At 39.4% G+C, this 129280-nt stretch overlaps 9 protein-coding genes across 16 annotated transcripts; 5 read left to right on the plus strand and 4 right to left on the minus strand.

Moving 5' to 3' along the window:
• Nucleotides 1–238: 238 nt before the first annotated feature.
• abhd17b (abhydrolase domain containing 17B, depalmitoylase) lies at nt 239–14903 on the minus strand. Its single transcript, XM_042421279.1, has 4 exons — nt 14332–14903; nt 11753–12229; nt 2371–2550; nt 239–1955 (listed from the first exon to the last, which is right to left on the minus strand). Exons 2-4 carry the CDS (start codon nt 12217–12219, stop codon nt 1736–1738), a joined length of 867 nt encoding a protein of 288 aa, XP_042277213.1. The 5' UTR covers nt 12220–12229; nt 14332–14903; the 3' UTR covers nt 239–1735.
• Nucleotides 14904–15184: 281 nt separating this feature from the next.
• c9h9orf85 (chromosome 9 C9orf85 homolog) lies at nt 15185–18913 on the plus strand. Its single transcript, XM_042421280.1, has 4 exons — nt 15185–15448; nt 15644–15750; nt 17600–17713; nt 18286–18913. The coding sequence occupies exons 1-4, from the start codon at nt 15347–15349 to the stop codon at nt 18524–18526; spliced, it is 564 nt and encodes a 187-aa protein (XP_042277214.1). The 5' UTR covers nt 15185–15346; the 3' UTR covers nt 18527–18913.
• A 2075-nt stretch (nt 18914–20988) lies between these two features.
• Nucleotides 20989–32048, plus strand: gda (guanine deaminase). Of its 3 annotated transcripts, none has more exons than XM_042422358.1 (15): nt 20989–21191; nt 21830–22078; nt 22785–22873; nt 23119–23290; nt 23555–23642; nt 27572–27677; nt 28292–28319; nt 28442–28549; nt 28834–28941; nt 29026–29123; nt 29324–29391; nt 29646–29792; nt 30065–30183; nt 30293–30320; nt 30417–32048. In XM_042422358.1, the coding sequence occupies exons 2-15, from the start codon at nt 21950–21952 to the stop codon at nt 30491–30493; spliced, it is 1365 nt and encodes a 454-aa protein (XP_042278292.1). In that variant the 5' UTR covers nt 20989–21191; nt 21830–21949; the 3' UTR covers nt 30494–32048. The 3 variants fall into 3 exon arrangements, with proteins under 3 accessions (XP_042278292.1, XP_042278293.1, XP_042278291.1); XM_042422359.1 differs by having other exon boundaries at nt 20989–21172; XM_042422357.1 differs by lacking the exon at nt 20989–21191 and having other exon boundaries at nt 21249–22078.
• A 1707-nt stretch (nt 32049–33755) lies between these two features.
• Nucleotides 33756–38576, plus strand: si:ch211-214j8.12 (uncharacterized protein LOC100000539 homolog). Of its 4 annotated transcripts, none has more exons than XM_042421520.1 (5): nt 33756–33820; nt 35084–35402; nt 35791–35957; nt 36213–37441; nt 37604–38576. In XM_042421520.1, the coding sequence occupies exons 2-5, from the start codon at nt 35156–35158 to the stop codon at nt 37977–37979; spliced, it is 2019 nt and encodes a 672-aa protein (XP_042277454.1). In that variant the 5' UTR covers nt 33756–33820; nt 35084–35155; the 3' UTR covers nt 37980–38576. The 4 variants fall into 4 exon arrangements, with proteins under 4 accessions (XP_042277454.1, XP_042277453.1, XP_042277452.1 ...); XM_042421519.1 differs by having other exon boundaries at nt 33775–33820; nt 35081–35402; XM_042421518.1 differs by lacking the exon at nt 33756–33820 and adding an exon at nt 34194–34396 and having other exon boundaries at nt 35081–35402.
• A 430-nt stretch (nt 38577–39006) lies between these two features.
• entpd4 (ectonucleoside triphosphate diphosphohydrolase 4) lies at nt 39007–46865 on the plus strand. Of its 2 annotated transcripts, none has more exons than XM_042422321.1 (13): nt 39007–39164; nt 39561–39688; nt 39797–39994; nt 40084–40289; nt 40476–40626; nt 40802–40905; nt 41170–41229; nt 41420–41574; nt 42165–42331; nt 42443–42767; nt 43162–43247; nt 43355–43516; nt 45559–46865. In XM_042422321.1, the coding sequence occupies exons 2-13, from the start codon at nt 39681–39683 to the stop codon at nt 45791–45793; spliced, it is 1857 nt and encodes a 618-aa protein (XP_042278255.1). In that variant the 5' UTR covers nt 39007–39164; nt 39561–39680; the 3' UTR covers nt 45794–46865. The 2 variants fall into 2 exon arrangements, with proteins under 2 accessions (XP_042278255.1, XP_042278256.1); XM_042422322.1 differs by having other exon boundaries at nt 41420–41550.
• Nucleotides 46866–49762: 2897 nt separating this feature from the next.
• slc25a37 (solute carrier family 25 member 37) lies at nt 49763–57876 on the plus strand. The gene is made up of 4 exons (XM_042422356.1): nt 49763–50073; nt 53649–53877; nt 54216–54272; nt 54778–57876. The coding sequence occupies exons 1-4, from the start codon at nt 49915–49917 to the stop codon at nt 55305–55307; spliced, it is 975 nt and encodes a 324-aa protein (XP_042278290.1). The 5' UTR covers nt 49763–49914; the 3' UTR covers nt 55308–57876.
• Nucleotides 57877–66146: 8270 nt separating this feature from the next.
• nkx3-1 (NK3 homeobox 1) lies at nt 66147–67005 on the minus strand. Its single transcript, XM_042422272.1, has 2 exons — nt 66813–67005; nt 66147–66547 (listed from the first exon to the last, which is right to left on the minus strand). Exons 1-2 carry the CDS (start codon nt 67003–67005, stop codon nt 66147–66149), a joined length of 594 nt encoding a protein of 197 aa, XP_042278206.1.
• Nucleotides 67006–73358: 6353 nt separating this feature from the next.
• nkx2.7 (NK2 transcription factor related 7) lies at nt 73359–74966 on the minus strand. Its single transcript, XM_042422231.1, has 2 exons — nt 74726–74966; nt 73359–73905 (listed from the first exon to the last, which is right to left on the minus strand). The coding sequence occupies exons 1-2, from the start codon at nt 74964–74966 to the stop codon at nt 73370–73372; spliced, it is 777 nt and encodes a 258-aa protein (XP_042278165.1). The 3' UTR covers nt 73359–73369.
• Nucleotides 74967–88672: 13706 nt separating this feature from the next.
• On the minus strand, nt 88673–94493 carry stc1 (stanniocalcin 1). Of its 2 annotated transcripts, none has more exons than XM_042421787.1 (4): nt 94191–94493; nt 92211–92350; nt 91862–92073; nt 88673–91159 (listed from the first exon to the last, which is right to left on the minus strand). In XM_042421787.1, exons 1-4 carry the CDS (start codon nt 94369–94371, stop codon nt 90859–90861), a joined length of 834 nt encoding a protein of 277 aa, XP_042277721.1. In that variant the 5' UTR covers nt 94372–94493; the 3' UTR covers nt 88673–90858. The 2 variants fall into 2 exon arrangements, with proteins under 2 accessions (XP_042277721.1, XP_042277720.1); XM_042421786.1 differs by having other exon boundaries at nt 92211–92353.
• Between the last annotated feature and the right edge of the window lie 34787 nt (nt 94494–129280).

Genomic DNA, 129280 nt, shown 5'->3' on the forward strand with positions numbered 1-129280 from the left:
TGCCTCACTCAGCATTTAAAGGGCAAATCAACAAAACAACAACGGATCCAGAAATACCATGCAGACAGAAAGATCAAGTTAAGACAAAAACAAAAGAAAAACACTCAGCCAGGGATGGAGGCCTTAAAATGCTGAGCAATGTATGCTGACACAACCCGTTGTCCCTGTACACATGTTGTGAGTGGTGTCTGTTCATTCTCAGCTCAAATATACTAAAGAAAACAAAACTGCTTTTAAATAACTCAAAAACAAAACATTTTTATTTTTATTTTTTCAACTCACTGAACTGAAAACATATTAACACGGACCGCGTTAATCATGTTCACCGTTCAGTCCTGATTGGCATTAGTGGTATAAGTCTTGATCAGAGCACAAACAGTAGTTACATTTTCATCATATAAAAAGATACATCAAGAAAGATCTGATCCAAGTACATAAGCAAGATCTGTAATAATAACTATATTAGATTATTTAACTCAATATCTTCAGACCCAAAAGACAGAAATAACACTGTCAAAACTGGGCTTCAGAACAGTTACTATATCAAGGCGAATACTTGTTATTTTCAGAGAGGGGTCTGATATTGTGTCCATAAAACCGTCCAGCATTTATGGTAGTTTGCCTGAAAACATCAAGTTCATCATCATAAACAGCTTAGTGATACTGATCTTAAAGTAACCACAGTTGAAGGTAAACTCAGAAGTAAGAACTGTGGAAATGTTTTATGTGGCAACGACACCCTCACGTAATTTCTCAACGGTATAAAGCTTCAGCCCTTCAACTGGCTACATGAGCCGCTGACTGAGCTCCATCTTGCATCATAATCTTGCGGATTGTAACATCAAATTGTAAGACTAAACAAAGAAGTAAAGAGCGGATACAGCTGTCAGAGGTTCGGAGATGTTTCTGGGTCTTATTTGTACAAAGTACACTTCTTTGTGAGTCTAAGTCTCTGTAATATATTATACTAAACATTTGGCAACACTGGCACAGCTAGATAATAAGTCAGTTTGTCTCGAGTTCTTCAGTGACAGCTGATACGTGCAAATATCATGTATAATATATAAAAATATAATAAACAAACAAACAAAAATAAACTCATGGTGACTGCAGTGTGGAGGACCAAACCTGACCTCAAAGTCAGATGGAGTTCAGCTGGGTTGGAGAGAGAGTCTGGTCCACTTTGGTCCAGTCCAGTTTAAAGCAAGGCTGTTTCTCTGAACCTCAAAAGCTTCGAGGGCCGCTCAGAGGTCCCCCTTAAGAACAGTGGACCACGTCCTTCTCAAAAGGCAGCAAAAATATGACACACATACTCACACACGCTCTCTCATACACAGGTTGTACATAGTATGTTGCCTACTTTCTCTTGCATTCACACACTGAAGCACTGTGCAACGTGATAAAAAAAAAAAGAAAATCTAATAGCAAAAACAAAACAATGGGTTTCCAAAAGATGGGTGTATTTTTTTTTTAATAAGTTCACAGCTGCAGCATGTGGAGTGGACGGTACTGACAGGCTCTCGTCCTGGGCGAACTGGAGCTCCAAGGAGAGGGGGGAGAGAGGTGATAATGAGAGAATCCTGCCACCAAAACTTCAGTACTACACAGACAAACACCACCTGCATCACTTCATGAAAAAAAAAGAAAACTGCACCCCCTGTCCATTATCCAGCCTCTCCTGACAAACCAATGCTTTCTTCTCTTCCTCCCTCTCCACCCCTTCCCCCCAGCTCCTCTACAAGTTGACCAGCTCATGTGCGACGAACTGTTTGAGTCTCTCCAGGTACTGTCCATAGAGCTCCACGTCATTGTGTCCGGCCCCCTCCACCCAGAGCGGCTCCACGGGGCGCTGGCAACGTTCGTACAGCGCCAGGCCGTGGGAGAAGTCGATGACCTCGTCCTCTGTACCGTGGATCACCAGCACCGGTGACGTCACCTTCGAAATCTTGTCGATGCTTTGGAGGAGAGAAGGAAACCACAGGTTATGTAGGGAAACACGTGAAGATAAAAGAGGAAAAATAAATGAGTGCTGTGATTATAAACCCCATCAATTAAAATTCACCAAGAACTAGTTCGCCAACTCCCACCAGAGGGAGCTACTGAGTCTTTTTTTTTTAAGGCTGTGACTCAAGAAAAAAAAAACACTTGGAATTGATTTGACATCTAAATTTATGGACCATTTTTACAAGCTTTGTGTGTGTGTGTTTTTTTTCCTTGATACAAGTTCATTCATACAGTGCTGTATTTTAAAAGCATGTGTACTCTGTTTATTTGAATAACAGGGGAGGCTGTGTGCCTTTCAGCGAATGCAATATGTGATACATTTAGCCTGGCCTTCACACATGCCATCTGTCTGTACAGTGCACTCACTTTGGGAAGGCGTCAAAGCAGTAGGTCTTCTTGGTGTCAGGGAAGGCCACTCTCATGCCAGAGGTGAGCGGGGAGTGGAGGACGACTGCGGCGCTCTCATAGCGAGAAGCCAGGTCCACCGAGGGCACGGTGCCAATGCTCTGACCGTACACGATCACGTTCTCTGGCCGAATGCCATACCTGCGAGAGAGAGACACAGAATGTGTGAATATCACATTTTCGGTGATCAGGAACAAGATGTTTACACTACTAGTATCCACCCATATTTAGATAATCTGTTTGCTCTACCAGACGCTGGCAGGCGTCCAGGTTGGCCTTTTTGATAATGATAAAGAGCAGCTTGGCTGGCAAAATTGAAAGAGGAAAGGCTGAAATGTGATTTTCATAGTAAAAGGACAAACCGGCTGCTCGCTTTAATCACGATGGTCCAGTTCTGCTTTTTACCCATCACATAGTACATTCACACTGTTAATTAGTGTCCAGTCATTCTCTCATTTCCCCTACACACTGCTCTATAAGCAAACACAAACCTGTGTGCTCACTGAGACTTACTCATTCTCTATTATCGGATGAAACATCCTGCCTGACTCAGTGATTGTACGGCCTCCTGAAACAAGCACAAAGATGCGATACGGGCGAGGTTCTCACTTTTCAAAGCAGTCTAATAGAAGACCCCCCACTGAAGTACCGTGACTCCAAAAGGGGAGGAGGGGAACGAGAGCAAAATGAGCAGAAAGAGAGCGAAAGAGACACTGATACTAGATTGAGAGTGAGGGAGAAACGGAGAGAGAGAGGAATAAAAAGGGAAGACATTCCACAGCTGATTATAGAGAACGTGACCCACTCTAGCAAGCAGCTAGTCAGCTGACGACCTGAAACCTAGTCTGAGAACACTGCATCACTGTCTCTACCACTGTACTGCTGGATAGTGTATAGTAAACAGCTACAACCAGCCTGACAAAACCTCTGTACACTATTATTAAAATTAGGAACACTAACATTACAGGCCTAACATTAAAGCCTCTGCCGCTGCAGTCTTATAATACACAGTGATGAACAATACATGAGCACCTGAAGTCTGACACATCCAACTGAGATGGATTATTATAATTTGGAACTATACATACACACAACCTTTGCAGAAGTACTCTGCAGTAATGTAGGCCTGCTACTATAAAGTGCCAGAAGACTTAACATAAGCACAGGCGCATCGACTTCAGACGGAGTATGGAAATGTACACACGCAGGCGCAGTCTCGCTCACAGATGTCATTAGCAGGAATATAGGACTTGTTTACCGTTGGTGTGTCAGTTGGCCTTCACAGAGTATAAATAGGGGTGAAAATACTGGCATGGCATGGGAAAGTGTTACCGCAGACGTTTGGGTGATGCTGTGTTAACAGCACCATTAACTCTCAAGGTTGACTGAATATAATACACACAGCTTTCATGGGCTGAAAGCTTATCTCTCATTAAACAAAATAATGTAGCTGTTCGAGGGAGGTGAAGAATAGAGGGGGTGAGGCCAAAATCTCAAGTCTTTTTACAAACTGTTTCAAAAGTGACACCTTTGTCCTTTCTGATGTGGCCCAACAGCTTTGAAAAAAAACTCCCGAAAAACTGATTCAAACATTTTATTTGCAGATAAATATACTATATACTGTGAAATTTCAAAAGGTGCCATAGAAAAAAAGCCTAATTGATGTGAATGCAGAATTCATTTGTAGAGCTTCAAAAGTGTCTAGAAAACAGGCAGAGAGAGGCAGAAACCCTTCATCCCAACAATAATCCACTTCCTTAATGATGAGCAGATAATTTCAATCCTACTTTTATATGTTTTTGTGTTAATTTGATTGCTAAGCCTCTTTGGCTTAGCAAGTTTTAGTCTGAATAACAAGGTTTAGGCTCAGCTAAAAGACAGCGACAGGTAAGTTAGGTGCTAACTCAGCTTAAGAACAGGGGACGTTCGATAAAATCCATCTCACTTCCTGCTGTTGGGAGCGGTGAACTCTGCTGAGAGGTAGACAGACAAAGACCAGAACAAGTAAAGCAGTCTGAGAGATGACTGCCATTTTGCTGGTTTAGGCATAGATGTTTCAATATGAACTCCTCCCAGGAGAGATGACAGTAAATTGCTTGGTTAGGGGGCTGTTTGGTTGTTTACTTTCCTTTTACTGCTCACAGGCAGCATTCGATCATTATACATTCAGAGTGTTTAATTTGCTCAACAGAGCACTGTAACGCTCCTGGCTGTCACCTGTTAACAAGAGTCACAGATTGGAGCTCTCGTCACTACAGATTATCACTTGTTTACTGTTATGAATATTTTTATCAGTGTAATGTTATCTGTTATCACCTTTAACTTATGCTTATCTAGTCAATGTTCTTCACTATATCAGGCCACTAAAGCCTGACCAATCCGAAGACACATAAACACCTCACCACATGGATGTCACAACAATATGAGGCTTATGCAGGGAGGGTAAATTGAAACCATTTGACAGGCTGATCCATCAGGTGACATGACATGATTTCCCCAAACATACATTGGCGTGGTTGTCTTATAGCACACAACCGATGTTATTATCCAGAGCAACCGGGCAAGTGGGAGTGTTCAGCTTGAGGACACACATAGAAACTCGATGAATATGACAAGGTCACTCTAAGCACTTTCCCACTGTGTTCTCTTGGCACTGTTGGAAGATCATTGTGGCTTTTTCCTCTCACACATCCAGAGAAGGCCATGCAAAGGAGGAAGACAACTGCAGCACAGATCTACAGCTGCACTCATGTTTAAACGGCACTACGACCAACCCCCCCCCCCCCCCCCTGGACCGGCTACCACAAGCCTACAATTTGCTCCTTTGCATTTCAGCTTGAATAGACCTCGCCGAGCCATTGCCAGCCATGCTCCATGGTTACACCCCTCCCCCCAAACCTTCATCAATTTAGTCTCCTGACACAAATCCAATCTATTATGCATCACATCCTCCCTCCTTCCCCTATTCTGTCTCTCGCTCCCTCTTGGCTGCCCACCTCTTGCTCCCCGAAGACCAAAAATATTCTCATCCCATAGCACTCACTATGACTAATAGATATTTGAAGATATCCTGAACATATGTACAGGCATTTTGCACAGATTAGTGTACCATCTGCACTACAGCGGGGGATCCTTCGCTGAAGCCTTCAATGATCTGTTATTTTGTTTAGCGCCTATTACTCATTTCTCTCCATTCTATGTTTGTCCATTAAGATTTGTCTTAAGAGTGTATTTGTTACTCGATGCTTACACACATTAAAAAAGCGAGTAAGAGTGAATTTAATATTAAGATATGAAGACAGTACATGATCTGCAAATGCTACTAAGCTCTGTTCCTGTTGTTCTGTGCTAAAGAGGGCAATCAGGTGAGCGATGGCGCTCCACCCAACAGACACTGCAGCCTTTGTCTACAGATATTTCGAGTCGAGTAAAGTACACAATTCATATACATGATGGATTGTCCATGTTTGAGAGAAGTTCTCTTCATCATTGAACACCTGAGGTGAAGGACGGCGTTCTGATTTGGATCAATATGACGATTGACCAGGAAGTGAGTATTTTGTTTTTATTGGCTGCAGTGTGGGAAGACCTTGGTCTGAAAGCTCATTGGAAATCGGTTGCTAGGCTACCACTCAATATTAGACTTGCAGGATTGACTGCTGGCCCGCCTCCATCGCAGAGGGCAAAGAAAATGATACAGTGAAACTCTGTCCAAGACACACACACACACACAGACACACACACACACACAGACACGCACACCTGACACATCCCCCCTGTCAGTATGTGTAATCCATGGTATGCTGACTCACATTAAGTGAATCATATGACCCACTCCCTGCTCAGGTGAAGGGAGTGCCTCATCCACCGTGCCTCAACAAAAGAACGCGGGAGGAGCGTGTGTGTGTGTCTGCGTGCCAGGCTGAGCAGCTCTGGATAGACAGTAGTCAAACAGGTGGTTGCCTGCTGTCATATGACTATGGAATAAAGTGAAAGCATCCTACGCAAGTGTGTCAACACTCAAGAGAGGGTGAACTTTCTATCAGCTGAATCATAAGGGGAAAAAAGAGATTGAAAAACAGCAACAGAAGCAGAAAAAAAAAAAAAAAACAAGATCTGGTGTGCTCAAAATGTCAAATAATCAGAAAAAAAAAATACAGAGAGACACAGACAGCACTACAAGCAGAGAGAGAGAGTGAGAGAGAGATGCGAGGGCCTCTCTCTTCTTCAGGCTGTGCGTCTGATCTAACATGAGAGACTTGCACGAGGGGATGTAGGCTGCCGACTAATGCGAGGCCGTGCAGGGAGACCTTTTGATGTGATAAACACAATCTAGTTGATTCATGTTCAGCAAGGTCAAAAGACTGCTCCCTCTATCACACAATTATGAATTTGGTACAGACAGCTGAGTCAAAAAGGCAGATAATACATGATACAAGGGCCCTTATTTTTTTTTACTAAGCTGTGTAAGTTCTGAATTAAAAGATTAACCACATACAAAAAGAGGCCAAGTGTGGAAGGAAACTAAATATTCAAAGAACAGTTAATGAGGTTACTTTCACATTTTCTGTTAATAAATCCCTCTGAGCTTGTTATTTTGCGTCCATGAATGAGCCATGAGTCTCTTTTTTTTTTAAATTTTGACAATTATCCCTGAATGGTTGATGAAACATCCTTAATTTCATTCTCTCTGTGTTGAGCTGATACTATGTCAGGTGTTTGGAGACTTTAGCAGAGTATCACCAACTAAAAAAAAAAAAAGTTTGATGAGTGGCAAACATAAGAAGCTAGTGTTGATAATTCTGACAGCGGGGACATTGATATAGTATATAACTGGAGAGACAGAGCTCTCATGGAAAGATAAAGTGGCACGGACGTGGCAACAAAGGAAAAAGAGACTGTTACTGGTGATTGATGTATACCAGCCACAAACTTTACATTTATCATTTGGTTAGACCAAAACAAGTATGCAAAATGGACTTTGAGAACAAACTTGTGGTCTTATCTTTATCATTTTCTATTTCTGGGTATGAGTAGGATAAATAAAATGTCCAGAGCAAGATATCCCTGTGCCTGGCCCCATCTCCAAAGTGCCTTGTGTGCCATAAAAGCAGCCATATCAACTCATTACATAATATTGCTGAAAGTCCTTTTTGAACCCTGTGATACTCTGTCAGTTCAATTTATTGCAAGTGTCTGTATTGTGGTGTCTCCAATTGCCTGGATTTCTGTCGAGGTACAGTCTAACATCAAGCAGTTTTCTTTTGAGATCTCCGATCACCATCATTCTGACATTTATTCTTCTGAGCTCTCTTACTAAGGACTGAGTGGGATGAGGTTCCCGAAAGTAAACGTCACCACAGGTTGAGATTCAGACTCGGATCAGACATTCACAAATAAGTTGACTTTGCTAAGATGAATCATCTAAAGAAACAAAATCCTAAAACCTCGCATTGCCTCGGTATCTCCTGACCTGATCCTGGACAGTGACATTAAGACTGATAGACGCCTGTATAATTACAACTGTGTAAACACATAACAAGGCATTGCGAACGAGGAACAACGTCTTTACTGTGACAGCCGGAGGGAACTCAGTCTAACTTCGCTGAGGGGCTGATAACCATGAGACCACAAGGCACGGGACATACAGCATGCACACATGTTGAGGCTTCTTCAATATCAAGTTATTTCCCCCGTTCCTGGAAGCCTCTCGTTTGATTCTGAAGAGGTATCCCCTGAGATTAACCTAGAAAAGGCATGGATACACAGTCTGAGACTGATGTAGGGCCGATACCTGCTCTGCATCTTTTGATAAACAGAAGCAGAAGTGCGTGTTATAGCTATTACGAACGCAGAGGCTTCAGTTTCACCCCTGATCTAAGTGTAAAGGTTATGCTGGCCTGAGCAAATTAGGTAGTGCCGTATGGAGCTGGACTATGATCTTAGTGCTGTTATTCAAATTTCACTTACCCAGACAAACAAGACATGAGTCAGGGGAACTTGTCTCAAACATGCACATGCAAAAAATTTTTTATCAAAACTATATGCCTAAGCTAACATTAAAAGAGCTAACAGTAAGGTTTTGCATTTGCTGTTACCAATGACCTGGCCCGCACACAAATCACCAAGCATAATTTGATAAAGCGGATGTTCTGCACAGCTCAGATTAAATGAGATTTCTAAACTAATATTCTACACTGGTGGTCACGACTATGTGGGTGCAGGAGATTCCTTGGTGTATCCAAAAAAAAAAAAAAAAAAAAGTAAGCTGGAAAAGTAGAATAAAATGAGAAAAAACAAGAGCAGAACACAGTAGCCAAACACACACTGCAGTCCATTTGCATTTGAGAAGTGTGGTGACGTTATGGAAAGAAAAAAAAAAAAAAGGAGAAGGGTTTCATGCTGTCCTGAAGGCCTGTCATATGCTTTGGTCTGCTGTCCTTTCAGATCCAACAACTAACTTGAAGCTTTGACAAAACTGTTTGTGTGGCAGCATGGCGATGAAGCATTAAAACACAAGATGCATTAAGGTTTAAAATGCTGAAGCGAAGGAATGTCCTGGATCCTGCATACAAATGCACGTAGACAATGTCTGATCCCAAGAAAAGCTGGTTCTTCTTCACAGCAGTGGCCTATTTCCTGTATGCAGTACCTTTATGATCAAGAGTTTCCTGTTTAACTTGCCAGCTTCCTTATTTAAAAAGAAGACCAACTGGTATATTCTATAAACTGGAAATAGTGCTGACACAGGAACATTAACATTTTGTTACCGATTATCGATGTTCTCTATCACCACTTTTACATTTCTGCAGTGCAACACTTGCATTTACCACAGAGAGAGTTTACACCCACGTCAGCACTGACACAGGAGGAGCACTCCACACTACGAGCCTACTTCTCCTTGTGATTGATTCACAGTACTTTGGCTCTTCTTGTCCAGCCTTTTTAATTTGCCTTGAGCTGATATTACCCCCTCTCTCCTCCTCCTCCTAGTCATTTGTTTGTCTTCCAGCAGGAAGTATACAAAAACAACCAGGCCTACTGGATGAACTTTTATTTTCCCCTCATCTACATAAACAAAAGGGCACAAACATGATGGACACATTATTTTCTCTCTCTCTCTCTCTCTCTCTCTCTCACACACACACACACACACACACACACACACACACACACACACACACACAGACACACCTTCCACTCCCCCTCCAAATCCTGTCCTGTCAGAATAGGTGTGTAGCGTATGTGTCTTGCATACATACAGTACTGTGCAAATGTTTTAGGCACTAAAACCGAGTATGTTTTCAAACATAATGCAATGAATAGTTTTTATTTATCATTTAACTTCATAGGAAGTGTAATAAACTGAAAAAACCTTTGTCAAGATACTTGGCAGACAGGTTGTCTCTGTTGCTTTTCATGTAATCTCAGACTGACTTGATGGTGTTGAGATTAGGACTCTGTATTCTTCTTGTCACTGCAGAAGTTCTTTATGAGTCTGGCTGTATGTTTGGGGTTGATGTCATGCTGCAGAATTTAAACATCTAAAAGTGCCTTAAATGTCAGCACAGTACTGTATGTGAATGTATTACGGGTTTGCGGGACCCCCGATATAGATGCCCCTCTAGCAACCAGCTCAGAAGACAAATAAAAATACAAATAGAAAGAGGCAAGTAACAAAGGACAATAGAAGGAGATGACGAGAGTGTGGAAGTCGATACAGCAAAGGTTCTGATACATGTATGGAAGGAAGTGAGGGAGATGGTGTTGGACAGACTGGTGAACTTTGCTGATCCTGTGGTCCTTCCCCCTTATATGGGAGAAAGGACTAAGGGATTTTTCAAAGACACAACATCTATCCACCCATACTGTCTTTTTTGTTGTCATTTCTTTTAATTTTATAGATTTTGGTATATCATGGAGGTAGAATAAGAACATATGTTTTCTATGAGTTTACTCTAAATCCATTTTTTCAACAACATGAATTAAAATGCTGTAGAAATATTCCTTTAGACAGTTGGTATCAGTGGTTAGACGGCAATGTTTAACCACTGATAAGCCCAGGTATCGACTTATTTCATTGTCATTACAGCCCTATAAAAACAGGTTACTTAATGCAGACACCACCAAATTGAAGTACTTAATAGCTGTTCACTACAAAACTAAATACATAACTACAGTAATCTGAAGGTGTGTCAGCTCAAAAATCACAGATACTGATAACCAATCAGCGGAAGACGATAAATGTATCAGTGAACTGATTTTTAGTCTATTCATAGCCTACAGAGCAATAAGATGCAGCGGAGCACCCACTCACACCTACACATGGTCGGCCAGCATAGTCTTAGAAACCACGCTCCCTCGTTATCGCCCACAGGAGCATCATGTCTTGCCTACTAAACTACCATTCTTCGTCATCTCCACCCATGATTTTATCAGGTCCGATCTATTCATCCATCCGCCCGGCTCCTTCTGTAGACTCTTCGCTTCATCTTCTCACTCTCACTTTTCCTGTTTCTCTATGTTTCTGATTTAGTTCATCTACCTTGCTATCATTTCTCAATTCTAACGATCGAATCAGCGTGGTTTCTTCTGATTTTGTATCACATCTGCTTTTATTTTAATTTGGCACCGAGTGAAACGTCTTCGTAGCTGTGGACGTGCACAGCTTGAAAAAACAAGAACACTGGCCCATTGTTTTTATTCATAACATCGTCTCTTGCTACCGATGCAAAGCTGTCAACTAGAATGACATGAACGGGGAGCTGCTATTAATATGAATCTTTTCTCACTGTTTACACAGCTGACAGTTTAATTTATGGCTTATAAGATGTGGAGGAAAAATTACGACAGGCCTGAGTTAACCTGCTACACTATAAAGCCACTGAAATTATTGTAACACATTGTCCGGGAAGGTTTACACAATTTTTATTTTCACCTATTTACATCTGTGTTGAGTTACTTCCTCTTCCCCAATTTTAACAAACTTGATTACATAAAAACTACAATTATGCAATGTATTTGATAACCTTAACTCAGTTAACGAAGCTTGGTGGTTGTCAAGCCTGATCTTCATCACCATTTACGTTTTATTTGACTTCAAGTATTCCTGCTGTCACTGAGTGCCTCACACAGAGGAGCTACACTTGAGAGGCTCATATCTCCACACCAAAGTAAATCAATATCAGGGTCTATGTGCTTTTCGGTTACTCTAATTTCAGCGCATTTATCTCTACAGATCAATCGCTCTACAGGCTTTGCCAACATCTATGTACAAGTTCTCTCATCTCTCCTCCATCCATCCATCCATATCATCATCATCATCATCATCATCTCTTCTTACCGTGACCGGAGTGCCTGCCAGGCGGCGTCGACATCAGCGTACAAGTTCTTCTCTGAGGGCTTCCCAGAACTGGCCCCGTAACCCGAGTAGTCGTAGGAGAAAACGTTGCAGTTGATCCGTGAACCCAGGCCGATGTAGAAGCTACTCATCTGGCCCAAGTCCACTGCGTTTCCGTGGGAGAATAGTAGTGTGTAACGGGCGTTGGGTGAGCAGCGGACAAACATGCAGGCAATCCGGTTCCCTCTCGAGGTGCGCGTCATGAAACACTCGATGGCGTCCTTCTCGCGGGCCGAGTACTGCCAGTCAGCACGCTCTGAGAGGTGAAGCGTCCATCGGCTGCCGCTCTCGTCGCACATGAGGCTGTAAGTGGGCTCTGGTGGCAGGAAGGCCAGCTTTGAGGCTATCTTGCTGGGGCACGGTGGACAGCAGAACAGGCAACATAGCTCGCTGAGGGATAAGTGGTTCATCCTTAAAACACTGCGATAAGAGAGTGAGAATGGTTAAAATAGAGACATAAATCCATGTCACAACTGTAGATATTGCTTTTGAGAGCTGAGAGTGAGCGAGAGAACAGAAATAACCTCCTCAAAAGAGCATCTGGGCTCTCTAAAACAAGTGAAACACAAATTTGCCACACTAGCAGATTCATCACACGGAAAACACCACAAGAGCAGATGCATGCCACAGCACTCTTGAATGATGTTCTCTCTAAGCATTCACTTGTCTTTTGTAAAGTGAAAAAGCAGGGGTTTTCCGGGACTGTGGACAAAAGCTAGGCTGCTGCCTTTTTTAAAAAACACTATCAATTCCCCTCTCCGGAACGCATGGCCCTCTCCAACCGGGATAATAAAAAAGATATAGCCCTGACCCTGATGAGTGTTTGTTCCCCGCCTGCCTCGAGGCTCCACAACCACTCAGACAGTATTGACTTAAAAGGGTTTCCCTCTTCTACCCTGCAGCTGGACCCCCACCCAAGGCAAACCTTTAGATATTCCAGGTGTCTTTGAATTGCAGCAGCCAGTACTGGAGATGTCAACAGAGCATCTTTTTGGTGACACCAAAACTGGTTGGTCAAGATGATAAAATGTCCTCCAGGAATGCAACGATTTATTCTCATTCATCATATTTCTTTAGCAACCACTTTGTAATTTGACCTGGCATAACTACACAAGCCTTTTTGAGTGGGGAGAAATGGATCATTATGTCATATTATGACAATGTGCTGTGGATTATATTTCCCACCATCACACATCCATACAAAGCACCTTTTCTCCATATTTTAGTCACTAAACTGCTAAAGCTCTTACAAGTTTCATGGGAACTGTGAGTAAACAGCTCATTTTAAATCCTGCCACAGATTCTTGATTAGATTGAGGGCTGGATGTGGCCACTCCAGGACTGTTAAAAGGCATTGCTGTGCAGGTTTGGTTTAATATTAGGAATTGCTGTCCCAAAATTGCTATTCTTTTGCTATAACTGCATTTTGCTACTTTCATTATACCCCCTACAAGCTTCCCAGGTGAAGCTGCAGAAGAGCATCCAAACAGCATGGTGTGTCCACTCAAAGGGGGAATAGTGTGTTTCTGCTAATGTGGGATGTTTGGCCTATACCTGCAAGCGAAATTTCTGGTCTCATTGGACTATAGAGCTGTTTTCCACTTTATTTTAGAGTCTTCCACATGCATTCTGGCAAACACTAGTCCAACCATCATGTGAGTTTTTTTTCCCAACACTGGCTTTCCCCTTTAAGACTATGAATGATTACTGTTGCCTGGTTCTGATCTCATCTATGAAAGTGGTAACTCTAAAGGAGGCACAGGGTTGCCACAGAACTCTTGGTGGCCTCCCTCACCAGTAGTCATGAACATACACTTTTTTAAACTACCTTTAGCAGACTTACAGCTGTTTCCATCTTTCGTAATTGCCAATACTTTAAGAGATATTCAAAGCCTTGAAAATGTTGTGTATCATCCCTGTGAGTGGTATTTTTCAACAACTTCATAATGCATGTTTTTCAATGGAATGATCCATTGCTTTATGATAAGTGAAAGAAAACTGGCTAACCAGCTTTTAGACCCTCCAGGTACAGGTATATTAAGACTTGTCACATCTCGAGTACACACAGGTGACGTTAATTCAGCTTAATTACCTGCCACTTATGTAAACAACTGGGTGTACCTGAGATAATTTAGAGTGACTGCTTTTTATAGCCACTTGTAATCTATGAATACTACTTCTGCAGGGTGCTGTCACAACCCTAAAGGAGCATACAGCAGTAAAATACATACATTTGCTTCCCATATTTCCCAAAATAGTCCATAATCTCCCAGCCATGGAGACAGAATGGTGCCACGCATCGATTTACTATAAAATGGTGGTGAAGGCAGCAGTGTATTTAAGGAGATCACATTGATTCCAAGCTGGTTTGTTAAGGTTGGATACAGTTTATTTCCAAGTGTGATGAGCCAATAAGTCAGCAATACTAAACATGCAAGTGTGCCTGTCTGTCTGTGTGTGTGTGTGTGTGTGTGTGTGTGTGTTTTACGAAAACAGAGCAGAAAACTGATCGGTAACATTACCTGGACGGTGGCTGGACGTTTGTTTTGTTTTTCTATCTATTCTGAGCTGACAGTATTGGCAAACGTCGCCGTAGTCAGGTGTTATCTTCGCACCAAGCCAACTAATATATCTCCTTCTCGACGCCAGGAGATTCACAAGGTTATCCTCGGCCAGATTATCCTCTGTTCCGTGTGCTATGCGTTGGCGATGTCACTTGGAGTGTGTGTATCCCTGTTGGCAGCACAGTTGTAAGTTACTATAAGGCTAACTGCTTCGTCCTCCAGGTCCAGACAGCCTCTCAAACTGTCGTTTCTTTTCCTCCGCTCGGTTTTCTCAACATATGGTCCTGAATGATAACGAGGTCGACTCATTCAAAACGTTAACATCTATATAGCTGTACAGCGACATGGATACATTCAATAAAGGTCTAGAAGAAACTAAATTCTTGTCTCACGTCCGTGGTGGCTTGCCAAAACTGTTCACAGCGGTATCTCTTTGCCTCTGAAACATCACCGCTTTCGTTGTGAAAATATCACTCAGCTTGTTATCTTGGCTTCTGCGGAAGGAGAGGCGGTGATTGGCTGCTTTACGGACCAATAGCGAAGAAGTTGCTGAAACGAGTCGACCAATCGTAAAACGTGTGGATATTTATGGGCGGCCCCTGTCAACTAGCGAATTGAACTAATGATTTTGATTGACGTTTAGGAAAACCAATCAGAGATTACTATTTCGGGACAACGTCCCAATCAGCACCGATCAAGGCGTTTCAATCAGTAACCGGTGACGTCATTGACATAATAACAATTTTATTTACGGTATTTGTTCATGCAAAAGCAGTGTGCGCAATACGTGTATTTTTTACTCTAATGAATTGTTTTTTATTTTTATTTATTTTAACCATCTTTGAGAAAAAGTGGAGGGTTCGTGTTTTGACCTCAATGACGTTTCATCTCTTTCCGGGTTAGCGCTTCTTCTGGCATGGTTGTTCGAGTCTTCTACCTATGTACCATGTGTAACTAGAAATCAGAAAATAGGATGAGTTCTCAGAAAGGTAATGCATCTCGGTCGCGAGCCCAGAAGCATCAAAACACCGTCGCCTTCAAAAACGACAAATACGGAGCGACTGTGCAAGTAAAGGTGCGTGAACTGCCTCGATGTGATGTGTAGTCAGTCTGCTGAGGCACACGGCTCAACTACGTGACAGCAGTTTTGAAATTAAAGTTACATTGTATATTTCACACAGTTAATAAAGAGCTATTTTTTGTCAGTAGCCATGCTGCCACAACCTGTTGTTTTATCATCATGTTTCTGCTCATGTGATCTCAATTATAGAAAGCAAAATCGAAAATCCACGATGGGCTCTGCCAACACTGTAAAGATATTCTTGAGTGGAAAGTCAAGTACAACAAATACAAGACACTAACACAACCCCGAAAATGGTGAGTACACCTGGGTTTACACCCATTAATTAATTGCAGCTGCACTCCCATTTCTGTTCATGAATATCCCCACTAGGGCTGGGCTATATATTGATATTATATCAATATCGTGATATGAGACGATATATGGTGTTAGATTTTGGATATTGTGATATGTGATATAATATAAGTGTAGTCTTTTCCTGGTTTTGAAACTATAATACGTAACTATTCTGCATTGAAATGTCTAAAAACAACTAGACGTATGTTATGTATTTTGTTGAGTTGTGTGCTTACATTATCTCAAATGTTTCCAACAATTTTCAAACCCAGAGAAATCAGTAATATTAGGCTAATCAATTGTTCCATTTGATCGCCTGCCAATGGCGTCATACCCCCTCTACCAAAGAGCATACCTGCACAAGATAATACGTCGGTATTATGGTTGCCCACCAGAAGCATAAATAAATTGACATAAATGAACTTTTATTCAGTTTCAAGCCACATTTTTATGATAAACCTTTTAAATCTTGGTAATTTTTAACTGTATCTTTTAACCTGATAAAGGATTTTAGTCATTGGACGTCTGGATCTTAAATTATCAGTGAAACAAGCTGAGAAAACGTTAGCAGCAGCTCGGCTAGCAGCCCGAGTTGTTTTTACCAGTTTTATTCCCAGTGTACGTTTGTTTTGGAGAGGATGAGACCTCTGCGGATTATTCGGCCCACGGTAAAAACCTGCTGAACATCTGTATCTTAAGTTATCAGAGAAGCAAGCTAAGCAAACGTTTACAGCAGCTCGGCTCGCAGCCCCTACCGGACGTCCTGTGTCCACGGAACAGCGTCGGAGATCACTGATTTTTAATGTGAAACTGCTTCATTCAGTGTTTTTACCTGTTTTAATCACCGGACCTGTTTGTTTTGGAGAGGAGGAGACCTCTGCAGATAATTTGGCTCCCGGTAAAAACATCCTGAATGATGGACACTGAAGTAATCCTGGGTAAACTGGTTGTTCAACAATAAAGACAACAACTCCCATGATCCCACGCTACTTCACACCGTCATCACGCTCCGCCTTTTGTTATTGTTTTGATTGAGAGACTCCTAGCGGCAGAAATGACATATTGTGCGTTTAAAGGCTGCATTACAGTAAAGTGATGTAATTTTCTGAACTGATTACTAATGATTATTTATCAAAAATCTCGTTGTGTAAATATTTTGTGAAAGCACAAATAGTCATCCCTACAAGATTGATATCAAGGTATTTAGTCAAAAAATATTGTGATATTTGATTTTATCCATATCACCCAGCCCCAGCTCCCCACTCATTTGATCTGTCACAGTAAAGAAGAAAGTAATTGCTGCTGAACTGATTAATCATCAAAGCAACTTCAACATGGAGTATAATTATGCTAATAAACTAGTTAATGCATTCATTCATTTAAGCAAGTTACAGGTTCACAACAGCCAAGATTTGCAACTTTTCCCGGATTCATACCATCATAAATTATTACATGAAGCTACTGGTCAGGTATAAGACATAAGAAATGTTACAGTATACTTTGAACTCCCAACAAAGAGGCAGACTTTGATTAAAAGACGCCACTGTAAATTTAAACCAGACTCATGCATGAATTTCCCTGCGACATACAGTACAGGTCAGAAGTTTGGACACACTTTCTCATTCAACTGAGGTGCCCGAACAATATGTTTAGGTGTGTCCATCAGTTGTGTACGTGCAGTGAAGTGTTGCTTCTTGGATTTGTTATTTCTGTTTTTATTTTGTGGGAAACAAACAACAGAGAGCTGCCTGTTTGTAGTTTGTCTCTGGTATGCAAATTGATGTGTGCTTGCATATTTTCATATTTCAGTGTCAAGTGTTCTCAGAAGAGTGTGAAGGATGCGTATCACATCATCTGTAAGCCCTGTTCCCTTCAGCTCGACATCTGCTGCAAGTGTGGAAAGAAAGAGGACATTGTTATTCCGTAAGCGCTGCTGTATTATTAAAAATATGTGTGTGCAAATGAATGTTAAGTCATTTTGTATTGTGACTTGCACACATTTTCACCTTTTCTGCTTACTGTTGAGGAAATCTTTCTCTGCTTAGTGTGGCCACGCTGGTCTTCTAATCGTATATGAATTAAATGATTCACAATGGTACATGTGTTCATTTTCTATAGGCTGGGTGGAAATATTATTATTTTTATTATGAAGTAAAAAGAAAAAAAGATTGTAATTTTCCTGACTGACTAGCACAAACAGTTAATTTTATTGCAAGTCTGCCATCTTGTGGACATGAGACACATTACAACATTTTTTATTTATTTATTTATTTTTTTTAAATTGACTTTGGACTGATTGACAGCATTTTACCTTCAGTCTTTACATCTTCATTTAATTCCCCTCTCACATATTGTATGCATTTATTCTCATTATTTATTTATCTGCCTGATGACAAGATAACAGAACATAAATGTTTTTTTTCTTGTCTCTTGTAAGAGCACAAAAAAAGATAGCAGTTGACACCACCTCGTGTTGTTTTTATGTCACTTTGCAGAGTTAACTCACACCTTGACAACACAGAGAAGGAAGAAGATGGAGAACAGAAAAGGAAAGGACGTGGGCAAGGAAAGAAGGACGCGGATAACTTGGACAGTGATGATGATTATGATGATGATGATTTTGGTGACCTTGGAGATGATGATGAAGACTTTGACAGTGACTCAGGACCAAAGAAAACACAGAAGAACAAGTCTGCTGTACTTCCAGATGTGTCCCAAGTTAAGATTAAAGACTAAAGACAAAGAAAGGCTAATGTGCCAAGTGGACTTTTTCTGTTGTTTTTACATACAGTGTATACAAAAGAAGTTTGTGGTTCGTGATGTGACCATTCTCAAATGAACTAAAGCAAATTAACAACATTGCTGGATGATAAGTTAATGTCAACAACAGCTGAGCAAACAGAAGCTCCCAGATGATTCAGAAAGCTTTTGAATGATTGTACATCCTTTTTTTTATTTGAGTTGGTCTCCATCGAAAGCCTGTCAAGTGATGAATGGGCTGTATAATGTACTGTACATTCTCCAGTCCGTTCACAAGCAATACCAGTTAAATATATATATTCAGTATTTGAATGTACTGTAATAAAAACCTGCACGCTGTGTACATTCATTTAGATACATTTACCCAAGCTATTTATTCTTTTGACAATAATTGAAGCAACAGAAGTCTTAAAGTCTTTTTTTAATTCTGATAAAGACAGTCATTTCAAAATGTTAGTCTGTTTGCACTGTTAATGGCTGCAGATCAATTAATCTACTCCGGTCTTTTCTCTCTAATGTTTGCTGTCCCTGATCTGAGAAGCACCTGCATATTACTGGAAGATACGGGGAGAACCCCTTTTAACTTAGAAGCAATCAAGTATCAGTGTCACTAAAAGGAAGAAGTGGAGGATTTGTAAAGAGTAGAAGTGAAGAAGAAGAAGGAAGGAACAAGTGAAGACATTAGAACTGACAGTGAAATATTGACCACACAACCAGCAGCTCTACAGCAGTGTATTTATTGTGGTAGATGAGATTTTCTGACATATGAAGTTTTTGGATCAACTAAATGTTGCAAAATATCACTGTTTTAGGCCTGTCCCCCACCCCTTTTCCCTTTTGTCATTGCCTCTACACTAAACAAAACTAAATTCAGTAAAAATATCAACTGATTTTCCTCAGAATAACTCATAAAGCTAATAACTGCATTTTTGAAGTAGGCTATATCTTGAATTCCTTCCTTAATATTAAAACTGGTGTGTAAAGCTGATACGTAATTTCCAGACAATGTACATCAAATATGGGCACAGTTCTGATTGTTGACTGTTGGTGTAGAAGTCTTTGAAAGTTCATTAAAAATCTGCTATATTTGTTCAAATTTCACCAAAATTTCTGCACACCATCTGTAACCTACACATGTATTGTTTTCTCATCCCATCTGCACACTACTGCATGGCTGAGAGATTTTTCTGTTTGGTGCTGGAACAGTGTGTAATCCCAAATCTTTAAGGAAACCTTTTTGGCAGGAAGTTATCTTTGGACATGTGTAAGTTCTCGTTTTTCTTCATCCTCAGCCACCCTTGACACTTCCTGTCACTTGATAAGTTATTCACAGAAATGAGTCTTACATGTGTGCTGGTGTCAACCAAGATGAGTATGTGCTGTCATTCATCACATGGTTGATAAATTTAAAAGAATGTGACAATATTTCAGTCCGTACTTCCTCATATGTGGCATCAGGACATATGAATGGATTAATTTTTGAGTTCAGTGCCTGGTGTGATCCTCACATGTCTCCGCTCTCCTTTTACACTCATGACTTAACGCCGACCTGATATTGACCTGGTTTTGGAAATCCCCTGAGTTTTTTCCAAGCAACAAGTTTACTTAAGTATCTGTTATTTTGAGTCAAATTATCCAGATACCCATTCAACCTGCAGTCTGGAACAGACCCAATGAGTAATAACAAAACTAAAAGCCCAGTGGTGTTTGCTACATTAATGACACACCAACAATAAACTTACATCCTGTTACCAATGTTGATATAGTATCTAGCTTAGGTCCTATATAACAGTACTGCAATATATCTTACATTCATGAAGGTTATAGTGCTCAGTTTGTGTTGAAACTGTTTTAGTGAGGTGTGAACTTGGTTGGGTTCATTACAGAATGCTAAATATGGAAAAATATTTGACATGTAAAAAATCATCAGTGAAAAAATACAATATAAAAAGAGAAATTAAGGATAAATTTGGTGGTTTTGCATTTTCCAGTCCTAATTTGTGGTTAGCAAACAGTTTTCAAGGTGAATTAGAGCATTTAAAGTAATATTATGAACATGACAAAAGACAATGATGGAATGATATGGGAAGAGAAATTTCATCTGTGGTTTGTGAAGGTATTATGTTAAATGTTTTCTAACCCCACTATACTGTGTGTTTTATTACTATACGGTGTCACTGCTGTGTCCTGCCCGTTGTTACCTTAAGATATAATATAAATCTAACCCAAACATTGAGAAGATATTCTCAGTGTTATTACCAATATAATACTTACCGCTGCACTTACCCCTATTATTACACTGTTCCCTCCTTGATTACTGTGTTATTATGAAGAAGTAAGGTGCCAGTTATGTCTAATGGGAAAGTCCCGGAACTATGACAACATTTCCCAAACGTGAAGTGACGCACGTGAGAAACTGACTAAAAGGAACACATAACAAACCAAAGAGAAACCCAGAAGAGACGTGCGTGTGCTGCCTGCCACGTATCCTTAAATGGCTCAGACTTCTAGCGGCGTTTGCGTCACAAAGTAATTTCAAAATTCAAGTTCATTCACAAGAGGAAGTGCTCATATGCGCATGTTTCGACGTTAACCTGCCGTTGGCACTCCGAAAGACAGATGGTACATATTGTGCTTTAAGGTAATTTATTCATAGCCTATGCTGCTTAAATGCATTTTGAGGGCTAAAAGAATTAAATAAATATAATAAGTTGCTGCACAGTAAAGAAGTCGCAGATCCACTTGAACTTGAACCTTCTCTAAACTACTTATGAAATGATAGATGAGCTCTTTGATTAATTTTGGAGACACCACGGTTTTCTCTGCCCTCATTTTATCTGAGATTTAAGCAAGAGTGATGCGGAGTCACACTTTATTTATTTAATCTACAAAAAAGGAACGTTTGAAACATTTGCGCGTTTGGTGTCTCTGCACCTGGCCTGATGTTATTTCCCACCAAATAGCAACAGCTATTAAGTTTCTTGGTGCCCGAGGGGCAGCACCTTGACTGACACGTAATTTATGCTAATTGGTCACTATGATTGATTATTAAACCGACACAGTTCAAAGGCGCACACAGTTCTCAACTGCCCAGCTGATACATCCGCATTTGAACACAAGCTGTAAGACAAAAGCAAAACCTTGACACGTTTCCAAGTACACCGCTGACGTGCGTTGATACAGGGAGAAGGCTACTTATCTTCTTAACCGATCCTGCAAAACCCTTACACACACCCCATATTTCTGCGCGCTCCCATTGGCTGTTGATTGTCATTTCAGTCAAGTGGATCATTGCGTCCCCCTGTGTCGTGGTGATCACAGTTCCCAGAAAACAAAACCCCGGTACGCTGTTGCTGCGACAGGTCTAACAGCCCGACTCCGACCTGATCTGGTGAAGGGATGGCAAACTCTAACAGACCCTCCACGACTACTGCGCACATCTTCAGAGGAACATTTATCCACGCGACCCAGCAAACAGCGGTGCAGATCCTGGAAGATGCGCTCCTGGGAGTGGATACGGAGGGAAAGGTTTGACTCTAAAATATCTAAAAACAAATCTAATAACAGGTTTTGGTATGATTGAGAAGTTGGATGTTTAAAAAAAACGTGGGCTCATCTACATATGCCTTTGGCTATAGTTTGATAAACATGTATAGATCTAGTTATTCCAAACGTTGCGCACTAACAATTTGGTATAAAAGACGTCAGAGTTGATCAAATGTGTGAATCAGTTACATAATAGCCTCTCTCCAACAGCTGTTGCTTTCACATTTTGGCCAACACTACGCCCTTAAACACAAACCTATCATTACGATCTTAAGTAGCCTCTTAAAATACAACAAGGGGGATTAAAATTCATAAAAACGTCGTTAAGCCATCCAAAGAAAAATTGTATTGGCTCCATACTCATACACAAGGAAGTCATAGACTGGTTATTAATGAATTAATTAATTATGTAGTGGATAGAGATATGAAAAGAACTGTGCATCAACACCCTCAGAGACATGCACACAAAAAGGTTTTATAACATTACATAATGAAGACACTCAACTTGCTACAGAAGTTGTTCGTTTAGATAAAAATTAGATACAAGTACACATGTATGATGTTTTCAGCTCTCACAGCTTATTCTTTTTTTTTTTTTTTTTTTTTACATCCAAACACTCATCCACACACTGTAGTTGTAGTTTATTCATACAGCCTAACCATTAATTGATTTCCTTTCTGCCATTAGATTGCTTTCATTCGGAAAGGCGAAGAGCTAGACAAAGTGTCTCAGGCTTTTGGATTCAGCCCATCTAAAGTCACTCAACTGACACAACAGTAAGTAGAATGTATAAATTATTTACTGGATATAATTTTCATTTACAGGGCTTGATACTTGTTGACTTCAGTAAGTCAAAGACCTGTATTTTCTGCATCAACAATGATATTATATCTGTTACTCTACTATAAAATATCAGCATGCATCACTTTTTTAATTTTTTTTTTTACAGTGGATCATTTAGAACAATTTAGGACATAAAAACAATATATTTTAACCATTTTCATGGCTTGCTGCACTGCAGTGAGTTCTTCATGCCAGGGATGGTGGACACTCACATCCATGCACCCCAGTACAGCTACATTGGCACAGCCCTGGACATGCCGTTACTGGAGTGGCTCAATACATACACCTTTCCGATGGAGTCACGCTTCAAGGACATGGACTTTGCCAGAAAAGTTTACAATCAAGTAGTGGTGAGTTTGCCAGCATTATGCCTTTTGAATTAAATACATACAGTTAGCCAAAACGGAGTCCTGTGGCACACTGCGAGAGGTTTGCTATGTTTATGATGGTAAACTATAGCTGATGGCATTACAAGCTGCCTCAGGAACAACTGGGAAAGTGAAAAATTCAATGACACAGCCTGTGATTTGAGAACAATTCAGTGTCTTAACAACACATAGAGAAGAGAAAAAAATGTTGTCTTAATCCTGTAAAATGATCCCTGTGCTTTACAGAGAAGGACGCTGAGAAACGGAACAACCACTGCATGTTACTTTGCTACCATACATACAGATGCTTCTCTCCTGCTGGGCGACATTGCACGTAAGAAGTCCCACAATCAAAACACACACACACACACACATTTTGATCCAATCATTTATATTGTTATTATTATTATTATTAGTGTATATTACAATGAACAGTGGATTGTTTTGAAGTTGCCAGTTTGTATTAGTAACTAGTAAAAAGTGGGAGCTGCTCCTATGATAAACAGAAGAAAATACTAGTAATATAAGTGTGTTCTGTAAATGTTATCTTTGTCAATAGAAACAGAGAGAGAGTCCTCAGTCAGCACTTGTGCCTTGTCTGTATACTCATTATTATAATCAAATCAGCAGCTCAATATGTGATTCATGGGTCCATTTACTTTGTTTGACTGTGGTGCAGAATTTCCTGTAGGCTACTAACAGCGCTCCAATCAGCTGATATGTTTTTCTACCCTCTGTGGCTGTTTCCCTTTGCAGCTGGGTCAGAAACAGTCTTATTTTGTTCACCTTTATGCCTCGTCCTCATCACCTTGGTGTCATGTTACATATTACTGAGCACTCACATAAATACGTAACAATACAACCACACTGAATTGCACACTGGCTTTGGAAGCTTTACGCAGTCTTTTTGTGTGTTTAGGGTCATTGAACCTTCACCTTCATCCTGTTCTGAGCGGCTGTTTCATTTTGCTGAAAATCGTGGTTTTTCAGTGTGTGTGTTTGTGTGTGCGCATGGGTACATGTTAACTTTTTATTGTAAAAGACATCACAGTGAGACGTAGAGAAACCTAGAAGAAGGCTGGTTTTCTGTAGTTCTAGTTCTAGCTCTAATACATGTATTTAAAATTTTCTCATGCAACAATCTTGTAAGGTCCAAAGTCTAAGGTCCTGGAGAAGTCTGATTTAAACGCACATGTTCTGCTGTACTTGACTGGAACTGTTTAATGACCTGCTGATCATGTTCAATATCTGTAACACCATACTGGTTGCAGCAGAACGCTATATATAGTACATAACTCACCATTCGTTTCATGGAGTTATGTTATAACTGGTGGACGTCACCCTCACATGCTCCCCCTACCAAGCAAAATCTGACATGAAATTCATATAAATATGACCAATGTATAGAATTAATGATAACTAGAAAAGGCTACATTTTCTGAATAACATTTAAGTGAACTCTTATGGGCTCTGCTGAAAAGCCCCAAAACACTTAAAATAGTTGAAATACCAAAACAGTTGAAGTCATAGTTCAAGTGGTATTCAAAATAGCAACACTGAAAGAAGCTGAAATAGCAGAGAAAATGTAAGACCTACAAAAGTTGAAGTCTAGTTGAAGTGTATGAAATTGAAGTGTTCATGTGCTCATGTATTATTAACCACCAAATCAGATATATTGGAGGCTTCAGAAGTGACGTAAATGTTGACATGAATGCTATTTACAAGTTGAAAATGATTAATTATCAAAATTTTGATATGACATGATCATAAGTTGAAGTTGGGCAGAACTACATTGGCAAACCTAATAATATGGTTATTTAACTCATAGTGTCATCATCTCAGCATTTTGGGTGACAATAAAATAATTTGAGTTGAGTCAAATGATATAAACCAGGATATCTTCTGTCTTACAGTAACACAGCCGTCTGATCTTTTGTTTGTTTGTTAACTCAGCATTTATTTATTTATTTTTTGGTACAAATAACAAACGTTCGCTATGGATTCAACAAGACACCAGAAACGTTCCACTGGGACAGGGGACACAGACCTCTTTTACAGAGGCCATTTTGATATGTTACAGCAGGAAAAGTGCAGGTATAACTAATAGTGTGAATTAGTACTGCATTCCACTTAGGCTTGTGGTAGTGAAGTCCTCATGGAACAGACATTAGTTCCACCTGGGGTTTTTCTGCTACAACATGACACAGCATTTCTGCAGTGAAAAATGTCATTATTACATGTTGACTGCTCTATAATGTGTGTCAATTAGTTGGTTCCTCTGGAAATTGGAAGATTAATCTCCACTAAAGTGCAAATACCACTGAAATGAAAATTACTTTAAGGCAGCATCATTGAAAGCCTTCTTATAGAGAGGTCCTTTGTCAGTATTTCAAGATTTTTGGAGACATTTCAGATGATATTAAGTTTATGTCTATATTCTTTCCTAAAGCTCCTATACCTCCACCTCCACACAGGTGTTTTCACTTATTTTGTCTGAGCTCTTCTCAGGACTACAGTGTACTTGATTGTTTGTTGCATCTGTTAGGACAGGTCAGTTTATACATTACCATCCTTATTATCTCTGCTCAACTTTGTCTAATCTGCTAGAATAACGCCAGGCTGTCTCGCGGATTAATCTGGCCCTGCACTACAGGATCCCCCTGTTGTAATCAACTGTTATTTGCATAACTGTCATACCATGTTCAAACTCGTATAACACACACATGTTTCCTGTTATATATTTAGTCAATCAGGAACTGAAACCCCAAACTGTAGCCTGCATGACTTACATATCTATAATTCTCTTCCATTCTGCACAAGCAAAAACTTGGGCAGAGGTATACCTAACACAATTACAACAAGTATATTTGTGAAAGGACTACATGTAAATTAAAACATGTAAACATTTTAATGCACTGGTTCTTGAGCTCTGGCATATACATATAAGTCTCATGTAAGGAGGCCCAGATGTACAGTTTTACTTGTCTACATTTAGCTTTAAGTATAGGCTTGCATATTTGACAGGATAGAAATAAAAACATTATCTTAACTCTGCACTGGGGATGGAGGTTAAAGAGTTACAGAGTTTAAATGATAGGTTTTATTGTGCATGTCTGTGCGTGTAAGAGTCTGTGCATGCGCTTGTGCAATATGTATCTAGCTAGCTGTATTTCATGTATAGTATGTGTGTCTGCGTGTGATTTCATACAACATAACAAGGATTAGGGCTTGTGAGTGACAGCAAGTTTAACTCTGACATGCAAAAGACCTGAAATGCTGTATTATGCTACAGACATGTGGACAAGGAAATAATAAAAAGCCTAAAAGCTTATAGCACCTGGTATTTCAAGGCAGTCTCCCATCCAATTATTAACCAGGCTGGACTCTTAGACTATTGGACGTGGCATTATGTCAGTAAGCAATTAACACTGCCACACACAGATCTTTTATAGATATTAACACTGCCACACACAGATCTTTTATAGATACTCTAAACACTATTGACATAGTTCTGCACTTCGTCAGCCTCATTAGAGTTAGCATGTATAATTTAGAGCTCTCAAATATTTGTCACCTCCTGGGCAATCTAAGCTGCGATATCATAAACTGGTTGGGACTATTGGGTATGTTGTTCTTGTGGACAAAACTTATTGTTGAATGTATAACAAGAAGTGTAAAAGCTTGCAGCACCTAGAATGTCCAAGAAGTCTCCTATTCAAGTACTAACCTGGCCAGACTCTGCTTAGCATCTGAGATCAGAGCAGATGGGATGTGTTCAAATAGGTGTTACTTACTACATACTGGGCATTATGAAACATAGAGAAGAGGAACTCTTCTGTTAAGTGTTACAGAGAAAAGAAGGTGTGAGTGCAAAGCTCTTGTTGGGTTTGGACTGTCGTTCCTCTTCTTAAGTTGGGACAGTTGTTGCTCTTGTGAAAGAAACACATTGTTGAATGTATAACAAAAAGCCCCAAATGTTGAAAGCACACAGTATTCTCAGGCAGTCTCCCATGCAAATACTAACCAGACTAGACCCTGCATAGCATCTGAGCTCAAACAAGGTCAGGCATGCTCAGGGTTTTATGGCCATAAACGATTGGCACTGCCACACACAGAAATATAGTACTCCACTTTATAACCCTCTTTAGAATTAATCTTTAGATTTTATAGCTCTTGAATATGTGTCCTAGATACTCCAAGCATATATAAACATGATATTGTATACTAAAGGTCACAGTCTTGTTATCCTTATTTTTCTTGTAGATAAGTTTGGACAGCGTGCCTTGGTGGGCAAGGTGTGTATGGACATTAACAATTTTGTGAAACATTACAAAGAGTCCTCTCAGGAGTCTCATGAGGAAACCCGTCGGTGAGTATCAACCGTGTAATTTCCATGTATTGTAGATCTGTAGGTATCAGTGTGCTGAAAGGATATGAGTCTTAATTTTGCCCTTTGAAAGGATATGATGGAGATATGAGTCTTATTTTTGTTTAATGTATCAGTACAATACTGGGCCTTTTACTTGAGTGAGAACATGCTGAATACTGAAGACGTTTTCAGTGAGGAGAAATTCCCAGAGGCAACAACTTTAGTTACGCTGAATTTATTCAATGTGTCTCAGAGAAAAGGCAGAGGCGGGCAAGTTTCCGTTGAGTGCTTAAAGCCACTGCATCTAGTAGAATATGTCATAGATAGCGACAAAAACAACAGATATGTGACATATAGTTGGGATGTACAGTATGGTACCATGATGTAAGGTAACAGTTCATCTGTAGGCTCCCTTTTTAAACATGTATGTGCACATCACAGAGAATGTGCACCTGATCCTGAAGTAATATTTGCCTCATATGCCTGTTTTTGTTGCTAAAACTATGAGTGTATCCATTTTATAGAGAGAAATATCTCTGCAACCACAATCCCCTGCAGATGTTGTGAATGTGGCAGACCCAGACGAATTATAACTATTATTTTTTCCCCTCAAGGTTCATTGCGGAGCTCTTGGAAAAGAAGGTAAGATTCTATGATATGATCAATTCAATAAACATGGCAATAACAGAAAATGTAAGAAATATCCAAAGGATGTTGTTTTGTTTACACATTCCTGTGTCTCCTCCCTCTTGGTTTTTTGGCAGTACCCTCTGGTGAAGCCAGTGGTGACTCCCCGCTTTGCTCTATCCTGCACAGGAGCCTTGCTCGGAGAGTTGGGAGAAATCGCTAAGAATAACAACCTGCACATTCAGGTGAGCTCACCGTAGCAACCAAACCAGGCTATGTCCACAGGGGACAGTTGCCATAGAGACCACTTGGTGTTGGACCTGTGGGGTTTTTCAAAGAATGAAATTAATACACAGGCGTACAATTTTCAAAAACAGAAAGCTGACATGAAAGAATTTAAATGAAGTGTTGTAGAATAGCATTTGACATTAGTTATCCTGTTACAGCTTTTCACAAAGGCGGCGCCTCAGATTCTGTGAGAGTTACAGTCAGGTGTCTGACATATGATAGTGTGTTTGTCTATTTCCAGAGTCACATCAGTGAAAACGTGGAGGAAGTGAAGCTTGTTAAGGATCTGTTCCGTGATTCAAAGTCCTACACAGAAGTCTACCACAAATTCAACCTGCTCACTGACAAGGTGAGACATTTTTGTAGAAAAACATCAATGTTGAAATAAATGCCGAACATGGTCGATATTATTCATGATGGTGATGATTCACAGACAGTGATGGCCCATGGCTGCCACCTCAGCGATGAAGAGTTGGTCTTGTTCAGAGAGACAGGAGCCTCTTTGTCTCACTGCCCCAACTCCAACATCTCGTAAGTCCCGCCTGTTTGGCCAAATGCCTTGAACTAAAGTTCAGGAAGCTTTGTAGAACACAGATTTTTCCAATTGAATAGCACCTAATATGTATATCATATTTAAATGCCTGAATGCAAAAATCAGCAGTTGAACATTTATAAACAGATGAGACGTTATTGATCCATGTATAATTAGTCATCTCTCTTCATCTACCCAGGTTGTGCAGTGGTTTGTTGAATGTCAGAAATGTCCTGAACCTCAAAGTGAAGCTGGGACTGGGAACAGGTGGGAGCAGAGCAGCTATTTTATTGTTTTAGTGAGTGTAGTCAGCTGAATGTTTTGGCACGTCGGTCAGCTGACCATCAGCTGATCACCTCATTTGTATTTTGTTGGTTTAAATATCTGTCTGAAAGTAAAAAACAAACAAACAAACAAAATGTCTCAAGGCAGGAAAAATCTGAAAATTTGAAATGGACATGTATGCTTGTGATTGCTCGTGTTAGTTTGACCCATCTGATGTGTTTGTGGTCCTGCATCAGACGTGGCGGGCGGCTACTCGGCCTCTATGCTGGATGCTGTGAGGAAAGCTGTGGAAACATCCAAACTCTTGACCATCCAGGACCCAAAACATGACACGCTCACCTTTGAGGAGGTGTTCAGGCTGGCCACGCTGGGAGGCAGCCAAGGTAAGACGCAAAACCAGCTGTCACTCAGAAACAGAGGGAGCATTGTGTAGAAGTGACAGTTGTCAGACAAATTCTACACCAACAGTAAATTTTCTCGCTCAAGTGTCTGTATTAAAGACATGAAGTCACTCTGTATGAGAGTGCAGCAGTGGAAATGCCTGATTTAATACACCAGCAGCTCTGGGAAAAAGACATTTTTAATGATGACTGATGCAATTTTACAGGAGGGTAAAGAACATAACAGTTTCTTTGAATATATGTTGTTTCTCTAGCTTTGTCCCTGGATAACCAAACAGGAAACTTTGAAGTAGGCAAAGACTTTGACGCCCTGAGGGTGAATGTATCTATTCCTGATGGACCCATCGACCTGGTCCAGCCTGAGGAACCAAAGGTTGGTAGTAGGGCACTGTCTGAATCTATTGGGTGGCATAAACAAGCACATTTACACATAAATCAAATAAAGCAAAAAAAAAAAAAAATCCTCATCACTCTCATTTCAGATTCTGTTGGAAAAGTTCTTGAATATGGGTGAGTGTCAAATTCAGATTATTTCAGACTTTTCAGACTCAGGAGTGCAGCCTACCATTTACTTTATGTTTGTCTCTGCTTCTTCCTCTCTTACAGGTGACGACCGGAATATAGTGGAGGTGTATGTGGCTGGAAAGAAGGTGGTACCATTCACAGAGTTAACAGAAGAGTAAACCTGTTGATCCTGCACACACCTTCACTTATCTAAACTCCCCAGTTTGAAGAGGACTTTAGATTGTAAAACGAGACACAATATGTACTGCATAACAATGATTAGCTTGAAACACTGCTGCACGTTTATCATTTGTTGCTAAAACAAATAAGTGGGAAATTAATCATCAACATAAATACTTTACCGCTAAATTCAGAGGACAGCAAAGGCAACATGTTTTTAATGATATTTAATGAAGCTCAGCTCAAATTCATGCTGTCTTTCACATCTTTTAATACAATTACAGGGCTTTTAAAAAGGAAATAAGGGACTTATTAGGTTCTGTGAACATTGCACTTTTTCTGTAAATGCAGATGTGCTTGAAATTGTTTACTTAACTTAAGAAATGGGAACATTTTCTCTATCAAGGAACACTTAATTCAAAATCACCAAATTTGCTGCAATGGCTTGATAATTAACAAGCCACTTTTAAGTTCTGTTTGTTCATGTACATGTTGTTGTAGACTTTTTTTTATAACTTTTTGTTCTATTTACTTATACAGGTTTCCGTAGAAACTTACAAATATACAAATACAAGTAGCTTCTGTGATGTGAAGTTAAGAAAAATAAATTCTACCACGTCATTATCAAACTGCTTCACTGTAAGAAATTTAAACAGGACAATTGTCCATAGACTTGATTGGCATAGTAACATACAGAAGGACTTTGTACTGGTGACATAAAGTAGCTCAGTTCTAAATGTAGCCGCAGTGCCTGACTTGATTATCTACAGTGGCACATTGATCCCGTTCTCATGCTTGTGTAGCTAGAAAATGCTATATGATCAGAAGACTGCAATGGACTTGCCTTATAATCATAAATCCATTTTTACACTTTACACTCCATTCAAATGCCTCGGTTTAGGTGCTTAAAATACAAAGGTTGATTCTATTACAGTATTTTATAGTATTCTCTTGACTTCAGTACAACACATTCAGTTTTTTATGCAGTACAGTTTCCTTGAGAATGAAGAGGTCAGTGTGGTGAAACTGGACACTCATGGTATCATTCCAGTGGTATGACTGTTCTCTGTACGGACTGAAATGATATGTTTATCTAACATTTAGCCACACAAACCCTTGCCTTATTCACTTCAAATCTGCACCTTGATTTGACTCAGTGGAAAGTGATGCTGCACTTAACCTGGTGCCTTATTATCAGAATCAGCTGCTATTGTAATATTTTTTCGCACTAATCTTTAATTAATAATTAATGACAGTGAAAATGTTTTTTTTTACCACTGAGATCTTTGATTTTATAGACTGTACAAAATTACAAACATTACAAATTGTCTTATGAATGTTGGGAAATTAAGGGAAATTAAATGGATTGATTGCTGATTATGTGTTTGTCTTGATAAATTAGACTGTATTTAAGATAAGTTTACTTTTCTACTGATTATAGCCAATTTATACGACAGCATATCCTGTAATAGTACATTTTTTATACGTTAAAGGTACTTTTTGTACTCTTTGGTGTTTCATGTTATGTGAGATTGAAATAAAGAATACTACCAAGTCTGTTTTTTTTATGTTGTTCAAATTTCATCAGCTGTTATTTACGCAGCAGGTATTTATGAGTGATCATTGTTATGCAATTGTCCATCGTTAGGGGTTACAGGTTTGAGTGATACTGGGTCAAAATGAAGCCTTGAGGTCACGCTGTAATTCTTAATCTCTCCTCGAGATGTCAGCTGTCTGTGATGTTTTGCTGAAAGCAGAAACCTCTCCAACAAAGAGTAGATCAGCATTGCTATGGTAAGCCAAAGCCAGAGAGGACCCTTCAACACACCACAGATAGATGGAATGTGTAGCCAAAATGTGTTGACAATGACCTAAAGCTCAATGCAACGTGACTTAAGATGTCAAGGGTAAAGTGCAGTCCTTTGTTTAGAAACGAGTGAACCAATTAGACTAATTTTTCATATTGTAGGCTAATCTGCTTGGGTTAAAGACTAACACTCAGACTTTCAGAAGATAGAACGGGAAGAGACAGCATCCGAGTTACACCAGCTTGGATGTTCGCTGTTTACGGTTCTCCTTGATCAAGTAACTTCAATAAACATTCTCAGCATTAAGACATCAAAGGCTCGTGTGTGCTTCTCTCCACTGAAGTGTCGACCATCGCTCAGAAATATCCACAACAATCATCACCCAGGATGTAGGCAAAAGATATGAATTGACCCTGCAACCCACTAACAGACCAGTCAACAGCTCTGTTAATAGATTATGTTCACCACCTGCGCCAGACAGCTGAAACATGAGGATGTCTATTGTCATGTCCTACTGACAGCAAAGCATCTGCTCCGTCTCAGATAGAGCCTGTGCACTGAGAAGAGATCATACAGTCACAGCCACTAGAGGGGAGCACTGAACTTCAAATTCATCACATATCTCATACCTCCAGTTACCAAGATTACCCAAAAATATATTTCCCACGATTCCAATGTCCAGCCATGCAGACAGTTTTCTGATCAAGTATCAATATCAAGTATCCTTATTAAAGGTTTATAAAAATGTAACCAATAGTCAGTAATAAGAACATTTAAGTTGCCATGTTGTGTGATTCTGAGATTAATTTTATGTGAGCACCACAAGCACAGTTCAGCTTTTTATGATGCATAAAAAGTTTTCCTCCACAGAACTAATGCTTACAGGGTTCCGAGAGTTATTCAACATGTCAAATCTGTGGAGTGGAGGAAGGATGTAGATATATGTCCAACATAGGAAGAAGCATGTTTAACCACTAGATTATTATGAACTTGTCCAGGAAGAAGTTTATCAGGTTTTTCATCATTCCATAGATAAAACACTGCTATATGCCAGACCAAAATCTGGCAATTGTTTAAAATAAACAGATTATTTATAGCCTAGTTTTCAAATTTTTTGGAATAATCCTACACATTTCTCTAATCTATCACCTTCAATCAACCTTATTGATAAAGATAGTAACCCAGGTTAGAGATCGATGGTAGTTTCAGTAAAATCTATTTATAATAACATTATAATATAACTAGGAAATTTAAGGAGCTTCCAACAAAAACTGTGGATTGCAAATTGTAAAACAAACGTATAATATGGAAAGATCAACTCTCTAATTGAGACTCAGTATTGATACATTGGTTAATTAGCCTATAAGTAACCCTTTCATACATACAGTGAACACGCATCATTATGTATGAGATTGTGTATTGCCCCTGGAGACATAGACTGTTATTTTTTGTTTTTGTTTTTATTTTAATGTCATAAACATAATCCGAAGCTATCGGCATGGCTTGATACCAGTAGAGGTAAGTGAGAAAATATGGTTTCACTTAGCGTTAAGCACACTTTCTGTTAAAGGGAATATTTGAAAATATAAATAAATAAATAAATCAGGTTGATAGTTATTTTTAAACATGACCTATTGTCTACATAAGAAAATGGGAAAAATCTTTGCCTGCCTATGTTCTCACCATGGTGCTTACAGGTATGTTTTGAAGCCGCATATCTGCCTTGAACATAACTCCGATTCAGGCTCAAGTGATTTTTTTGCCCTCAGTTCGGTCTCTCTTTGAGACACTACCCCCCAGGCCGCCGCTTCATCAATCAATGTCACTCACTTCATGAAGTGTAAATTGGTTATGTGTGGTTAGGATTAAGACCGTGGCTGGGGTTCAAGGCTCTGTGTTTTGATTTATTGGCAACAACTTGAGAGAAAGTTGTGCCTGAAAGACTAAACTCAGGGCTATAGTCCAGATAGCCTACAGTCAGGAAGTGCTGTTGAGAGTCACGCAGTGGAAAGATTGTTGCACAATTTCATTTGCTCCCAGCATTTATTCCCTTTTTGGGCGTCAAGAAACTTCCAGCGCCATTAAACCTGGCAGGTAAGGGTTAAAGCAACAGAAAGTCTTCTTCGATATGACACTGTACGCCTGACAGTTTACCTCTGTCTCTCTATCCATTCATTTGATGATGTTGTTTTGATATTGGCATTAATACTAATCAACTCGGAATAGTAAACATTAGTGAGGGTAGCTACACAATTTAGTGTCTCACAGTTTAATTTCTCTTCTTAAAATAAAACAAAAATTAATGAAGTAAAAATCAAGCACAATCTACTAGCCTAACTGTTTATATCTGAACCTTCTTCCAACACAAATAAAACATGTACACACTGCCTTGTTTAACTTACTTTTTTGTGACATTGCTGATGAAAACGATGAAAACATTTGAGTATATGTGCCAAAAATAAAATATGCCAAAACCTTAATATCAGCATATAAATCACATAATACCTTTCCTCCCTGTCCTATGTAACAAAGCAATCTATAGTTTTGTCATATAACTACCGGTTGTGACCAGCCCAACCAAAAAGTTATTTTACTTTAGTTTTAGAGGCATGAAGAGGTGAAATCATACAGTAATTTGTTAGAAAACTTGCAAATTTTAGAAGAAAGTCAGAAATATGCTCTTTATGGTTCCTATCCTCCTAATAATCTCATGAGCCCCAGACTGGGAACCACTGGTCTACACTGGTGAATATACAGTATGTTCTCTTTGCCCTCCAGCAGCAAAGAGACGCCACCCCATCACACTGATCCAGCACCCACTTCAGCACTGAAACCAGCCGTTGCTGTCCAGTGATGCCCTTGTTTCGGGCCTCGGGTGAGCGTGGGGTAAAGGCTCGGCCCAGACGAAGGAGGACGAGGAAGACGGAGTGGGCGGGGAGTTACGGGAAGACAGATGAAGATGGCTCTGTCCCCTCATTGACAAGGCTGTGTCTGCTGAGCCTCGCAGACAACATGAAGGAAGTGTGGGTGAAAGATTATGCTGACAAATACTTGGATCATTACTCATTCAGGCACATCATGGGGCCTTTCAACTTACTGCGTGAGTGAGGATTTGTTCAACACTCAACCAGATAGTTAGAAAACAATCATCTGCCTGCTCCCACTACCACTGTCAGGCACCAACATACAGGTGTTACTGTGAATAGTTGAAGTGACTGCATGTGTTGTCCCTCCCTTACAGGTAACATGTCCATCAATGAAGTGAATTTTAGCAAATGCCATATACTGATTAACTGGTATCCACTGGTACACACTGTATTGCCTAAATAATTAATGAAAATGAAAGTGAGCTTATAATTTGTAATGTACTTTCCAATGTGTTCATTTTGTCTACAGATTAAATGATTTACAGAGTGATTGACTACTTCTTATCCCGCTACAACATCTCCCCATCTGTCTCTTTTTCTACTCTTTATCTCTCCCTATAGCGGGTGAGCTGGTCGAAGAGCTGACGTGGTTGCTGTGTACCAGGAAGCAGTTGTCCAGAGCAGCCCTCCATCTCCTGCTGGTCCCCCAGCTACGAGGTCTGTCTCTGGAAAGGTGTCCTGGTCTGGCCACCTCCGCTGTCTGTGGCTACATTGCTGCGCGTTGCCAGGTCAGACAGAAAGTAGTCTCCAGTGCCATGTTTGTTTATAGATGTGATGTAGATAGTAAAAATGGTTCTGTTTCTGTTGATCTCTTGAGTTCAGCGTGTATTTCTTTAATGTCTTGATGTGTCAAGTCAAGTCAACTTTATCTGTATAGCCCGATATGACAAATCACAAATTTGCTTCAGGAGTCTTTACAATCTGTATAGCAATACAACATCATCTGTCCTTAGACCCTGGATGTGTCCTTCTTTTCGTCTCAGGCTCTGCACAGTCTGGACCTATCAGGAGCCCAGCAGCTGCCTTCAAAGATCCTGTCTGAAACCCTCCGCCATCTACCTGCCCTGCGCTCACTTTCCCTGGCTGGTACGTCCTGTGACAGATGTGTCATCAGGACCGTCACCCTCCACTGCCCTTTGCTGCGCCATCTAGATGTTTCCCGCTGTAATTTCCTTTCCCCTGCTGCACTGCTTCCTCTTGGAGGTGGGCCCTTCTGTTCCTTCTCTAGCAGTCCTTCATCTTTTCGCTTCACCTCTACATCTAAATCCTCTAATTCCCCTTCCTGCTCTGACCCCTCTTCCTCCGTTTCCACACCTCTGTCTCCTCTCCCCCTCGGTAGTCTACTGGCTCTTCATATTGGGTTTGGGGAACAGGAGGGAGATGCGGTGGCGGCTGCAGCCTACCTGCTCCTCTCCCTGCCCTGCCTGGAGAGAGTGGCCATGGACGGCCTTTCTGGGGCATGCTGTCTCATCCAGCACGGAGAGTTTGGACAGACAGATGAGTTCACCGATAGAGAAGGAGTTCCCAGGCTGGACGAGGTGTGGAGGGAGAGGAGGCACAGGCAGGGCATGGATAGTTGGAGGAACAAGAGGGAAGGAGCAGCAGATGATGAGGATGAAGACGAGGGGGAGAGCATATTGTGGGAGGGGTGTAGTAGTGAGAGCGAGGAGGATGCAAGTAGAGACAAAAGGCCAAGCTGCTGTCAGAACCAAGCAGAGGGAAAAAGGAGAAGAAGAGTTTTGTCACAGTCAGGTGACGAACGTCTGACCCTGCGCCTGAGGGAAGTCAAGGGCTTAACTTTTGACTCTCTGGACAGTTTAGGCCATTTATGTCCAGACATCTATTCCTTATCTGTCAACTGTGATGATAATGAGGACACTAGAGGAAGAAGCCAGGGGTCTCTGTTAGCCACAGGCCTCTACACCTGGTCAGGCCAGCTGCGGAGCCTCTCAGTACACTACCCAGGCCCTCTGGTGGATCTCCTTCCTGCCTTGCAAGTTGCAGGCTCCTCCCTGGTCTTTCTCACCCTGGAGGGGGTGAAAACCAGCCCTCACACCCCTCTACTGGAGGTCGTCCAGGCCTGTCCCAAACTCAGAGACCTGCTCATCTCCACTGAGCCTCCCACCACACCACAGGAAGAAGAGGAAGAGGAAAATGAGCGGGATGATCAGGATCTTCCACGCCTGCCTAACCTCTGCTCTTTTACACTCAAGTAAGTCTACTGTTGATGATACAGTGCGTATTAAATTGGACCTTTCGCATGAAAGGATGCTGTGCACAGGATATTGTGACACTTTAACAATAACCTGTTTTAACCTATTAATCTTCTTTCATTCATCAATTCATCTTCTTTGTGTCTCCCATGTCACTACAGTTTCTCTTATGAGCACAGCCAAATGAAGCCCGTCATGTCCTGGATGTCCCTGAGGAGAACGCTCAGGTGTCTCCTGACTGGTTCTCCTTTACTGGAGAAGCTCTCACTGGTGTCCTTGCCATGCCCTCTGAACTGCGTTTTACAGGATGTACTGCGCGTAGTCGACTTGGACCTGAATCACTGTCTTCCCATGCCGCTTGGACGGGTACAACATCTTAACCTGCCACGGACAGATGTGAAGATGATAACTGTGAAAAGCATAATGCAACGTAGCAAGAGACTTAAGTATGTAGATGTGAGTTACTGCTGGCAAATCAGTCAGCTTGAGTGGATTGACAGCAAGAAGTTCAGTAAAGTCCAAGTTGTCTGGGTGTAGTGAAGAGACTGGCAGGCTCTGATACAGGAGCAACACTGCTGAAGGTGGATAAAGTATTCAAATAAAAATACAGTGCATGTTGTTTACAGAGTCAATTGTTTTAGTGTCTACGAGTTTATGACTACAACACTATAAATTTGGTTATTTTTGTAACTAAACTCCCAGACAGATCGATCTTTCTGCCTGGTATTGCGATGACAGTTTGTCCCATGTGGGACTTATTCCTACAGTGCCTTGAATGAATGGTATTGTGTTTTAAAAAACATCTTTTGACGATCAGGTTGTTCTGAGGTTATGGTGCGGTGTATAAACAGACAATATGTAATTTGTGAGCGAGTACACCATTTCTAATGTAGAAAGCTGTTTGTATATTGGTTACATTTACTCTATATAACAGTTCAACTAATGAAGTACACTATTAGTATTACAAGAAATGATAAGAAATAAGTCTATATATTTATTTTGTTTTGTTATCAAAGTTTGTATTTCAGAACTGATATGCACTGAACAGAAGATACATTGATTATTTCCCCTTTTTCTTGTACTTTTGTAATTTGCAATAAAGGAGGGGAAAACGTTTTTCCTTGACTGTTAACACTCTTTGGCTCAGTAGATATTAAAAGGGAGAAGGACCATACAGGACAACATCATATCTGAGGTTGGGCACTCTTAACAGAATAAAAGTAAATTTAATAGGCAAGCAACCAAATTCAGATTTGCTTTATTGGCATGAACATAATGAAATACATTCTTACCAAAGCATACTGTTATGTTACATGAAGTTACATTAAGTAAGCGTGTAGGAAAAAAAGACAACAGCAACAATGACATTTTGCATAATAATACACTATACATACACTACACTACATTACATTACAGCTACATTACTAATAAAGGATAAATACATAATCTCTGTTTGTGGAGGGCAGTATTACGCTTTTCAGGTTACAGACTAACGGAAATTCATTAGTAGAAGAAGAATGTTGGGCGGTTTTGGATGTACCCATGTTGTTACTAGTTATCCGGGAAACGCGGAGACAAAAATCAAACACACCATCGGGACAACCACGTCACTCACCGGAGACTTGCTGCCACATACTCTCGCAACATTAGCCAGCGGTTAGCATCTGGCAGCTCACAAATGTCCATTTTACCGCAGAGGAGGGGACTTTTACGTTTTTGTTAGTAAGTATCAGTTCAGTTAAAGGCAGTGTACGTATAAGTGTACTTTGTTGACGCTGACGAGTTGTGAAAATATGTCAAATCCTTGTCTTTTAGCTGTCTTCCACTGCCAAACATACGATATTCACTCTCCTCAGACGCAAAGGAGACTAACGTTAGCTAACCCTGTCTGCTATATTTTTTAACAATATCATTTCTTAGCCATCATTGAAATCAGTTTAATTACCATTGACAATTTAGATATGTTTAAATCCCCCCTTTAAGCACGAATATAACAACGAAGTGTACCGAGTATGTCCACCAGTCAGACCACGATATCGTTAGGCCTTTCTCATACGAGAGCTAACAAGCAAATGTTAGCCGAGTGACGTTAAAATGTCCAATATTTTCCCCTAACAGGTCATGGTGGTAAGGAATGAAAACGGGATGGAGCCGTGGATTATACAAAACCTCCCTCCTTCAGCTGACTGATTGATGATTCATATTAAATAAACCAATAAGTTGAAGACAATCTGCATCATGGGAAGGTTGGTTTGTTGTCATGTGTGGGGGGGATGCAGTTCATGAACCTTGTCATATCTTTGACATCTTAGGCACACTTTGCTCAGGCTCTCCTCTCTTCTATCTTTCGACAGGATCAGCTTCTCGTGCCTTTTCCCCGCCTCATGGCATTTCAGCCTGTCGTCCCAGGTTCTTCCTCGGCTCCTGATACCTTCCCTCAGACAGCTGCTCTTCATCGGCCTGGTGCTCTGCCTCATAGGACTCCTCTACCTGCTGCTTGTCACTGGAAAGGGGCACGCCAGCTGGATCAGAAAAGAAAACCACTTTCACAGGTAAACTAACAGCTGTTACCTAAGTGCTTGTGTTATTATTGACACAGGCATTATTATCTTAATGTGAACAATACTTTGCTCTTCAAAAGGCACTTGGCGAGGGTGACTGATGTGGATGCAACAGATACAAGCAACCCCAACCTGAACTATGGCCTGGTGGTGGACTGTGGCAGCAGCGGCTCCAGGGTGTTTGTGTACTGCTGGCCCCGGCACAATGGTAATCCCCATGAACTCTTGGATATCCGGCAAATGAGAGATCAACATCGCAAACCAGTGGTCATGAAGATCAAGCCGGGTAAGATATGCAGTGCTTGGCTCCCCATAATTACAATAAAAGATCATTTAAACAATAGCTTGATTATGAGCATTAAATACTCAATAATTGGTACTGTTTGTTATAAGACTTAAGTATAAAATGAGAAATGATTATCATTTAGTTCTGTTAGTATAAGAGCTCTTTTCTTTATGTTTTTGTTTTCAGGCATTTCTGAATTGGCTAAAACACCTGAGAAGGCCAGTGATTATATCTATCCACTGCTGAGCTTTGCAGCACAACACATCCCCAAAAATAAGCACCAAGAAACACCCTTGTACATCCTGTGCACAGCTGGAATGAGAATCCTTCCTGAAAGGTACAATATGGCCCAATGAGCATCATCTCATACTACAGCCAGAAGCCTTGGATATAAATATAGCTGCATGAAATATTCAGACCCCAAGTTTAAACAGCATAACACTTGAAAGAAAAAACTATTAATGTTTAATATCCTATACATTTTATAAAGTGTCTGTGTTTGTTGATCTCAGTCAACAGGAAGCTCTTCTAGAGGATCTGCGAACAGACATCCCAGTCCACTTCAACTTCCTCTTCTCAGATTCCCACGTAGAAGTGATTTCTGGAAAACAGGAAGGTAAATGAAAAGGAATAATAAGAACACAGACATTATGTTCAACTAAAATGTATTGCAGTTGCAGCCTTATTGTATTTTTAATGCCTTTTTAGAATATCTTGATCATGTAATAACATATTTGATAAAAATTAATTTAAAATTTGCAGTTGGAGTATTCTCCTATGTATTGTAGACATCATTTTTAATTGACAAGCAGTGCAGCAATGAAGATGATGATAAAAATATATATAATAAAATGTTAAAATTTGTTGTCTTGGGTTTTAGGTGTCTATGCATGGATTGGAATAAACTTTGTCCTGGGGAGGTTTAACCATGTGCACAATGGTGAGGACACTTGAAAGTAATATTTCAACAATTGAAAAAGTTAATTTTTGTTAAGTTTTTTGGACATTCAATAACTGATGTGTTACATGTTAACCAGCCTCCATAAAAGTTCTATTTTGGGGGCCTTTCCAAGGGAGACAAATCTGTAGTAAAACAGTCATCACATAATGTCTTCTGTCAATCTTTCAAGATGGTGAAGCTGTAGTAGAGGTTAATGTCCCAGGCAGCGATCAGCAGGAGGCGATGGTGAGGAAAAGAACAGCTGGCGTCCTGGACATGGGTGGGGTCTCCACACAGATCGCATACGAAGTGCCCAAAACTGTAAGCTTTGCTTCTCCACAGCAGGTTATTATCCACAACCAATTCTGTTTTTGTGCTGCCTTTGTTTTTTTGTCACTCACCCTTTGTTCTTCTCCCTCTTCCAAACCTCTCTCATTCCCTGGTTAAACCTGTATGCACCATTTTTGTCCCGTGGAGACGATCTGCTCTCCATTCATCACTATTGAAGGCATACTGTAAGCCTGCTGCATGAGTCCATAGCAGGATTTAGGACTGAGAACATTATGTCTTTTATGTAGACAGTTGAATGTAATGGAAATGATCCCTGTCAAGAATTAGTGATGGATGTACCGCAGGTGCCATATAAGCTGCTCTCCCTTTTTGCTCTCATTGTTTTTCCATTACGCCATGTGATATCTAATTGAATTTTCATCTTGTTAGATAGTTCCAGCTTCTGCCTTTTGAAATATATTAGACTTGACATTCCATTATTGAACTCTGAGCTTATGTGGCCTTAAACATAGGTCACCTGCTTTGATGATTAAAATATGTGACGCATGTCAGCGCTGCTTAACGCATATTGATAAATAAACGGCTATAAGGCTATAATTTTAAGGTGTCATTTTTCCCTGGCTGATGTTTTTTTTGTCTTTTAGGAGGAAGTTGCAAAGAATTTATTGGCAGAATTCAACTTGGGGTGTGACGCACATCGCACAGAGCATGTTTATCGTGTTTACGTGTCCACCTTCCTGGGTTTCGGAGGAAATGCAGCACGCCAAAGATACGAGGAGAGCATCATCAGAAATACTGCCACTCGAAATAAGTGAGAGCCACAGATAGATCAAATAGCTTGATTTCATTTTTTTTTAAAATGTTTCCAACCGGTCAGAACACACTATTGGGTGTATTTACACCGTGTTTCTAATTTCACCAGGCTCTTAGGTCAGCATATCGGTGAGACAGCAGAGTCTCCCCTCCTGGATCCTTGTCTACCCACAGACCTACAGGATGAGATTGGTCCGTCTACGCAGAAGCTGCACCTGCGAGGCACAGGGGACTTTGACCAGTGTCGACAGATTCTGCAGCCGTTCCTCAACCGCACCAATGAGACTCAAACCTCTTTGAGTGGGATCTACCAGCCAGCCATCGACTACAGCAACAGCCAGTTCTATGGCTTCTCTGAGTTCTACTACTGCACAGAGGATGTGCTGCGCATGGGCGGAGATTATAATGTTTCTAAATATTCCCAGGCCGCCAAGGTAAATCTTACAGTGAACAATCTGGCACCTTATGAAATCTCTTTGCGTCAATGAGTAACTTTTGATCTCTAAATTTTTCAGAATGATTTAGCCTCAGTTAAAAAAAATGCATCACAGCTGTTAGGAACACCAAGTCTGAAAGTCAAAGTCCACTAAAGTGCAGCCAAATGTTGCCTGTCAAAAGGCTTGACATCACATCATCATCACAGTTTTGTCAAAAGTAACTTTTAGTCCAACATGTGAATGTGTGAATACAATTTAACTGGGCAGATTGAGCTCTGACTTGCCTTTGAATTTAATTAGCATATTGCTAGTTTTGAAATAATGATATTTGGGAGCAACATTGTACTATTTGTTGACGTCTTAATGCTTGAAACCTTCCTGATGTTTCCAGAGCTACTGTGCTACCCAGTGGAAGACTCTGAGGGAACGCTTTGACTCTGGCTTGTATGCCTCACATGCTGATCTTCACAGACTCAAGTAAGTCTTGGCTGATCAAACCCCTTGTAAATCTCATTTAACCATGTGAGCATACCGTAAAAAAAAAAGATGGTTGTTTATCAATGGTTTTATGTTTATGTCTGCAGGTACCAGTGTTTTAAATCAGCATGGATGTATGAAGTATTGCACTCAGGCTTCTCTTTCCCAACCAATTACAAAAACCTGAAGACTGCCCTTCTGGTGTACGATAAGGAGGTCCAGTGGACTCTCGGAGCTATTCTTTACAGAACACGGTTTTTGCCTTTGAGGTGAGTTAGATTTTCTTTCACAGGTCACCTGTCCATAGTGTATCACTTTACTAATCCAGCTGAAAATGATCATTTTAAGTCTCATCTAGCTCATTTTATTTTCCAAATGCAAGTGGAGGAATCATTTATTAAGCTTCAGAGTTTTATTTGATAACAGTACACTTTAATTTTGAGCATGAATGGAGAGCTGAAACCATCATCACTACTTAGAATTGGCTGGCAGAGGGCATAGTGCTAAGGCTTATAGAGTCAGAAACTTTTAAGTTAAAACGTATCCCACTTATGTAATTAAACTCTGTCAATGGCAGACTATCCACACTCTGACATGAGAGATCACCAGCTTCTGTTAAATTCCAGTATCATTTAAAGTTCATAGTTTAAAGCCCAGCAAATGGGATTTATGTGTTTATTTGGATCTTTTTGAGCTCAAGGCTAATCTCCTAAGAGTCCATCTTAAAATTGCAATAAAACATTTTCAGAATACTATAGGCCTACAGCACACATACACATCATATACTGTAGACATATGAGGTCACTAATATGAGCTGTCCATGACACAGTGGTCTGTATTTTGATTCCCGATAATTTAACTTCAATTTGAATATTTTAATAAATTTAACTTTGGTGGATAATTGCTGTAAAGTTTGTGAATCTGCTATTGCTGTAATTGTTGTGTCATCCGCAAACACACTAGCATTTGAATTAGCTAAAGCTAAAGGAAGATCATTCATATAAATAATAAACAACAACAGTCTGTGGGATGAAACAGGTAAGCATGCGTGGTGAAGAGTAGGAGCCATTCATGTAAATGCTTTCTTTTACTTAAGTAGTATGTCAACCAGTTAATTGGCTGTTTATTAAAACCATAATGAGTTATTTTATTTTTTTGAGCACTATTGTATGGTCAATCAAATCAAAAGGGACACAAATTTTCCTTGATCGAGGGCAGTCGTCTGTCATAGTTCACAGTTTCAGTAGAATGATTTTTAGGGTATGTATGCTGAGACAAGGTTAAAAGATTGTTTTCAGTGTATTTCCATATATGATCATTCACAACTCTTTCCAGGATTTTACTTGGTGATCAGAGCAGGCTGATTGGATGGCTGTTACATGCAGTCAAAGTGGTTTTAGCATTTTGGAACAGGACATATTTTTGCATGTTTCTACTCTGTAGGAAACTTTCCTTGTTGCAGAGATGGTTTGAATAAGTACTTAATAGGTCTTACAATGATGGAGTTTCAATAATTTGTTATATGAGGTTAGGATTTCCTCTATTTCATCCGGTGATATCTCTGGTAAACGCAACTTTTTCCCAACATAATCTATCTATGGCTTCTATCAATAATTCTTTTAAGACGTGATCTTTGAAAATCAAACTTGTAGTCAAGGTGATTTATTAATGACCTACAGTTTTGAAAAACATAAATACATCAACATTGTATCTATGTGCATTTGTATTAAGCCTGCATTCTGGGAGTGCAGTGTTATAGTGGGGTTATATGGTACATGAGCTCTTTAAGAGATGATGGTGCCTGACCATTAAGGGCTTTGTAGTTGAGGAGAAGGATTTTAAATTCTATTCTGGATTTTACAGGAAGCCAATGCAGCAAAACTAAACTGGGAGAAATATGATCTCCTTTTCTAGTTTTTCTCAGTACTTGTACAGCTGCAGTCTGGACCAGCTGGAGAGTCTTTAGAGACTTGTTAGGGCAGTCTGTGAATAAGGAATTACAATAATCTAGCCTAGAAGTGACAAATGCATGGACTAGTCTTTCTTCATCTTTTTGAGACAGGATGTGCCTGATTTTTGCAATACTACGTAAGTGAAAAAAGGCAGCCCTTGAAATTTGTTTTACGTGGGAGTTGAAGGACATATCCTGATCCAGGTATTACATGCCATCTCTTGTGGTCATCTAGAATTTATAGAACCGTAGTTGCATTCATAGATCTCGTTTTACAGGTTTGAGCTGAAGGACTTGTTTAGATGAAAGCTCGAGATAAATAAAAGAACAAGAACTGAAAAATCTTTTTTTTTCTTCCAGGGACATCCAACAGGAAAGCCTGAAAGGAATACACTCTCACTGGCGGCACAGCTTCTCCTTTGTCAACAACCACTACTTATTCCTGGCGTGTTTCTTCATTGTGTTGTTGTCTATTATGCTGTACTTACTGCGTCTTCGCCGGATCCATCGGCGGACAGCGCAGCGCTGCACCCCCTCCTCTGTACCGTGGTTGGAAGAAGGCCTTGCCTCACCCACAATCCCTATCAACCTCTAAACTTTGTAGAACGTAACATCTGGACAGCTGTTTTCTCTTAGGCCCTCTGCTTATTCAGTGAGCCTTTTGAAGGCTGCTGTCCTGAAAACGGAGTTTTGGTAAAGTTCACTTAACAGGAAGATGGTACTGAAACTTGGACAAATAAGGAAGATCTTATGTGAGTCTTCAGGCTTAACTGAGCCATGAGAATATTTGTATTTAAGTTATTTTGTTTAATAATGAAAATGTCTTTCTCAAAATCATGTTCTTGCTTGCCACATACTCCTTTGTCATATTCAAATGGCAGCTGCCTCCAGGTGTCTTCAGTTTTATTTCTACTTCTACACGACTTCTCTCAATACATAATCTTTCATGCCAAAATAAATACAGTGTGTAGTAGGTCGTCTGTACTTTGAATTTCACAAAGTTGGACAAATCAATCACAGAGGCTATTTTTATTTTGTTTTGTATTTACATGTGGGCATTTGCCTTTCTGTATGCCTTTTTAGGTGCATGATCACATTTTTAAAAAAAATTGTTGTTAAATGATATAAGCACTCGCAGTTTCTACAGAAACATCAAATGCAATACGATTTATAATTAGAGAAAGGAGCACTAATGCAGTTGAGAGTGAGAATGCACAGTACTGCCCAGCTGGATTGGTCTGGTTTTTTCGTGCGCGAGTGTGTGTGTGTGTGCGTGCGTCTTTCCCAAATTGTTCTGCCTCATATTCATATTGCGAGACAAGTAGCCTTTAATAGCTATAATAGTGCAATACGTGTCTTGTCACTGTTGGGAAATCCTATAAAACACATCCTGCTCTTAAGTCTAGAGTATCAATCTCTCAAAGCCCTGCTGAAATGCTTTTGTTGGACTCTCTGACGATTACGTTGGAAACCGTTGCATATATTTACGTTGGGCTTCATTTTCAGAAGCTGTCATATCACTGCTGTGAGGGGATTGTAATAAATGAGAGCACATGCCCCATTATTTATATAAAAACAGTGTAGTGCAATGTTTTCACTGATGAATGCGAAATAAGAAATAAATGTTGTCACATTGCAATACAGTAAATAAAGGTTTTATGGTTTAATTGTCTGAGGTTTTTTTTTTTCCTGAGGCGATTAGACTCAACAAATTGGTGACTGTTCTGAAGCATAACGTCTACACCAACCACTTCTTACGTCACTGCTGAGAAGCCAGAGCTTATCCCAATCACATTTTAATCTTTGGGTAATTGAGATTAGTGCTGCCTGCCAGTATCTATCAAAAGCAGTAATCTGCAATTAGCCCAGCACAGGTACTGTAGGCTGTTTGATTGTGTGTTACAGCTGTGCAGAAACATTGTGACAGATGTTTTGTTAGACCACTGCCTGTCCTGGTTTTCACGTGTAGATTCACTTGTGTGTTTATGACAAATATGCAGTAAATAGTGGTCAGCTGATTATTGATGATTATATAAACCAATGAAAGCACATCAAGTAGAAACAGCAACTCCAAGTGCTCTGTGTGAGGGCGGTGTTTAATACTTGATGTGCTCTGCATGTGGGACACAACAGACCATCCTGTGTGGTCTCTCCACTAGGTGGTATTAGTAGCCTTCATTCATTGAATTGATTGTCTATTATAAATCCAGATATTGTTGCGTTTAGGGATTGGAACTTGACTTGGAAGATATATATATAGATATTATAAACATGCTCACCTCTCCTTTTAATACAAAAAGTTTGATTATAACTGAAATAATTGCTTGTTGTGGCACAACTTAGACTGAATATCATGGTCTATTTCACACCCAAATGGCAGAATATGATCCTTGGACATAACATTAAAGGACAGCATTTTAATAATTATGCCTTTTACTTTGTCAAATATTGTTTGGTTAAGTGATGTGTCGTACACTATGCCTTTGTACCAGTACAATGTTTAGGCAGCTCTGATTTTAGTTTCCTCACTGAACATGTAAATACAAGTTGTAATGACACGGCTCAAACAAGTTGCTCCGTAAGACTTCACGCTTATATGCTGAGTCACTGACATATCACATTGCTACGCTGACACACCTACAGTGACACCGCAGTGTGCTTGAGGTGTAGAGCTTATGTTTCAGCCAATGGTGAGTGACACAGGATAGTTAAAAGTTCAAGTCCCAGTCATTTGCCTATGTAGATAATTAATGCTGTGTTTATTACTTTGATTATGTTATTCTATCAATGTAATAAACACAGCGGATCAAATATTGTAAGCAGAAGGTAAATAGTAAATAGGAAGAAATAAGTGGATACATTTCTGAGTGAGAGCAGATCAACAGAGAAACGATGAGTCTGGTGTGTGTTTAGGTTGTCGGTTAATCAGATGATACCCTGAACACAAAATGAAACCCAAATAGATCTCAAGGTGAAATTTAAACATCTGGCCTGCAACAAGAGACAACATGACACTGCCAAAAAACATATTATGAATTATTAAGAATAAGAGATGTGATGGAAAAATGCAGAGACATTTAGTCTAATTAAGATGATCGGTCTCTTGGAGGATCCTAGAACTAATTTAATTGAATAAGTAATTAATTAGAACCTGTATGGTGGTAGTATCTAATGAACATGTACACATACTTCATATTCAGGAGCTGAAACTGAAGCATGGATGTGATGCACCTCTTTATTAAGAGACTTCTGTATTGGCTCCAGGCTGTTTCAAATGACTATTCACATGATGTGAAGAAGGGACGATGTTTGCCGACCAGTATATTGAAACAAGGTTTGTGTAAACTAAAAGCTTAAAACTTATTTCTTTATGTTGTTTAAGGGTCTGATACAATTTTTAAAAAAAAAAAGATTTTTAATTTAGACAGTAAGACCTTACAGTGCACCACAATGTGGTTTCCTCTGTGGTTTGTTAAAATAATTATCTTGATGAACTTTCTTGCAAATTATTTACAAACCCCAATAAACCAAAAGAGGTGCCAGCAAAAGCCCAAGTCTAAGCACCTGTCACTGGAACATTTTACCACTGCTACCACAGAAGCAGCTGAATGTTTTTCCATTGATTTGAAACTTAGTATGATAAAAGTACAAAACTTAAAGATTATAAGCTAAAGAACCTCGGTTCAGGCGGCACTGACTGCTACAAAAAACATGCACATTACAGGTATAACACCATGTCTATAAAAGCTGTGTATAGACAAATAAATAAGTAATAAAACAATTATTTAAAAGTAATCATTCTGTCCTGTGTGTCTTTGTGTGTGTGTGTGTGTGTGTGTGTGTGTGTGTGTGTATGTGCAGTCCTTTTACTTTTCAAGATTCAAGATTTCTTTACTGTCATTTCTCAGTGCTCACATACTGTATATTGAAATGAAATTCTGTTTCTCTCAGACCAAAAACAGAGCATTTGCAGAATAAACGATTTAAACAAACTTCTACAAATATAAGATTACTAAAAATATACTTAACAAATATATTAAGAAAGTTTCAGAAACTCACAGGAATTATATAAATACACACATACTTAAATCTTAAATCAAATAAATCGATTAAACAAATTTAGTATTGCTACTTTTGCTGAAACAGCCTCTGAAATAGGATCTGAATATTCTTTCCACCACTGTGTAAAATCATATTAAACGAGGAGAAACTAAAAAATAGACATATGACCTTTTATGAAAATGAAAAGCTGCATGATCCCTCCCTGTATTCTCTACAGTATCAATGAACAGATGCTGTCAGATAAATGGACCAAGCCTACTTATCTATTCAGCCCGGACTGTGCGATTACACTTTTTGTCAAACCCATTCAAAAAGTATGAAAAGATACAGAGACAGGCGGGGATGCACGAAAACTGTAACAGGCGGCAGGACTCTGAAGTGTCAGAAGGAATCCACCACGGAAACTTTTCATTGGCCGCCTGAAATCGAGAGCCCGCCCTATCTCCCAGTATCTGGGATGTGATTGGCTCATATTCGTAAAGAGGTACATACGTCACATGGGCGCTGGGACTCCCAGTAAAGTGTAGTGGTGATGTTGTGGTGATCCACGCTGCCGACACCTCTCTTCAGCGTTATCTCGTGCAAGTACACCGGCCTGGGAGAGCTCACCACGCATGGAGTTTGAGCTCGACCCGTGTGGTGGCAACACTGGAGATGTCGCAGATCAACGGCAAAGACAATGAGCCTTTCAACAGTGACGGCAGTGACTACGAGAGCTTGCCACCTCATGTCTCAGTGATGACCCACATGACAGCAGGAGCCGTTGCTGGCATACTGGAGCACACGGTGATGTACCCGGTGGACTCTGTCAAGGTAACGCACCCAGAGGGCAGCTCGGCACTAAATCACACTTGTTTTTGCCACCAGGGCTCATTCATTAAACTAGCTTACAATTCACTGCTAACTCTGCAGACGACCTGGCTATCGCTTGCTAACAAACGTTAGCTGTAAAATGTTCAAGCTGCCTATCATTAGTTAGCTTCGGTGTTAGCTCATTTAACAGCACGGCAGTCTGCTTCCTTTAGGTACATTGAGCAAACTAGTTAAACAGGCTAGCACACATTAAATCTGAAGTAAAAAACCCGGTTAGCTTAACTAAGCAGTCAGTATTATCACTTTTTTCGTTTTCGTCTTGATATAACTATTAACTTTGCTAACATACTGTAGCTTGTTGAACGAGTGTAACCTTAATTGACTCAAAGTCATTAGCAAGGGTAGTGCAAAGTTATGAGCACTTAGATCATGAGCTCATTTTGCTTTGTGTGTAAAGCAGTTTTTTCCTGAGAGTGTCAGGATGTTTTTCGCTCAGTGGAGCAAAACCACTAATCCTTACTTTGCCTATTACTGAAGCAGGGTTACGTTGAGTGAAGGTCAAGTACCTGGATTAGTCATAAAATATGTCAAACTGTCTTGAAATGCAAAACTCTACTTATCAACACAACCCTTATTTTAACGCTTCAAAGGCAAATGATAAAGTTAATGACGCTTTATGTTGTTGTTAAACTCTGCTGTGTAGATACAAAGTAGACTTCTATGTATTGACCAACAACATGATGAAACTGTGACCTTTTTGGGGATCTTAGTTTGGTTGTCTGTTTGCAGGAGAGAAACCACAAATGCAACACATATTATAGAGAACCTCTTTCTTACGTCACAAAAGAAATGTTTTGGGCTGCAACGTTATCCTTGAATCTATCCATTATTATATTAATTCATTGTTTAGTCTGTTCAACATCAGAAAATTGTGGGGAAAAAAGGCCCATCACAATTTCCCAGAGCCCCTGATGACATCTTCAAATTGTTTGTTTGGCTGACCAACAGTATATAATCCAGAGATATCCCATTAAAATTTACATCCTCTCCACATTTGAGAAGCTTGAATCAGAAAATGTTTCTCATTTTTTCATTACATAACTTACAATACAATACAATGAACTTAACAAATTAGTTTTCTGTCAATTGACTAAACTAATACAGTATATAAATGTTATGTGGTGGTTACTTACAGGGAAGAAAATAATGTATATCATGTAAAATCATTATTGTCTTCTGATTTCAGTTACATTCACATTAATAAGAAAGATGATTAAGTCGGTCAGATCTGACTTTTTGAATGATTGCCAGTCATGGCTTTTTAGCTTTGGGCAAATCTGAACAAGTGAAGGTCAAAACTGGTTTTACGTCTAAGTTTGTAATTAAATCTCAAATGACTTAGATGAGGCTCTGATAAATGACTGACTTGCTTAAATGCAGTGGCAGTCACAGAGGTTCACAGGTGATGATACATTTCTATCATCTTTCATCGCACGAGTTCACTCTAATGAGTAACATCCTAGTTTATTTATTTATTTTTTTAAGTCACAGTTCTCTAAATGTAAATTCTGGCCCGTGTTAATCTTGTTAAATACTGGCATGTGTCTGCCAGGCAAATTGCTAACTGTTAGTTCGATTGTGAACTTTGCCCCCTGCAATCCTCTCTCTTCTGCTCAGCTATTGTTTTCCAACAATGTAGTGTTGTCTTGGTAATTTGGCTTGCTGTACAACCCCTAACAATAATCATGATTTGGCACAGACAACTTTAATTAACATACTGCAATGAAAATGTCAGCACATCCTCTTTTCTACAGCGTGATGCTCTGGACATCTTGAGAAATTAACTCATGGGCCTTTATTACACAAACCATTGTTAACATTTCCTCTTGAGGTTTTTTTTTTAAAGTTTTCACAAGCACCATGGACCTGTAGGTGCCCCTTCAGTTTGATCCGTCAGTGTCTGGTTCCCCAGAATCAGTTTTGAAATTCCAGTGAGTTTAAAGTGATGAAAGAAGTTATTGTTCCTGTTTTATAAATGTTATATTACGTTTTCCTTTTCCAGATGGAGTCTTTAGTGCCAAGTAAAAACATAAATAAATTGTACAGTTAGTGAAATATTTAACCACAAGTGTGTGTTTGATGAGGGAATGAATTGGTGTCTCTAATCAGCTTCAGATGAGATGAGCAGAATTTGTTTGTCTCAATGAGGCTTGGTGTGTTTGTTTTGTATTTCAAAGTTCATTAGATTGTGGTAACAGTCCTCTGAAGATATAGAAGGAGACACCAGGGGTGAGCCTGTGCTAATAGTAGGAGGGGGATCTTATCGGTGTTGTACACACTTGAAATCAGCCTCATGCAGTGAGGGGTGTGTGTCTGAAACTGCTCTTCCATAGTATTGATTAGTGAACCGCCCAGAACTATCAAAGCTGAAATACTACAAATGATAGGACACAGTCATCTAATCTGCATGCTTGTGCTACAGTCAGTCCTGAAACTACTGGACTTTGTTTTTCACTGTACTTCAACTCTTGTCTCCACAGTTTCTCATAGTCTTATGTTAGGTTTGCAGCTAATATAAATCTTTCATATCAAAAATGTAACCCAACTGGATTAAGTAAGGGCTATACCGATGTACCAATAGACCAAACAAGCAATGTTGGCTTTTTGAAAACAATTTAAACCTTTCCCCAAACTTAGCCAAATTTTAGTTGCCTAACCTTTATTGTAACTTGACCATTTGTTTGTTTCAATGATTTATTTTATTGTTGTTTGCATGCTCTGGCCTTTGGTTACTGGAGAAGTGCCGATGTTGTGTCTTAAGTGCACGAGATATCTTTTATCATCAGGTATTCAGAAAGTTATCACTTAAAAAAACAGTCCCAGTGGAAATGTAGTAGATTTCTTTGTCCTCAGCATAATTCACCATTCAGGTTATCTATAGAATAAACTAATATTGTTGAACAGTTTAATCTACTGAGGACTTGATTGATAAAGTAGGCTCAAATATAAAATCACACTTTTGCCTCTGTCTCCAACAAAACAATGTAGTTTGTGAAGCATAAATTCAGACACAGAAACTCAACCATTCTACCAAGTTTTGTGTGCCCCAAGTTCCCAAATCTGAATCAAACGGAAATGTAATTGATACTTTATTGTTAACGTGAAGGAAGGAAACGCATGGGAACATGCTGAGGAAGATAGACTTGGCCTATCTCCTGGGCCAGCTCCAGATCTCCTCGCAAATAAAAACATGCTTTGTGCTGTCCGGATAACTTGGCATGGTGGAGTAAAACAAAGAGCTGCCTCCCACACCAGCCTTGGGAGAGACACACATCACTCAGACAGGACCTCGCCGCTGCCAAGAGCGCTTACTGTCAGAACAATGTGTCAGCATCACAGGGAACAATACATCAAGAAATCATGATTTGGCCCGCACCAGGTGCCCACTTTAAACCACTCACAGTCACGCATTCATGCTGAACAGGGACTTTAAAAGCTGGATAACTGTTATCAAATCTACCCCAAGTGGAGTAAATTATAAGAAATGACCTTAATATGTGCCTTTATTTTTCCAGACAAGGATGCAGAGTCTGCAGCCGGACCCGAATGCTCAGTACAGAGGTGTGATTGAAGCTCTGAAAAGGATTATCCAGACTGAGGGGTTCTTCAGACCGCTGAGAGGCCTCAACATCACCATGATCGGCGCGGGTCCCGCTCATGCGCTCTACTTCGCCTGCTACGAACGGGTCAAACGTTCCCTAAGTGACGTCATTCAGAGCGGAGGCAACAGCCATTTAGCCAATGGTACGAGTTTCCACGTCTCAACCACAAATCACTTGATTGTCACACTAGGCTAAGAAGTGCAGCCTGGAGGAGTGTAGTTAGGATAAGCCATGTTAATGCCATATCCTGTTTACAATAGCTAGGATAAAGCCAGATCCCAGACATGAATAATCCAAACATGCTATCTGGGATTTCTTGGTACAAATTAGAGTTTTCTTGCATGTAGACACCATGTTACTGGTGTATAAAAAAAAGAAAAGTTAATTCACACAACCTCAGTCAAGATAAGGCTGATTCTGGTAACAAATTCAATTGATTACACAGTCAGTGAGTTAACAAAATCTTTTTTGTTTTTACAGGTATGGCAGGTAGTGTGGCCACTGTTCTCCATGATGCAGTCATGAACCCAGCTGAAGGTAAGAAAAACAAATGACAAAATCAGATTTTATTTATTTTTTATTATTTTATTTTATTTTTTGGCCAAAGAAGCCCTTTATTTTCTGAGATGTTTCTTCCTACACTTACTCATAGCTACCATTATATTAATTATGCTCTTGTACTGTACTGACCAGTGGTGTGATAATTAATTACTTTTGTTATAAGAATTAGAAAAACTTCAGCATTACTCAAAAATTGTTTTTTTTTTGCCTTCTTTTGTTTAATTGACATTAAACTGTATTTTATTATATTTCTGTTATTATTCTATTTAGAAATACTTCTACTGTTTTATTATTATTTCTATTAATTCACTTTATACTGGAAATAATAAAACATATAAAACATAAGTTTATAAAAATATATACATTGTTGGGGGCAACAAATCATTTAATGGTCATGTTAAGTCATTTTCTTTACATGCAGTGTATAAAATGTATGTAATAAAACATACTAACGCTGTTCCTGTTTTCTTGCATGGCTCAGTGGTGAAGCAGAGGATGCAAATGTATAACTCGCCATATCGGGGGCTTTTGGACTGCGTTCGGACAGTGACGCGCACCGAGGGCATCGGGGCCTTCTACCGCAGCTACAGCACACAGCTGACCATGAACATCCCCTTCCAGGCCGTTCACTTCATCACCTACGAGCTGATGCAGGAACAGTTAAACCCCCACAGACTTTATCACCCCGGCACCCACATAGTGTCAGGAGCAGCAGCAGGAGCTGTTTCCGCAGCCATCACCACTCCACTTGACGTTTGTAAAACTCTGCTTAACACGCAGGAGAACGTTGCACTCAACTCCATGAACATCAGTGGCCATTTATCAGGAATGGCGAATGCCTTCAGGACAGTGTACCGGCTCGGCGGCTTTGGAGCCTTCTTCAAAGGGATCCAAGCTCGGGTTATATACCAGATGCCCTCCACCGCCATTGCCTGGTCAGTGTACGAGTTTTTCAAGTACTTCCTGACGAAGCAGCAGATGGAACAAGAGCAAAGACCCGGCTCCCTGTAATGGAAACCTCACCTGATGAAAGAAGGCTCCAACTTGAGGCAGCGTAGGCTCACTGTGTGCTATTTGAGGAAATAACATCTGTCATTATCTCAAAGGGAAGTCACCGTGGTGGAGGTGCGACAAAGAATGGCACTCCTTATTGTTCACTTAGGTCAATCTATGTGGGTTTTCAAGTTAGGATGATGTTGCACAACCAGGATATGCGACAGAGATGGCTATTCTTAAAGGACAGATAACATGTAGAATAGCTGAACAGTAGTCTTTTTCCTCCTCCACCCCACAAACACATCAACCACAACTATCCAGTATCTTTTCTACATGTGGTGACCTTATAATTAAGTTGTCTTGAATGATGTTTATAGTTCTTAATATTGGAACTTTTTATTTATTTGGTTAGCTTTCTGAGGCTTGTATTTTATGGATGCGGAAGAAACACAATGCTGTTTGCTTGTTTTATTTCACTGTGTATTTATAAAGAACTATTTCGACACATTCCTTACTTTCACTCCACGGCGAAAGGAACAGTTGCGCCTTCCAAGTGCCTCATAAATATTAAAGGCTGCTTCACCTTTGTCTCTTTTGCACTGTGACTTTCGACAGAGCAAATCCTTATTATCATATTTTTGTTTGGTCCAAGCTGTATCCAAAAAGCTTCTTAAGATTCTGTGATGGGATTAAATATGATAGTTGGTCTTCATGTTATAACTGGTCAAATTTGTCAAATCTATGCACACAAAAGTGGTGATTTGCAAAATTTTCAGTTAGTATCCCTGTCACCAATTGCTCAAATGCCAGTCTGCAGCAATTCTGTCTTTTTTCTCTTTTTTTTTTGTTACTGCTTTAAGTGCAAAACACCCTTGTTTTCTTGAGAGAACTGCAGTCTCTCTCAGTATTAAGGTTTTTAGGCCGTAACGGTCCAGTCATTTGCCTTGTTGAAGTGCAGCACTACCACGCTGTCGAATCACGCACAATAATTGTCTCATTTAAAGAACCTTACCTGTCGCAGAAAGAAGGCAGCTTGTTTATATGTGTTCACACAAACATGAATACATATTTTGTGGGTGACTCTTTCTGAGAAACTCCATTACGCAGATTTGAGTGTTTCTCCAGTAAGGCTGTTATTTTGGATGGTGGCCTTGTCTCAACCTTTACATACATTTGTACTGGTGTGATGTTTCGCTTTTGAGTGACGTATTTTAACTACAGTATGTGTGTCATATTGACCTTGAACCTAAAGGTTGTAGATTGTATATAAAATATTTTCAGAGTGTAAGATTTGCTGATACAGCGCAGACTTTTCGTGATCCATCATATTGTTAGTTTTGTTTGGAAACCGTCTTTGTTACCATGAGACCGTGAGTATAAAACCTAATCAAATCAGCTGGTGAGCAGGCAAAACTATTTCTTTTTTTCCGCTCATCCTGTTGTACTTACACATTTCCTGTGTGCTCACTGCTCTCTTTAGCGTCTTGACTATTTTCCACTCGGTAGTCAAGACATTCCTTCAGATATTGATGTAATCCAGCAGGCAGCCAGATTTATTTGTTTTTAATTACAGAGTTTTTCTTCCTCTGGCAAAGTTCAGAGAGTTCGTCAGACTCCAGCGGTCTCACAAACCCTTTAGAAGCAGATTCATTATTCTTGTACAGTAGGGTAATTGTTAATATACCAAAGACATGCATTGTATTATTCTATGCATCTTACTTTGAACCTGTAATGATGTGTGTGCCTGCCTGCTGTGAATTGTCATTTTTTCCCCTTACAGTTTCCATTCAGTATAGCCTTACATTCTCTCTATTCTCATTTAGGTCTAGAAGCTTATTTTCTATGTTTGGACTGTGTTGAAAGTCTTTCTGCCTCAGCATTGTTTAAAAGGTGAAACATCCTGCAAAAACGTCTCATCGACTACTAAAATACTTGAGCAAAGGCAGTAAAAGTGGAAGTTTTATGTTGTAAGTTTTCACTATATTTGGAAACGTTAAAGATTGCATTTTGATCTAATTTTTATTGTTCAATCTGTCTTTTTAGACTATATAAAATATTTATATAAGCTATAGTTGCACATGCAATGTAGATTTCACATGAATGGATGAAAAGTTTTGTCTGCTTGAATATAATCGTGGCAACTTTAATCAGCATGGATTCACACAAATTAGCTAATCATGTTGTAAAATGAAGCCAGTAAGACTTGATTTTTTTTTTTTTTTTTTTTGCAGTATACTTGCAACCCTCCTTTTGAGGTGTCAATTCATAATTCTCAAACCATGTTGTGTCCAAGTACTTTTTTATCATGTTGTAGTAGTGTTATGATTGTGCTCATTTTCTAGTACATGCTTACATTTTAAAGGAGATAGCAGAGCTGATATACTATGTGGGGAATTTCCCAAATGTAAATATTTTAATGCTATGTACGCACAAATGATTGAAATGGGAGTTGGGATGATTTTCGCTGAGTGCCATCTCCAGACGAGGAGTGCTTGGCAGTCGCACCATGCAAATATGAAATAATTGTGATGATGCTGCTACAGTAATGTAACACTGGAGCTGAAATAAACATGCAAGTGAGAAAGGCTGTGTTTTTGTTTCTGAACTAAATCAATATTTGCTGTCCTCAGTCAGAGCCTTTTAAGAATTTGGGGAAAATGCTTGTTTGGGTTGACTCTGAACCAACAAGAATATCATTTGGTTCAAAGAATACATTTTCTGTGGTAGATCAGTAACAGTTGCAGCAGGATCATAAAAAAAACACCACCACTGCTAGAGTGGCTAAAAAGAAATGAAGGAGTGGTTGATGAAACAAGCTCAAGGAAAATGTTCATACTGTATACTTTAATCATGATTGCTGAAAGTAAAAGTTTCACTCTAGTCCTGCACATTGTGGACGAGGCTGTCATCATCACTTCAGTGACCAAATACAGTATATATACAGTAATTAGTGTGTGTATATGTATTTATATATATATATATATATATGTAGTCTGTGGGAAGGTAAGTTTTTTTTTAATGCTGTGAGCACTGCAACCAATTCCACTAACCTCCATTGTGTTGATATGGAAGCAGAAATCAGCGCCAATAACACCAGTAGTGGTATTATGAGAAAATATGTTTATTCATTTAGGTGAACTGACCCTTTAAAGTATATATTTTGCTGTAGTTAAAGTGCCACTAGATGGCAGTATAGCACCATTTAAAGACTGTCATCATGGACAAAGAGAAAGTCCTCAAAGGCGGGGATGAGTTGGACATACTGATACATGATAATGTCAGTGTTTGAAATGCTACTGGCAAGTCTTGAACTCGGATTTAAAATGATTTTGGAGGTAATCACTTTGCCACCACTAATAGTTCAGTGGAGACAATCATAAGAATAGAATAGAATAGAATAAAATGCCTTTATTGTCAATGCACATCGTCGTACAATGAAATTTGCTGTGCAGCTCCTGAAAATGGTTCACACATTCATCCATACATACACACCCTGTCCTTGCAGGCAAGAAGCAACAAAGCAGACAAAAGCAAATTAAAAAGAATATATAAAATGATAAAAATTAATATGAGATACTTATCTTAAGTTGTATTGCACTAAAAATATTTTCTGCACATCAGACTTTGAAGTTAGTGTGTTGATTTTGTAGTGTATTCCTATTTTTCATATTGTGCTTCTTGTGTAGCAGGTCCTCCATTAACATTGCTTCTCCATTGCTTCTCCATTAACATCTCATTTTTTGTGATTTAATGCGGAAAATCACTGAATTAATGAATTTCTTTTACCTGGACTTATCTCAAGTGTCCCTTGTATACTGCATCTGTATCCAAGACAAAATAACAGAAAGCACAAACTGCCCCTTAAAAGTTATCAAAGAGCTGAATCAACTCTCACTATCGGTATTTGAATGCAGCAGGAATTCTTGTAACTTTCCCCAAAAAGATGGAAAAAACTGCTGTTATTACATTCCCAATTCTTCTTTGATTCTACATGGACACAACGTTTCAACCGCAAATGTGGTCTTCTTCACATAAGGATGAGGGTGTGAACACATCTGCATATGATGACAAGTCACACATCATTATCTGTAATTTGGAAAACTGAATATCACATCAACACTGTGTTAAAAGCAGGATTAGATGCATAAACATTTACACAATAGAGAAGTTAAATAAAGACTATTCGTAAAATTGCTGTGCAAAATTTGTGGATTCATGCTTGTGAGCTAACATACAAAAACAACATCTGAGGGAAAGAAAAGTAAAACAAAACTTTTCACTGGCCTCACTGATGTCATATTGTTCCCAGTAATTCGTGTGGTAATTATAGAATGTAATTAATTATATTGTTTACATGCAGGTAAATACAATATGTCCAGTGATGTGTAATGACAGAGACCAAGACTGATCTGATGTTTTTATCAAGATGCAGACAGTGCATAGCGTTATTCAGAACCAACATGACTCAGGACACGTACACTTGTGCTGTAACGTTGTTGTCCCCGCACGTGTTTAGATTTCGCCCTTGTCCATGAGCGAGTTGTTTATCTGAAGAGTATGAACGCCCCCCTCAGCCCATGTCCTCTGTCCTTGTCATGCTTTTGTCTAATCACCCTAATCTGCAGTAAACTGTCTCACTACTTTATGTCTTTATCCCAAAGATAAGAGCACTGGAAAATCACAACTGGCTCTTCTATCTCTGTCTGCAGCTCTCCCAATTTCTTTACCTTTCTTTCAACCTTTCTCTCTCTCTCTCTCTCTCTCTCTCTCTCTCTCACACACACACACACACACACACACACACACATAGGTTTACTTAAGTCACTTTTGGGGTATTTGCATAGACTTACATTCATTTCCTGGAGACTTACTCTAACTCTAACCATAACCACTACTTGCCTAACCCTAACCCTTACCCTAACCTTAACCACTGACCCAAAAAAGTGTTTTACCAATTGGGGACACAGCTTTTGTCCCCAATTGCACAAGTTGTCCCCAATCAACTGGTCTGGTGTGTGTCCCTGAAAATGACTTAAGTCATTCCCACACACACACACACAGTTGTGTTTCCATCACTTCAGAGGACATTACAGGGGTGCAACGGATTACAAAATTCATGGTTCGGATTGTATCACGGATTTGAGTCACGGATCGGATCATCACAAAACTTTGTATTCCATATATTCTGTAAAACACTTACAGCATGGAACTTTTGCCCATGGTCTTAAATGAAAACAACATTCAAAATATTCCAAGCTCAATTGTTAAATTGCAATATGAAGCATGATACCTTCTTCCTTTAAACATGGTAGTGAATGAAACAACAGCCTGTGTCCACATCATAAAAACTTCATGACTTACAAACATGAACACGCGTCTTGTCCTGCAGCTTAGTTTGTTGAACGAGTCACCAAATAAACATTCACCTGTGAAAAGTGCACCGCTAACGTCAGTTAGCAGCTATGTAGCTAATTAGCTGCTAAGCTGCAGCACATTGAACAGCATGTAAACATACCTGCAAATGTCAGTACGGACAGTTAGTTGCTGGTTTGGTCATTGCTCTTCAAAATCCATGTTAGCGACGCGCTGTCTGTCCATGACTTGTTTATTTTAAATGAGATATTAAATTTTGCAATTAATTTGCGGTTCACATGCGTGCCAAACCGTGGAGGGTGATCCGTATGGATCACGGATCAACTATGATCCGTTGCACCCCTAATTGACTTACTAACCCTAACCCAAACCTAACCCCTAACCCTTCATTTCCTGAAGACTTATCCTAACCTTAACCGTAACCACCACGTCTCTAACCCTAACCTTAACGTAACCCTAAACTAACCTTAACTTTAAACCAAGTCTTCACCCTAAAATTAACGACTTACATTAAGGGGACATGCTTCTTGTTACCATAAGGGAGGCGAGTCCCCACAACATAAGGAATACCTGGTCCACACAACCACACCCACACACACACTGTTCGCAGCCACGCAATCAATGCTAACCATCGGATGAGTTGGATGCAGCAGTGCATCTGCTGAGGGGTTGCTCTGTGGATCTGCTCTACTGGTACCGTAACATGAGGGATCTAGTTACACTATCCGAGGAAGTTTATGAGTGTTCCAATGTGAAAAGATCAGGGCTGTTTTAAACTCCTTATCAACTCCAACAAATTTGTCAGACAGTCACGGCATATTGGAGCACCGACAAAGGCCGTCTTTGTGGTCGGGTTTGGTTTTTCTCCTCATCGGTTTAGAAGATCTGCTTGTTTTTCAAAGCCTCATTGGCCACCTTGAAGAGCACCACGACGGCTCCACGACAACACTGTTCAATCAGATTCCTGAAAGTACAGAAAATTAAGATAAACTCTTGAGAACAGAGACTTAACACTGAGCATTTCTTTGAATTTACTTTATTTTCATATCCCAGAAAATCTTCATGTAGCCATGTGCTTAAGGGCAAACTCCATGATTCAAATACCCTACACAAGAGGAGATAAAGTAATGATGTTGTAAACTCATCCTCACTGCTTTTCATCATTAACTTGCCAAATCCAGTTAATCCAGGTGGTTCAGGGAGAGATTTAGAGACGTTCCCTGAGACTGAAGAGCAGACACAGACAAGAGGATGTTGTTTTTAGTCCTCTGTTTGTGAATCAATGTACCGTGTCTCTTTGAGCCCTGAGGAAGTGCAGGTATTACAATGGCAAGTGTAATAATAATAGCTCTTCTAACCTTCAGCTTCACTCTTCAACAAGCTCCTTTATCTGATGAACATGTCCATATGCGGCCCGGCAGCTGAGAGACACAGAGAGATACTGTCAGATTTTCAATGCCGTCAAAACAGATGCTATCTGCCCCTCTTCATGTCTAATTACCTGTTTACTCCAAGCGCTTTGAATGAATGGTGCAACCGCTGGCATGGCATTGTTGATAAGAACTCACTTTAGTTTAAGGAAATCATTAAGATTTACATTTCATTTCATATTTTTAGCTTGTACATTTGAAGATATGCTCAAAATTTGTATGCTCAACTTTTTGTGTATTTTACAAAGTATATTTAATATTTAAACTTCCCACTTGTTGCTGCATACATTAGTTTAAAATTGCTCATAAGAACATCTTTTGTAACTAACATGCTGTTTGAAAGAGGTGGTTAAATATGACAGTTACAAAAAAAGACCCTTAGAAACATTAAAGTAAGTAATTAGTAATTAAAAAAAAGATTATGATAATCTTGGGACACTTGTTTCCCATGTACAAGACAAATCACTAATGAGGGCAGTGACTTCACAAAGTCAGACAGGTTACTGGCGTGAGAGCTCTCAAGTCTGCCTCCCTATCGATGCCATCAGTCCTCTGCTCACACTTATGTTACTACAAACTTGACCTTCTTAACTATGTAAAGCCCTAAATCCTGCATGCCATCTTATCAGCGCTGTAAAGAGAGACACAGCACTGCTTCAGCCTGACATGCCAACCTGCATATAGCTATACAAACCCTTCGAAGGGCCACAGTGTTTAGCTTTCATTTAAATAGTTGAAAGTTGAGAAAAGGATTTTTGCTCTTTTGCCGTACTAAAGGTTTTGAAGTATAATTTCTAATTTATTCTAGAAAAGTCTAAAATGTTTTGTCTTCTCATCTATTAGGAGTGAATTATTGTACGTTTTTTGTTGTTAAAAAAGATCCATATCCCACACTGCTCTTTTGGATTTTAAAGAGGATCCAAATACATGCTGAATCAGTGAAAAAGTCAGTTTGGGTTTTGTTTCTCAAATCTGAAAGTTCTTAGGCCAAAAACATTGGAAGTTGGGTCAGCCACTGAAGCTGTAATGCATGTGTCATAACCACAAGTTTACATGTTTTCATCCTCATTAAGTAGTCATGAATGGAGTCTCCTCTGGTTGAAGGTCTTATAATCGTTTTCCCATGAATGTATGTGTCCACAGTCTAACACGGTGGTAAAAGAACTGACATACAGCTACTCATGTAAGTCTGGAAACATGCACATTTTATCTTCGTCTTTCCTCCCTGCTGAATAAACTTAGGTCTAATACTTTGTGTGTCAGTCTTGCAAAGAGAAAAAGTGTCCTAATTGTTTATATTTGGATTCTGGAGGTGGCAATACTTTGACTTTGTGGTAGGGTTTAACACTTGGGGATGCATCCTGCAGTGGAGATACAGCATATCAGTGGTAGTTATCTCAGAAAACCCCTCCATTCAGAATACAAACAGAGCAGATTTTCTGGGTAGCAGGTACATTCTGGGTAGAGAAGATCTTACCTGTAGCGGCAGCGCACAGATAAATCTGAAGGCCTTTAAATTGAAGTCAGAGCAGTGAGATGTGATGGCTGTGGCAGATCAGCTGTCAGCTGACAAAGCACAGTGTGGCTTACTGTTACGTATCCTGCCAGACCTCATTCATGATTTCATTTCTTTTTATTGTTTGCAAACAGCATGTTTCATTCAACCTCAAAAACCAGACCATGTATGTAGATTGTTAAGAGGTGGTTGTCACTTGTGTGGCTACTAAACTATATCACACACTCTTCAATCAGTATTTAGGGTTTCACATACAGCGAACAGTAGGCTTAATATTTAGAAAAATGTATTTTACTTGAAATATTGAAGAATATTACTCAGGAGATTCACACAATCACGCTCAGTAGGCAATCAGAGCTAATTGAACTTGAAGATTGAGCTTCATAATAAAGGAGACAGTGAACTCACCTGCTGACAAGAGGCCATGTGATAATGAAAGATGACATCTGCATTCAAGACATGGATCATATCAATACACTCAGAGATAATAAACTGCATTCCATGTCCACGTGTGTGATACTTGTGGCAAAGCACAAAGCTGGCGCACACCTGCATGAGGTTAACATATGTTTTTAAAGCTAAAGGCCAAATGACCCTGCTATGGACCCAGATTTACATTATATGTACACGTTCCATAGACACAAGTAGACAGCATACTGTTTTTGTTTCATATAAAACTAAGCTTGACTAAACTTGATTACACTGGAAAGTTGCAAGTTGCAGTGCATTTAAAACTGTCTGCAGAATCACTTTTATTGCAATAGATTTTTCTGTGTTTTTTCTTGATCTAGTGTCTCTAATCTCTGAAACTAGTGAATCTTATATTCAGAATTGAGGGGGAAAAAACGTAATTTTATACATATCTTATACATATAAGTCTAGTTTAATTTCACCCCTATTTCACTGTTTGAATTCTAATAACATTAGTGATAACTATAACTGAAGTTATTATTGGCATGGCTAAAGCAATGGGATTTACAAACAATACAATGTTTGGGATGAGGTTTTAGCATGTAACTTACATTATATTCAAAGTTACAGAGATTGAAGTATACAATCATGTAATTTAAATAATGAAAAATTAACTAAATGTTTCTCTATGTGGGATTCTCTCTCATGTTTTCCACACATTGTGTTTTACAATGGAAGCTATTTAAAGTAGTTATCTCAAGGTCTAAAGAAAAATGTCCCAAAGTAAAATATATCTTGTTTACATACATTTATTTTTTTGTATTATTTATAAGTTGAATGTTTTCTTTACTGAAAGCCAAAACAATAACTACAAGGTTAGATGGCATATCCGCTTCTTATTCTAAACAAACCTCTTACTTTTCTACACTTTGTATGTCCCGGAGTCAAAATCTGTCAACAAACAGGTTTTGTTGACACATTTGTCACTGTCACACACAGGAAAAGATCCACACGATGCGTTCCCGGCTTATGCCATGGTGGCACAAGAGAAACAGACATCTTCTGATTATACTAACACAACACGCATGGTCTGCCTTTGATTTAAAATAAGATGCACTTTAAACTACTTTTTAGAGCTTTTACCGTCAAGACAAATGAAATAGTTGTTCTCATGTGTTCCTACAATACAGCACACTGCTTTTTTATTGTACACTTTACATTTTAAACTAGAATCCCTCAAAATGTCTCAGATGATAAATTGCAGTTTAGTTGTATACAGTCCCTTTGCGTGATGTCACCTAAAGGAATCTGAAGAGCCGTTTATCTCTGTGTAATCAGGGTTGAGGCTCTTTAAAGGAATCAAGTCTCATTCTTCGACCCTCATTTACAATATCATGCTGATCTCAGTCACGCTTATCCTCTCATGTAGTTTTACTGCATTATCAGAGTCAGAGAGTTATCCACACAGTTAGTTTAAATCTTTCCGGTATGATAGTTGGGTTCTTTCTTTTTACCAAACTGTCTGTTTCCCAATATACTGCAACTAATTGTACACAGTTTATACATTCAAATAATATTTTAACTAACTTAACAATCAGAGTTTTCACACTTTCTTTGCATTTTCCTGTAATAAAGCTTCCATAACAAACAGAACCATGTTAAAATACATGTTAAAATTGTCAAGGTTTGCTAAAATTGTGCTTAAACTTTGAGTAAATGGGTCAAGCTCAACTTGTACTATAGCTGAGGTATTCCTAAAAACTGTACATGATGTATTTTCTGCAAATTTTGTAACACAGAACTTCAAAGAAAAGCAAAATGTATGTATGTATGAATTAATCAGCAATGCCACAACTGAGTTCATTTCAAATGGTTCATTGTGCAAACCCATGTCATATCCATTACCACAAGATTTGAATCACTTTGTATGAGATAATTTTTCTTAAAACATGAAAAAATACAAGATGATGTTATGACAAAAACAATCAAATGGTACACTAGAACTGGAAATCAATGTAAAAAAAACATAGAATCAAGTATGATAGTGAACACACACCTAAATATCAGGGACACTAAAAATAGGTTTTATGATAACAAATCATAGCTCCATATATAATTTTTGTTTCACCATAACGTTGGCCCCCAGGGGCCACCATAGTCCCACAGGTAGGGTCGGTATTGATAGGCTTTATAGAAGGAGGTGATCAGTGATGATCGGACCAAATCATCCCTCAGACTCAGTCCCTCTGCTTTGTACACATCCTTACAGAACTCTGGTGTTTGCTGCTTTCTTTTTGTTTTATACCTCCGGTTCTGAAACCAGATCTTCACCTGGGTCTCGGTCAGTCTTAAAGTGCTCGCCAGGTGAGCCCTCTCTGGGGCTGACAGGTACTTCTGGTGGTTAAATTTCTTCTCCAGTTCAAGCACTTGCAGGTGTGTAAATGCTGCCCGGGAACGCTTCTGTTTCCCTGAGGACGTAAAACCGCTGGACTCTGAGGTGCTGGGACAGGATGTGCCTGACGACTCTGTGAAGAAGAAGATGTGATTGGGTCATTGAGAGGGAAAATAAGTTTTTAACAGTCACAGTTTATAAATTTTCCTCTTTAAGTCTATATCTTAAATCACACTATTACAACTTCTCATGATGCAAGCCTTTATCACATCTTCAAAAAACTTTTTTTTTCCTGAAAATCAAAGTCAAATACACAGAGTTTAGCTGAGTTTTCTATCAACTGAAAGCCACGCCTTTCATTGAGAGACATACAGTATGTATAGACTGCAGAAGCTCACCTGTCTGCACTCCAAACGTTGACTCCAGCGGGCTGAGTTGCTCAGACAACTTATCTGATTCCTCTTCCCACTCTGAAAATCTTTCCATCTTCTGTGAGCAGCACTTCCCATTAAATCTCGCGCTGTCCTTAACAGAGAGGATGTCCTCTATGAGGAAGGAAGTCAGAGGTTTGACTGTATCAGACATTTCCATCCAGTAATCCACAAATCGGACGCCTCTCAGTGCCAGAGGGCTGCAGTGGCCGACGTGGTGCAGCAATGTGTCTCCTCACACACACACACAGTCTGAATTTATACAAGTGCAGGGCGGGTTCACTGACAAGTGGAGGAGGTGGGACCAGTAGCTGCGTTACTTTCATTTGTTCACCTTCTTAGGTCTTCATGGAAATTCCTAACATCAAATCTTTTTAAAAATATGTGTAAATAATATACTTTTTAATATTTTTTCCTCAAAATCCTTCTAGGCATATAACATATTTTTGAAAAATACACAATTTATATGTTTTTTAATTGTGTATGCCTGTGCAATATGCTTATGGGCCCTTTTTATACAGATTTTACACACTCAGTTACCAGTTTATTAGAAACTAAGTAAAACTATACTACTATACAGTGTAAAACTACTTCCCTGCAACAAATCCTGCCTTTATTAAACTTACAATGTTCAGTTATTGTGATACTGTTTCAGAGAGCTGTTGATTCATCTTTATGGTTATTTAAGAGGCTGCAGTTTGTGTTGCTGTATTGTTTTATACTGACAGACAAAATATCAGAAACGTTGACTCCAGCGGGCTGAGTTGCTCAGACAACTTTTCTGATTCCTCTTCCCAATATAATGTGATGCAATTCAACAGCACCACAAACTACAAATAAACTTAAAGCTGAGTGCATTTACACCACAATTTCTGTATATTGTAGTTTAAAATCCCATATATTGTGTATGTTGTATAGTGCATATCTAGGCTGAATAAGATATATACAAAACATGAGGTAGTAAACTAGTGTAAAAAGCAATATGTTCACATTGAAAGTATGTTCATTGTACTTTTAACAGCATTCTAATTTTATTTTCATATCTGGCAAAACAACGAGTCCCCCAAGAAACACTAAAAACAAACACATCACACCAGATAGAAATGTTAATGCATTATAAAGTGGATAATCTCACTCATATTGTATATCAACAGCAGTTAGATGGACTCTTGAGCTCCATGCCCCCCTCAGCTCAGTGCAGTTACCCGGTTGTCTGCGCCTGCAAGGGGAGACTGCTGTGTCTGCCAGGAGAGAGGGGGGTGGGGGGTGAGGGTCAGAGTGGGTGGTCATACCTACTGCAGTACTAATGATTTGGACACATTTAGGCCGGCTCCTGAGCGGACACAGTCATTGTTCAGAGGCTGTTTATTTGTTGTTCTCTGTGGTTCAGCCTGACCTTTCTCCTGAGAATGAGACATTTACTAGCAGTGTATGTGTCCCTCTGGGAGTTCATGCTTCATTTGGAAATGCGTGAATGTGGGGATGATAAACACGATCGTCTCCATGCCCCCTGCCCCTGCTGACTCCTCCAGCTTCTCTGCATCAACCACACACCAAGCAGTCGCCAACACCTTAAAGTCATATTGATCAGTGGATGCTTTATCATGGCTCTAATTCAATTAAAGTATATAAGTTTATATGACTATTGCAAGCGCTTACTTCCTAAACTTCCTATCAACTGGGGCAGCTAATATGTACTTCCAGTGAATGGTTCTCTCCCACATCACCTATTGTCTGATAACTTGGTCTAAAACACACCCTACAGCCTTAAAACCACTGTAATCATTATACAAACATGCACTGAAAACTTTAGACACGAAGCCATTCACCATTTCAACATTGCCATATTCTGAAGAAGTATAATCTTCTCTGCTGGGAAAACCTGATCAAATATAAAAATGTCCTCCTAATTTATAAGATTATACATGGTTTAGCTCCTCCTTAGCTCCTCTGTCTGGTTTCATCAACTTCAAATCTACCACAAACAGAGCTACTAGAGGTGCAGATAGGGGTCACTGCACAATGCCACTCAAAAAAACTGCATTTAGCCAGGCCGTCTTTTCCTTCAGTGCATCACATCAGTGGAATTCAGTACCACAATTAGTTAGAGAGTCTCCATCCTACTATTCATTTAAGTATAATGTTAAGAAATGGTTTATTGAGAACCAACAATGTTAACACTGAAGTTGTTTTTATCCATATATATGTGTTGTATAATTACTATATTAGCTGTATTGTATATTCTTTTTAGCATAATGTAGTATGTTTTTAACTATTGTATATACTGTATTATTTTTTATTATTCTAGGATGCCTGACGACATCAGGCAAAGAGACTGCTGATGAAAACTAGCCTTTTGGCCAACCCGGGTACATTTACGTTTGTGGAATGTTGATTAATGTCCATTGTCCCTTTTCAAAAAAAATAAACTGAAATTGAAATAATTTAATGCATGTGAAGCGTTATAAAAGCAATCAGTTTTTAACATACTGAGGCTATTCTCAAGCATTAGCTGTTGTCTTGTCAACATAGTATTAAGATGACCTGTATGATATGTTTCACCTTGAATTCTTTGTCTGCGTCCGTCTGTCTGCCAAAGTATGTTGAACTGTAAGCACAGAAAGCCTTTATCCCTCAGTCTAGACACAGTTTTACACTGTTGGAGACGCAAACCCTCATGCTTACTCTTGGATCACACAGTACTGGATGGAATACATTGTGAAAGTAATGATTACACTGAAAGAAAAACACATTTTAGAAACTTTTTGATTATGCCAAAAAAAAGACATTTCTTTGATCACTTCAATATCTCTTCAAAAATACATCTCACACTCATGTGCTGTCATTAAACACTGCTGGTTCTGCATCAAAAATACTGACTGAATAAGAAAACACACACACACTGTCCAGTGACAAGAGCATGACAAAACCAGCAGTGAGAGTGGGAGTGTGGAGGGTGGTACTATCATACTTTAAAAATGTCTTTTTATTGAGGCTCTACACCAAAGGATGGTGTCATCCTCTACCTTTATTCTGAGACAATCTACATGATTGCTCATAGTTTTGAACAATGACATTTCCACTCTATGTAATGCATCCATTGCAAAGATGTTTAGCCACATAGTTGTACATCAGACATGACATAGTCAAACCTCTGACCTTTTAGCCTGGGAAGACATTTGTCTTCCGCAGTAGGTAATATGTGGTGACGATGTTTTCTTTGAGACACTGCGACTTGTTCTGCCATCAATCTTCTGTTGTTGTCCTGTTATTTTCTTTGTCTGAGATGAGCAGCGAGACCATGTTGTAACTGTACATGTGTTCGACTGTTATCTGCTCAGCATCAGCTTTGGGTTATACTGTATCCTGCACCTGGGTTATTGCACAAAGCCTTCACTCATTCACGCATATGTTAGCAGACTGAAGAGTTCAATTTGAGGTTAGCACACAAACCTCCATTAACACAAGATAATGTAGAAGGTTTGAACAAATTCGACTGGTTAGCAGGAGATGATTAACCTAATTTAATTTAACTACTGCAATAAGCAATTAATTGACTTTATACTTTTGTTTTGCTATATAAGAATAAAATAAGCCTATTTGTGTGTGATCATGTTAATGTGAAGGGCAGGTTTACATTGGTGATGTGGGAGTTTTCCACTAGATGGAGCTTTAAAGCCACAGAGTAACCAACAGAAAAAACCTCACAATGAACTATTATACCAAAGATTAAAGAGAGTGAGATGTTGTTCTAGTTCTTGGATAGTTTGGCTCATAACTACAAAATCAACCTTTTCTTGAGCTGATTTATCATCATCTCATCATCTCAGCACCAATCATAAACACCAGATTATCAGATTGGTATTAAAAAGATGTTTTTACATACTGAAGCCAAAGATGAGACATCTGCCTCTCTGAAACTGACGTTATGCTGTCAACAGTATGACTTGAGGGCTTTTTTTGAGTAAGCCATTCACTGATGGCCAGAATCACGTCATGCTTTATTTAAACTGACCCTCATGAAATGTGAATCACAACATTGTGTTCTGTAATCAAGCATCTTTATTTAGGGATTCTGGCTTTCATTCATACGTCTCTCCGTCACGTCTCTCTGTCTCTCTGTCTCTCTCTCTCTCTCTCTCTCTCTCTCTCTCTCTCTCTCTCTCTCTCTCTCTCTCTCACACACACACACACACACACACATACAACAGCATTTTACCAAATACTCTAATTTTATCAAAAGCTGGTCTATACAATAAAAGACAACGACTGCACATTAGTTGCATTTTTCCGTTACAGTAAGAAAATGTACGGATGTGGACACATTTTAGTAAAAGTCCAGTAAAAGTTTAATAGAAATATTTTTCAAATTTGTTTTCTTTTTACTGTATTACCTATTTTCAGGACTTTTCTCTATTGATTGTAGTTTGTAAAAATATATATAATTAATCAATCAGTTAATTATCATTCAACATTTAGGGAGATAACCAGTTGAATTAACTTGCAACTTTTTTTGTTCATTTGTTTTGGTTGGTTGATGTAAATGTAAATTCAGGTAGATTTAAATGAATTGTATATTTATGTAAGATAATTAAATTTTAGTCGTTATTTCTTATCAATCACATTTCAATGGCTTTTGCAGAACTCTCTCTCTCTCTCTCTTTCTCTCTCTCTCTCTCTCTCACACACACACACACACACACACACACACACACACACACACACACACACACACACACACACAGGTATTATCTGATCTCTTGAAGTGTCTCTGGTCTCCTCTCTGTCTACAGCTTCATCCTTATCTGAGCAGAGATGCTCCTCCAGCTCCTCTCTCCTTCTCCCAGAGGGGCTTCTCCTCTTCAGGGCCCCCAGCCTGTGTGTCTACGTGCATTAAGGGTGACACACTGACACACACTTACTTTTTTCTCAATTTCTATTATTTGAAGATAGAGCACGTGGACTAATTTTGAAGTATCCATAATGGAAAAAAAAAAAAAAAACTTATACAGCATTGCTACAACTCTCTGGGAAATTTTCTTTTAACCATTAGTTTTGATGTAATGTTATAAATCCCACCACATCGCATTGTAGAATTAATACTATATTTGTATAAGCTGTCATATAATAATATAGTAATATATACAATTTTACTGTACTACGTTTAATAACCAGTCAACAGCATGTGATAAATTAAAAATGAGAAACACTTGTGGACTGCCAGTGAATTCTGTCCTATCTGTGTCTCGTCGGTGAGTGACAGGTCAGACTGGAACTGTTTCCCCCGTTTGATTGAAAGTTTTAAAAAGTTAAAGAGCCACTCTGTCTGCGGGTTTGTTTACCAAGCAAAGCTCCGGGACAGGACAAGCTCTCCAGCCTTATCAGCGGATTTGTGAACGGGACAATGATGAGCTCAGTTTGATAGAGCAGCCCTGTCAGCTCAGATGTCACTTCATCCATTAGCTGTTTGATGGCTCTCTTTGATAAACAGCTCCACAACCAATTAACCACAGAGTTTCTAATGATCAGGTATGCTGTTTACAATTGGATCCTGAGAGGAAAATTACACATTTATAACTGGAAGTAATGAGTCGAGATGACTTGAGATAACTAGAATAACATTTTTATTATAAAAGATAATTGACTTTTTAAAGCTTTGATGTCGGTCTTCTCAGGAAGAGGAAAAGTAGGGATCAACTTCAAAATATTTGATCTTTCAAACATTTGATCGTAGACTGACTTATGTGACAAGCCCTTAAAAAATACATAAAAAACAATATTTTTTATGTCACGAAAAGAACATTTCCAGAATAATTAATCTCCTCTTGTGGAAGCAATTTCAGCTGCATATAAAAGTAGTTTGTAGGAGATTAGTTGACATATATCAACCTGGTGTCACCAATCTGCGTACAAATAATATGACTTTAAACTTTCAAATTGCGCACAGGTGATACGCAAATTTAACGCCGCATTTCTAAATGTCCGCGTGTCATTTAACGCCGTTGGTCAGGTTTAGGTACAAATACCTGATTATCTATCCATCCACCCAACCCGCCTCCTCTTAATAAGCCAAAATCACCTTATGAAATGAAAGAAAGTCGCAATATATGACGTCACTTCTCTGGGAAGGATTGGTGTATCACCTGCACGCATAATTGGACTTTGGCATCTGCACCGCACGCAATTTAAAAGTGCAAAGTTATTTGTACGCTGATTGAAAACACCAGGCTGCATATTTAACTTGTAAAAACAGACTTTATATCATGACCTTTTTGCAGATTTGTAGACATTGTATATGTTTACTTCTTAATGTGTTACTATTTAACGAGATATAATCGAAAAGATAAAAAGAAAATGATTGCACCCTCCAAGACAGCGTCTGTAACCAATCAGCCAAAATTTATTGTGCCTCTGACTTACAAAACACAAGAATATTTCCAACACAAAATATACAATACGAATTACACATTGAAATATTTGATTATCTTCTATCTTCTATATGGAGCCCTGTTTTATTCCTTTTATCACCAGCCTCTTACACCCTGTAATGAAGCCTGGAAGTGTCCGTGGCTGAGGGGCCCCTCAGTGCTACCTGTTACATCAACCAGCTGGTTATTAGACATCTGTGCACTGTGATAACTGCAGCCATACACACTGCTGTTTCCATATCCAAACACGGGGTTATAATGTCCAAGAGTCACATTGTAAGGTGCTGAGTGGGAACCTGCGCCGCACAGCTTTCCGTCCCGGACCAGCACCGGCACCGCCACCCTCCTCGGTGCAGGTGGATAACCCGCCAGCTCCAGAGACTTGTCCTGTCTTTGGCGCTTGCATTTGTACCTCCTGTTCTGAAACCAGATTTTGACCTGCGTGGAGGTGAGTTTGAGGATGTGCGCCAGCTGTTCTCTCTCCGGGGCGGACAGATAGCGCTGCTGCCTGAAGCGCCTCTCCAGCTCTGATACCTGGGATTGGGAGAAGAGGACCCGGGGCTTCCTGCGCAGCCTGGGACCGCGTTTTGAGTTTTTGTCACAGTCAAGAGAACTGTCAAGACCGCTCATCTCTGTGAAAAAAGTTTTAAAAATTAGGTTAAGTTTATTGAGATGAAGTGTAGGATACAAAATTTCAAAATTTGTTCAACGGCTGCAAAAAAATAAAATAGAATTAAATCAATTCAAATCAAATAAAAATCATAAAAAAACCCAAACCAAAACAAAAAATAACACACACACACACAAATTGTAGCCATATGTTTTAAAATAATTTAGTGTTAAAAAAAAATAAAAAACTGCTGATGCAGTGGGATGATATAATTTGTAAAAATGCAAGCATTTACTAAGTAACATCTGTAATGTTAAATGTTTAAAAATGGTCAGACCATAAAGACACTGAAGGAAAAATATTTTTCGGTAAGACATGAGAGTTTAGTAATTTGATTATTTTGACCTTTTTTTTTAAAAAAAAAGACACCGTATTTCAACCAAATTAGTTATTTTACACCAGTTAACCTTTAATCTTGTAATTGATGTAAACTCAGTGAAAACGTCATAGAAAGGCACACTGTTCACTCTTTTTCCTTTAAATTTTGTGCGCCTGATTACCTATAATACCCATATTGTCTGTAATAACTGATCACAGTGACCAATCACTTTTCTATTGATAGTGGTTTATTAATTAAAAAATTCTTGTTAATGGTATTTGTTTGGGTTTTTAAATAAAGACATTTAAAGGTAAATGAAAATGTTTCAGGTCGTGGTGAGCCGTGTTTCTTCCCTGCTGTCAGGGATAAAGGCCCCAATCTGTCAGGCGGCCTAAACCCATATAACCATACACAGCGTGTATAAACTGGGACTGATATGATTTTGATGTTTGTATTTTCTCACCGTGATCATTTATCTCCTCTTCTGCTGCTGAGTTGTGAGTATCGAGCTTCTCCTGCATCCCAGAGATCTCTGCCTGGCAATCGTACAAGTCTCTGGTCCGGGACGCACCGTGCATGTGTGGATGATGCATCGAAACAACTTGCTCAGTCATCAAGAATTCATTTCCAAAGTCATGGTGGTGCTCCAGCTTCAAAATATCCTTGACTGAAAAAGGCGTCGTGCTCGATGAGCTGGGATGCATCCCCACTTTCTTATTGGCTGTAAATTATTTTGATCCGTTTTTACGCACTGCTCTGGAGCTGCTGCTGGACGGTTCCCTCAGCACACTGATGAGTGAGGGTCTGGGAAGATTAAAATCATTCAAGGGTCCAGCTAAAGAGCAAGAAGGAGATATGTGTCACCCCTCTCTAAAACACTGGCCAACACCCAGCCTGCGCACACACCTCTCCTTTTCTTCTCACTTTACACAGAACAACTCACATCACATCCACCCTTCACTTTGCATGAGGAGGTGCAATGTGATTGACATATTAATGCAGTATTGGACACATAAACTACTGGTGCAATACACGTTTGAACTAATTTCTATACAAGAGGTAAAATAGTTTTTTCTTCAGCTATTGATCCCTTGAGTGGTAAGTACTGCAAAAACAAATAGCGTTGGCCTTTACTTCGTCTTAAAATTATGCTGCTCAAAACACTTTCTTCATTAATTTTAAATCGTTTTATCTAGAAAATGTCACAGTGGCAAATGACTTCTTGAAACAAACGTATTTGCATCGTTGGAAACAAGCGAAACTCTCAGACTTTAAAGAAGGTTTCTACAAGAGATTAATTAGCCTGTTTAAAAAGGAGTAATGTACCCAAACCAGCTTCTGCTGAGCCAAGCAAAGCCACTTAATCAGTAAGCAGGTCCTCGGGGGGTTGAGTGATCTTAGGTGATGTTGAACAGCCTTACCATCAACATTGTTTTCCAGCCACATTATTAGTGTTCTCAGGCCACAACAAACAGTAACATTACACCTGATGTTGTGGAAGTGGAGAGGCCGCGGCGCCAGCCTGGGATGCATGACTGAGACCGAGACGCGCGTCCACACAGACAGGAACAAGGACAGACACGGGCTGTCCCACTGCAGGACACAGCAAGAACTATGGGGGGCACTTAAGTCTAGTCGAGTTTTTTTTAAGGCAATGATTGAAATTGTTGATTGATCCTTTATTTGTGACAGCTGGAGTAATAACAGATGTCAAAATCCAATGGTAACACCATAATAATGCAGAACTATAATGCAGTCATCAAGTTTTGTTTCTCACTAGTAAGAAAAGATGAAGTCACAATGAGTTTATGTGATTAGTTAAAATGGATCAATTAATGAGTGTTAAGTCACAGTTATTAGTGTGTATGTGTTTTGTTCAGTGAATGATTTGCACTCAACCACCAAAACTCAGAAGAAAACTCACAATAGGTCAAAGCTGCAGCAACACATGTAGTATATAGAACAACTTTATTGTTAGATCAATGTGTTTGAGTTTGTGGCCTTCATCAGTGTCATTGTTCTGTGTGTACCTGCCCAGGAGCTGCAGATGGAAATTAACTAATAACTAAATCTGTCATAAATCATCTCCTCTCATTTTGAGATTAATGTTTTTTTGTGCATGGTTCTTGTTTAATAAAGACTAATAATAATAATAATCCAGGCTTAAACTCACAGCCTCAGAATTGCTCTGCAGGTTACTTATATGTATCACCCACTGACTGATTGCACCACTGGATCCTGTTGAGTTTCCATGTGCCAACACTGAACAATCGATATAGGGTGATGTCAGGTAATTTGGGACATCAGGTATAATGGGACATATAAGCTTTGAGGCACTCTGCTCGGCAAATCGCTCAGTAAGTGCTGTGACATACTGAATTGTACTAGATGTTCTTGAAAAAATAGGCAGATCTAACTTTGCCAGTTAGATCTGTTGTCAGGTTAAATGTGGGGCTATGCTGGTAGGTTACTGAGGTCATCGAAATCAGAAATATTTATATATTTGTGAAGATTTTACCAAGCTGACAGAATAAACAAAACAGAGGGGTCAGAAATATGACCGGAGAGTCAGGAATCCACATCCACGCAGTCCTGAGATCAGGCCTCATCAGGCAACAAGTGAGAACACCTGTGTAAGTGAACCATGTTGTTCTGTCATTAGATTAGTTTAACTAGTTTAGTTTAATTATCAACTCCAATGTCCTCAGAAGCTGCAGTTTAAACAGCTCCTGTGGTTTTATTTTTAAACCCAGTTGCTGTGTCCTGTAGAAATCATCTAAATGCCACTAGAGGTCCCTGTTTCTAAGATTTAACTTTGAGTTTTTCTCCATTATATATACACACACAAAAAAGAACTATGCACACAATTCTGAAAACTTGAAGCTCATGTATCAACAAGACCCCAGACTGCTAAACTCTAAACACAATCCCATTGCTTTCACTCAAATAGAAATTATAAATCACGTTTTGGTCTCTGCACAAATTGCACCTGGAAAACACTGGCCTTCAAAATGCCACACCCTAATTACCAATTGGTCTCACTCAATTCTCACCTGTTCAAACTCAATTGGCAAAACATTTCAATCATGTGTCAGAGCACCTTTTTGTATTAGTTCACTGATTTCATCCTTACATCCCCAGAGCGAGAGTCTAAACATTTTCTTACTGTAGTGTTGCAATTACTGCAATTACTGTGAGTTTTGCCAAAATAAGTAACATTGTGTATTCTCTTGTGTAACTCTAACAATGTTTCTGTATCAACTTTAAGTTTACAGTATGACTCTGGGAACCCAGGTTGTGAGTTTAGCTCAATTGAAGCTCATTGGATAGACAAATATGAATTATATCTTATTCTGATACAATGATTGTGTCAGTACAATATTTATATGATATACTGTATGTACTACAAACATGCAATCTATTTGAGGACAAAACCCCGCTAAATTTGAAAAAAGGTAGAAAAAGGAAACAATTTCTACACAGTTTCATACATTTGAATATGTAACATGGCCTCATGAAGCCAAAACATATTTAAACGATTGGGAAAACCGTAAACCTGCTGCAGAAATGCAACATGACATATGTTGAGTTTGTCAGTGATATTATAGTCAGGTGAGATTCGTGGATCATTCACTCACCTGAGGCTATACATTACAGAAAAATAATCATAGATGTATTGTAAGGCCAACTTCTCACAGCAATTTTCATGTAAGCTAATGTAATTTACAGATGATCGATGCTGCAGTACATTGTAAGGAGTTATTATTGTAAGTAAAATGTATTCTGTAATATGATTTACATTCATGATAATCAAGTGCTAATAGATAAAATGAATAAACCATGTGTTGTATTTTGTTATTTCTAAATTCTTTCCACTGCAGTTAAGCAACCGATATGGTGACGTGGACCTACAGCATTTACGTCACATTCCTCTGAACCTCTATAAAGGAACATCATCATACTGTACATGTGGTTCAGCTCCAGTTAAGCTGATTGGTGTGGTATGTTATAGCAATAATAGTGAATAAGAATGTTAGCTTCTGTTTTTGCATCTCAACTGTAACATTAACCTGAATGCTTTTCTGTCTCAGCGGCTCCCTCCAGTTTCTATTTTTGTTTCCTCAAATAAAATTCACTTTATCTGCCGGTTATGTCTCTGGCCCTCAGTGAATGAGTCTGTGTGCATTGTTTGTTGTATTATATTTCCTGGGGTGAGGTGTAGTTGGTCATATAGACATGAAGTTTTATATCCACCTCATCCTCTTCATGTCTGTCATATTTGCATTAAATCACATGTTTTTTTTTCTTTTCTTCTTTTAAATCTAGGACATCCTGCAATAATCACTCCAACCAGGGCCAGACAAACCTACGTAGAGGGGTCTGGGCCAAAAATGAGCTCTAGGCCCCCACTTTTTTGTGGTATCTGATTAATACCAGGAGTCCTTCTCCAAGATGGGACTTCAAAGGTGATAATAGTGCTGGTGTTAACTTATAATGCTTTAATCATGACTGCAGTATTTTAATTCATTAATATGGTCACAGAATCATCACCATACAGTGAACCTATTAATGAAACTCGTAGTGACTTCATTAGTTATGCATTACTTAAGCCTGTGTTTTGTAAGCTATTATAGTTACCAATTCAATAAAGTAATTTTCAGCAATATAGAGGTAAGAAAATGTGACAAAAGTGATGCTTGGGGGAAATTATTTATGTCTTTCAAACACCTATGACCACCTGCAGTGTCAATTTGTGATTTACATAAAATTGTTTTTTATCAGTGCTCAAATGTGCCAGTGGCCCAAAGCTGATAGGCCCAGGTTAGTAAATATGGGCATTAATTGTCACAGTTCAACTGTTTTTTAAAATTTACACAATGAAATACCCATTAAGATAACAATATAGATATTGAATGGATATTCTTTTTTCCCATGTATGGTCTGTCATTCTTGACATTCATGTTTTTAATTCAAATAAGTAATCAAATAATTAATCTGGTGCCTTTTAGAAAAGACATCTTGAGTTTGGGACTGTACTGAAATAGAAAAAAAAGTGACTCATGCACTGAGTAATCAGCTGGCTTGACTTTGTTCAATTAGTGGTTGGTTTAATATGGGAGCACTTTCAGGAGTGCTCTGGTAGTCTGGTAGCATGCCACATAACCACATCTCTCTTGTTTCCTGTCTGCCACTTCACTGTTGACTGTCCAATAAAGGTAAAAATGCCCCCACACCACATGCTTTCATTAATATTCTTTTCTTTTATATTCAACATCTGTATCCACTGAAGAGCTGCTTTCCCTGGGCCTGTTCTGTTGGTAAGATGAACTTGAATAATGGTTTTAAAATAATTTTAAAACTTATTGAGGTGGTTGAATCCTGAACAATGATATTCTTTGAAACAAGCTCACCTTTTACTGACAAACCAAGAAACCTGAACTTCAAAAGCAGAAGGACAAAACTGAGAAGTCAACTGTGAATTGTTTGACACCTTGGGGATTTCAGGGTGTCCAGTTTGATGGGTAAATTACTTAATCACCGCAGCAGTATTCTCTGAAGGCTCGGAGCAATCCTCTCTCTGAGTTTCTGGGACTCCTGTTCGTTCACTACTATTGATTCCACCATTTGTCCCCTCAGTGTAACATAAGAAGCTGGCTAAGTACAGTTTTACCACAAAATACCCCTAATTCATCATACAGATAAATAGGAGGCTGATAGCGGCTGAAAGAGGAGATAGAATCAAGTGAAACTGAACCTTGCCTTCCTGTGACCAATACACCACTAAACATGCTCATCAAAATGTTGTCTGACATTGACATTTCCATTCAGGAGCGAGCAAGACTTTACTTAGAGTGTAGAGTCATTCAGTAGTCATGGGATATGGGAGAAAAATCTCAGTTAGGTTTTAACCTTAAACCCATGCTAGCAAGTATCCATGTTGAAGTATCCATGATCAGGACAGCATAAATGACCGGCTAGAGGGGATGCTGTTCTGTTGCTGACCTCTGACCTCCTGGGAAATCAAAAAGCAAAAACAGGAAAACTAAAATAAAGGACAAGCTGTTCAGCTGCTTTTGGAAAAGCAGAAATACAGAATAACCTACAGCTTAGCTATTATGACACAAGCAAGAGGATACTAACATTTACATTTGACCTCCTCTGATAAGACGTGTGTGTGAACTTTTCTCATAAGTAAAACATTGGTATTACTGAATTTGAGTGGGATTGCTTATATTAAAAGGATTACATTCTGCATCCCATATTGCTCTTACATAGAAACCATATGAAAGTCTTCAACTGTCAAAACTAGTCTGATGCATCTGACCAAATAAATTATGCATCTCTTTGAATGTCTTACTCAGAGAAGCCATCATATGACCTTTGTACTTTCAGAACAGTTGTTAATTATACTTAATATTAAGATATTAATAAAATTCAAATTCAATTTTAAGCACCTCTCACTTTACCCAAGGACACTTTGCATACAGCAAAAACAACAACAACAAAAACAAACACTAGTAAACACCAACTAATAATACTAGTTATACAACAATAGGATATTATGTTTATTTAAATTAACAAGCAAATTTAATGTTTTTTGGTTAGTCCTTATTTAAAATACTCATCTAGTCTTTAAATTTGCTATCATCCTAATCTCATCAGACACCACGGTCTGCCTTTCAACCTGCCTGGAGCAGCACATTAACAGGGTCTTGACCTTTATAGGCACATATTAGAACACACACACACACACACACACACACACACACACACACACACACACACACACACACACACACACACACACACACACACACACACAGACATAACATCTTACAAAATGATCCATATCACAGCTCAAATAGGAATTAAGGTCAATGTTTGAACAAAATAAGTAGTTGTACTTTGGCTTTGATAACCCTGATAATATTTCAAACACCGCAGGCTTTAGTCACCTGCATTAGCTGTCAAAACTATTCTAATCTTTTAATCTAGTTCACTCAGAGTCATGTTTACTTGTGGTAACACATCCTTTGTTGCAGTCACATGTCATCAAAATTAAAGGCAAATTATACCTGTGTTTCAGATTACAGCGACATGTGACCTAAACCATTACTGCCTTACTTATTCAGGTTCACTTCCTGCTAGTGATACTGTGAGGTTTGCAGTTAGACATGTAATTAGTCTGAAATGACACAACCATTACATTTTAACAACTGAACATATCTGCTATCTATTTTGAAAGTGCTTTGTACCTTCGTACTTTCTGTATGTATACTGTATTGATGTCCATTACAGCAAATTTGAGTGGTTGTTTAAAAAAACTCTAAATATGCATTTCTGTCGTGAACACATGAGACATAAACAAGTGTGGGCTGTAAAAACAAGAAGAAGAAAGAAACTGGCAAACTGTGACAGTGAAAATAAAATCTAACTTTGTGCTACATTAGCAGTGAGTATAAAACAGGGACAGACTTAAACAAATCCAAACTGTTCTTTAAACACTGCATGAACCACAATTAACTAAAAAAGTTTATTTAACTGATGTTACTTAACTGCAATGTTAGTTACCTTAGATGTTTCATAGAGCATCATGTGAGGAAGATGCAGCCCCATGAAAAACAGTTGTTTACATCATCATCAAAGATCCTTCATAAATCACTTTGATTGTTATCAGTTGACAGTTGAATGTTGACAAAAAATTTTTTACAGAATCGGTTTAGGTTTTATTCACTGGTCCACTTGTGAATAGTGGACACGTACAATGCAGTAGGCCAGTGTTTAGTGAGGACTGGTGTAACCTGTTTTCAGCCACTAGGTGTCTCCACCACACTGTGTTAATTCCAAAGTCTCTAATGAAGTAAAAGGATGAATTTATCCACACTTGATGATCAATAAGAGAAAGAATATCATTTGTTTCTTGTTAATCATTGTCCGTCAAGTTTTACTGAATTTACATTTTCTGTTCAGTTCAATCAGGACATCCTGATGCAACTGCAAATTTGCAACACATCTCTGTCTGTATGACCCTGGGAGCCTTTTTTCAAGACTGACACAAAACAAAAGTGACACATTTTTAAAAAATCTTATCATGTCAATTTACCTTGAGACTTGACCTGATCTTGAAAATCTCAAAGATTCAACATGTGAGTTTTTCATCCATGGCCCAGTCCTGTGTAGTCATCTGCTACTGTTCTTCCATGTCTCTCAAGAAAGGCTACTATGTCTGAGTGCAACTGTCCTTATGAGGGAAACCATCACCTCCATATCTCTGCTGAAATGAAAACAGCACTGTGTGGAACAAGGCTTCATCATAGTGAAACCTGCTTATTTACAGTGTTCAAGCAGTTGGAGAGCTGTTAAAATAGTCAGGTGCTGCAATAGAAAGCAACATTTGAGAACATTCAAGAGCATTTCAGCTTCACTGCTGAAGTGATTGGATATGATGCTCAGTTGTCTAAGCTAAGGTACATGTTAGATGCACAAAAACAATAGTGTTGTGCAAATTGAAAAAAAGATAATATATAAAATGAATTGAACCTATCACTTAATATTTATCAATCTACTAATATTTTCTATCCAACTGTGCAGCCAGAGTAAATGTTTTGTTTAATGTATTCAGGATAACCAGAACCATAAAATGCATTGCATCTGATTCTAAGACAAATCTGGGGATGCGTTGGCAGAAATGGAAAATGCTCTGTTTCATCTCTTTCCCCTGCCACTCCAGTGCTTTCTTCAGTAAAATTTGATCTAATTTTCTTTCCCGTCCTTGGGTATTTCCCCACAGAAATGAAGGGATAGTGATTGCTGGTAAGATTGGAGTGGATCTAATCTTCCACTGCTCTCAGTCATACTCCATTTCACTGCACATCTAATTTGTCACACTGCTGATGAATATGCCATAAGTTTCATGGGAAAGAGAAGGACATAATGAATATAAAACACACTGGGAGAGGGGAGAGGCAATTGCCGTACCGCACTAACCACAGTGCATTGTTCATTTGTCCCATCAAATTGCTGACACTATGCATGCACTGTGGAGACATTGCTTTCCTCCCTCACAATTTGATCAAGAGGTTAAAACAATGACAAATAATGGTGGGTTTGTTGCCTGCCTGCAGCTTTTAGGCAGAAGCTCTGTATTCATTTAAGATCATTGTACCACAGGGTCATTCTGTTTGTCCAAGGAGGGCACGCGTCGCCCCTCGCCACTGTGCCCTTCCACCCACCCCGCTGTGAAAAACTCTTTTAGACATATGCTTGTAAGAAACGCATGCATTCATTGCTAATATTTGGGTGACAGTGTGAGCATTGCAAGCAGATGCACAGAGGGTTTATTCTGCATCATTTCGAAACAGAAGGCACCATAACGTTTTATCTGATGGCTCAAATGGAGCACTGTTTCATTAGCAGCTTTAAAAAGCAGCAAGATGGAATTAAAAACACACAAACAGATGGTATGAATCGCATCTGCATAATGATATTCTAATTTTGTCATTATTCATTATTACTCTGGTTGTGATTGTCAGGGCGGCGATACACTAGGCAGCAGTCCAAGCAACAGGCAACAAAGTGAATAGGCAGGGTCAAAAATCTGTTCAAATGTTTCCTGGCAACAAGACGTTTCTGTGTGTTGAAAGCAGCAATTCCATCCGAATTGCTTTTAAAAGTTGCCCACTACATAACTGCAGCTATGTGAGACTCAGCAAGAGGCAGATTCCTAAACTGACAATATGGAAACATTCAGCACTGTCTTGTTCTGTCCATCATGCTTGTCTTAAAGCCCATTGATGAGTCGAGAGTGAATGTCTCTTTAAAGAGGGAGGATGATAGAATCTGTGTGCAGAGCTGCTGCATCACCTATCCATGAGACTGGAGAGCGGCTGATGAGAAAGCCCTTCAGGACTCTTCTCTAAATAGGCATGAAATTATATCTCCCTCTGACTGAGATTAGCGTCCATGGAGCCTCTTGCGTTCTGCCCCCTCTTTTCCTCAGGCACTCCAACCAAACAGGCACTTTGCAGTTTCAGCTCGTTTGTGCTCAAGTTTAAGAAAGTTCATTTTCATCAGGAGGTGCTCGCTGTGTCCTTGATCTTCCTCTGTAGGTTCCTGCTGGATTTGTCACACGCACAAAGCACTCAGAGGATGTGGTAAACCATGGCGATGTCATGTGCGATGTCTATTGTGTTTAATAAACTGTCTACTTTATCATTCACTGGAGAGTGTTGGATACTCTGTTAGTTTCAGGACATACAATACACTGTGCAGAACTTATTGATGCAGAGTATCAAAGAGAGCTGAGAGAAAGTGATGTACAAAAACAATTTGTAGGTAAATATGGAGTATAGATTTGAATTTGAACTCGATCACTCTAAAGTAAAATCACAGCCTTACAGGGGCTATAAAGAAGCTACTCTAATGTCACCAAATCAGGCACGTTCTCCCTCTTTAAGGATAAAGACACCAAATGGGAGAGAAGGTATGAGTGCTGCTACGTTGGATCACCACCTACTGAACAAGGTGAATTGCTCTGATGCATTTTCTGTTAGATGTGGGGCTGAATTGGAGCTGGAATGGATGTTTTGGACCTTAGCTTTGGAAACTGATTCTTTGAAACATACTGTAATGTGAACAGAAATGGAGCAAAGCCTGCAAGCTTGTTCAGGCAGTGTGCCACACCGCTCACCTGAAAGCTACGCTGTCACTGGCTGCCACTGGTGTTATTCATACAGCATTTCATAAACCCCACCGTCACCCCAGCAGCCACCCTTCAGTGCTGTGCTCAGTATTTCCATGTGGGAAGTGATGAGGTCAGAGCCTAGACACCAAATACACTGTACGATTTCGACATTTACATAATGATTCATTCTATGTGACTTGGCTTGAACTTGAATTATAGCTGGTACTTGAATATCTCAGGTCAAAGGTTGAAGATCACTGTTTCTGGTCTCAATTGAAGACAGATGACACACTTGGAAAATCCAAATTGGTAGGTGGATTGTGCCTGGATTATCTGCTTAGTGACATTTTTAAATATAATTTCTACTTTCTTTTTTTTCTAAAAGGTTAAAGAGTTGAAGCTGAAACTGACATTGATGCAGCTCTTAGTGAAGCTGCTGCCAAGTGTTTGGGATGATGGCAACCCGAAGACTGAGCCTGTTTCCATTTTTCATGCTGCTAAGGAAATTAGAAATGCTAATAGCCCCCGATATTATTGTGGTGTCATGGGTGACACATTTATTGTAGATTTTGTGGTCTGGTGGAAGGGGTGGTGATGAAGGGAATCAGCAAACCAGAAAATTCTGCAGATGTGTTTTAGAAAACAAACTCTCCATCTTGGTCACACAACAGCTCATTTGACACGTTCACAAACAACTGCAATGGCAGTTTGCTCATTCTATCTATTATTCTATCTTTTGTGGCTTTTAGGAAGACTATGAGCATGTTCCCAAGCATCTTTTAGGAGAGGTTGTATTTAGACTACCATTGCTGCAAATTGTAACTGTAAGCATATCTAACCAGAAAGAGAAACTCAGTTTTCATCAGCTTCCATCCATTGAACATCACGTTTTTTTGATTCACTGATAGATAAACCAAAATCATTAAGTCAGAGGAATGTTTTAGGGCAACTGATGGAGAAGAATGCAAAGGCATTAAAAGGACTTTTTAAATCGGTAGATGTTGATGCATATCTGTGAATGATGATGATTCCAAATGAGTGAAACAAGGGCAGAGAAAAATATTTCATACCATATGCCAGATATGATAAATATTTTATTTCTGATCAGCAAAAGACACACAATTGATGCATTTGTATCTTTCATGACTTTTCAGTACAGAGGAAAAAACCCAAACATATACACAGTATGGGTATATATGTATATGGGTATATTTTAAAGTGCAAGTGATTCACAAGGGTCAATCATGCGTTACATAGCATCTGTATCAGGAACTTCAGTAATCTCCTTAAATCCTCAAATAACTTTTGGATCTGATAGTAAAATAACTGTCATTTATATATGAATACAAAATAAACTATACTAGTCACTGAAGCCTTTTTGATTTTGTGTAAGCACAACAACATGTATCAATCTAGTTCAAGTCTTGAGAGGAAAAGAGTACCATGAAGTGCCAGAAGTGAGGGAGTCTTTAGTCTCTAGTATTGACAGGAGAAAACAGTTTCACAAAACTCACCATGGGTCAATTTAACAATACTCCAGTACCACCTTAAGCACCCTATACTTGAATTGAAATCTGAAACAGAAAGAAATTGAAAGCCTACATACTCTCACTCTTGTTTTTTTCCTAATAGCCTTCACATAACGTGGGCGTGTCCGCGTCGAAACAGACATTCAGTATACAGGTACATTCTCTGAAATTACCATTACATTTGACTTGGTGAGGAAACAGTCAATTTGCCCTTGCCAAACATATTTGACACAAGGAATGTTCATAGAAAATAAATATATGAAGACATGGATAGACATTTAAATGTTTAGATGCAAAAGTGGACTGATGCTGAGCTCACTGTGTGTTGACAGATCAGAGCGGCCACAGTAGAGGGGCATCTGGACAGCATCATACAGGGAAGTAACAGTTTAGCAGCGGCTGTTGGGTTTTGGATTTACCCATGGACAACAAAGATACAGATATATGTATCAATAGTACATGAAGCGGTCCTGACCCTTCAGGATGCTAAATATTCAAACTGATTTCCATTCACTGGGTAAATAAAACATGTCTCAATTGCACATGTGCTGAATGTTTCAATGCCCTTTATAGTGGTTAAGATGCAAAGTGCATATTTAACATAAAATAGTAATCTAGGATATACGACAGTGTGACTATAGCTCTTAACATTCCAAGTGATTCCTTCACAACTGCTGTCCCTTCGCATCAAATCACACAAAAATAAATGGTCATATTCACAGAACAAAAGAAACACCGGTTTACAAAAACCACAGAAACAGAAAGTAATGCAGAGGAGCAATGCCGTCACACTGTGAGTGCAGTGTGAGAGCATACATGCTGCTGCTTTATTCACACAGCATCAGCTGGCACTGAATGAAATAAAGGTCAATTTCTGTGTTGCTGTGAATCCTTTGTGTGTGAGATTATTGCATAGTTTGGAATTCTTAACATAGCTTTTAAATCGACACTGAAAAATAAAACATCTCTTTTTTTCTGGTCTGTATTTCTTATCAATCCAGGACAATATATCAATTCACTTTTTAAAAACAGAATTGGGTTCAATTCCTTTTACGTTTTCTTAATTCAAACTAGGTGGAAATGGAAATCAGGCAATAATTTTAGCTGATAACACCTTTTCATTTTGTTATAAAACCATTTTTGTGGTGAAAAAACTGCAAGGTACTTTTAAATAAAATGGAATTAAAGTGAACTGAACCCAATCCTGGTTCCAAGTGAATCTCTATATTGCACAAACATTTGCAAGCTAACTTGAGCCATTGATTATCTTACTGAAGCTAATGGCTCCAAACTACCACCTATCTGCCAGGTACAGGTAAAACAAACACCAGCATTAGGACCCATCTCGGTGACTGTGGCTCTACTGGTTCAGAGTGATTGTCCTCATATTTGAAGGCCATGAAACATGCAGTCTTAAAAGTTCTGTTATTGTCAAAAATGTTCGGATTTCATATGTTATTACTGTAAAGAGAACTGCTTAATGGATGAAATCTACTTGGACTTTTTGTTACAATCGTGCATATTTAATCACTAATGTAGATAAATTAACATGAGCTACCTACAGTACTTACTGAGGCAGCCTCAGGCCTGAGTATCATTTCAACTGAACTCAACACAACCAAAAGCAAAGTAACTGGAATCACTGAAGTTACATCAAGAGTGTGTGAACTAACTTACTAACAGTGGTCTTTACACACACTGGTAGCTTTCTCACTCTGACTGATCCTAGTTAGTAGCGCAGTCAGCAAAAATGCTTAAGCCAAATAAATAAACGATAGGTTCACATTTTTTCAAGTCTGTCTTAAAACAATATTTAGATGCCCAAATGAACATTGAAACAAGTTTTTCTTGCTGTAATCGTTCCTCCTAGTCATACTAACCATTAGAAGATCCCTTCATAATGTGCTTAACAATGTAAGTGATTGGGGCCAAAATCCACAGTCTTCAGTCTGTGCCAAAATGTATTTAAAAGTTTATTTGAAGATAATATGAGGCTTCAGCCATCTGAGTTAGTCCAATAAAGTGGATATCTTTCAAAGTTACAGTCTTTTTAGTATAAAATTCCCTCTTTGTGTTTCCTTGGATAGTGAGCTGTGGTGGAAGGATTGAACCAAAAAATGGGAATTTGGCACTAAAAAGACTGTAATTTCGAAAAATATCCACTTGATTTGACTAATTCGGAACATATTAGCCACAGATGAACTTTTAAATACATTTTTGCACAAAACGAGGACTGTGGATTTGGTCCCCATCACATATTAAAAGCATTAGGAGGAGTCATATTAATGCCTTGTATGAACAGGAGGAATAATTACAGCAAGAAAAACTATTCATTTAGGCACCTGAATATTGTTTTAAGACAAATTGTGAACCTGTCCTTTAATGTTCCCTTCACTTTCCTCATTATGTGACATAGGGAGTAACTTTCAAGCTCTTTATACTTCTGAGGGCCTTCCATGTAGCAGCACTGGCATCCTGGAAGACATCATTCAAAAAGAAGATTTTGCAACATGTAGTCCTGTGAGGCATGTCATTCTTTCTCTTGTACCTTCCCTAGCTCTTTCCCTACTGTATAATATTAGAACCAATATATTAAAAAACAATAAGATAAAATAAATTATTACAGAAAAAAATGCACTAGCTGTGATTTGAATGTATATACTTGTAGCCCTCTTAAGGAAAATCAATTGTATCTCATGCATGGAGAAGCACCTGAAAGTAGTGCAGAACCATCAAAAATCTTCTCTATGGAGGTACATGATGCTGGTGTTTGCTTTACTGTGATTATACCTGCTCAATCATTGAAAATGTGCACAAACTCCCCGCATGGAACAAGCGCATCTAGCAGCTCAACCTTTAAAAAAACAAAACAAAACAGAAATTGTGTCAAAGTTAAGCTATCTTGTTTAGTTGTGGTCCCTTGTAACACCCATAAAGTAGATCCCCTGACCTGAATGACCAACCTTGTTCCCCTATGGCCAGCACAGAGTCATGACATGGGTCCCATTCAGTCACCAGAGTGTCAGCTCACTTTTTTTTTTTTTTTTTTTTTTTTTTTGTTTTTTTGGCATAGAGCTCATGTTCAAATCGGAGCCATGACTGAACTGCTATTTAAATCTGTAAACTAATTAAAACTACAATAATGCATTAAAATAAAAAAAAAAAACATTAAATAATATAGTAGGAAAATAAATATCATTCCAACAAGGCTTTGTTTTTTTTAAATAGTCACTCTCAATCTTGACACTGGAAGCCAGTGTGTATGTCACATTATTCACCTCAGAGAATGATGCTCATCAGTCCAAGAAGATGGCTGCTCTCAGTCTCATCGGTGAACGTGCTAATCAGCTACTGCACATACACCACTGCTTCACACTCAGTTAAGAAAATGGATACAGATTCCACTAAACATGGTCCCACATATACTGTAGAGCTCCACAGTCTTATGCATTACAAGTGTCTGGATACAAGGTATGCAAAATGGACTTTTTACTGATAGATAGACTTGGCCATGTCCTGGACAATCCTCATGTGCAGGATGATAATTTGAAACACATTTCAGTTGATGACCATGGCTACATCTGCCATCAGAAAAGAAAAAAAACAATTATAAGTGCTATAGCTATACACTATTTTGGTATTTCATGAATAGCATTCAGGGCAGTTTGAAGTTTTTTGGTCAGTTTAAGGTAACCTCTCAAAGGTTATCATAAAACCTCTACAGACCTCCCTCCTTTGAGCGCTCTATTTTAGAGGGCTAGGTATGGCTGTCTCGGATAACTTAGTATACAGTACATTTAAGTGTTATGTTAGTGTCAGAATATAGATATGAAACTCATTTCCACATCTCATGCTCACAATTTGACTGGTCTCATCACTGAAATATTAGATACGTCTATCAATAATTTTCCATTCCTATCAATGAACGAATACTGATCCGACAACTAATCTCTATTAATGAAAAAATGTTGGGATTTGTGGTTTTGTCTTTTTAAAGTACGGACTTGTGCTCTAGAGGCGTGAACCACTATGGCTGTTTTTTGTTTTTCTTTGATTTCTTTAGGATTCATCTCTGTTGGAGGAGGTGAAGAGGAGCAAACAGGACCATGTTGCACAGATGCAACAGCCACATGTTCAATACTAACTGCGAGTGGACACATTTTGAAAAGAGTCGATGGAAGGGGGGTTCTCTCAAGCCTAAAGTGTAGGATATACAATATAACAACAATCAAACTCTGATATCAACTCTATGGGCGTTCCGGCATTCCCTAGAGGTGCATGTTTCTGTAACTTCCAGTCTAGTGGAGGAATGGATTTTGTCACCCCTAGGGAATAGAGGAGCTTTCATGATTTTTGTGTGGAGTGTCTGAATCTGAGTGGAAGTTAGGAGCTGTCACTGGCAGAGCGCTTTTTGCCAAAATGACTGGCAGAGTCTCTGTTTCGCAGATTAGGCTGGATCTTGTACATATGGGGACCCATGGACCAGCGCCAACTCCCACGGCCCTCCACTCCAGTTGGGATGGCGGCAGCTGCAGCCACAGCAGTGGATGGGCAGGGCTTGTTCTGCAGCAGCTGAATAAGCATGGTCATCTCTGGGCCCAGCCGCGACACCATGCTGGTCCTAACGCGGTCCACCGTGTCCTCATCACAGTCCATCAGGCTCTGTAGCAGCTTCCCATAGAACCTAAAACAACAAAAAAGCATCACAGAATGTCTTTTTAATTTGTAATAGCCAAAAACATGGCAATAATAAATTCCTGCTGTACTCTCTAATAGTTCAAATTCTCATATTGCATTTCCCTGTGTAGTATCTGCACACGTGCTGTGTAGTATGATGTCATCCATATGGGAGTGACCATTCCTACTCCAGTCACTACTAAGCCTTGTGCTCCACCCTCCTTCCCCTTTGTATCCACTCCCAAACTGAAATCCTACATGTATTACAACAACAATAAGAACAAAACATGCAAACTTGATATTCCTGTCTAATTCTCTTTCACTATTTGAAAGAATATATAAAGCAGATGGCAACCAGAACACATGGAAATAAATACAAATTGAGCCATCTGTTACACTACATAAATCAGGGTCAAAGGGGCATCTGCTGAGCAACATACCAGTCATGTATATTTGCAACACCAACAGCACTTCATGTCATTTTTGGATGATCCAAACACATGTCTAAGACTCTCATTCAGCAGCTATATTTAACAGCCTTACTGACCAGAGATCTGTTGAACATCTCAAGGTTTAAACTCTGTAATGACTGATATTTTTTTTTCAGAATGCTAGTCAACAAGCTATTCACAATATGTAATATGTAACAATAACCTTTATCAATTTATTTTTAAAGTATTAAAGCATAAAGGGTAGAGGACGTGCTCACCTATTGGGGAAGTGACTTGGTAGCTGTGCCACTTCACCAATAGCATCTGGATTAGATCGGGCAACAGTGCAGATATCCAGCTTGCTGTAACACTCCTCTTGGACTTCAGTTATCATTCTTTGGAAGGTGGAGCAGCGGCGGATGGTGGAGAATGCCTTCGAGGTGATGCCATTGGCAATGCACTTAAGGCTCTCCTTCACAAATGCTTTACCCTGTAAAAAAAAAACACAGCAGTGCTTCACACATTCTTGCGCTGACAGTTACACCCATATAATCCTGCGCAGTCCATGTGCATGAAGAAAATGCAGAGAAAAATGGCATATGTGGTGAAAAGAGTTAAAGTGTATACCTGAGTGTCAAATTTAGCAGCACTGTATAGGAAGGACTTGCAGATGTCATGCATGCCATCTGTGTCACAAGTTGAGTTTTCCAGGCAGGCGAAGGCTCCGCAGCCAACTTGGAGGGCACTGTTGAGACAGCGTGCCACATCTGCTGTGGGCACAGAGAATGAACCATCAGCGGGGGAGCCAACAGTGGGTTCACTGGGAATCACTGCACACTCACTGAGCTCATTACACAAGGGTTGCCAGGGTTTCAGCTAAAAAATGCAGCGAACAAAGGAGAATTTTCATACTTTGGTGATTCACAAAAGACGTACAGCCACTCGGGGCAAATAGTGACTTGACTAGAGATTGGACACCTTACAACTCTGAGAGTCTCAGACACTATTTGGCATTACTTTGCTTTTCTCTTGGCATGGACCTATATTCCACTGTTAGGTTCTTTTCAGCAGAGCTTGGAAGAACAGCACCAGAAATACCAAAGAGTTTCCTGAAAATTGTTGGCGTGCCTGTCGACACACATAAACATACACGTGTACTGCTGGCACACTCACACACGCACACATGCGCGCGCACACACACACACACACACACACACACACACACACAAATGCACGCTGCCACCAGACTCTGTCTTCAATTATTTTACACAAGTCGTAACGTCAAGCTGAATTTGAGGACTCTGCCTCCAAACCACTTTAATATTCTTGACTATTAACTAAGCACATGTCACAGTTCAGTTGAGAATGCAGACCTGATCCCATGCACATCTACATAATGAAATACACATTCAGAAAATGTTGCCATATTCATTTCAGGAGCATCACATGAGCATCACACACATATCTTGTTAAACCTATGAAACAGCTACCGTGCAACAGCCAAATATTGATCTTGGCCATAAGGAAAGGAGCTCTAAGTCCATGCAACCGACTTGAAATTTTACACCGAGACAGAGCTATACACATAATCTGAAGATCAGTGTATCCATATAGTTGGCTTTCCTTATTCTTCATCCAAGAATCCACTGAGATGGCAAGCAGCCTGATTCAAATCCTTTGTAATAAGCATTAAATAACCATTAAGAAATGTCACCAAGAAGACTAAGCCTACTTGGCAGACTTTGAATCTGGGGCCCCATGTTGACCTGCAGATAAAGTCTGCCTGCCATCGGGGACCAGAGATTGTTCTCAAAATACAGCGAGTGAGCTGCAAATGATGAAGCAATTCCTGCAGAAGGGATTCAGCATCCCAGTTACCCGCTGCCTTTTAGCACTGGAGCGTACCTTTGTGTTAAAAAGGGGAAAAGTCAACATTTGAATGAAGCCATGCAGATTTATGCTTTGCAGTTACATTTCTTGATGGATATTATAAGTGGTTTTGACTCGGGCCTTGCACAGTGGATCATTTGATGGATAGGGGATGTAATGTCAACTAATAAGGTTACATGAATTTATCCAAAAGGCACAGCCTCAGTGACAAAACAGTGCAGTAGCTTTTCCTGAGGCATACTGAGAAAAAAAAGGTGTAGCCTACTTCTTTTTCTGACTTGAAGGCTTACACAGGAACTGGAGCTTTATATGTTTTATGCACTGAATACCCCCTGAGTAAGTCAACTATAATACTGAATAGTGGGACCTATGCAGCAGCCAAACCATGAGAAAGAGACTATCAGCATGACACAGCCTGCACTCTCAGGTGTCAGCAGCAAGCACCGTGCTCATCTGTTGCCGGCAGGACACCGGCAAAAACCACAGCGTTAATCCCGCAGCCTTCTCCGTGAATCAACGCGCTCGTTTGGACAGAAAAGGCTGCATAGGCCAAAAAAAATATAGATATTATGAGAAAAGAAATCTCCACATAGTAAGCGAGCAAGGTATGGCTGTGCATTGTGGAGATCGTGTGTGTGTAAAAAAAAAAAAAAAAAAAAAAAAAAAAAGCAAGCAGTGCACTCTGAGATATGCAGATGGAAGCAGCGTGTTACTTACAAGGGCTATTGGCAGTAAAGCGTGCTCTCCTGGGCGAATAAGACTCGTTTTGATCCAGTTCATATGCAGATGCGTTCAGCACCATCAGGAGAAAAAGTCCGGTCCTCAAAGGCATCGTCCTCTCAACACAGATGATACAACTAAATGTAAAGAGACGCCTCCTGGTTTGTGCGTAATTCATAAAGAATAGCGCTCCAAAAAGCTTCTGCAGCGCCGAAACAGAATAAATGTAGGCTATGACAAGACAGGCTGCCAGCAATGTCTCTACATTGGACTCCTCACTATCCTTTGGACTTGCATGACAGATAGCACCGATGTGAAGTCTGCACGGGTTTATATAGGAGCGCTGAACATTCCGGTCTCCCTTGGACCAATCAGATTCAAGACGGTGGTCTTGGTCTTTCCACTCTAATTGATAAAATCATTTAACAGCTGCCAACACTGTAAATCATGGAGCTCAACATCAAGGTTTGAGACATGATTTATTGCAATGACCCTAACTAGCAAACAATATCATTTTTTTTTCTCTATTTCAGTATTTTTCCTTTTCAACACCTCCTCTATTTATTTATAATGTGTGTTGTAGGCTTAACATTAGAGGGTATTAGGTGATCATCAAGTGATTCCTGACTTAATGTTTTTAAGGTTTACGTGTGTTTCCATCAAATTGTTGGGGGGCCCTGATGCAAAATTTTGTTGTTGACTCCAACAGGCAGCTTGAATATTTCCCCAGACACCCAGAAACCAACCATGCTGGAATAGAAATACCTGGCTTCAAGATTTCTGTCAATTATTTTGTGAAATTTTGATTAAACACAGCTTTATTTAGGAATATTCTCCTTGTGGGCCCAATATAGACTAAAATAATAAGGTCTTTAAACTGGATTTTGACACAGAATCCCTCTACTGTACATGACCAGGGCCACAAGGTTATGTAATGCATCCATGTATTATCTTATGCTGAATAAATAAATAGAATTTACCATGAACAGCTGTTGTATTTTTTTCTGGTTTTGAATATCCACTTTATCAAAATGCCACCACAATTCCATGTTTTCTCATATGCAGGCTGACTTGTAACGATGCTTGCACAAATAGGCAAAATCAACAAATGTAAAAGCCCCAACCTGTGTTTTAGTCAAATGTGGTGCGTACTTTGCCAGACTTAAACAGCTTTGTATAAATATCAAGCCAGAATATTCAAATGATATATCTTTTTTATCACTCTGGCATTTTCCTGAACCGTGCTTAATGATGACACCACTGTTGCTTTAACTTAGGAAATCGACTTAACATGGAGATAAACTACCTTCAATGTTGACATAAAATGCGGATAATGATTGCTGTTGACCTAATTCCTCATTCTCTTCTTCCCAAGACTGTAAAATGTTGGCTCCAAGTCCACCAACTTGCAGCTGCACGTGCCGGCACACAGAGGATGATGTGTGGGACTCTAAGCTATCATTTATCACGGAGGCCTCACGCCTCTTCACCCAGTGCAGCGCTCGACCATCACAGACAGAATCAGAAATGAGAAAAGGATGCTAAATTGTCACCATAATAAGACTGTGGAGAAGAAACTGTTTTACTGTGACATGAAAATCCTTTGCTTTATTTGTTAGCAGACACACATGCTCCTGAAATCATTACATGTCTTGTCTTCTTCTTGTCAGATAGTTCAGCAGGTGTCCATGTGTGCCAAGCATAAATGAACCCATTGCCACACCACAATGACTTTTCTTTTCCTGTGGTATTTCAGCAAGCAGAGAGCGCCTCTTCATATCTCTCTGCTGTGCTCTAGTTGTCTTTGGCAATCATTGTGCTATGACCCTAATTTCTTCCAGAGCATTGTCAGGAGTTGGGCATGATGTCAAGCTGTTGGCACCTTATATCTGCTGGGGAATTCAAATATGGGCCCCTGCCAGCTGCACCGCTAGCCTCTGAAATGGAAAGATAATATGAATATAACAGCCTAATGAATGAGCTATTATCTACTGCCACAATCAATCACTATCCACATCCTAGTCTTCGGAGGGCATAAGTTTACATGTTATGCACATGATTTTTGAGAATTGAGAGCGTTTAAACTCTGTTTGAATATTGATCACTGCTTCAAAAGAGAGCAGATATAGGCATGAGGCTGAACTGTTCAACGTCAGTCTTTACTTTTCAAATATTTTTCATTTACAGTAAAAGGAGTTTCCAGAGTGTCGACTGATTCTCCTTCCTGTAAGTTAAGTGTGGAAAACAACATGTCAGAGGCCAACCTACTCGCTTATTGGTTATGTTTATATGATATTCACGCTTTCCATGAATATGATGCTGCTCTCACATTTACTGCTTCCCTGTGTTTTTCACTCAAGTGGTGGGTGTTCAGTGTGCCTCAGCTGAAACCGAAGATGTGAATTGAGAGTTTATTCATGAGTTTGAAAGTTGGTCTCGTCCTTGTTAGCACATCACTGCAGACTCTTTCCTTTTTGGAGTGGAGCCATACCACAAACACATTTGAGAAGACGACTTCTGCGTCCTCTCGGGGAAGGATAATGAATTCCTTTGTCAGATAAAAGACGGTTATTCACCTTGTTTTAGAAGTAGAACAGACAACATTGGCATGGAGGTGAAAATAGAGGGCAGAGTTCACTGAAAGGACAAATCTGCTTCAGAGAACGAACATACAGTAAGACGGCCTGCTGCAACGTGGGCGTTTTGCATTCATTTACATTGAGGTGGATGAACTGATTTTCTGATTAGAGGTCACTTTGCATCTAGGTTGAATTTTGCCCTGGGCTTATTGCTGTTTGCCTGACAGCAACTTCCTCCATAATTATAAGATTATGAGTCTGCTCATTATTAGCCAGAGATGTGAAATTAATGTAATAAATGGGAGTTTGATCTTTTATCAAGCACAAGCATTTTAATCACAAATATTGCTAATGTCTGTGCACAAGTTTTTTAACGAATTTATGTAACGAATTATGTAAAAGCACTTGTAAGATGTCACCCCAGTGCTAGTCTACCTGTGTCCACAAGAGGGACTTTTTGACAGATGTTACTGGCTCACATGAGCTATTACAGTAAAACAGCACACTGGTGAGATTTGAGAAGTGTATGAAAAGGGTGCAAGACATCCTGTAGGGTTATTTACAACTAAGTAGCCCACATATACACTCAGTCAATAGTGATGTATTGATGTGTAGATTTATATTTTGTTGTGTAATATCTGGTCAGGCGATCATGTATTTTGCCTTCTAGCAGCAGATGCTTGCGGTGTTCACATGAGAATAACACTTCATTTTTGAGGAAATATTATGTCAGTGCTATTGACAGGAAGAGAGCAGCTCTGTGCAGTGATGACAGCTCCACATTACACACAAGAACTGAACAGTACCATCAGCCATCAGAAAACTGAAAGACCCTTAGGGGTAAAACAGAGACAGTGTCACTTTTAAATGTATTTTTTTTACATCATGGAGATAAATACCAATCTATAAGGCTCACTGGATGCCAGTTAAATGCCAGTGCTTCCCTAAATTGAATTATCTAGTGCAAATGTTGCTGAAACCACTGTTATAATGTGTATTGTTAAAGACAAATCTATTGAAATACCAGAAGTGGAGCAACCAAACTGAGATTTGGTTTCTGTGGGCACGCTGAACAGCTAAACCCATTTACTATTGTAAGTGGCATTCACTACTTGGAAAGGCTGAAATTAGCAGACCCCACTGTGTATAGAGCCCTCATTTTGTTTGGGCCCTGTGGAGGACACAATTCATAGAAAAAGTTTGATTTTGACCGGCAAAATACTCACCAGAATGATAATTCCCCAGTAAAGGAAGGTGCAATGTTTCACTTTGTTTTCTTCAGTGTTGATTTAATTTCTTCCTTGGTAGTATCTGAATGGTGTTTTCCCTCAAACAGATGTCTGCATGACTTGAACATAGCGCAAAAACTCAGGGGATCTGCATTCCTGAATGTGTATCCAATACGAGAGGCATAGCAGAGCTATACATCTGGAAGCTGGAATGAAAACACGTTGCAGCTCTGCAGCATGAAACATTAAGACCAAAACAATGAATAAAAAAAGTTCATCATTGCAAACGTTTTCATGCTTTCAAGGTGCTGGTGGGAGATGTAGATAGGTAGACTTATGTAAATCTCTGCTCTGCAAAGGGAGTAAGAATCAAAAAGATGTAGGAACAAGTTTTATAGACAAAATTTACTTTCTAAAACTGCTACCAGTAGAAATTGCAACTTGCTGGTAGTTTTTATATGAGTTGTAGGGACGACTTGCAACAAAGTTCAGCTCAGCCAGTCAAAGACTCTAAAGAAGCACACAGTCACCTCATCTCTCCTCACATTAAGGATGTGTACTCACTTGGTGATGGACTTGTTTAGGTTTGCAACTGCAGCTGAAGGGGCAAAAAGGGTTTGTTTTGCGGGCAACAATTTTATTCAGAGTCAAGAGAGGAAATAACTTTATAATAACCTGATAACAAAAAAACTAATTCAAGAAAGTTTCATAAAATTAACCAGTTAATATCATGATGTTCTTGTTTTTCTGCTGTCATCAATGCTATCACAAAGATTTTTTGAATGATGTGTTTACACAGGCTTCAGGTTACATCAGGGAAAACTATTTTATGATACTTACCAGACTCCTTAATTTAGTTACACTGATTGTGGGTCCTGCTGAGTTTCCTTTACCACAGTTCTCCCATCCACAGCTTTCAGCATGTCTTCTCTCAACATCAGTAAGGTGTAGTGTGGTGTGGTCAGGTGTCCTTCAGCAAAAATCAGAATCTCAGCTCCCAGCTCTGTTGGTGCTGCTCTGTAGCTGACCCTTTCTTCTCCTTTACCCCCCTGTAAGGCAACTGAAATGACTGATTTCTCCTCAGGTAATTAAAAGGATGTTGTTAACCTACATCAGCAGCCCAAAGACATTTTACAAGGATAAAAAATGTGCGGTTTTGTATTGTGTCTGCTTGTCGTGTGTGTTACTCCAGTTTTCTGTTGCAAGCAGTGAAATCTGATTGGAAACATTTTTAATGGGAATGCTTTTGAAGTAAGATTGTGGAAAAAAGTATTGTCCACTCGCGTGAGCCATGCTGTTGGAGATACATTTGAAATGCATTAATTTATCAGACCCACACTATTTCCCAAAGGGCACAGCTGCTCAGAGCTCTGTGAATCACTAACTGTACAATATCATTCCCAGAGCTTCATCTCTCCTAATCATGCATTGGCGCTAACTGAAACATGAGCTAAATATTCATGTAATTTGACTCTTTTAACACAGTTCACAACAGTTCACGAGAGTCTTTACATTCACTGTTTTAAATCCCTGCCATCTGGAAGGTTTTTTGTATGGGTAATATTCTCTGGTGCACAGGTGTGTTTCGCTACAACTGATTCCAGCACCAGCAACAGTAATTTTAGAAGTAAAAAAAGGATGACTGACACTTTTACATATTCAAACTCTGTCAACAGGTTATTGAAGGAAACTTACATCAGAGAACTTGAAGGTGTCTGGCAAGTGGCCTCTGGAATGTGCACTTTCAAAATCCAATAAAATATGAACGGCACATTTCAAGATTTGCAGCTTTTTTAGTGATTTATTCTTTGTGTCGGAACTTTTAAATCCAATGTCATGGCTTTTCAGCTGAACATCTAATGCTAGAAAAGTCTAATGTTTAAGGTGTCTGTTGCTGCCAAAATTATCTGCTTAAGAAAAGCAGAAGTGCAGAAAAAGCCGAGTGCCAGAATTACATGGTGGATTTGTTTTGTTTTGTTTTTATGCAGTGCTATAAAGGTATCTAAGCAATGTAAAATGTGGGGTTTTCATTAATTTTTCCAGTTATACGACAAGCTGATTGAACAAGGCAATAAAAGTTCTGCAATACCTCAATAAATGTTGTTGAATGTTTTATTTTTCTTCTTGTTGAATTTAAATAATTAGTGTAATCCGTCTTTACATTCCTCCACTGCAGCACACACTTGCGTGATGCACACACATAACATATTCACACCAAGAAAAAAAAACACTGTGTCTGTACCTTAGTCCATATGTATGCAGCATGCAGTAGTACCTAGGCTATGTTCCCTTCACCCAGCCATCTGGTTTCAGTTCAGACCCATCTGGATCTGTCTCCAGCCCAGGCATCTCAGGAATACATTTTGGAGGGGTGCCCACATCCGTTCACACAGACAAGTGTTTTCAATTACTCAATTTTAAATGTCTCTAAAACCCAAGTGATTGAGCTTTTTTTTTTAAGGCGGCAGTGGTGGTAAACACTACTTGAAAAGAGCTGCTTCAAAGGGAGACCGGTATGTAAGACAGAGTGACACCTTGATGACTGGCAGGATCATGTCACCGCTGGACTCCGCTAGCTGAAGCCAAGCCACAGCCTCCAGACTCCTGGATCACAACACATACTTGTTTGCTGATTTCAGTGCCCTGGGTGAGCTACAGCAAATGTCCTCTCGGCCGACGTGAGGCAACCAGAGAGCCGAGAAGTGATGAGAACCATGCAAAAAGCTCATCTCATATTTTAACTGACAGGACTGCTCCACCAGCTCCCACACCAAAAGGAACGAGTTAGCTTTATGTGTAGTTGAGGTTTGTGTCATTAAAAACAGAGGAGATTTTGGGTTTAAAGCAATTTATCACATTTATACAGGCCTTGGGCTCACATTAAATGACATTGATGCATTTCTGATATATGTCACATCAGTTATGCATTTCTTAATTGCAATTTATGGCCGCTGACACAATTTATGGCCACTGACAAAGAAGTTTCTCATTTCTGTACAAGTTTGTGTGTGTGTGTGTGTGTGTTACATTCCCACACATGAATCCATCCTGATGAATTCTGCTGTGTCAGAATGACGCTTGTACCTGAGTCTATTTTAAATTGTGACCAACAGCACATTTTAATGACTTCTATGACTAAACCAGTGGAGACCTTCCTCAGGATGCCCATGGGCATGTACTCATACAGCTACAGTATTTCACATGGCTCTGTGATAAGGTCTATAGTGTAGCACTTATACATTGTCACAGGCAGTGGCAGTTAATCCAAAGGAAATACTGCCCCTTTTTTCAATTTGCATGCTAATACCATTCCTGATTTAATCTGATATGAGCTGCACAGTGGTAGCCCTCATATAAGTTCCCCATAAGGCATCCAGTCCCCATCACATCTATCTTGCATTAGTGCTGCAGCAGCTCTCAGCGTCCTATTCTTTGTCAAGTGTTGTAAGGCCTCCTTCAGACCGACAATAGCACTGCTTCACAAATACAGACTCCTCGTTCATTTCAATGAAATTGCTGCGTTGTCATAGAGAGGGGCCTTAAAAAAAAAGAGAAAATGAAAAAAAAATACAGAGTAGTCCAGGGGAAAAAAAGTTGTTCCTGGTTCAACTTTTGCTGCAGCACAGTGCAATGTCATCCAGCAACGCACTTTGTTGGCCGATCACATACGAACAAATGACAGCCCTTTCAACGCCTGGATGCACATGAAAGTCAAAACCCTGTTGGATCATCAATAGATGCAATAAGCAACTGTTTTGAAATAAATCTGGTTCCCGTTTGAATAAAACTAAGAGTTCACAGCCATGCTAACAGCTCTGTGAGGTTGTATTTAGGCATGTTCACCATATGTTAGCATGTTAAAGTTTGCTAATTACAGTAGCACTTCACACAAGGTACAGTTGACGCTGATGAGGGTCTCATAAGTTCTGCAGATCTTTGGTCATAAACTAAGGTGGGCTATTGGAAATAAAAAAATTGACAGTAGATGAGAAGTTAAGGGATCACCACAGCTATTAATAATTCATCCTGAAGGCGACATGAATGTGTGTACCAAATTTCATGGCAATCTATCCAATACTTGTCAAGACGTTTCACTCTAATCCACAAACCAGCTGGTGGTGCTAGAAGAGAAGTCAGGATTCATCCTCTGGGGCCCACAAATGTCTGTACAAAATGTAATGGCAATCCATTCAATAGTTGTTGAGATATTTCAGTTTGGACCAAAGCAGTGGATTGACTGCCATCCTTACAGTCACGTCGCTAGCATGAAATAGAAGATACAAGAATGTGTACGTAGGTCATTTAACAACACTTACTGCTGTTCTGACAGTATTTACAGAATCCCAAATGACTCCCCTAACTATCTGGGTGAAAAAATAATCCAATACAAACAGAGATGGTAGCCATAAATGTCATAAATTAAAATCATCAGATATATTTGTCTGTATTGTTTTACTTTCCATTATGTGATATTTCATTCAAAATGGCAAGTTTATATTTGTTGTTGTGTCATACAAAACAAGCATAAATGTCATTTTTGACATGAACAGGAAATAGAGGGAAGTGGGTTAAAATCCTTTATATAGTGCAGCAGACAGAATATTTTTTTTATCCACATTGTTGAAGAGTCTTTGAGGATTCTGGAAACACATTCAGAACAGCGGTAAGTGTTGTTAAACGACCTTCAGGGTTTGTCATAGTTTATTTCTCACAAAAACAGATGCTTAACTCTTTGACCCAGCTGTAATGAAAATACATGAGAGACACAAACTAAGAGTAGGTCGGTCTGAATGCAGCCTAACTTTGAACTGTTTAACTGCATATCTGTATGACCCTATTCTGCCTACAACAAACAGTATGATGAAGATTTTAGACACTTCTGCTTGCAGTTTGTCCTCTGTGGGTAAACTGATTTTCACTGAGAACCAACTGTTTAAAGAAAACAAAAGATAAAACACAGTTAATGCATTAAGTTTTCTAGCTCTTGTTGTCCTCTACTGTTTCGGGTTGTGTGTGTTTGCGCGTGTGTGTGTGTGTGTCTGCGTATGTGTGTGTGTGGCTGAAAAAATAAATAAAGTCTTAAATATCAACACATACACACCAACAAGCCATAATCCTCACTATTACACTAATTCCCATGTTGTTAAATGTGTTTTTTTCTAATGACCAGAACTGAGCAGAGCCTGAAATCTGGAGGATCTTTGTGGTTTTGATTTATGATGCTGGAGTGTTTCTCAATGGTCTTGCGGTATTCATCACATCTATGTGTAATACCTAATCAGGGTTATGTACATAGCACTCCATCAAGAGCCCTTCAACATTGCTCAGAGAATGTTGACTTGGTAATTGAATTTGAGCATAGCTTATGATGGGAACATAAGCCAGATGCCAGGATGTTTATGGCGTTGTTGCTTTGCGGGCAGCAGTGTACACAACTTCTTTCTCTCGCCGCAGCCAGATTTTCCATGCCCAGTGCATCCTTATGGTTAACAACATCTCGCGTAATTTATAGTAATGAAATTGGTGTTTGCAGTGATGTGATATGTATCACGTACATAAATTACTGCGCTGTGTCAGATGCTGGCAAAGAAAACACGACTGATTATTGTTCTCGCTCAAATTGTTATCTTCTACTGACAAATGAGAAGAAAAACCTGAACAAATGAGTGAAGAAAAATAATGAATGCAGATGTTTCCATGCAAGGCAGAGGGTCATTGAATGATTTGCATGCTCTAGGCTTCATCAAAACACCAAATGATGGAATATCTTTTGGCAGAATGGTGTTCATCCCTCCAGTGGAGTTACAGGGAATTGTACAATCTCTGCCAAGGAGAACTGAAGCTGCTCTGGAGGTTCCTGGTGACCCAACACCTCGCTAATTTGTCACCCACCCACCTCACGATTTACATTCAGTTCCAATGTTCAGTGCCAATGCAGGAAGTAATGTGTCCTTTATGTAACAAGGTGGAAAGTAAGGGTGTGGAGGCTGGGATGATGGAGTTTCCACCATGGACTTTCCGGTGACAGACCTGTAATTTATGATGGCCTTCTCATGAACCGAAACCTTAAATGCAGTTGCAATGCACAGGTATCAGAGAAATATAGAATTTTAAAAATGTTGGCTTTAGACATAAATAAAACATTGTCATTGAATACATGCTGAGGTTTTGTCATATCTGGATTCTTGTCAATAATGTTGGTTATGGTTTAACCATACAAAATTTGATTAACAAAGTGTGGAAATCGGGAAGTAACTCCTGCATTAGCAACTGGTATTAAAGGGAGAATTATCCACTGAAGGGGATAAATAAATATCTTGTTAAAAATGTGTTGCATAAAGAGGGACACAGAGTCTTTAAAAAGCTTTTACAAGATCTTTATTTATAGGAGCCGCAACTGATTTAACTGCACTTGTGGGACTCTTACGAACACCCAAAAGCTTTGTGGTTCTCCTTTGTGTTTATCCTCAAGTCAGTTCATGTAAAATTGTATGCCCTGTGTAGGTTTCTTTTAATACAAACTAATACAAAATAATGAAAACAGCCTGTTGTGTCAAATACTATGACGTTATGAAGTGTATTTGATGAAAATGCACATAACAGCACTCATACTGTAGGTATTCTCCCGCCAACCACCGTGACAACCACAAATCAAACCAACATTACTGCAGTCTAATTACAGACATTATGTATAACTAGACTGTAACAAGTGAGCGGCTCTGGTGATCGATAAAACAATCAAAATCAAAATGTTTTACAAATTTTCCAGCCACAGATGAACTGGACACAAAACACACGGGAAACCTTTGGCTCCAAACACAGCATTGATCAATCACGCGCCCACAACTCTTCAGGTTGAGGCCGGACATTGGCCTCGGCGCCCCGTTGTGTGTTATTATCTGTTGCCTTTAACAATTCTTTGACACTGCTCTGTTCATGATCTGTGTCTGAGTTGTTGTGTGGGTTTCACTTTCCCAATGCTCAATTAAGATTGATTACATAACTTGTTTTGGATTATGCCTAAGTGCTTATGAAAAGAAAATGTCATAGTAACAATGCTGGTGATGACAAAAGGAAAATTATTCACTCATTGGCAACATAAGTCCAATTTCTTCACTGCCACAATGATCTATCTCTGTACAGCACAGCCTTGACCTGCCTTTGCAAAACTGAGCTCGATGAGAAAGAAAAAAGAAAAAAAAAAAAAAAAGAAGCATCTTACCAAGCCGCAGCCCACTAGTTTCATGGCAGACACCCTAACCACACAACCACTGCGATGGATAATGGAGAAAGCAATAGGATTTGTAGTAAATGCGCTGTGCATCCTCACTGAAACACAGCCTCCATGTCTTCCAGAGCCTCGGCAGCTTGGCCGATCACTGTGAGTGAACGCAGATGGGAGAGATGCCCAGCAGTGGAAAACGGGGGGATAAACTAGCTTAATGAAAGCATCATGGCACAGTGAAAAGCCAGTCTAAGCCATCAGTGAGAATGCCCCGGGGGTAGGAAGATGGGCTGGTGTGCGTGCTGGGGGCTGGAAGCGTGCCTAGATCCAGGAGCTCTGTTGGCCCTCTGTGGGCTCATGGCAGTCCACTCCCTCACTACACAGCCCCTCCTGGGAGCAGCCAGAAAGCTGATATGTCATGTTACAGGTTGGGCCCCGAGGTACATATCAGGAAAATTAGATGCTTAGTTGAGAATGGCAGCGGCCCAAGCTTGTCTTTTACAGATGGAGTTGCATCTGCATTTGGCGCTGACGGTGTTAGAAGGAGAAAAAGCTCTGAGGACTCAGGTTTTAATCTTTGTTAGGGAATAGACACACTACTCGCGTCTTTCTAAAGTTACAGGACGGATGTTTGCCATCAGCTGTTAAGCAAAGAAGTTCATCTAACAGATTTATTTCCCAGCTGTACAAGGTTGTGCTGCAACAGTTGTTGTTTCCAGGCATACTGCAATTCATGCTTGAGTTGAATTGCGTGTTTTAATGTCACCTTTGGTAACAGTTGGGTGCCTTATGTAAGCTCCAAATTCTGATTTGTGGAGTTTGTATTTGTTAAAGTTTCACAAATTGATATTTATTAACAATGGGACGAAACACTAATGTGTAAGGGGTGTAGTAATGTCCCCACCCGACACTAAAGTTGAACTCTGCTCTACAGAGAATTGTGGTGTCTTTCAACACATTGTTTTGGTTTAACAGTCACCAGCTTTACTGTTTTAGTTCACTCCCCTCTCATCAGTGTTGTTTACAGCTACAGCATGCAGCTCTTTTCAGTGAAAAGGTTTTTATACCAACTATAAGCAACTCTACGCTACTTGTCCAGCACCAAACTATAGACAGTTAGCTGAATGAATGCTAATGTTGCTCTATGTCACCTGGATATAGGCAACTATTTGCTAACAAGTTTGCCATATCCAATAAGGTATTAATATGTTACGAAAAAGATATTATTACTTCTTTAATGTGTTTTCATCTTCCTTGTTTGTGTCTTTTAGAAGTTGTGCCTTATGTAAAGCTGTTGCTGTTGAGTTTGAAAGTCACTGTAAACTTGCCTTTTATTTAAACTCCACTAAATAAAAAAGCATAAATTCAAGTGTTTTAATGCATATCAGATGCAACTCCGGCATAATGCAGTTTATTGCACAGATCATTTTGTAAATATCCTTGTATTTCACTCTCATTATACTTGGGAGGTGCGTGTGTGCACAATGATGTTTATAGTTTGTATAAATGTAATTGACCTTTAAGAATTTATGTAATTTCAAATTTTATATGTGACAGAAACTGTACCGTCTGCTCAGCCATCATCCAGCCAGCCCACCACTTTCTCCTCAGTCTACTCATCATCTTTTTCAGAGGAGTTATATAATTTTCATTCACAGTCCTAGATAAAGATCTTATTCAGTGGAAAAGTAAAAGAATTAAACGTCTATTAGTTCCGGTCAACAGCCTTTTATTTCAGTATGCTTAGTTTAAAGTTGTTGTTTTTTTCTCCTCTCATTGACTTTCATTCCTGTGACTATAAATAAAGTCTGGCCATTTTTTTTCCTCTCCACAAGGTGAAAGCAACCTTCATGATGTATCTTCTCCAAGGTTCTGCTGTACAATGCTTCCTATTCATTGCTAGCTGCTGCCTGTCTTTGAAACATGTCTATCTTCTCAACTTACCTCAGTATCCATCAATATGCACAAGACTGTATGGTTTAACCTGAATTTAGACACCATAGAATATGGGTCCAGTATTGTAAATGCAGCCTCATTAAATATATACATGTCTTGTAATCTAACTTTTCACTGATCATGTGTTTGTATGAATGGACAAATTCTTATTCTGAATTTGTGGTTCAGGGGAGGGAGAGTAGTGCATTGTCTTGGAGGCAAAGAGTGAATGAAATGTTTAACAAAACATCTGTTTTGTTAGAGTCACATGGGCAGAAAATATTAAGACCATTTCTTTATATATGGGGAAACTTGACTATTAATCCAGAAAGGTGCAGGCTGAATCCCTGCAAGAGCCAACTTTGTGTCCATCAACGGCCACATGTGCTGTCAAAATGTCTTTTGGAGCCAGACAGTGCTTTGTTCACTCTTAGTAAATCACTCAGTATAAGCTAAGTCAGCTAGAAGTCTAAAATGTAGTAGTTGCTGTCTTGTGGACAGTGTGGGGAGTTTCTCAGTGTCTATTCAGTGTCAACTCTACTGACAGAAAGGCCATTTACAACTTCCAAATATATCCTCCTGTATCTCCCTGCAACTGGCAAAGACGGTGAAGTTGGCATGCATTTTCCATCGATCCATCAAGAACTGAATAAAACTGTGAGAGCTGGGGAAGTGCAAACAAGGCACGGCTGGGTCACAGCCTCTCTTCTTTGTCTCTGTTAGCAGGAGGGCGGATATTACCACACAAAAAGAAGATAAGGCAAATAAATTAAAAGGTGACACAAAGAGAAAGGAAAGACAAGCTTAGTTGTTTTTTCTCTTATCACTCATCTCAACCAAAACAGTTATTCTTAACCAGAATAAGCATGGTGATAAAAGTTATTTTAGCACATATCACTGCAAGGTTTAGGGTCAGTTTAGAGCTGGACTTAAAGCAGTATACACAACAATGACGTACAAAGTTAATATAGTGAACATGTTAGCAGAAAGTTGCCTATTCCACAACCAACAGACACAGAGAAACAACCGCGAAATTGGGTGATAATTCTCTGTGAATTCATCACTATGAGTGACACTTCACTTTACACAGAGTCTACAGCAATGTTAGCGGCTCTATGAGGCTGTACATGGTGCAGCAGTGCTTTTAGCTAAATGTTAATTATAATATGCCCATATGCTCAAAATGACAATGCTAGGGGTCAGTTTATGGTGGATCAGAACTGGTTGGTATGTCGTGTTGTTGGACTATGTCAGAAATCCAAAATGTTTACAGTTCCAAATGATCAAACTCAAAAGCAGAGTTAAAAGCCGGCCCTCATAGAGAGGGAGGTGACATGATACCATTTAAATACCGGGATAAAGGCGCATATCTTCGAACAATCACTCCTGGAAGGCATCCATTGTGTTGCACACTGCTGGTCACATTAAAAGTGACTAAGATGGTTATGTCAGGAATGTTAAACCCTGACAACTTTCTCACCTCCGCACAGCTGGCCAATCACTGCATGAAGTGGATGTTGGATTGACAGTTTTCGGAAACTTAAAGAAAAGGCCCTACACAGAACCTCCTAATCCGATGTCAGAAAGGTGTAGGGGGAGGGGTTTCCGTAGCTATTCAACCATCCAACAAGCACGTCTGATGGCGTATGCCAGCCCCTTGGAGTGTTAGCATGCTAACATTTTCTAATTAGCAGGTATTTGGACAAATTTAAATTTTGACCTGATGATGGCATCAGATGAAACGTGAGGGGATCTCTAAAGTTATTACAATTCATCTTGAGGGGAACATCAATGTGTGTACCAAATGTCACTCTATAGTTGATGTGACTTTTCACTAAAAACTGGCGGTGTGGGAGGAAAGTCAGGGGGATCAGCATAATCTGAGGACCATGAATGTCTGTGCCAAAATTTGTTCCAATGTGAGATATTTCATTGAATAAGTGAAAATTGTTGGTGGCACTAAATAAAAAGTCAGGGGATCATCAAATTCACCTTTCATCTTCTGGGCACGAGGAATATCTGTACAATTTCATAATCCATCCGATGGTTGTTGGGATACTTCAGTCTGGACAAAAGACCAAAGACCGACCGAGGGGTTTTTAGACTTCTTCCAACATGCAGAACTTAATGTTCTGGAAGGAAATGAAGCACATACAGTCATAATTAGTGAATCGTGGGACTTCATTGTTTAGAGTTTTTTCATCTTTCAGCTGGACGTACCATGTCCAGCAGACATGCTTGATCAGGAAGTTAAAACCATGAGTCCGGTTGGTTTGGCACATGTTCACAACATCTTTCAATCTTTTCGGTAGACCTGTTTTGGAAAGTTTTCACCCAGTTTACTCCTTACTGTCCACAATCATTAGATTTAGAAGAAAGTGGACGAGAAAGTCTTGCTAAAGGTATTTTCTTGCGTGGCTGGTGTATATGTGTGAGTCAAAAGGAAGTAAATGAGTGCGAGTTTTTATGACTCCTTTTCTGTAGCACTTTGGTCCTGTGGGTTTATGTAACTTTGCAATATAAACCACATCGAACACTCACAGTGAGTGGGACGAAGAACGAAAACAAGAGGGGTCCTTGTAACCTTTCATGTGAGCATTCTTGGCAAATCCATGTTCACTTCCCTGAGACATTTTAAATTTAAGCTGCCCAGTTGGAGAGCTCTTGAAAGGGCTGGAGCAATGATGCATTAATTGGCACTCATATAGCTCAGAAGTAACTTTAGAGTACTCCAACAGTCATAATCATAGATTTGGGAGTGTTATGTGAGTCTGGGCTAGGAATAGACAAGTGTGTCCTTTCTGTGCTCCAACATACCAAGCGGCCAAAAAGGATTTGATGAGTTGGTTTAATCTCATAGTGAAATTGATGATCTTAACTCTGACCAAACTCTGAGTGCGTTGAAAGCCTTGGTTAATTATTAGAGCTCAACAGACTCCACCAGCAATGTTCACAGCCTTCTCTCCTGGTATTTGTTAGTGAGTGTGTTTGCATTCCTGTCTAGGATGACAGATAAACCAGCTTTGCTTGCATGGAAAGCAGAATTGAAGAATGGCTTTGTGCACGGGGGGGAATGCGTAAACCGCAGTGTCTGCAAATGTCCTCAATGGACCCTGGTGAGGTCTTTCGGGTCCCTGCTGTTTCAAGATGTAATGGTTTACATACACAGCTGGCGGCACGGTGGGCCATCATTCATAGTTATATTAGATTTGAAGCAAGTGGATTTTCTTCATGTTATTTATGTATGGCTTTTTATGTGCTTGGTTGGAGGCTTTGGTTATTATGGTATAATGATAATAATCCCCTGACTTTTCTTTCAAACTTTTGAAAAACCACAAATGGTTTATACTGTAGTAACACATCAAATATCATGATGGTTAAACATTCGTACTTTCACCCTGCAGCTGATGTGATGCAGACCAAACAGGCAATTGCAACATTTTGTAATTAACTCAAATTATTTTTAGAAATTAACTTTTTAAAAGATTTTAATTGTAGACTAGCACGCAGCTGCAGGTGGAACAGTGGCGCAAAGTTTGACCAGACTCTCATCTTTCTACTTCTCTTTAAATATAATTTGTGCTGGTGAAAAGTAAGATTCACTGCTTTTCTCCATTTCATACCACTGTAAACTGAATACCTCTGGGTTTTAAACTGTTAGTCAGACAAAACAGGACTTTTGACATCACTCTGGTGTCAGTGAAATTGAAGTGGGAAGTTTTCCTTTTTTTCTGACATTTTAATGACGAAAATTTATCAGTTGAGAAAATAATTTGTGTTAATGCAAACAGATTTACCACAGAGCAGATGCCACAAATAAGATTCCTTATTCTCAGTATATAATGCTTGAATATGCATATAAAATGCTTGACTATGTAACAAAATCTTCCTTGCATATTTACTGGCAGCATGGATTTGAAAGCAAATGCTATAAATTTAGCTGATGTCTCATAATCTGATGAGAAAACAAAACCCAAGACCGACAGTGTTTGAAGATAATATTCATCCTTGTCTATTTTGTTCCATCTCTTTTGAAATGCTGCATTGTATCACAGTGAAAAATGACCTTGTAGACGCTAATGTGAAAGTATTTAATTCAAATAGCATATAATAAGCTTTTGATTGGTAGCCCAGGCAAATTAGTGGTATAGTTGTTTCAGCTTGGCCTTCTCTTTAGTGGTTGCAACTCTGTTGAGTTCAGGAAAAGTAAAGGAAAAGAGAATTTGAACTTCAGTAAATTACACTGCTGATGTGTAACCACTGGTAAAACTTTTAATAATACTGTTGTTTAAAAAAACACTCCTTATACAAGTCATGAAAAGGCTTGTCTATTTGAGTCAAACCGCATAAAACAGGTATAAAATGAAGTCATGCAACATCAGAAGTTGTGTGATATTTGTTTTTTTTGTGAATTTAAAAAGATCCCTTGGTTATTTTTCTTCTTCACTTCTTCCTTTCACGTCTGTACCTCCCCAAGTGCACCGACTGGGGAGGAGACATGATAATTCAAAGGAGGTTTAACTGAAAACTTAACTTAACTGCACAATTTAGAGACAGCGGTTTTATGTGGAAAAGGAGAGGTGTACTCTTAGTAACGCATCCAACAACACTGGCGGTGGCTTTGTTGGGGGCGAATATTTTCCATTAAGAAATTCATGAGCTTGTAAACAACTCAGGTCCTGGGAAGCATAGTTACATCTGGGATGATAACCAGCTTGTTTGGAGAAATACTACTCATTTTGTTTTCATTGACGTACCCTTCTCTGTTTTTCCTGCACAAGAACAGCTCCCGGCTCACTTGCAATAAGCCTGACATGAATCTTGTAGGAAACTCTGTAGAGCCAAACACTTAATCAAACTTTTTTTTCAAACTTTTACAGTAGATTATAGCTGAAGTGTGTGTTGGTGAGTTTGTGCATACTCATGTCGGCCTTTCTCTTACTGCTTAGCAATCCTTTGCATACGTGTGAGCCGGTGTGAGCATGCAGGTGCACACGGAGCCGTGTGCTGGTGAAGATGAGTCAGTACCAAGTCACTTAGCAGCTTTATAGAGGATGTTTGTAAACTTTAAAGGGCCACCTGTGAGCGGGCCATAAAGCTGCCATTGTGCACAACCGTATGTGAGCTGAGTCACATCATTTTGCCATGCTGCGCTTGTGTTTCTCAAGTCTTTGGCTTGAGCTTTTTGAGGTGACACAGCTTACTGTGACTGATGCATCGCAGTGAAAATATCCCCTCTTCTGTGGATGACGTCTTTAGCAGCTCGCACGCAATAGATTTTACATTCGAAACATAAAATAAGACCATCAGAATTTAGAGTCAGGTACAGAATAATTACCAGGGTCACTCAGTGCTAATGTAAAATACAACTAAGGTATAAAATAAAGAGAATTAACAAAAAAATAGTAGTCCATTAAATAGCTTAAATAGGTCTAACCACAGTCGTAATGCTTACAGTCTGTACTGAAGAGAAATAAATTTGTAGGTCCATTAGAATATAGCTGTACAAGGCATGATAACGCAATGTCTTACTCTGGATCCAAAACAAGTCTGCATTGCAGAGTAATTACTTATTCTTGTGGATATTTTTATACTATATTTTATTCCTTTTTTTATACCTTTAATTGGGTGCAAAAGTCTGGCATTCATTTTCTGTTCCCTCATCGCCATGTGTGGTGCCAGAGGTTTTTAAGTTAACCTTCCTGGTTATTTTGCTTAATATGAGGCCTGCTGTTATTCACTTTAGTGCGTCGTCTCATGCACTTAATTCGTGTTCTCTGGAAAGTCTGAGTTTTATGATCGAAAATAAAGATGAGTCTTGCAAAAAAAAGCCAAATAGCAGAAGAAGGGGCAGTCATAGCAAACCTGTAGGTGAGAAAATAAAGAAGTGGCAGCAAAACACTTACGAAACAGTCAACATGTCATCTCAATGACAAAGTATCACATTGTTATGTTTGAGAGCATTACTGACAAATGTGTACAAATACCAAGAAAATCGAGCTGTGAACAACTGCCCTCTCCAGCACTCTGAATCATTAACACCAATTATTCACAACTTGAACAGGAAGCTGGGCAGCTTCCTGTTCACTTGACTTCATTTCCTCCTGTTGCTGTTACTGTATTGTTTATCCTGTGTTTCTTCCTTTACGCACTCTGTTCACACGTAGATTCATACAAGCATCAGAGATGCCTTTCCAGGATAGAGTCTATCCATCATGAACACTTCAAACAACTTTCCCCTCTGTCTGAACTAAATAGTCTTTCCCTTTCACACTTAAGTTGGTTCCCATGTGTTAGGGAAGCAGCTCAATCCTCACTTGCTCATATTGGGACTCATCAGCATCCCAGAGTCTCTCTCTTCGGTCTTCCCAGGATGCACAGCTGCTTTTCTGTGCTCCGCTTGTTGGAAACACTATCTTTGTGCAGATAATATTAGCTACATCCCCTGTTTACTCAATGCTGAAGTGAACCATTGTATGTGGAGCAGTCAGGGTCCCTGGTGGCTCAGAGTCAGGCTACACACAGTGTAAAGGGCGCAGGATTCCCTCAAAGATGAAGGATAACACAGTGTTACATGCACAGTTGCTAAAGGGCTGGAGAGTGACTGCAGTGAAGGACTGAGATCCATGAGAAATACATGAGAAGACAGTGCGCCTCACTTTTTGTCAAAATCAAGTGGTTTATTGACTGGCTCACCGACTGAGCATACAACTGGTTTCAGCTCAATGAATCAGTTGTGTAAATGAACAAGACTTACAAAATTAATGTAAGGATTGGTATTAGTGACTCAACATACTGGTGGACTTTGAAGAAAGAAAAGTCCTATCATTAAATACCATTAGCACAACCTCTCAGGTCCAATATCCACACAGCAAACTTGTTTTTAAAGTGGTCCACCAGATTCATTAAATTGTATTACATTTAGCTTCAAATAGCACTTTGAAAAGGCTGCATGATTTTAAAGTTGTGGGTTTTTTTTTTGAGATTTAGAGTGAAATTTGTGTACTTTTTATAGCTAGTATCTCATAAAAATCAAAATGTTGTATCTAAATTCCTAAACCTAAATTGAAATGCTACATTCTAAATCTCATTTAATATTAATTTGTTTAGGAACAAGTATGTAGCATGAACTAATGCCACATACCATAGCATTTGCAGCCTAAGCTAGTTTACAATTCCTGTCCCTAAACGTCATATCTAAATCTTAGCTCCATCCTTGCAACAGTGTGTTTGCATTCTCGAAATTATAGTTTAGGAAAGTATCAAAGCTCTCTGTCAAGATGTTTGTGATGTGCTTGTTCCAGCTATTCCACTTATTGATGCTGGCAACAGAGAGATTTTTTTGCGATTAGACTCCATCGATGTGAAGCATCTTCATAAAGCGTAGGCCCATATGAAGATAGGAGATAGGACAGGATCCCAGTCTAAATGCTGGTGGTGGTGGTGGTGGTGGTGGTTGATATAAACCTTTGCACAAGTCTCTCTGGATATCATAAACGACTTGGCTTGATGAGCACAGGCAGAAAGACCTTTGGTCAGGTATTGTGACGTCAGAATTGGAAAGGATTTTGACAGCGTGGGAAAGCGGAAGTGAGTGGAAGAAATAGAACAGGAGGAAATGGCATGACATTTACCCGTAGTGGAATAAAGGCGAGGGAAGAGGTCTTCCTTCTTGAACTTTTGCCAAAGCTTCATTACAGGCACCGTCTCAACTTTTCAACAGCAACAAACCTCACTCCTGCAACATTTTATTGATCAGTTAAGTTATGTCTTCATCATAATCATGATTTTGTAGGCTTTCAAGGTGGATTAATGTGTCAGAGGCTAACGTGTCCTTTAACTACAAGAGGGAAATCCTGGCTGCTTTTGTTAAATTGTTTGGCAGGGAAGCAACATGGAGCTGTTAATTTGTGCATTCACCACTTTACAATTTCAGCCTGATATGAAAGTGTAGAAGCAATGCAATTGAGAGCTTACTTTATCTTGGTCAAACATTGCTTCCAAGAAAACCACAATGAGTTATTTGTGGGAAATATCCTTCCCTGTTGCTGCTTTGTGACTCAACATGAATGAGGTGGAAGTAGTACAAGGCAACAGGGAACGGTGCTTTCCTCTGAGTGCAAAAGTTTGGTGTGTGTTCTTGTTGAGTCACAGATCCTTTTCCAAACCAAACTGGACTGGGGCCACATTACATCTTTAAACTGCTGTACAAATGAGATTCAGAGCCCTGCGAAAATCTTTGTATACACTCCGGCCCACCTTGCAGCTCTGTATCACCTCAATGTTGGAATAAACTCTGGAGCAATGCTTCCATTTTAAGGAAGCAGAAACCTTTGACATTACATGGAGAATGTTGCTCTACCACCTTCCGTACGCTCAAGCTCAACAACATCCTTTGTGATAGCCGAGGAACTGAATGCTTTGCTTGGCATCATGTCATACACAGGGAGATATTTTTAGGCTCTCCTGTATGAATTAGGCAGTGTTCAGTGTTCTCTCTGTGGGGCAGTTCAGATCTACCTGATGCTAGGGTTGCTATTAGCCCTTCTAATAAAGGCCAGATTGTGGGAAAACTGGTAGTTAATGTGACCCGGCTGTGGCTTGCTGACAGACGTTCCCACCAGCGGTGTAGGACAGAGGCTGCTCCATTTTCCTATCCACAGGAAAAATGCTATCAGCTCCCTCAGTGCTGCAGACGCTTTTACTTGCATTATTTTCCCTTGAGAGGTTTAATAGCCTTCTATCTTACTCTTGACATCAGCTGCAGGATTCAATGACTTCATTTTCAATATGAGTCCATTCACTGGGTCTGTGGCAGAATGGCAAGAGCAAATGCAACTCTTCAGACATGGACACAAAAAGACATATGTCATATGTTTAGATACCACTGAAAGTGCTTTATCGTGCAGATTATCTTCAAGGTCTCAGGTTTTTAGAGACCCTATACACTCTTGGTTAGCATCAAAGTTTGCAGCATTTACTTTAACTGTGACTAAAGAACCCACAGCTCACTTGAATGGGGCTGGGTTGATATGGATGTCAGTATAATCTTATAATTTGATTGTCTGGAGGTGGAGTTCAAAGTGTTCAAAGTGACAAACAGGGTCCATCATCTCCACCCCAGATGTCCTTGTTTGTACATGTTGGTGCTTGCTTGAGCAGTATATACTGTACCTGGACTGGCTCCAGACTGGGTCTGGGTGTTATCTCACACATGATGTTCTCACGGCTCACATTAGGCAGAAAAATACTATGGAGAAAATTATCCTCAATATGAGAAGAAGGTAGGGGATGTCCACTTTTCAGGGCTTTGTGGGCTGCTTGGATTTCTTCTTTAACCATGTTAAATACATACAGATAGAAGGCCACATTTAGGAGCTCAAGCATTGGCAGAGAAACTTATCTGACCCGATTTTAGGTTAGGTTGCAGATTGTACAGGCAACATTTTTATCGGTACTTGACTACGCAGATGTAATTCACATGCATGCTGCTGCCCATAACCTCAAACCCCTTGATGCTGTATATCACAGTTCTCTTACATTTATTACAGGTGACAGTTTTAGAACCCATCATATCCTCTATGAGGAGACGGACATCACTTACCACTCGAAGGGAACAACTTTGTCTTTTTTTCTTTATAAAGCCATGCTAAATAAGCTACCACTTTATTTATCATCGCTCTTAACACTTAGATATATGGGATTACATTTTCATTCACAAGGATGCATTAACTTAGATGTCCCATATATGAATACAGAACTGGGAAAAACTGCATTCACCTGGTGGAATAAGCTTCAGGACTCCCTTCAACTAGATACACTTTTATCCCTGGAACATTTTAAGATTTGATTGAATGATATTTTATATAACAGCCTTTGTTTTTCTTGATGTGACTGCTTTGTTCCTGTGTAATGTATTTTTCCTGTATATTTTTTTTTTTTGAACAATTTTACACTTTTGTTATATGGTTGTTTTGGTTGTGTATTTGCAGGGCACCATTGGGAATGAGAGCTTTGCTCTTAATTGGTTTCCCCTGTTTAAATAAAGGCTATCTATCTATCTAATCAATAGTTTTTATATTGACAATGGAACAAATGATGTGTGTAGTGTGGAAGAGGTCACTTATAGTGATGAAAGCATTAATTACAGTCTGACTCTGCAGTTTCCCTCAGGTCTACAGTGTTTTGGGGTTTTTTAACTTTACTATTTTTAATTACTTCCCCGCTCTCATCTGTGGAGACAGCTGTTTTCAGGGAAAAAAGCTCTGATGAAGCCACTGTATGCTACCTGCAGCGACAGTCTCGTAAACAGAGTGGAGCATTTAGCGGCTAAAGAGCTAGATATTTTTCTCAGGATTTCATAGAAAACAAAATAAGGCTAAAAGGAGAGTGAATCAGGTGACCAGAAACACAACTCTAAATGTTGCTAATGTTGCTCCTCAATTAATGAATGTGTAAAATTGACAACAGTTAGCAAACACATTCGCCACAAAAACTTTATGAAGCGATCATACGTCAGTTTTATCTTTAGTGTTTGTTATACCAGCCCCAAGTGGCCAAAATACTCACATACTGCTCTAAATATTTCAAGAAATAAGATTGTTTGAGCTAAAACAGCTCAACTTAATTTAAAGAGTGAAGTAGCAATATGATTTGAATATGAATATCTTATCAACCTATCAGTCCCTCTTCAATTCAGTAATGCTATCCAAATAATCACCACTTTTGTATTATCAACGTGTTCCTCTGCCCCCTAGAGGCAAAAAACAAACAAAAAAAACCCAAAACAAAAGAACTATCACTGCTACTTTAAGGTTTAACTTTTTAAACTCTGCTGTGCACATTATATTATAATATTTTTTTAGAAATGGCCACAACAATCAAAAAGACCAGAGTCAGTGGGTGAAACATGGGTGGTACAAGCTTGCTTATTTGATAGACTCAATAAACCAGAACACAATGCAGCCACAAGACATACTTGTTAAATGCAACATGTTTACATAAACTCTCTGTGGTAAATAAAGTCAATGTGAAAGTTGTCAAAGAAAGTTGGGCTTATGTGAATACAGTGAAGGAAACATACTGCACATCATCATCACAAAAAAAGCTAAATAGCCTATAAATTACTTTTTTCTTGTGACCAGTTCCATACTTTGCACTACTTTTGACAGATTTTATGCCACTCTATGCAGACTCCCACACTCTCTCTCAAACATCAGATCGTTTCCACTTAAATCACATTACAAAGCCTCTAATTGGCATCCAGCTTTGTACCCTAAAACTTCAGACACGACAGGAACATGGTGGAACATGCCTGTCCTCTGTTAAGTGAACAAGCTTGTCTGCATGAGACCATTTAATTCAAGCTGCTGCGTGATAATTTCTTCTGAGTCTGCTTGGTGCCAGGCCAGCAGGTGAGGACTACACAGCCAGAGCATCCTGCCCCATTATCCAGAGGACCTTGACTCTGGTTCCCACAACTTTAATTTGTCACAACTCACCTCTAATATACAAGTATGGACTTCTTTTCATTTTTCGTTCACTTTTCTATTGAAAAGAAAACATGCAGCCACAAAGTCTATTTGAATCTCAGTGATTTTATGGTGTCCCATGTGCTTCATAGAAATTCAGCATGAAGCCTGGGAATGTTTTCTTATGGGCTTTCTGACCGATGCTGTCTAATCTGAAAGAGAGAAAATGGCAAGAAATTTATAACATAATAGGCAATGCACTGGGGGGCTAATAAACACAAATTAAAATGGATGTTCATGCTTTTGAAATGATTTTCATTTAAACAAAAGGCTGACAGCAGTAACAACTGTGTGTTTAATTTATGTATTGTTTTGTATAACACTCTTAAATCATCTTACTTTTTAAAGGACGGAGAGAAGAATAAAGATGTGGCAAATGCCGTCAGCAGGGAACAAACTCACCACACCACTTGTACATTATACAGGATGTGCTGAGCTAGGAGGGAGACAAAAAGTCACCGAACCTCATAAACATTACTCAGCGTACTGCCACAGTGCTGATACTCTTTAGTGGAGCTGAGGCACAGGCATCCCTCACAGTGGGACAATGTGCTTGAGGATAATCAGCTCAATAAAAGTACATCTGCCTTTTATACTGCTGTATACTGGGGGTGCACAGGGACACAATGTCCTGTTGTTTTTTTTATGTTTCACTCCTCTTGTCAAATTATTTCACACTGGAGGATGAACATTAATCTATCCCTCTGTACATGAGGATTTTCTCCTCCTCGAAACAACAAATTATTGTTTATTGCCTGCTTTATTAAATCAAAATGTCAACTTTCTAAGTTTTGGAAGTTATGTCATGTTCCCAGACAGCTCTGTCTCTGTTAGAGAACTAAAGTTCTGCAATGATGAACCTTAAATATGTGTGGAAATATGGAGGAGGAACTCATATGGGATACTGACAAGATACTGTTACTGTATCCATCTTCAAGGCAAAGCATTTTTAGCAGCAGATGTTATTAGAAGTAGTCAATGTGCTTTGCATTAAATGCAACAAAAGTAACATGAACAGAAAAATAGAGCAAATGGAATACGAGAAAACGAGAAAGAACATAAGGAGATTTGACAAAAGCTTCTTAGCACAAGGTTCATGTACTAGAACAGTTGCAGAGCTTTCAGATGCATCTTGTGGCCTTCATCACAATCACCCTCCATGTGTTTTCATGTTACTGAAATTACATATGTAGGTCACATGATGACAACTAAACTCCATAGAACAACTGCATCCGCTGATAAAGGCCACAAGATGCAGCTAAGAGCTCTGAAAAATTTCCACTTATCAAACTGTCATTTCCAAGGTCAAAAATGAACCTTCAAGCTTAAAATGATAGTTGCAAAATTGCAAAACTGCCAAAGATCTGACAACACTATCAATGTAAAAAAAACAAAAAAAGAAAAAAAAACTGGACAGATAACTTTTACATTGTCATTGGAGTGTCTTCAGGCTACACACATCATCCATTCATGAGTGTTCCTAGCTTGAAAATTTCCAAATTCTTTTTAAGTTTGACTCAATGGAAGATTTGGGTGTTTCAAACAGGTCACAGTGCAATGTGGAGTTATTACAGTCTGTTCAGGGTAATTACGTTTTATAGACATCTCTTGCTTAGAGACTGGTGTTGAAAAGTGAGGATTTACTCCCTGTCTGTCTGTCTGTCTGTGTGTGTGTGTGTGTGTGTGTGTGTGTGTGTGTGTGTCATGATCCTGAGTCTCCCTGACCTGCTGCTGCTCACAGAGTGGCTCTCCTTCTGTGTGTGTGTGTGTGTGTGTGTGTGTGTGCGTGTGTGTGTGTGTGTAAGTGAAAGTGTGTGAGTGGAGACAGGTGTGCTGGAGTCAGAGCAGAAACACACCAGCTGCACCTCATCTCAATAATCAAGACATCTACAAACACTCAGTGCTGCCACTTCCACTCTGCCAGATTGTAGCTCCTGCACCAGTCAGTCTATACTCTGAGCTGTTTTTATATATTTCCAGTTATCTTGTCATTGCCAGTTTTTTCTCCTTACCTAACTCTGACTCTTGTTTCACCACAGTCTCATCTACTCTGTCCCTGTTTCCAGTCCCTCATCTCATCTTGTCTCAGCTAGGTAGGCCTGCTTCCCTGCCCTGGACCACCGCTCTTCCCAGCTTCCAGCCCGAGCAGTGTTGCCAGATATCGTATTTGTACAATAATTTTGCCCTCTGTGCGATGTATGATCAATAATGCCAAAAGTCCCATAATGTACGATAATTTGATCATTTTGTGACACTTGATAGTACAGATCAACCTGTACATGCCCATAAGCAGACCGTGCAGCAGACCGTGTTTTCTGATATTACACATTTATGCCTATTTGTTCTTAGTTATGACTTGCATACGATAATTTTTTCCTCAAAATAGGATCATTTCAAGCCTGTGATACAATACTTTAACATTTCCCATCTGGCAACACTGAGCCCAGGTTCCCAGCTTCCAGCCCCAGTTTCCCAGTTACAAGTCCAAGCTTCCCCAAGCCTGCATTCCCTTTCCCCAGCCTTCTAAATAAACACCTTGTTGCTATTATATCCCTGTTTCTTCGCCTTAAGTGTCTGCACTTTGGTTCACCTGCTCCGCCCCACATAACAGCATGTGTGTGTGCTGTCTCTGTTTTGTCAAAAAACACTTTTCACTCTCATGTCTGCTGCTGATCTCAATACACGTCTCTGAATAAGGAAAGGAAAAAATGCCAAACTCTGTAATTTGTCAACTAATTTTTACAATCAAACCTATTTAAAGTTATTGAATTAGCTCTGGCCAGACACACTGTCTTGACACAGAAGAGAATCATTTTACTGAATTATTTTTGGAAAAAGGTTTCGTTTTGTGGAGAGCTATAACCATCAGCATGCAATGCTGCAGACGAAGGGAGGAAGAATGAAACGCCACAGTCCAGAGTTACTGACATACGAATGAGTAAGAATGAAAATAAATGTGTAAAAATGTCCCAAGTCTGCCAAGGTGCCACTTGCACACCAATTTATTTTAGTAAAAAAGAAAAGTTGCCTGACTGCCTGACTGGTCATAGGTCCAGTTAGGCAGAGTTTGTTGGATCTCTGGAGTTCTAAAGCATTTTTTCTATCAGACTTGCCCACTTTGTTCACTGTGGTCCTATGTGTCAGCTCTATAATGGTTAATATAAATATCTGAGCACAAAGGCTCTCTCAGAGTATTTAAAACAACCCCAGATATTTGATTATACAGCAGCAGACCAGATTATATAATTACACAACAGAAATGAGAAAGAACTTTTCACTCGACTACTGTATATTTGCACTCCTCAGTAGTAATCCAGATGACACCACATATGAGGTTCCCAGACCTGGAACAATATTTTTGGGGTTTCCTGATTTTTGCAATGAAAAATATTTTAGTTCTCAGAAACTTATTTTGTTCATGAAAACACTGAACAAGTTCATTTGGCAAGCATCTATTTATTTTGGGGGGCTCCAACATGTTGCTTGCAAGCTACCAGTAGCTCGCTACACGTTTCTGAGTGGCTCACTAAAGGTTCAAAGAATATGTACTGGTACATAAAGTTGATAACATTAAGTCATTTGGTGAACCTGTTTAAATTTCTGTCCAATCAAATTCACAGACATCCCACCCCCTTTTGAAACAAAATGATTATTTACCAATCAGCTGTCAATTAAACGAGTTACGCTGATGTCAAGGTTGGTTACATCAATGAAGCTGTAACATTAGTCGATGTTAGCAGGCTAGCAGGCATACACCAGATCTGACAATGACCGTGGAAAATAGCCAGGCCAATAAAAGGTAAAAAATATACTATTTTCATGAGGAAACACAGTTGGGTTTTTTTCTCACAAATGTGAATGACAAGTGTAAGTGTCTCATTTGTGGTGTGAGCACGTCAGTCGGTAAAAGATGTAATATTGAACGTCATTTCAAGTCCATAGGTCCACAGCAACTTTTCATGGGACTTTCTGGCTGTTAGCAGTCTACAAACAGAGAAGGTAAAGGAGCTGAAAACAATACTTAAAGGTGCAGTGTGTAAAATTTGTTGCCTTCGTCGATTAGGTTGGTTAGGTTTAGGCATGAGGAGTAAGATGGTTAGGGTCAGGGTAAGAATATCATGGTCAGAGCCAATTAGATGCAGAGTAGGGACGCACATAGGGACCTATGTTTCCCATGTTTCTACAGTAGCCCAGAACGGACAAACCAAACGCTGGCTCTAGAGAGGGCCTTTCACGTTTTTCATGAGTTTCGCGACCACTGTAGTGTTACACTTGGAGGGGGAGGTGTATTCAGTTGGTTGCAATCTAGAACGTCACCACTAGATGCCACTAAATCCTACACACTGGTCCTTTAAAAGACAACAGTCTCTGACTGACAAAGAAGGTCAATGCAGAAACAGAGGCGTCGTTTAAAGAGGTGCACATCCTAACGAAGCACAGAAAGCCCTTCACCGGTGGTTGGATTGTAAAAGAATGATGACTGTTACTGACTGATGAAATGTTATTCAAGGACCATAAATCTAAGACAGAATTATGTCTGCTATTGCCGATGTACAACTTGGTGCTAATACTGTGGCAAGGAGAGTATCTGCGCTGTCTGCGGATGCAGTGGAGCAGCTAGAATGGGACACTAACAGGTGCAAATGGTTTTCCATCCGGTGTGATGAGTCGGTTGACTCCAGCAATACAGCCCAACTGGCTGTCTTTGTTTGGATGGCGTTTGATTACTTTTCCACAAAAGAAGAATTTTTGAAATTACTTCCACTGAAAACTAAAAGGAGAGGAGTTGATATTTACAATGCTGTGAAGAACTACTTTATGGAAATAAAGATCCCTAATGAAAAGCTGGTGTCTGTAATAACCAACGGAGCGCTGGCTATGACAGAACGTCACTCAGGATTTATTGCCCATTGCAAAGCAGATCCAGACTTTCCTAAATTTCTGCACTATCGTTGTATCATTCATCAACAAGCTATATGCGCGAATGTTATTGGATTTGATCATGTCATAACAGCTGTTGTTAAGATCATCAACTCATCAACATTCAAGCAAAAGCCAAGCAACACAGGAGCTTCAAGTTGTTCCTGGAGAAATGTTCTGCTGAAAATGGGGATCTCCTTCTCCACACTGAAATCAAGTGGCTAAGCAGGCGCAAGATACTACAACACTTTCTTTCCTTGCTACTGAGTGAAATCAAGGCTTTCATGGAAACAAGGGAGGAGAATATCACCTTGTTGTTTTATTCTGAGTGGCTACTTGATCTTGCATTCCTGATGGATGTAGTTGAGAAACTGAACCACTTGAACCTAAGATTACAAGGTAAAGATAAAAACATATGTGATACGATCAGTGCTGTTAAGGCGTTCAGTGCAAAACTGTAATTTTACATTCAGCAAGTGAAAAACAAAAGAGCTTCCCCTCAGTCTCAAAGATGTTGGAAAGTTATGCAAGGGCATCCGACATTTTGAATGTACGTATTGTGACCTACTGTCCAAGCTCAGACAGACAAATTCAGTTACTTTAAGAAACTTGAGCCCTGTGTGACATTTAATGCCAACTCCTTCATGACATAGGTGAGATTCAGGGTAGATGGGAGAACTGTGCTGTATCAATCCTGTGGAGATGGAGGTGCTTATACACCTCCAAAACGATGTCCGGCTAAAATCACAACAGCATTCACAGCATTTCTGGAACCTACCAGAGCCAGAAAATTGTAAGAACCTTCACCAAGCTGCTCTAAAAATGTCTGCTTTGTTTGGGTCTACATACCTTTGCGAATCAGCTTTTTCTGATATGAATGTCATGAAATCTAAGTTCGGAATAAGACTGACAGAAGAACATTTAGATGACCCCATAAGAGTGAACTTAAGTGGTACACCTCTCTTGTTGATTCCATGCAGTACCAGTCTATAGAAAACACTGAATGCATGTGAACTACAGATGATGAAGGGAGTGTGAAGAGAAGTGATGTGATGCAGTGATATGCGGACAAATGAAGTAAAATAGTAAAATAAGTAATAACATTGTTTTGTTTTCTATTACATTAATATGATGTGAATTTAATAGTGTGAGCTTGACACATTGGAAATGTAAAGAAATGCATACAGAAAAAAAACATGCACATGCTGATGAATTTAACATGTTTTGATACAAAATGTGAGTGTTGGATATCAACATATTGTACATGTTCACCCAAAAGAAGCTTATTCAGCTGGTTTGGGTGGAGATCAGCTATGTGAATAAATGTTACTAATAATATAAAACATGAGTAGCTCTCGGCCACTTTCATTTTGTCAAATTAGCTCTCAGAGGAAAAAAGGTTGGAGACCCCTGATTTATATGTTTTGCATTAAGCCCACTGCGGAAACTAACAATATTGGCTTCCCCAATTTTGTAAATTACATGGCAGAAAGTACAAGGTCTTAAATCTAAATTTGGTTGTTTTTGGCTTGGGTGAACATGTTTTGGCAGAACAAATTGTAATAGTTTGTTTTATGAATACAGTTTTTCAGGACACAGTGCCTTGGGAGCAGAGAGGAGCAAGTAAGCTCACGCTGTGTGGGCGGCGAAGGGCCGACCTCAGGATGGGGCAGAAGGTCTGAATGTGCTCTTACATTAACCACTTTTCAGTCTATATGAACTGATACTGTATATATATTAGGGATGCACGATATTGGATTTTTATCCAATATGACAATATTTTCCTACTCATTTTGGCTGATTGCCGATGCCAGTACCGATATATGCGCATATTTTTTCCATCTAATTGCTGAGAACATCAAGTCTCTCCTGTAGTGGAATTAACATATTATTATACCTACTCTTATCATGATGGCCCACTGGCAGATGCAGACATAAAATACAATACTTTTCAAAATGTACACATTCACTGGGCAAAATAAGAAAACTACTTAAACTTTTTACCTCTAAAACATTCATTTTTATGTAACATTTTCAAACAAAATTGTAAGATTCATCCTACTTTAACAGGCTTGGATGATGCTCTCCCTTAGACAATCCTGACAATAGCCACAACCAGGGAAAATTTGACCTATTTCACAAGCTGCAAAACAAGTAAATAAATGTAATCTCTGTCCACAGGGATCATGTGAAAGTAAGTACATTGTACAACTGTACAGAAATTAAAGCCAACTGAAAGAACATAAATAGACATAATGTACTCGTAGATGACAGCTTGCAAGGCCACAACGAAAAAATACCTATAACTGGGCATCGTACAGCGTGGCTCAGTGTAGTCCAGAAAATCCAACATCTTCAATGAATGAAAACAGCTACTTGTCCAGAGCGATACACTCCATGAGTTTCTGAGTGATGCCTTTGGCTCTGGGGTGATAGCAGTTATATTTTTTGGCTTTATTAAAGGACAGGAGAAGAGGCTGCTGACAGTTTTTTTTTCGCTGGTGCCTGTTTCTCTTTGTTGTTCACAAAATCATCATAATGATCAGGATGACAGCTCTTAAGATGGGCAATTTGTAGTGTTGAAGGAATGCAATTTTGCTCGTCCTCACATGACCAACACTGAGCAATTGTTACAAATACTTTGCTACCTATTTCGGACACTTTAAAAAACCTCCATGCTGCAAACATACTTGTTGTGCCCTCTTTCACACTTGACGCAAAAGACATGATGACATGATGTCATTCTTGCACCAGGGACACAGCATCAAGCATTTAGTCAGCAGTTTGTGTCGATTGCGCATAAGTAAAGCATCATCTTATTGGCTTGTCATGGCTGTTGCGGGTATTTAATATTAAAGCCTTTATTGGCCAATATCGATGACGTGCTGATATCATCGTGCAATCCTAATATATATATATCGACTGTGGTGTTCATCAACCAATATTTCTTTTTAATTTGTTGTAAATGTAACCAGGTGCTAAAATAATAATGTCTACAGGAAATAAAGTTCATGTGGATGAAGTTCTCCGTTGCTGCGATCCGACTGGGGATGCTTACTTTGGACAGCAGGGGGTGTGGATTTGCTGGAAAAATACAGGACGTATAACTTTTTTTTTTAATTAATAATTTCAATTTACAAACTCAAGAAGGGAACAATAGATTGCATACAAACAGTAAATACAAGCCAGAAAATATAGATATATACATATACATACTGTATACTCCCAGTTATGAATATAATTAGTGTAAATATACATACTCACTTATGCATTTTATAACATAAACAGTCAAAAAAGAGAGAGAGAATAAAATTTAATTAATTTAAAAACATTTAAACACTTGGGGAGAATATAACAAAATGTAAACTTAAAGAATTTGAGCAACAAGGAGGAAGTACAACATAACACGCTACATTTCGTTGGTCATGGCCACTGGTTCAAATGGTGAGAGCATTTATCAAGTATCTTATATTGTTTTGAGATGATTTTGCACAATACTGTAAAATAGTGGTTTAGTGTTGTTTGATGCACTTATAAAAAGTCACATTTTGTGTGATTGTTCTGATGGGATTGCAGATGGTTGTGGATGAAAACCTTACACATGCAGAGCACAGATTGCTATCCGTGAATTTGGTATGAAACAGTTTGATGATTATTTATGTTTTGCTGTTTCGTATTTTTGTTTGTAAAATGTATAAAGCAGAACTAATTTTGCTTTCTTTGTGAAGTGAAATTGCTGCTTAATTTGATGTATTTAGCACCGATACTTTATTTTAGAATTTACAGGCAGTGTGGTGAATATGTTTCTGTTCTTCCGTTTATAGAGGTGCCATTGCTGTATTTGTGTTGTATTTGTGCCATATTTGTGCCAATTTGTTACCATTTCTGTGACGTGTTATCTGTACTGGAATAGTACTGAGTTTCTTTTTCTTTAATTATTTTTTGCTAAATGTTTCTTTTGTAAATTTGAAAGCCTGGCTTTCAGTGGAAGCCAAGATTTCTTATAAGCTACTCTCCATAATTGGGGAAAACTAAAGATCCCATAAACTAACAGAAAAGAAAATAAAGTAACCACGAAACAGCATTTGAAGTTGTGTGTTCAATTTATCCCGGCTTCAAATCTTGGTACCAGGAATGGGGTTTATTTTTCTTTTCTACCAACTCTAAATTTGGAGGGCAACAGTGTGTACAGTACAGTAAAATAAATACAGCAGTGGTGAAGAGTGGCCTAGTGGCAGATCCCGGGGGACAGAGATAGCCGTGTCTAACGGTGCAAAGGAGATTTCCAGAGGGTGCTGGTGTGTTGGACCTGCGGAGACAGACCAGACAAGGAGGGGCCGGGGCTTGTGGCTGGAGAGGACGTGGACCAAAGCTTACCAGACGGAGAGGGACATCACCCAGGAACGTCGGTTGAACTGCAACAAACTTATCCTTTGCCTGTGTAATAAAGACTGAACTTGAAAGACTGCATTGTGGAAAATAGGCCTGGAAATTGTCAACCCAAGGTGAAGACAGTGCAGTTGACTATGGACAGGGGATGGGAGGTAACCAGGACAGTGGGTCTAAGGATGAAGTAGAACAAGTTGAAGTACAACAGCAGATCAGCGAGTTAGATAAAAAACAAGAAAAAGTCGGCACTGCCATATCCTCATTGAACACTGTGCCTACAAGGTCATATGTGTATGTACCTAGAGAGCGACATATTGCACCATTTAGTGGGGATATTGATATAGATGGACGGTTGGTAGATGAATTCATTGAAGAGGTAGAACGACTTCTGTCTGCCAGAAACCAGTCCCCATCTGAGCAGTTTGATTTTGTGATGTCAGTCTCGTGACGTTCAGCTTTAGAGGAGGTGTGTTTAAACAAAGATCTGGAAACTGACCAGATAAGTAACTTGGTTTGCTATCTCAAGGGAGCTTTTGGTGATAAATGCAGTGCCTCTCAGCTGCTACAGAAGCTGCAGACAAAAAGAAGGAGAGGACATGACATGACTTTTCACATGCCTTATCACGCACTAAGCTCAGTATTGAAACACCATCCCCGCTCGGTTGCTAATGAGAAAGTGGCATTAAGGGATCAGTTTGTAAAGGGGGTAGAAGATCCTTCATTGAGACAAGAGCTTTGTAAATATGTCAGAGCTCACCCTGAGTCATCTTTGATAGATGCCTACTTGTGGGTGAAAGCCTGCAGGCATATGACAACAGATGCGTACGGTACAGCTGTTACTGCTAATGAGAAAAAGTGTATCCTAAGGATGTCATGAAGGTTCTTGCAGAGAAAAGGAAAGTTAGCACTACTGGCAAACCAAGTGAGAAGTCTGTTTCACTTGATGATGTTATGATAGTTCTTGGAGAACAGGGAAAGTAATCACTGAGCTGACAGTAGCAGATAAGGACTACTCAGAACCAAAGCCCTAGCACTACAGCAGCTAGTAAGCCAAAAACTCTGTCAAACTTCATAGCTGACAGTAAACCAATATGCTTAAGATGTCATACTGAAGGACATGTTGCTAAGCATTGCCCACAGAAGAGGCGATGCTGAGAGCTCTCCTGTTTCAAGCCAGCAAGGAAATGGGAGCCCCTGGTTGTAGTGAGTCGGGCAATGCATGGGCAGATATTAGACTCCTCCAAACCTGAATTTACATGAGAGCAGGTGACTGAGTGTG

This window comes from Thunnus maccoyii, chromosome 9 (genome assembly GCF_910596095.1).
Source record: "Thunnus maccoyii chromosome 9, fThuMac1.1, whole genome shotgun sequence".
Taxonomy (NCBI): domain Eukaryota; kingdom Metazoa; phylum Chordata; class Actinopteri; order Scombriformes; family Scombridae; genus Thunnus; species Thunnus maccoyii.

Bases quoted from the DNA above. Each gene is read 5' to 3' on its own strand.
- abhd17b (XM_042421279.1), bottom strand. From the start codon at position 12,219: ATGAACCACTTATCCCTCAGCGAGCTATGTTGCCTGTTCTGCTGTCCA. The intron at 2,551-11,752 runs GTAAGAAGAGAT...TCTCTCTCGCAG, and splicing joins TGGCAGGCACTCCGGTCACG to GTATGGCATTCGGCCAGAGA. The intron at 1,956-2,370 runs GTGAGTGCACTG...TCTCCTCCAAAG, and splicing joins TGCTTTGACGCCTTCCCAAA to CATCGACAAGATTTCGAAGG.
- c9h9orf85 (XM_042421280.1), top strand. From the start codon at position 15,347: ATGAGTTCTCAGAAAGGTAATGCATCTCGGTCGCGAGCCCAGAAGCAT. The intron at 15,751-17,599 runs GTGAGTACACCT...TTCATATTTCAG, and splicing joins CTAACACAACCCCGAAAATG to TGTCAAGTGTTCTCAGAAGA. The intron at 17,714-18,285 runs GTAAGCGCTGCT...GTCACTTTGCAG, and splicing joins AAAGAGGACATTGTTATTCC to AGTTAACTCACACCTTGACA.
- gda (XM_042422358.1), top strand. From the start codon at position 21,950: ATGGCAAACTCTAACAGACCCTCCACGACTACTGCGCACATCTTCAGA. The intron at 27,678-28,291 runs GTGAGTATCAAC...TTTCCCCTCAAG, and splicing joins TCTCATGAGGAAACCCGTCG to GTTCATTGCGGAGCTCTTGG. The intron at 28,550-28,833 runs GTGAGCTCACCG...GTCTATTTCCAG, and splicing joins ATAACAACCTGCACATTCAG to AGTCACATCAGTGAAAACGT.
- si:ch211-214j8.12 (XM_042421520.1), top strand. From the start codon at position 35,156: ATGCCCTTGTTTCGGGCCTCGGGTGAGCGTGGGGTAAAGGCTCGGCCC. The intron at 35,403-35,790 runs GTGAGTGAGGAT...CTCTCCCTATAG, and splicing joins GGGGCCTTTCAACTTACTGC to CGGGTGAGCTGGTCGAAGAG. The intron at 37,442-37,603 runs GTAAGTCTACTG...ATGTCACTACAG, and splicing joins CTCTGCTCTTTTACACTCAA to TTTCTCTTATGAGCACAGCC.
- entpd4 (XM_042422321.1), top strand. The intron at 41,230-41,419 runs GTGAGGACACTT...CAATCTTTCAAG, and splicing joins GTTTAACCATGTGCACAATG to ATGGTGAAGCTGTAGTAGAG. The intron at 43,517-45,558 runs GTGAGTTAGATT...TTTTTCTTCCAG, and splicing joins ACACGGTTTTTGCCTTTGAG to GGACATCCAACAGGAAAGCC.
- slc25a37 (XM_042422356.1), top strand. From the start codon at position 49,915: ATGTCGCAGATCAACGGCAAAGACAATGAGCCTTTCAACAGTGACGGC. The intron at 50,074-53,648 runs GTAACGCACCCA...TTATTTTTCCAG, and splicing joins ACCCGGTGGACTCTGTCAAG to ACAAGGATGCAGAGTCTGCA. The intron at 54,273-54,777 runs GTAAGAAAAACA...TGCATGGCTCAG, and splicing joins AGTCATGAACCCAGCTGAAG to TGGTGAAGCAGAGGATGCAA.
- nkx3-1 (XM_042422272.1), bottom strand. From the start codon at position 67,005: ATGGAAATGTCTGATACAGTCAAACCTCTGACTTCCTTCCTCATAGAG. The intron at 66,548-66,812 runs GTGAGCTTCTGC...TCTTCTTCACAG, and splicing joins AACGTTTGGAGTGCAGACAG to AGTCGTCAGGCACATCCTGT.
- nkx2.7 (XM_042422231.1), bottom strand. From the start codon at position 74,966: ATGCATCCCAGCTCATCGAGCACGACGCCTTTTTCAGTCAAGGATATT. The intron at 73,906-74,725 runs GTGAGAAAATAC...CTTTTTTCACAG, and splicing joins AGAGGAGATAAATGATCACG to AGATGAGCGGTCTTGACAGT.
- stc1 (XM_042421786.1), bottom strand. From the start codon at position 94,371: ATGAATTACGCACAAACCAGGAGGCGTCTCTTTACATTTAGTTGTATC. The intron at 92,074-92,210 runs GTATACACTTTA...TTTTTTTTACAG, and splicing joins CTGCTAAATTTGACACTCAG to GGTAAAGCATTTGTGAAGGA. The intron at 91,160-91,861 runs GTGAGCACGTCC...TTGTTGTTTTAG, and splicing joins CCAAGTCACTTCCCCAATAG to GTTCTATGGGAAGCTGCTAC.